Source organism: Poecile atricapillus, chromosome W (assembly GCF_030490865.1).
Source record: "Poecile atricapillus isolate bPoeAtr1 chromosome W, bPoeAtr1.hap1, whole genome shotgun sequence".
NCBI lineage: Eukaryota > Metazoa > Chordata > Aves > Passeriformes > Paridae > Poecile > Poecile atricapillus.
This window is the reverse complement of record NC_081288.1, coordinates 28,129,041-28,254,351: the sequence shown is the minus strand read 5'-3', so window position 1 is coordinate 28,254,351 and position 125,311 is coordinate 28,129,041. Positions and strand designations below refer to the sequence as shown.

At 49.0% G+C, this 125,311-nt stretch overlaps 10 protein-coding genes across 17 annotated transcripts; 5 read left to right on the top strand and 5 right to left on the bottom strand.

The window, feature by feature from the left end:
- The first annotated feature begins 17,837 nt into the window (after positions 1-17,837).
- Positions 17,838-27,744, top strand: LOC131592146 (cytochrome P450 2D20-like). Of its 2 annotated transcripts, XM_058863452.1 has the most exons (9): positions 17,838-18,253; positions 20,524-20,695; positions 21,438-21,590; positions 22,205-22,365; positions 22,483-22,656; positions 24,486-24,627; positions 25,241-25,428; positions 26,332-26,473; positions 26,602-27,744. In XM_058863452.1, exons 1-9 carry the CDS (start codon positions 18,041-18,043, stop codon positions 26,778-26,780), a joined length of 1,524 nt encoding a protein of 507 aa, XP_058719435.1. In that variant the 5' UTR covers positions 17,838-18,040; the 3' UTR covers positions 26,781-27,744. The 2 variants fall into 2 exon arrangements, with proteins under 2 accessions (XP_058719435.1, XP_058719434.1); XM_058863451.1 differs by lacking the exons at positions 17,838-18,253; positions 20,524-20,695 and adding an exon at positions 20,735-21,338.
- A 375-nt stretch (positions 27,745-28,119) lies between these two features.
- Positions 28,120-30,403, top strand: LOC131591538 (NADH dehydrogenase [ubiquinone] 1 alpha subcomplex subunit 6-like). Its single transcript, XM_058862350.1, has 3 exons — positions 28,120-28,292; positions 28,481-28,596; positions 29,761-30,403. The coding sequence occupies exons 1-3, from the start codon at positions 28,166-28,168 to the stop codon at positions 29,890-29,892; spliced, it is 375 nt and encodes a 124-aa protein (XP_058718333.1). The 5' UTR covers positions 28,120-28,165; the 3' UTR covers positions 29,893-30,403.
- A 1,505-nt stretch (positions 30,404-31,908) lies between these two features.
- LOC131591539 (essential MCU regulator, mitochondrial-like) lies at positions 31,909-34,380 on the bottom strand. Its single transcript, XM_058862351.1, has 3 exons — positions 34,158-34,380; positions 33,518-33,658; positions 31,909-32,202 (listed from the first exon to the last, which is right to left on the bottom strand). The coding sequence occupies exons 1-2, from the start codon at positions 34,311-34,313 to the stop codon at positions 33,521-33,523; spliced, it is 294 nt and encodes a 97-aa protein (XP_058718334.1). The 5' UTR covers positions 34,314-34,380; the 3' UTR covers positions 31,909-32,202; positions 33,518-33,520.
- A 121-nt stretch (positions 34,381-34,501) lies between these two features.
- Positions 34,502-40,956, bottom strand: LOC131591537 (sesquipedalian-1-like). 4 transcript variants are annotated; one of them, XM_058862346.1, is made up of 3 exons: positions 40,868-40,956; positions 39,689-39,900; positions 34,502-39,280 (listed from the first exon to the last, which is right to left on the bottom strand). In XM_058862346.1, the coding sequence occupies exon 3, from the start codon at positions 39,270-39,272 to the stop codon at positions 38,463-38,465; it is 810 nt and encodes a 269-aa protein (XP_058718329.1). In that variant the 5' UTR covers positions 39,273-39,280; positions 39,689-39,900; positions 40,868-40,956; the 3' UTR covers positions 34,502-38,462. The 4 variants fall into 4 exon arrangements, with proteins under 4 accessions (XP_058718329.1, XP_058718331.1, XP_058718330.1 ...); XM_058862348.1 differs by having other exon boundaries at positions 39,737-39,900; XM_058862347.1 differs by having other exon boundaries at positions 39,804-39,900.
- A 53-nt stretch (positions 40,957-41,009) lies between these two features.
- LOC131591694 (alpha-N-acetylgalactosaminidase) lies at positions 41,010-46,746 on the top strand. The gene is made up of 8 exons (XM_058862641.1): positions 41,010-41,619; positions 41,975-42,149; positions 42,292-42,469; positions 42,749-42,843; positions 43,516-43,677; positions 44,162-44,359; positions 44,567-44,710; positions 44,959-46,746. Exons 1-8 carry the CDS (start codon positions 41,462-41,464, stop codon positions 45,139-45,141), a joined length of 1,293 nt encoding a protein of 430 aa, XP_058718624.1. The 5' UTR covers positions 41,010-41,461; the 3' UTR covers positions 45,142-46,746.
- Positions 46,747-46,891: 145 nt separating this feature from the next.
- On the bottom strand, positions 46,892-56,678 carry LOC131591695 (WW domain-binding protein 2-like). Of its 2 annotated transcripts, none has more exons than XM_058862642.1 (8): positions 56,538-56,678; positions 53,545-53,653; positions 52,860-52,995; positions 51,243-51,335; positions 50,258-50,467; positions 49,722-49,841; positions 49,309-49,385; positions 46,892-48,434 (listed from the first exon to the last, which is right to left on the bottom strand). In XM_058862642.1, exons 1-8 carry the CDS (start codon positions 56,594-56,596, stop codon positions 48,387-48,389), a joined length of 852 nt encoding a protein of 283 aa, XP_058718625.1. In that variant the 5' UTR covers positions 56,597-56,678; the 3' UTR covers positions 46,892-48,386. The 2 variants fall into 2 exon arrangements, with proteins under 2 accessions (XP_058718625.1, XP_058718626.1); XM_058862643.1 differs by lacking the exon at positions 56,538-56,678 and adding an exon at positions 55,652-55,852.
- A 3,009-nt stretch (positions 56,679-59,687) lies between these two features.
- On the bottom strand, positions 59,688-70,984 carry LOC131591735 (neuronal-specific septin-3). 3 transcript variants are annotated; one of them, XM_058862741.1, is made up of 10 exons: positions 70,890-70,984; positions 65,468-65,659; positions 65,098-65,226; positions 64,295-64,376; positions 63,784-63,921; positions 63,301-63,418; positions 62,762-62,857; positions 61,829-61,928; positions 61,307-61,358; positions 59,688-60,049 (listed from the first exon to the last, which is right to left on the bottom strand). In XM_058862741.1, the coding sequence occupies exons 2-10, from the start codon at positions 65,628-65,630 to the stop codon at positions 59,914-59,916; spliced, it is 1,014 nt and encodes a 337-aa protein (XP_058718724.1). In that variant the 5' UTR covers positions 65,631-65,659; positions 70,890-70,984; the 3' UTR covers positions 59,688-59,913. The 3 variants fall into 3 exon arrangements, with proteins under 3 accessions (XP_058718724.1, XP_058718721.1, XP_058718722.1); XM_058862738.1 differs by having other exon boundaries at positions 70,768-70,982; XM_058862739.1 differs by having other exon boundaries at positions 61,829-61,925; positions 70,768-70,932.
- A 5,072-nt stretch (positions 70,985-76,056) lies between these two features.
- Positions 76,057-80,198, bottom strand: LOC131592208 (small integral membrane protein 45). Its single transcript, XM_058863575.1, has 3 exons — positions 80,111-80,198; positions 76,602-76,846; positions 76,057-76,468 (listed from the first exon to the last, which is right to left on the bottom strand). Exon 2 carries the CDS (start codon positions 76,842-76,844, stop codon positions 76,638-76,640), a length of 207 nt encoding a protein of 68 aa, XP_058719558.1. The 5' UTR covers positions 76,845-76,846; positions 80,111-80,198; the 3' UTR covers positions 76,057-76,468; positions 76,602-76,637.
- Positions 80,199-87,230: 7,032 nt separating this feature from the next.
- On the top strand, positions 87,231-94,190 carry LOC131591766 (centromere protein M-like). Its single transcript, XM_058862806.1, has 6 exons — positions 87,231-87,340; positions 87,550-87,629; positions 90,157-90,255; positions 91,288-91,367; positions 92,368-92,459; positions 93,209-94,190. Exons 1-6 carry the CDS (start codon positions 87,284-87,286, stop codon positions 93,332-93,334), a joined length of 534 nt encoding a protein of 177 aa, XP_058718789.1. The 5' UTR covers positions 87,231-87,283; the 3' UTR covers positions 93,335-94,190.
- A 12,192-nt stretch (positions 94,191-106,382) lies between these two features.
- Positions 106,383-109,277, top strand: LOC131592324 (tumor necrosis factor receptor superfamily member 13C-like). Its single transcript, XM_058863746.1, has 3 exons — positions 106,383-106,551; positions 107,026-107,187; positions 108,759-109,277. The coding sequence occupies exons 1-3, from the start codon at positions 106,383-106,385 to the stop codon at positions 109,070-109,072; spliced, it is 645 nt and encodes a 214-aa protein (XP_058719729.1). The 3' UTR covers positions 109,073-109,277.
- The last annotated feature ends 16,034 nt before the right edge of the window (positions 109,278-125,311 follow it).

The following is a 125,311-nucleotide window of genomic DNA, read 5'->3' as shown; positions in this document are numbered from 1 at the left end:
ACAACAAAACTGGAACAAAGCTGATGTTCATTTTCTAGGGTTTCATTTGACCTCTTTGAAAGATCTGCTTGAGACAGACACCAGAAGCCCATGCAATCTGTATTTACCGTTTTTGCCGAGAGAGAAGGAGAATGAGATTTGCTCCTTATTTTTAGTATTTATTTGAGTTACTTGGACTTTAGGAGGAGCTGATCAAAAACTTAACCTTTCCCAGTCTGCAGCTAAGTGTGCAGTGTAGGGCCTGGTGGAATTTCTTGTTCCTTATAATCCAAGAGGAAGAACAAGTCAGGGGCTTGACTGAGCAGCCTTTTCATGACTGTTAGCCACAACTCTCTACAAAAAAGCCACAGCATTTTTTTTTTGCCTACCCTTTTCACTAGGTGCATTAAGGATATTTCAATTTGTAGTTTTTAAGAATGTACATCCTGACCTTTTTTATTTGTAAGCCTGTCCATAAGTCTGGAAATACACAAGGGTTCAATAGTGGAGAAAGTACGTTCATTGACCAGCTTGTATGACCTTGGGTGGGAGTGGTAAAAACCACAGCTAAGGTCTGTCACAAGTTCAGGGGGCACTTCAGCAGCTACAATGTCACAATTCAAAGTGTCCTCCCACAGGGCACTTTGCCTCTGTCTGGCAAACAGCTTACGTGAAACAAAAAAAAAAACCCTTTCCATGGAGTAAGCAGGCTTTGTACCTTCAGGCCACAGCTTCTAAAGTGCTCATCTTTGAGATGAGCTTCTCACAGCCACACAACACAGCAACTTCTGTATTTCCACTTTGTTTTCACTTCTCCCTCAACTGACAGCAAGTATTTGAGCTTGATTTCTACTGCAGCCTGTTAAAATTGCCAGAGCAGGCAACTGTCTCCAGTTGCTCTGAAAAGCCTTGTGGCACTCTGATCAAAGAGCCCATGAGGGTTCATAACAGGCATGAACAGGTGGAGACACTTCCATTCTCATTTCCACTGACTGTGGGTATCTGTCGGACTGTCATTGAATTTATCCATCTTTCACATTGCTTACAGGAAATCTGTGTATTGCATGTCTGTGTTGCTCACAAGTAACTCAACCTGTTTGTCATCATTTGTCGTGGTTGGGTTCTATTTGTCATGTCAAGAGTTCTGTTTTGGCGTTGTAGCCCAAGCTCCCTCTCACCCTGACATGGGATCGGGGTGTCTGTAGCTGGTCTCTGTCCCTCAGGCAGCTCAGAATTCCCGAGTACCCCCAGACTCATGCAGAGGTTACTGCCTTGGTATCAGGTGTCTATTGCAGTGCTGTTACACTTCACCAGCTTCTCCAGTTGGATATTTGGCCTATCACATGTCCTGATCATCAGGCAGGTCTGAAGTCCTGAAATTCTGCCTCTTTCTCTCTCTCTCTCTCTTCTTTCTTGTTCCTTTATAGAATCAGAACATTTATTTCAGACTCTTAAAACTTTGGCTTTTTCTTTTCCAAAACTGAAGAAATTTTCTGCAGTGTTTGCAAAGGTATACCTGCTCTAGATAAAAAAAATTAGTAAGAATTCAAACAGTGTCTGTGATCAGGAATCCCATCCAGCAGCCATGACTATTACAAACAGGACACACATGAAATTTTTACTTGTCATCCACATTCATGTTTTAAAGCTCTCTAGAAATCTTGTTACAGAACAGGCTGGAAGGCGCTTCTCAAGGTCTCTGGTCCAACCTGATGGCTTTGTGAAGGTCAGCCTCAGAATTATACCAGGCTGTTCAAGGCTTTGGATAATCAAGTTTTGAACACCTTCAGGGTAGAGACTGCACACAGTCTCTGGGCCCCTGTTCCTGTGCTGAGCTCTCCTCTTGGAGAAGCAATTCTTCTTTGTATCTAGTCACAGTCCTGATTGTTGCAGCTTGTGACTTGCCTCTTGCCATGTCGCTGTGCCATTTGAAGAAGAATCTGACTCCACCCTGCCATGTAAAATCAGTGGTTCATGGTGGTATGACAGGTTCGGATAGTCAGGCTGCATGAATCGCTGAAAATATTTAGCAGTGGTTTTAATCCCCAGATCCAGCACACCTGCAGGGCTTTGGTGGAACCGTCCAGAGCAGCCTGGGGAACTGGGGCAGCAGCGGGTGTTTACTCTGGATCCGGTGCCCGCAGGGAGCTGTGCCTCAATCCTCGCTCCACAGCCAGGAGAACAGGGGAGTGTAGATCACTGCCTGCATTCTGAAGCCTTTGGGAAAGAGCTACCAGAGCCTCAAAGACTAGAGTGTTCAAAGCTTTACTTCTTCTAACTGGAATTCCCTGCTAGTTCCCTGCTTGCTTTTTTCTACTTTCCTGCAAACCTGATGTTCAGGTGAAGATCAGAGGTCTACATCCTGACTCCAGCCAGGCCTAGCCTGCTTGGGGGAAGCAGGACCGAAACCCCTTTCCTTCTTACAGCCCCGAGCTTTTCGCACCCTCCTCTGCCTCCCTGCTCACCTGCCCGCTCCTCAATCGCTGTCGCCTCGGTGTTTCTGTCCTTGCCCACCTCCTGGTCGCTGCAGAGCTGCGGACGCGGCCTTGAGGGCTGGCTGGTGCTGCCACCTTAAGGCTCTAAATTCGTACTCCAGCAAAACCCGAGCATTCCTTCCCTGGGGACAGAGGGTGAGGAGCTGGGGACTGGCCAGAAGCCGTCTGCAGCAGCTGGAGGATGGCACAAAGCCCTTACCCTGCTCTCGCTGAGCCCGCTGCCTCCTCCACCAGCGCTCATGGGAAAGTACAGCGGGGTTTCACGAAAGTTTTTGCGTGCACCTCCTGATTTTGTGGTTTATGAGAAACCATCCTTTGGAATCTGTCGGGCAGAGTTAGAGCAGCTGAGGCAGGAGATAAAAGTTTCTCTCTCAGAGGAGGTTTTTACAGCCCACCTTTCTGGCAGGGAAGGCAGCGCTGCTGCCCCTGGGGAGAGAAAGGGCTTGTTTTCATCGGCTCTCAGCAACAAATGAGAGGTGTGGATGCGTTTGCACTCTGAATGCTTTTTGGCGGTAAAATTTGTTGTTATTTGGCTTATTCTGCAGTCTTTGGTGATGTGAAGCCTTTCCATTTCCATTGTACTTCTGGCTGAAAATTCCTGTGTTGTGTGACACTGAAAGGGGGCACCTCTGACCTGAGGGTCTGTCTGAAGCCACTTTCCCAGAGCAACCAGGCAGGAGAAGACAGTGAGACCAGTGGCAGCTCTCACAGCAGAGACCGTGGAAGTCAGCTTGGCTGGGGTTGGCAGCTTTTCCTTGTACTGCTGTTCCCTCCAGCAGCACAAGCAGCAAGGCGTGCTCGTAGGAACCATGGTGGATTCTGTTTCCACAGGTGCATGCAGGTGGTGAGATCCATCTGCCACAAAGCTGTCAGCACAGGAGGTGCCCTTCACTATCAAAAGACTTGCACAGGAAAACAGGTAGCAGTAGAAATAGTTGCTGATTTTTAATTCTGAGTGCAAAGGTTATCCCGGGTATTAGGCCTTAGGTCAAAACAAAGTGAACACAAATCAAAAAGGTTTTGATTTTGAAATAGGCAATAAAGCATAACAAGGTAAATAAAGTAATCGAGGATTTTTATTAGACCTTTCCCTCTTTCTGGATATGAGCCAATATGTTTTATTCTGAGTAACACAGATGAGAAAGGAGCTGCAGAAAGGCTTTAACTCACTTAAGTGCCTGCGTTCAGGAGAACTAGGGTTTGTCATCTCCACCTGTGGCATGGCTTTGAAAATTTTCAGGTTTTTGTGGGTTTTTTTGAGCAACCCAACATAAAGTTTTAAGGTATTATTACCTCAGAAGCATTCATTTTTCATGGTTAGCTCAGCCCTGCATGTTGCTGGTGCTCAGGGACACCTCATTCTGAGCTGCAGGTGTGGAGCCACACAGCCATTCCCAGGGAAACAGGGATTCAGCAGGTTTAGGAAGCTGCTGCTTCTGTACAGGTGGGGAAGCTGGTTGTGTCAAGGAACTTGCTGTTTTCCTTCAGAAGGAAAGGAGCAGGCCCCAACACCTCCCAGGGCACTTCCCTACCACCCACCAGCTGCATGGCATTGTGATGTCATTCAGCATCCATCCTGTCTTTTGGTCAGCTTAAAAATCACAAAAATCCTTTCCTTTTCAGTTTCCCTTGCAGCCACCACCTTTGAGCCTTCCTCTTTGCCCTGGATATATCCCATATGGATGCCTCCTGAGTAAAAGAGTGTATTTTTGTTGACACAAAAACACAATTACAAATGAGCACAGAAAAATAAGCTTGTTACTTATGGTTGCTATGAGAGTGTAGCAGGTACTATTGGCAAAAGTAACCTGCAGATCATTTGGTACGGAGCTCCAAAGGTAACTGAGAAACTGAAAGCCCAGTAGTAAGGTCTTGCATGCACTTCCATAATTTCTAATTTCTATTTCACTCCATATGTCCCACTGTTATTAATTCATCTGTGAGCACAACTCTGCCAATATTTCAAATCAAAACTTATTTGAGGGTTTTCTATTCCTACAAAAATATGAAATACACATTCTGAGTTCCAATGCACATTCGGATTTGTGAAGCATAAACTATCATTGGGAGCATCACACAAAAATCAAATATAAACAACCCCCATTTCACTGTCATAATAACACAGCAATCTTCTATTTCTAGCACACTGAGAAAAACTTGTAAATGCTGACTTGTATTCAAGTCATTGTTTATCCTGACAGAAAAAGTGCAGATAAAACCATGAAAAATTGTTAATGAGAACTTGATGCTGCATTATTTATGAAATTAGGAAAATAATAAACTCTGTACTCTAGCAAGTATACTATTCTCTCAGAAATTATTAACAGAGGGTTTAGATTATCAAAATTGTATGTTTGAGTATTTTCACTTTAGTGCATTAATATAATTTGCATAAAAAGAGCTGGGACATAAGCACATTTTATTTTTGATACTATAGTTTTACTTCATTTTTTGGTATTAAAGTCTTAATAGAATCACTTTAACTTCATCTTCTCATGGAAGATGAAGCTCATCATCTTCTGCCTTCATGGACTGCAGAGCAAAGGGCAGAATTCGGGAGATCACGACTCGCTTGGCAAAACAATTGTCAATTTGTGCCCTGTGAGCAGCAGCCCCTTCCTCTTCTGCAGTTAAGGCTGGCCTGTCACCACACGTGCCTTTGCCAGTGACAATCTGCTGTCCAGAGCGTGTTGTCTTTCCCACTGCTTTCCTCCTCCCCTTGCATTTCTCTACCAGTCACTACTTTGTCTTATTAATTTCTATCCCTAAAATCACCTCGGGTGCCTGTGAGTAAGACAGGAGCATTGATATTATTGGGATTTGTGCTGATTTTTTAGTGAACAAAGCCAGGGGTGTCTTTTGTTTTCCAGAGATTGCCAGGAGAATCTGGCAATGGTCTGTAGTGGTTGGAAAAGTATCTGCTGGCACATGTCTGGCGAGGCATGTGCTCGGCCACGTGGCATCGAATGCCTGACCGTGGGGCTATGCAAGGTTACTAATTAGCTACAGCAAACATCCAAGCTCATGCAAGCGCACTGAACCTGTGTTCATTGTCTTTATAAACTAAGGAAAAATTCCACTGTCACTTCTGCCTGCAAGGTTTTTGCTACCCTTTGCCACAAAAGGTGGGTTGCCCCCTTCGCATTGGCAGTCTGAGCCCAGGTGGGCAAAAGTGAGGTCTCGGTTTGCTCGGGTGGTTACTTGTGTTTGATGTCCTGTGCTTTAATTCCTCTACAGTTCAGTCTCAAACGTATGGGGAGCAGATGCCTGCTACCCTTCCTCTGGAGAGACTGGCACAGAAAAGGCTCTGCTGTTTCTGTAGGATCTGCTGCGCCTGCCAGCCCTGGCCTAAGGCAAACACACAAAGACGGTGTTTGGGAGGCACTTGTCTGCACACCTTGTCACGCGGTGTCACACAGGGACAGGCCACCTAACACGAGTTATCCTACGCAAACCAGCCGTGCAAATGTGGCTGTGTGAGGGGAGAAAAGGGCTCCTGAGCTGAGTGACAGCACCTGCTCACAGTGCTGAGAACACGTGTGTAACTTGAATGAGGCAGGAGCTAACAGCGTGCACCGAAAGAACCGCTGTGACACCACCGAGCACATGCTTAAACAACGAAGCAGATAATGTGCCACTTTCCCAAAACACGAATATTTTCACTCTTACCATAGGAGCAATCACAGCCACCAAGCCAGCAGGAAGGTGATGCAAACAGAGATAGTCACTTTTACATTATTGACTGTAAGGAAATGGTAACAGCAAGTGTACTTCAGAAGTAATGCCTCTCTTCATCTCCTTTCTGAGATATGCTGAGCACATGCTGCTCTGAATTCTTTCCTGGGAAGCCAGGAATGTTCAGCAGCCGTCAGAAACAGGCTAATGAGCTTGGAGTGAAAAGATAGAGAATTATTGCTGAAACCTGAAATCTGACTTTCCTATGAGGAGACAGAATCACCCAAGGTTATTTTCGCCTGCTTCTGAAAGCCATAAGCACAGGAGAAAAACGTAGTTCTCTTTGTAGCCAGATTAGCTTCCCTTGTTGTTTTTCTATTCATAAATAATTGAATTGAGAACCTAACTATGAAAAAGCAGCACCCCTGACTATCCTTCCAAGGCATGGAAACAGCAGCAAAATATTTCCTGTGAAAAACTCCCTCTGCCAGAAGGAAAAAAATCATAGCTAGACACTTCCTGGCTCAAAAGAGTCTTCAGATTAGCTCTTTATCTCTTTTAATCTCTAGTTGAGATTGTTGGCAACATATATCTTCACCTTGTAATAACTGTAGTATCAGTGCTCATTAATGCCCTTTGCACCAAGATTTGTAGATTCTTTATCACAACTGAGTAAATAGCTCCATTAAACACATTATATAAGCAAGGAAATGGAGCTAGCAGCCAGCTGAGTACTGCCTTCTCAGGGTTTAGGTTTAGGTTTATGAAAACCACAAAGCCTAGATCTTCAGGGATGTTGCAACTCCAAAATGCATGCAAAGTGGAGTATTTCCTGTCACCTGATTACATTTGATTACAATAATTTCATTTCAAAATTTTATTTATTTAAACTAAATTTCATTTCATTGTAGGTCTACCATACACAGATTGTTCCACTTTCTTCTCTGATTTCAAGATTTCAATGAGCAGCAATTTAGCAAGGTTTGGTCCATTTCCATGCATTTTGTGTCACCACAGACAATTTAATTATTTTCATTTTGTTTCAGAATTCTCTCTTTCAATTTTAGCTTTTCATTTTGTCCCATTCTTCTCCTACCCATTTGTTTCACTTCATTCCCTGATTTAGAGATTTCATTGAGTATAGGATTGGCAAGTTTCAGGCCTTTAAACTACATTTGGTTGTATCACTCCATTGCATCCCCTGTCTCCTTCTTTACCTTTCTTCCCCGATTTCAGGACTTCAGTGGGAATAATTTTGTCACGTTTTGGTGGCAAAAATTTCACTTTTCACTGCACCTCATTTAATCTCAGTCCATTTGGTTGTAGTCACTCCATTTCCAAATTTCTGGGTTTTTTCAATTGCATTGTTTTAATCATATGTCCTTTCCAGAGCATTTGTTAGACTCTGTTCTCTGATTTCAAGATTTCATTCACTTTCCTGAAAGGAAGTTTTTCCAGTGAGATTCATTTGGGCAAAAGATTCCAGTGAGTATCATTTGGGTTGGTTTCAGTTAATTTCATTCAGAAAAAAGAACACCCCTCAACCTATATATTTCTCCCTCCATACCTTTCTTCTTGGTACAATTCACATTCTGGACACTTAGACAAAGTGCTGCTTTTACTGCTTTTCTTAGGATTAAGCATATATTGTAGTTTTTGATTGGGAAAACCACAAAGCCCAGAGTTCAAAGGACACTGCATCTACAAAGGCCAAGGAGAGCACAGTACTGACCAAACTGCTCCTTCCACAGCCTTCTGCTCGGCACCACCCATGGGCTTGGCACCTCAGCAAAAGGTTGCTTTTACTGCTCTGCTTATGTTTAGACTTGTGCTTGAGGTTAGGGTCTTGAAAACCACACAGCCAAGACCGCCAAGGAAGTTGCAACTCCAAAAGGCATGCAAAGAGGAGCGCTTCATATCATCTCATTATCTCTGATTGCAATTACTTCATTTCTGATTTTTATTTCTTTAAATTGAATTGAATTTCATTTTAAGTCTACCACAGCCAATTTATTTCACTTTCTTCTCTGATTTCAAGATTTCATTGAAACCTTGCGATTTCAATGAGTAGCAGTTCAGCAAGGTTTGGTCCATTTCCCTGCACTTCATACCATCCCAGTCCATTTCATTATATTTACTTTGTTTCAGAATTTTTTCTTTTATTTTTTTCTTTTATTTCATTTAATCCCTTTCTTCTCTTGTCCATTCATGTTGTTCCCTGATTTCAGGATTTCAATCAGTATATTTTTCAATGAGTATAATTTTGGCAACACTGCACCTCATTTCCCAAAATCAGGGAAGAAAGGGAAACAAAGAGACAGGAGAGGAAGTAGAAGAAATGAAATGCTAAAAAATAAAAGAGAAGATTCTCAAACAAAGTGAAAACAACAAAAGTGAAGTCCATTCAGCAGCATGTTCATGTTTCTCCTACTCTTGCTTTTGCTATTTTCATACACAATAACTTTATCTTGCTGCTTTTGACATAATTTCTCAGGTTCAACTGATGCCTAAGAGGTGACCTGGAACAGAGGCTAGACAGTGTGAAAGGAATAAAGGAGGTATTTATTAAAAGGCTTTCAAAGTATTCACCTTGGGCACTACAAGAGCCTGTCTGGGGCTCAACCAAAGATGAACCCAAGATAGCCCCTGAGTCACAAGTTTTCACACTTCTATAAGTTTTTTTCCCATTTACATATTTGGGTTAATTGTCCAGTTACAGCTTCAGGTTATGAAATCCCATCCTCCCAGATTGCTTTCCTCAATTCACTGTAGTTTGTACTTACTGGGCCTGAAGCTGGAACAGTGTCCTTGGTTCTCAGGCTGGAAAAGGATTGATTTGTCCAACTCCCCTGTGAAGAGAACTTGCTAACATTTTATATGGAGTTCAGAGTTACACACTAAGGCAGCACAGAATCTGAAAAATATGAAAGCTAAAACTTAAGGCATCACAACTACAGAAGTGGACTTTGGCTTTCATAGACATATCTTTGCATGCCAAGAAGCGGCTCAGTATTCCTCAGGTTAACCATCCCTGCTTCCACCTTGTATAAACTCCGTTTTCATGTATGAATTTTGCCAGAAGCTCCTTGTCCATCATTGAAACATTTATAGAAACTTACTATATGATAAGCTTTACAAAGAACAAGAAGTGCATTTGTGGTTTTACTTAGTGTTTTTCTGATACCATACAGTTAATTTCTTATAATTTATAATACATTTTGAGTAGGTGTTTGAGAAGGTGTTGAGTAGGGTTTTTGCCTAAGTAAATTTATCTATATTAGAGATTTAATAATGAAGGAACCTTCTTCAGGTTGTAACTACCGATGTTGTGACAGGGACAGAAAACCAGAGATGAAATAAAGAATTAGTTTCCTTTTTAGGTACAGAATTTCTGAGTTATATCCAATAATTGACTTAGAAACCTAAAAGTTACACATTTACTTTCTATGCTAGGGGACTTAAGGCACCAAGAGTTCATGGAGCAGTCCCATTATTTAGAACAGACTCCAAGCCGTGAAGCATACTGAGCAAAAAAGAAATGATAGTCAGCCAACAGCTGTTTCCCAGCTTAGCTGAATCCCTCATACTTGATAGAAAATACCTCTGCCTGTTGGGAAACAGAGGCTCCTTCTATCCCAGTTTTTTTAAAGAACAGAGCACAGTTTATTCTTTCCTTTTAGAAGAGGTTTTTCTTTTATTGTTTTCCCCCCTTCTCTTTATGCCCCTAAAACTGTCTAACAAAGTGGAATATACAGGTTCAGGTCAAGTTCCTCTCCTGATTAAAGGAAGTTTTGATTTTCCCAGCAAGTGCCATAATCGTAAAGGCATAGCACATTTTTCTACCATTTTGCTTTGCCACTCTTTCAAGAACTGAAAAGTCACAGGGACAGTCAGGAAAAACAAGAAAGAACATCGCTGTAGCCTGTGTTAAGGGTTCTTTGGATAACAAGCTCTCATTTCCAAAACTAAATTTACCCAGTATCTGGCCAAGGTAAGCCTTGGGACTGCAGGGCCACGCAGAGAGGTCTGTCACTGTTTCTGTGGAGCACTTTTTCTTTTCTGTACGGTGGTACTATTTCAAAAGCATAGTTAATACATCTTGTTAAACTATGCAGCAAAAGTCTGGTAGCTAGGCCACAGTCCTAATAATAGATGGGAGCTCTAGTTTGATTCCCCATCATGCTGAGGAATTATTACAATTTTGTATTCTGACTTGGGGGAAGGTTCACTGTCTACTCAGGCTTTATAGAAAAAGTGGGGCAGAGCCTCTTCTTTCTATATTCTTTTGAAAAAGCAATAGCTGTTACCGAGCTTTACAACGTTCTTAAATCAGCCTCCATTTTACACGTGGTCTGAAACTTCCTAACACAATAATAATAATAATAAGCCTCTCTGAAGAGTGAAATACAGCAAAGTCTGTTCTCCAGGTATTGAACAGACCAAGCATGAAATAATTGTCAAAATTACTGTGTCAATATTAACATTCACAGTATCTGGAACTCGAGACAGTAAAAAGCAAAAGAATTACAGTACATTGGAGAACCAAGTATGTGCTTACCTGGTAAGCAGATAATCAGTAATGCCTCCAGACTTAGAATTTTTGATTTCTGCACCCAAATTCCATTCAGGGTTTTTATTGGACCTACCACAAAACGTTTCAGGTAACATTCCTTTGTTTATCCACATGGATACAGAAAATTAAATGTAACTCCATACTCTAACTAAAATGTTTTCTAAAATTAAATTAGTGTATTAAGCCACTTTGAGATAAGTCAGACTTTTTATATTTATTTTACACTTCAGATTATACTTGGAAAAAAAGTATCCTAAAAGCACAGTGTCATTACTTCTTATATATAAAGCACAAGTAAATAGCAAAACTAGAAGAATTTAAGTGGAAGCTAGTCTAATTATTTGCTTGAAAAGTTTAAACAGAAAAACTGTTTATTAAATAATAGCTTTATTGGAAACAAATTTTCAGCATTGCAAAGTTATGATACCTTCCATTCAAGGATGGACATATAATTCAACCTATATAATCTATATATCTACTGTTTGGAGAAATTTACATTTATTATTATGGTATCTGAGTGCAAAGAAAATCATAAAACCAGGAAAATTATCAGACAGAACATCCAGTCTCTGCTGTCCATATTCCCAGAAATGTATATGGTAGAAGTATTAGCCTTTTTCCATCTTCTGCATATTGGCTTCATGAGCATTGCTGTGGGAAAGTTAGGGCTGGGATACATCGTGCTCTTTCCTTACAAAATACTAATAATTAAAACAGGTATTCAACATTTCCCGGACAGTTACGAGAAAGCCCAGCTCTGTGCCCTGGCAAGTCAATGTTGTTCTCCTGGCAACTTCAGAACCCTTAAGCAGAAGAGTCATACAGGATCACATTCAAGGAATAGGAAATTATTTCTGCCAGGTTAATTAAAGCCATAGAAAACACAGAAAAAAGTTAGAATCTTAAAATGCATTCCTTATTGATCCAGGTCTCAGAGAAAGCGTGTTCCAACAGCAATCTGCTGGTTTGCAAAACATGTTTTATATTGCTGTCTGCGTTTTCCATTACATAAGTGAATTTGTAGGCTTCATATATAGATTTGTAGATAGGAAAGCTGTTAGAAGTTTACTATATTCTGGTGCTAAATGCCACAATTGAAATATGCACAAATCACAACCAGGGCATGTCCAACTCAAGAAGTTCAGGAAAAATATAAGCAAATTAAATTATTATTAACTGATCAGTGTCACAACACAACTTAATGGCAGAAACTAATGTCATTTGTCTGTCTGGCTTCCAAAACATGGATTTAGTTACACCATTATTTCCAAAGGTGTCCACTGATCTCACACCTTAGGAAAGTAGCATGAGTTTTCACGGATAGAATGCATCTCTTTAAATGCATCTCTTATGGAAAAAAAAATTAACAACAGGGTTTTAGCCAGTAGCTGTGTCCAAAATTCCCCAGGATGCCCACATTACAGCACAGAAAAACCCCAAGGTATCAGTATTAAACCAAAAATGAAAAGAAAAGCAATATATATATTCACAGCTCCTGAGAAGCTTAAAAAGCAGGAAACCAAAAGCAGCAGCTGAGAGAAATCAACAGCCTATGGTATCGGGGGCGTAAACCATATTTGCCTGACAGTTTCACAAGAGCGTGTGAGTCAAGGCAACTGCTGCCAGTCATTTTCCGAATGAGCAGGCATCTTCCCAGAGCTCAGACACATCACAGAGGTTTAATGGAATCTTCAGGAGGCATTTTGGACCAGAGCTGGAACCACAACCTGTGTAAAGCAGCACCTTGAATTCATTACCTCCCCGCGCTGGGCTTAGAAATTGCACATGCTGAGCTAACTCAGCACATTTGGCTAACTCAGATTCAAGTAACAGAGGGAATATTTTAGCCTGAGACAACCTGAATTTGGCAATTAAAACCAAGCCAGCTTGCCTTGATCTCTGCTTAACCCCAGTTAACATGATGAGGATACTGTGATTAGGGCCCATAACCACCCTGGCCTTGCTGAACTTGTGAAACAATTGCTGGACAGCGTTACACATACGTGTGAGCTCAGTCCTGGATCATCTCAAGCTCTGTGAAATGTCAAGTAAAAATAAAGCCATAAAGCCCATAATGGCATGGGAAGGGATAGGTGAAAGAAGTTCAGCTCACTTTGGTGATAAGTGAATTGGTGTGATTGATATAGGAAAAAGGATAGGAAGCCATAGGGAATTTAAGGAAGAAAAGCCTGAAGAACAGATTTCTTTGCAATGTGGGAAGGCTGGCAGTAAGTCATAGTAACAGTAACTATGAAAGACTTGGCTATTTCAGTTCTGCTGACTGCTTTATTATGAACAAGCTGTTAGCACAGTCCATCTTAAGGCTGTAGAATTACTTCCAATGTTTAAAACCCCCGTCTGAAGGCCAAGAAAGTCACAATGAACCAGCTGAGATAAAAATTTCCTGAGCTGGGGTTGTGCTTCAGGCTAAATTTGTTTGGGAACATTCAGCCAAAATTTTTTTCATCCATTCCTAATGGCTAACATTGTTCTTAGAAATCCATTGTTTATCTGACCTTCTCCTAACCCGTTTGAAAAATTTCTGGTGATATTTTCCTTTCTCAGTTTAATGCTTTGAAGCATTACAAGCGGAATTTGGCAGGAGGCAGCTTTCTGTTAGGAAGACACATTGCACCAGCTCTCTAAAACTGTGCTCAATCTTGGCTGTGTTACAAGCACTTGAAAACCCAGTTTGCGTGCACTTGATAGAGCTCTCTGTTCTTAATCTAAAATTCCCCCGAGATGTCAGAGCGGAGCAGGTGGTGGTTACTGCCGGCTGCCAGGGGCTGCTAAGGGCGAATGACAAGTGTGAAGCTGGTCTCTGCCATGCACCCCTTGCCCCTTCCAGCACCAAAATGGTCGGGGGAGAAGCCATCTGAGTGAAGGCAAAACAGGGAAAAGAGAGATTATGTGCTGGAAAAAGGAGGTGGAGGAAGGATCCAAAAAAAGTCTGGGACTAGGTGGGAGACTGTGTTTTCTGGGCTTAGAAAAGACCATCAAAGAAGAAAGGTTTCTGGGGTCTGCACCAGCCCGAGCTCTGCTGTAGCCTGGGAGATGGATAGCCAGGGAATGAGAGCAGTAGGCTTCACACTAACCAATGCTGTTCTAAGAGGCTTTGCTCCTTCAGAATGAAAAATTGCTGAGGTTTGTGTCCATCTACATCTGAGGTGTTAAGGGGAAAGCAGTCATCCTGCTGGGATTTGGAGAAACAATTTCTGAAAGCTCATGGAAATATTCATGCTATGCGACCAGTGCTTTCTGGCTGGCTCCAGGCTTGAAGCAAAAAGGGAGGGAAGGAAGGGTGTTTCTTTGGCCATTGGAAGGGTTTCACCCCACCTTTGTGGAGAGAGGAGTATGTGATGCTGGGTAATTACTGCGACATCAGTTTTTCATGAACAGGCACTAATATGTGACCTCCATGTCCAGGGTGCCAAAGTTGTGACCCTGCAGGAAGATCTGCAGAAGCTGCTTGCAGCCTCAGCTGGGAGCTGGGCAGGTGCCATGCAGGGACAGCTGTGTGTGGCACCTTCTTGACTTTTTCTCTCCGGTACCAGCACTTAGAAGATCATTTGCTTCCATTGGTGGCATCTCAGAGGGATGCTCTGGGGAAAAATGGCTGCCTGCTCCTCACCCATGCAAGCTTCACTGATGACCACTGTGGAAAAGCCCATCTAAACCACCTTTGTGGGCAGGGTGCGAACAGTAGGTGGCAAAATAGACTTTGAAGACAAATGCTCTAATTAAAACCAGATTAGTAAGTGATCATCACCTATTCTGTGCACTGAATAAAGGAAATATAGCATGTAATTATAATTAAATATGATCTTATGGACAGTATGAACAAAAAGGCTCAACTAAAATTGCCTAAAAAAAGAAAAAAACAGGCAACTCCTATCTTGCTTCTGGATGCTTTGTTTTGAAATATTAATATATTTTTTCTTCCTTAAAGATATGTTTCTCTTTGTATTTCGGTGTCTTCACTCAAGGAATGGTGATGTCTGCATGTAACTTCTGTAATTCCACTTAGCTCATCTTTAAACTGACTGTGCACAAAGACATGCACCCAGCACAGCAGGGCAGCAGTTAGATAAAATTAATATGTATGGATTTGGAGGGGTTTTTTCCCTGACTTGAAAATTGCTGAAAATATTACTTTATTGAAAAGAAATGCAAATAAGCATTTTCCATTCTTCAGAAGAATAATTACCCTTTTCTCTTTCTCTCTGTCAGAAAGAGATTTGTTGTCTATTGTTTCTTTGCTGTCTTTGAAAACTTTTCTTTTGAAATTATGAAGCTATAGCCCTTGTTCCACTCCTGTGCAGGACTGGCCATCCATGCTACTAGGCAAAAGTGGAGGAGCTGTCAAGTTTGCAGGAAAGGATCATTTTCCAAGTGACCTTTTGGAAAGATGTCAATTGGGAAGTCAGTGTCAGTGTAGATTTTTGTTTTCCTTAAGCTGATGCATTTCTCAGGTTGCAGCTTTGTCACTTTATGTCATGGCTGAGCCACAGGAAGCAAGAGTAGCTGGAGAGTTCCTATTCTGATGGCCTTGCAGGGTGATGTTCATTAAAATTAAATCCACTCTCTGAATTCTGATGAACCATCCTTGTTAGAGCCCACAGGTGAATGGTGGGAGTTCAACAGCCTTTGGTTCTAGCCAAGGTACGCAAAACTGAAAGGACCTAGGTGGATATTTTTCAGCTGAAATTCATAAAGGTCTATCTCAAAATAAGGTGAAACAGGCAAGGTAGCATCCCTTTACTGGTGGGGTGATGAGGAAATGTCCACTGACATTCTTGGGACCACATTTCCCATCTTTCCACTGTCATCTGAGTGCATGGGTCACTAAAATCAATATAGGAGGAAGTCCTTGATCAACTTTTATCATTCAACCAACTCCTGCTCAAGTCAGCCCACTGAATAGGGAACTGTTCAGCTCTGTCTCCTGAGACCTCAACACAAGAGCTGTTTGAAATGTGGTGGGTACTCAAAAGCCAACAAACTTCCAGGTTACACCACAGATTTCAGGTCTGGTAGCTCTCCCAGGCTGGACTTGACAAGAGTGCCCTCTGTCCCATCAGCCATGTTGTTAATAACCTAAACCTTATCAGCCCCAGTATAGACATCTAAGGGACGTCACTGGTGATCATCCATCAGCTGGACTCTGTGCTACTAATCTCACTTCTTTCAGCCCCACAATCAGAACAATCACCCAACCACTTTATCTGCCAGTCTGTATGTCATTGATTTAGCCAAAAGGGTGCTGTAGAAAATGGTGTTAAAGGCTTTAGAGTGTCCAGGAAATAAATGAGACACACTGATCTCACGCTTTGAGGAGGTCGCCCTCAAAGAACAACCAGCTCTCCTGGGCCCCTTCACTCTCCAGGGCAGCTCCCTTTGGGATCCTGCAAAGGAGATCTCTGGATAAAATGAAACCTGCTCTTCTGCAGGTAAGGGCAGTAATGCTGTTTGTACTTGCTGATTTCTTGCAGGACTTAGTATTTCACAGTTTTGTGGTTGCTGCAGGGAAATTTATCCTTGACCATCATATCCTGAACCAATTCCTCCTATTTTGTGAACAGCAAACCCAGCACAGCATCTCCTCCAGTTGTCTAATCAATCACATGCATCATGAAACTGTCTTGAGCACACTTGAGAAACCATCCAGATTGTGCCTGACCATGCAGCCCTTCAATTAAAGCACACTGTGAGTTAGTCCTAAGGCCTGTGATTGTGAGGGATGGCTCTATCGACTTTCTCTCCTTTCCCAAGAAGTCTGTTGTGAGTGCCTGGCACAACACTGCCCATAGCACTTTGCCGCCTTCTCCTTGTCCACAGGCACTCAGCCCATCACCTCTCCCATGGCCAGGTGCTGGGCACTTCTCTGCACGACACACAACCACTCCTCACTGTTTCCATCCTGTTCTTCCTGAAGACACTGTGCCCATTGTGGCAGCTCTCCAGATATGTGAACTACCCCAGCATGTCTCTGTAACTCAAAAGAAATCAGGGTTCTTCAGTTGTGTGGGAGCTGGTAATTCCCCCAGTTGTTTTCCATTCTACATATTTGTTTAAAACTACCTGAGACAAATCCTGAACCCTGAGTCATGATGCTTTCAAAACAGGATCCTGCTACGGAGACTCCAGCAAGGTAACATCAGCACACAGATAATGAGCATGGAGGTGCCTCCCCTCACAGGGAAAAGGGCATTTGAGGCCCTGGCTGCACACCAGCACTGCCTGCACAGCATTTGTAGGTGCATTGCCTTGCAGCCTGAGCTCTCCATCACTGCTGCAGCAACTGCTCCATTAGGAGTTTTTCCTCTGATCATGCTGAGATCACAGATCAAGCTGTGATGGCTTTACTGCTTCTTTTTATCTAGAGCTGCCTGTCCTAAGGGCAAGGTTTATTGATCTCTGACGGCAGAGATGCCAGGAGCACACAGCTGTGCTGCTTCAGAAAATATTTTTACTAACTCCATAATTGTGTTGGCATTACTGCTGCCCCAAAGGCTGGATATTTGAGGCACCTTGTAATACATGTGACTTCTTCCTTGTAGCTGAGCTGTGTTCTACAAATGCTGAGATCATTGTGCTGACTGACATTTGGAGTTTGATAAAAAGTTTTAATCCTAGAAACATAAATTATTTTTAAAATCTCAGGTGCCTGTTTTAAGCTAATTTCTGTAGTAAGTGCTTTCTGTTAGGGAATGTTCGATCTAACCTGAACTTTCCCAAGTTCCAATGGAACCTATCCTTAGCTTGCAAACAGAAACCTGTATGACCTGTGTTTCAGAGCTGCTTCTTCCTTGACTTGCCAGTGCTGACGAGAAGGTGACACACATTTAAACAAACTTTTTCCAAATCGCCCCATGAGAATGCAGCAAGACTGGCTGCTTGTAAACTTCTCGTTGTTTGCGAGAGAAGGCATCCAAACACCCAGGGCTCACCCAGCCCTGCCCCGCTGAGGGCATTGTTAGCACCACCCGCCACTTACAGCAGCAACAGAGGCACAGCCCTCAGCTCAGGCTTTGGAAAAAGAAGAGGAGGAGGAGAGATGATTCTCGTCACCACTCCCCTAAGGCTGAACAGAGCAGAGGAGGAGCTTATAATTAGAGCCAAGTTTTGCATTCAAAAGGCAGCAAGTGCAGGGAGAGAGGAGCAGCAGAAAAACGCAGTGTGGGGAAAAGGAGGAAGCAAGGAGAAAGGGGCAGCTGTCAGGGCAAGAAAGTGGGAGGGAGGAGAAGAGAAAAGGCAAAGAGAGGCAGCAACAGTCTTGGGTCAAAAGAGGAAGATCAAGGAGTAGACAGGCTACAAAATGGCATTGCTCCTGTGGCTGGGCTCCCAGCTGTCATCCGTCTGGAGCAACATCTCTATACTGGGAGTTTTTCTTACAGTGTTTACTTTGCTGCTTGACTTCATGAAGCGCAGAAAGACCTGGAGCCGTTACCCGCCAGGCCCGGCCTCGCTGCCGTTCATCGGGACCATGTTCTCGGTTGACTTCCACAAGCCCCACCACTCCTTCGGCCAGGTGAGTGGCAGCCCCTGAACAAAACACTCCACATACAATCCACCGTGGGCCCAGGAGGGGTGGGTCACACCCTGGCATCAGCTACAGATACATAACACAGAGTATAGGAATTTGCATTTCCCCTGAAGTTGCTAGATAGAGCTTTAAGACTAACTAGCAAAAAAAGATAAAAGAATGCAAAATTATGTACACAGAGTGATAAACATAGCTGGAAACAGTGGATAAACAGATTATGAGGAATATAGTGGGTGTTTTGGCAAGTTATGTAACAAGGAACAACAGCACATGGCCACAGAAAATGTTCAAGGAAAGGTCACCGGTGATACTGAAGCACTCAGTGAGTGTGACTCCCAGAGACACCTTTAGATGACCCCCTAGGACCATGAAAGGACAGACACGTGCACGTAAGTCCTATGAAAAATGATGTTTATGCAGTAGCTGTGAAGCACGCTGTAGTGATTATGTATGATCATGATGGAATAAATACCCTGTTGTAAAGTTTAATGACACTCTTTCTGTTAGAAGAGTCCAGTCCTAAATAAAGAATACCTGCTTTCTAATACTTCAGCTTATGTTAGAAAGTTTATTTTTGGCCAACTTCAGTATCACTACCGTTGCACAAAGCCGAAGGGCAATGCTCTCTCCGAAGTCCAGGATGAAGCAAGTCACTGCCTAAGGACTCTAACCAAACAGGACTCTGGCCCAAACAGATTAAGAGATAATCACACACCAACGCTCCCCGACCTCTATCTCCCCATCTCTGTATGAGCTCAGTGGGACACCACTGCTGTGCCCCAGTGATAGGTGCTGGCTGTCAGCCTAACATGTGGGCAGGCTTGGACGCAAAGGAGCAGGGGGATGTACAAATGAGAGAAGACAAAGAAGTATCTGTGGGCTGGGAATGTGGCTGCAGGAATGGCAGGCTTCCCTGTGAGTTACTGAAGCATGCCTGCAGGCATGTGACAGTTTCAGTTAAAGAGACCAGCTCGTGGGATTTGCCCCAGCAGCAATGCCCAAAAATCTCAGTAGTGTTCCTATTCAAAGTCAGGGCTTAGCTTTTCTCAAAGGGAAAGCATGTCTTTAACGGCTTGCAGCAGAAAAACCATGGGTGTTTTGTGCTTCAGCTTGCAAACTCTAAAGGCCTCTTTTCTAGGACAGCGCTATTCAGCTGCCTGTCCAAAACCTGCCAAGTGGAGAAACTAAATATAGCATCTGTATTATTTGCTTGCAAGTAGCCCAAAAGCTTACCATTTTCAAATCATATCATGTCAGGGTCATGCTAACCACAATCTTGAGCAGTAATAATTTTTAATGATGTATTTCTAGTGCCAGTGAAGTGCTAATTCCCTTTTCAACCCTACTGCGAATACAGTATTAAGTACTTCAGTTTCTTGCAATGTTAGAGTGCAGAAATCAAGCATCTTAGCTTTTAAACAAAAACAAAAAATAAAATAAAACTGTGGGGCATTGCTACTATTGCACTGTCTTTGAACAACATGCTTCTGAGCTTTGCTCCATGCTCCTGACTGGCAGGGGAAGTTTGACCTGCCTTCCCAGGAGTCTGTCCTGTTAAAGGGCCGGTCTAGCTGGGGAAGGCTTTGCTCCATGACCAGCTCCCATGGTGAGTGTATGGCTGACAGGATTACCTGTGCAGCCATCCTGATTCAGCTTTATGAGGCTTACAGATCACAGTAGATGTAAGGTGTCATACTAGATGTGTACACTCCTTTTAGGGAGAAAGTTGACCTGAAACTCCAGTGTGGAATTGCCTTTCCCAGCCGCGTTTCTGGAAACTTGACTCTGGGTAGGCCTTAGGTACAAATGCATCTTTAAATAAAAATTACATATCACCTATTATCAATATTTCCTTCAGCAGAAGTAGACTAACTCAAAACTTGCTTAGTCTTTTAGATCAAAATAAATAGAGACCTTAGGAAATAATTAATCATTGAGTATGCAGTCTTTAAAAATCCCCAAAAAGGTTCTTGACAAAATTAAAAGTATTGCATAGTGTTCATGACAACAGTTTGGCCAGGATAGGTGTATTTTAAATTTTTCCATTTACAGGGCATTGATCCCTGCTACAGCTGCGGCTTGGCACTGTTCAGAGCTGTTGCACTGCAAAGATAAAGGTCAAAGATCAGCTGAACATCTCTGAATAAAAGCATCTCAAAGTTCACTAAATAGAAAAGGCCCTAAGGAAGGATATGGTAATGTTTCTGATGTTACACTCAGCTCATTTTCAGGGACATGCTTTTTTATCTTGGCAGCTTCAGAAGAAGTTTGGAAACATCTTCAGTCTCCAGAACTGCTGGAACAACGTGGTAGTTCTGAATGGGTATAAAACAGTGAAGGAAGCCCTGGTCCACAAATCAGAAGACTTTGCTGACCGGCCGTATTTTCCAATATATGAACATATGGGCTATGGAAAGAATTCTGAAGGCAAGTCCCATGAAAATGGGCATTCCTTGATGGCACTAGCATGATAAGGATTGGGTAGATTTTCTCAGTACAGTGCACCTTCACCCTATCCCCCAGTCAACCTCTTTGTATGTCTGGCACCCTTTGGTGGCAACAAACTGGGATTTGATTAAATGGGGGCTCCCCTTGGTGGTTGTAATATGGCTCCAGCAAACACACACTTCTGCTCTGTAAGGACACTATAAGTGGTACAACTTTCTGCCAGCTCCCAACACCCACAGTGTTGTTAGTGCTTATGCTGCTTATGTAAGACAAAATGCTTATGCAAAATGTTACATGTAAGTTGTTGCAAAAAAATATAGTGACTTTTGTTCCAGACAGAGTCTTTTCCTGCCTTCTGCCCACATCACATCCTCAGCTCCTGTGTGGTGGCACAAGCTGTGTCCCGGTTCACAATGAACTGGAGCAATGCTGAATGGTTTGGAGGGGGGAATTCCTTTATCCTTAGCAGCCCTGGTTGATCCCACTGGATCCCCACTGCACCTTTGCAAGCCATGCACAGGCATTGGAAGGTGCTGTGATCCATTTCAGAACTGCTGTCTGAACAAGCTGCACAAGGTCAGACTGTTCCATCTGTCCACTCACCTGTATCTAGATGTACAAAGTGAGTACCTACCTCCAGACTCACTTTGCTGTTCTCTAACAAAATTTTATTGATGTACAAGTCAGATATCTGACATTTCTTGCTCATCCACAATTCCAGGGATTGTTGTAGCAAGATACGGGCATGTCTGGAAGGAGCTAAGGAGATTCACACTATCTACGCTGAGGAACTTTGGGATGGGAAAGAAATCCCTGGAGGAGCGAGTGGTAGAGGAAGCTGGCTTTCTTTGTTCTGCAATAAAGTCTGAAGAAGGTTTGTGACATCCACAAGGATGGGGAAACCACAGAAAAAGGCAATACAGTGATGCAGAGAGAAGTAATACCTACAGCCATTCCTGTTTGCATGCAGTGCTCTCTTCCCATGAAAATGCAGTGTTTCTAGTCGGTGTGCACTCCTTGGCGCCACTTCTGCTTTACATAGTGGGGCTACTGTAACACTAATCCATTTGAAACAGTAAACAAATAGGAAACTAGAAATATAGAGGTAAAATAGAATTATTCCCAGAGCTCAGTAACTCTAACTTTATGAAGTTTAATGGAACATATTGATACTATCACATGCAATAAAAGTGCAGCTGAGGGTTCACAGCCTGTTATCCAGACACAGAACAAAGTGTTACCTGTCAAGTCACAGAACAACCCTACAACTCAGTTTTTCTTGGGAGTTTTCTTCTTTAAACATAGATCAACCAAATATTAGTAAGAATGAGATGATCTCCACTTCCTAGTGTGGTGCTTTGAGTGGTTTGGGGGCTTTTTCTCCTGGTGTCATCAAGGTGGTATTTGTGTATTTTCATTGCTGACAGATGAGGTCCAGCAGTTTGGTGTTGCTGAGCTTCATGGCTTGGTCTCCGTTTCCATTTCCAGGTAAATCTTTTGATATACATGTTCTTATAAATAATGCTGTCTGCAATATGATCTGCACCATTGTCTTTGGAGACCGTTTTGACTACGGTGATGAGACATTCAACAAGTTGTCACGGTTATTTCAAAATTCCTTGAATGAAGAAACTGGATTCCTGCCTCAGGTAAACCACAAGCTTCCCTCTATTGTTTGAGAGGATTGTGTTTTCATAATTTTTCTTTTTTTGCATCATGTAATATATTCTCTCTCTCTCTCACTCTCTCTGGTTCTCACACCCCAGTTTCTTAATGTGGTGCCCATTTTGTTGCGCATCCCTGGAGTGCCACAGAAAGCCTTCCGAGCACAAAAGGAGTTAATGGACTTCATAGATGTGGTCATAGATAAGCATATGAAGACGTGGGACCCTGCTTACACCCGAGATCTCACGGATGTGTTTTTAAAGGAGATGGAGAAGGTAGGGTGACACTAGCAGACCCTCGGGGGTCAGGAGTAGTTTCTTTGCCTGTTCAAGCTTGTGAAACTGGCTTTCCTCACAGAGCTGCATAAAACCTCTTACCAACTCATTTCCTACTTTTTCATTCCACGTTGTATCTTGAGAAGATATTCTTCATGCCATAACCTCTTTTATTGGTTAAGACACCATGTTATCTGCTGATGTTCTTGTTTCTGTTTTCTGCCTTGGCATTTCCTTCAGAATCTAGAAATTTCCCTCTTTCCAGCCTACAAAAATTTGAAGGCTCTTAAAAGGCAATGATTGAGAATTCATTAATTGTCCTAGGTTTGCACCAGGAAATAAGTCAGCATGCAAGATTCTGTGTAATGTCAATGCTTCAATGACTGATGCCTCAAAATCAGTCACAGAACTGGAGGAACAGATTGACTTTTTGTGTCATTGCCCCGTCCATAGCCTGCTGTTAAACCAAGTTATGATTTGAAACTAGTGTCTCCTTTGGCATGTATGTTTTTGAATTACTTGCTAAGAACTAGTTTTCTACATATCAGAGGAAGGCCTAAATCTGAACTTCACTGAAATTAAAAGGAGTCTTTCCTTTAATTCAGTCAGGCACAAAGTCAGCATAAAATCAAAGATATTTGGTCAGCCCATCCATCTGCCATATGTTTCTGCACACGGATTCACTAAATTTCAAGTGCCAGATGAGTAATATTAGCAAATTCTGCTTGCAAGTCACTTCCACCATCCAAGTCCTCAGGCTGGACTGCTGCTTTGCATAACAAACCCTGCCATGTTGTGGGTGTCAGGCTCCTCCAGCCCATGCCTTGCCCCCCCACAGCTTGCATGGGCAGAGCAATGTGACCCACATTACTCTGCACTGAGCAGTACAGCTTGGAGCTGGATGTAAGCCTGACTATGGTCACATCTCTCTTCTGTTCACTAACATCACCTGATAAGCCAGTCTGATAAATCCCTCTCCTGAGTTAACTTTGGTCAAGTCAGTCCCAAACTCCCTTGTCTGAGATCTTTTATAGGAATAACAGTTGAGTCTTAAATGCATTATTAATTGCTATCCATATTACAACAGCATCTAAATATACAGTATAACTTAAGAGGAGCTAGTCCTTAGGAAAGGGAAGTATAAAGAGGATTAGAAAAGACAAGCAGATGAACTCATGCAGAGAGGTTGTCATATCTCATATGCTAACAAATTTGAGCTCAATTAGCATTTGGATGAGAGACCAGTTTTGCTGAAAGTGGTGTTGCAGGCTTAATAGGCAGCAATAATCCTTTAACCTGATAACCCTGATCCCTTTTTTTTTTTTTAATTGTAAGAAAATACCAGGGCAGGAGCAGTGAGAATCTGTAATGCATAGCTAGAGATAACTGCCTTAAAATAATGCTAATTTTGCATTTGCCACATCAGGGCAGCCTCCTCTCTACTCTGGGGCTTTTATCCTCTGATCAACCCTGAATAACTATGTTCCACCTCCTCTGGGGGAAGATGTTACAGTGAGTGGCAAGGGCCTGCTGTGTGTTTGAGCTGAGAGCGCAAGGCATTTACTTCTGTCCTGAAGGCAGGGATAGAATTCTTCTCCGAGTATATTTGAGGTGGTTGAGGACTTTCAAATACAGGAGTTAACACAGTTACAAAGTACATCAGTCATGCTCAGACTGTTGCCTGGGCTGTGCTTTACTCTCCCAATGAAGAACAGGAACACATGCTAAAAATGGATCTATTGCTTCTCAGCACTTCTCTGGACAGTGGTCTTGTCTTCTTGCCTAGAAAATACCCCAGCTTCAATCACCCACTTTTTTTCTCTCCACAGGGTAAGGCAGCTGAAGAGAATGGTTTCCACTATAGCAACCTTCGTCTGGTGGCTGTAGACTTGTTTACAGCTGGTTCTGAGACCACCTCCACCACTCTTCGGTGGGCATTGCTTTATATGCTTCTCCACCCAGAAATACAGAGTAAGTTAAAACTTCCTTAGAGAAGTGTAGCCTCTTCCCTTCAATTTTTTCAATTCCCTTCATTTTTTCCACAAGGGTTTCACAATGACGAACAGCAGTTCATGGATTTTGCAATGAGGAACAACTTTGGTGATTGTTAGTCTAGGAGAAACACGGGAGAAACACTTCCCAAACAGTTGTTCAGAGGGGTAGCTGTGATAAAACTACTGGAGTTCAAAGGGCAAGTTCACTCCTACCTTCATTTTGAGGGCTTCACCTTGGGACTTGCAGTGATCAGTGTACCCTCTTCCGCATTTGGAGTAGATGTTAATTGGTTTAAATTCTCTAATGCTGCTCACCTAGGTAGCCTTCAAGCTGCATAGAGGAGGGGTAAGGTAGCATGTCAAATAGAAAGGCCTTTATTAGAGATGCTATGAGCAAAGAACAGTTATACAGAGTCACCAATCAACTAAAAAATGCCTTCCCATCGGGTTTCTGTTTCTGTCTCTAACTGCTTGTCCTGTTCTCATACAGTGCCTACAATCTCATGCAGCCAGTCTTCCTTCAGCTTATACCAGCTGCTTCTGGTTATCTGGTTATTATATCTCTAATTCTTTATCTGTTCTGCTTCCAGATAAGGTCCAGGCAGAGATTGATAAAGTGATTGGCAGAGAGAGACCCCCCACCATGAAGGACCAAGCAAGCATGCCCTACACTAATGCTGTGATCCATGAAGTACAGCGCTGTGGGGATATTGCTCCTGTTGGGCTACCTCACATGACGTACCGGGACACTGAGTTGCAAGGCTTCTTTATTCCCAAGGTGACCGTGACCAGATAAGCAATATAGCAGCTTCTCCTCGTGCAGATGCCAGGCATGGGGTGGGGATGATCCCATCCCACCCTGCAGCATTGCACTTCCAGTCCCAATTACAGTCACTGTTGAGCACTAAAATAAGACACTTTGAAATGATAAATTCAGGCAGGTTATGCCTGTGTTCTAAGCTTACGCTTGTTGTATGGGAACGCAACTGCAGTGGCAGCTCAGTGCAAAGGTTTCCTTGCCTCTCGATGAGCCGTGATATTCACTGCCTGTCAGAAGAAGCCTAACAGGCTCTCTGGAGGCACTCAACACCAGCTTACTGGCTTTCCTGAGATGGTAGTAGTTAAATTCTAACCTCTGAAGCTACTCAAATGCCACTGGCATTCAGACCAGTTCTGCTGTGACAAGCAGCTGCCCTGGCAGCAGTGGCAGAATTCAAGCCTGGGATATTTTTGTAATTTTTTTTTGTAGCTGTGTGGTATTTCCTCTGACTTAGAACCTTGATGTGCGAAACAGGAAAGCTTTGCAATTTTCCATGGTCCCTGTGAAAGCTGGGCTTTGAAGTCTGTCAGTCAGCTTTTTCTCTGCAGCTATAAAACAAGTCCAGGAGGATCTGAGAAGCAGAGGCTGTTTCCACTGTGTAACCGTGAAATTGGCATTTGCATGCAACAGCCTTTGTAAGGATACAAACTGCAAAAGTTCAGATGCTTCACAGAGTAGGGCAGGCACCATATGCCACTGGAAAAGGGCCCTGCTTTACCTCTGCTTCAGATAAGATGCAGAAGTGGAAATGGGTGCTATTAGATGAGAGACACGGACTAAAGAGGGACCAGCACTGTTCCGTTGTGCCAAGATAATGTTGCTGTTCCCACTTAAGTTGTTTCCTCTTGTGGGGGAGTGCAGGGGACGACAATCATCACCAACTTGTCTTCCGTGCTGAAGGATGAGACAGTCTGGGAGAAACCAAACGAGTTTTACCCCGAGCACTTCCTGGATGCAAAGGGGCAGTTTGTGAAACCAGAGGCCTTCCTGCCCTTCTCAGCAGGTAAATCTGAGGGGAGGATCCAGCTGCAAGTCAGAAGCACAGCAGGAGGGTGATCTGCTCCCGCTGCGGCAATTCTAGCATCGATGATTGCCCTCTTTGACAGACAATTCCTACTCCCTCTCTTGCAGGTCGACGTGCCTGTCCAGGAGAACAGCTGGCCAGGATGGAGCTCTTTCTCTTCTTTACCACTCTCCTGCAGAAATTCACTTTCGTGCTCCCTGAGGAGCAGCCCAGGCCACGGGAGGACGCTCACTTTGCACTCACGAACTCTCCACACCCATACCTGTTGCGAGCTCTCGCAAGATAAATGCACACCATTCTCCTTTCACTCACAGACCACCACCCACCCAAACTCTGCCAGAAACATTGCAGGTCTAGGCAGGATCATGCCAGGTTCAATCTCAAGTCTGTGCAGAGGGCCACATCTGTGTAAAGTAAGGATCTAGGCAAATATCTTGTTTAGCTTAATTCTAGTCGTGATTCTTGAATCAGATGAGAACTTCAGCTTCAACAACAAGGTGACATTAAAATGTAGTTTCAGAGTAGTGCTTCTGAAAAATCTTACCATCCAAGATATACATGTCCCCTTCATTCCTTCCTGTTTATTACACCCTTCTGTATGCTGAACAAATATTGCATTGTCTTAATTTACAGCTTCCAAGAAAGTAAGTTTTAATCCTCACAACCCTTATAACACTATGCCATCCAGTAGGAGTAAATACCAAGGAGTAGATAAATAATCCATATGTTTCAGCCACAGGAGGTCACTTGTGAAATACAGAAATTTCGAAAATACATTTAAAGAGAAATCCTGCTGTTTAGATTTACTATGTCCTCTAATTAAAACTTTTTTTTGTTTGTTTGGTTTTTTTTTTTGTTTTTTGGCATTACATAAAGTCAGCTCTTGGACAGGTTTGGAACTCAGAAAGGGATGGAGTTATACTGTTTGAAACTGTATGGCCATAGATTTCAGAGTTACCTTTCTTCAATATTCCTGACAAATTGTTTTGCAAAATGTACAGATAAGTTGATGTTTAAATTACCACATGTGAAAAGACAATAGCACAAAGGAGCTCCTATGTATAACCACCACGAAAGAAAAAATAAAATAATCTGAAATTGAATGCATGTGTGCAGAAGTAATTTTGTGTAGCAGTAATTTTGGAAGCTACGAAAGCTATTGAATTATGCAAATACTTATTAACATAATTAAGATTTGAACTTCAGCAGGAACAGCACATTTATGCTTTTAATCTACAAAATAACTTCAAAGAATAGGAAAAAACGTGGGTATAGCTAGAGTAGGGACTGTCTTTCTATCATGCAAGGGTGTACTGAGAGAAAGTCTAGCTGCACGACCGAACAGCAGCCGCTTACAGCGTTCTGGGGGGAAAGGGAATGAATTGATCGCTCCAAAGCACAGCCCCAGCCCTGCCCTGAGGGAGGAGCGGGCTCTGAGGGGCCGCGCTGGCCCGACCGCCTCAGAAGGCGGGGCCCGGGATTGACCCGCCCACCCGCTCCCCACCCGCCCACCCAACCCTTGCAGCAGCAGTGATTGGCGTTTCTCCCGACCAATCGAATGAGAGGTGGCCGGGCCGTAAGGCTGGAGTGGCAGCTCAGCCGGCCAATAGGAGAAGTTGCCGTGCCCGGCGCATTCCCGCGGGCGGCGGGGAAAGTGGCGGCCGCAGCAAGATGGCGGTGGCGGGCAAGGGGGTGGTGTCGGCCGCTGTGAAGCCAATCTTCAGCCGGGACCTTGGCGAGGCGAAGCGGCGCGTCAGGGAGCTGTACCGGGCCTGGTACCGCGAGGTGCCCAACACGGGTGGGTGAGGGACGCGGGGCCTGCCGCGCGGGCTCAAGGTCGGAACGGCCTTAATGACATTGGTGAAGCCGGCGGGCGTCGCATGAGCGAGTGACAGTGTAGCGATTTTTAGGGTTGAGTTACACGTTGCCGGTGGAACAAGTGCGGAGCGACGTGGATGATCGCAGTTGGTGTTGTGTTTCTCTTAGTGCACCTGTACCAGCTGGACATCACGGTGAAACAGGGGCGTAACAAGGTGCGGGAGATGTTCATGAAGAATGCCCACGTTACGGATCCACGCGTGATAGACATGCTGGTTATTAAGGTACAGTTACTTCTGTTTTGCTGAAGCTGCAGAGAATGTGGATGACTGGTGGTGAATGTGGTGGAGGAAAGAGACAGCTTTGTACCAGCCTGTCTATGGAGTGGTTGCCTCTTGCAGTTGGATTGGTATATCTGTGTTGGCAAACCTGTTTATAAGGGGTCAGATGGCTTCAGAATTCAGCAAGTGTATGTCAAGCAAAGCGGTAGTTAAAATACTTTGTTCTTTGTTGCTTGCTTGTCTTTTTTTTTAACAACAGCAATCAAAGAAAGGAGAAAGAGGTGCTGCTCACTAGTTTACTATTAAAAATTAAATTTTCTACCCTCTACAGTCCTTTATTGGATTGGTAAATGGTTTTCTTCCCTGGTTCTGAAACATATATTAGTGTCAGTACTTGATAGGAAGCTGGTTTTGGGTGGCAGAACACTCTGTAACACATCTGGTGGTGTTAGAGGCTTGAGAGATCTGTCTGCTTCAAAGCAATTATCAGCACAACAGGCTTCAAAATGTGTCTGAGCAACAGTAACTGACCTCTGCAGTTCTAATGCATTAGAAAGCTTCCAGCCAAGGACTGTCATGCTCAGCTGTTTTGTTTCTTGCATCTCAAGAAGAGTTACTCTGTCTTTACATGATGAAAAAATCTGGAAACAGAATCCTAGGTAGTATGGTAGGTGACAATTCCAGGCAGTCTTATTTTACTCTGTGTTACCATCCTATAAAACCAGTATAAAACAATAGAACTGTGAAGAAGTTGCATGGCTCAGTGGCAGTGGTACTGCAAAGCACTTGGCAGCAGCTCATTTGTTGCTGTTCACCCAAATTCAGTAGAGGTGCTCAAAAGTTAGGAATGTTGTGTAGAATTTTATGGGAGATGCTGGTCAGGAGAGAAACAAAGCAAGTTTTAAGAAGGGAACAGAGTCTCTTGCCTGTTTCGCAGGGCTGGGAAGCTGTGCTGCAGAGAAATCAACTTATGTCCCAAGGCAGGAACAGTGTATTTTTGTCAGAGTAGGTGATGCATGCAGGCTACATGTAGGAGTACAGAACTGTTGATGCAGCTGTTATTTTTGTAGGTGTTTTTAAGTTCAATCAAATAACTTTCACAGCACTGTGTGGTTAGACTTGGGCTCTAACTGCCAACTAGTCTAAAATTCTTTTGTGTGTGTGCAGGGGAAAATGGAGCTTCAAGAAACCATTCATGTCTGGAAGCAGAGGACTCACATCATGAGGTACTTCCACGAGACGGAAACCCCGCAGCCTAAAGACTTTCTGTCCAAATTCTATGCGGGCCACAATCCCTGAGAAACTGACTCTGTGTCTTCCTGCCTTATATTACAAATAAAGTTCTATACAATAGAAAAAAAAAATATCCATACAAAGAGATTCTCTAGCATCTTAGGAGCCAAATGACAAGATGAATCCAGAGCATGTGCAAGTGATTATGATCTGTTTGAAGAGCTGTAATTTCCTAGTTTTGCCAATGTGCATTTTCAGTGGCTGGTATTTCTCCCATCGCTTGACTTGGGGTGTCTGCTGAATAACCACAACACAACCTGGCTGTGGGTCTTTGTGCTTAGCCTGCAGCCCCATCTGTAGATGTTAGCTCTGTGAGGAAAAGGGTGGGCCTTCAGAAAAGCCACTGTACTCACAAAAATATTCTTGTGCTTGAGGCACAGATGTATTCATGCAGTGTCTTGCAGTTTCATGCCGTGACTTTGCTGACCATGTGTTTTTATTGGACATTAGTCTCAGTTTCTCACAGAGTATATATAGAATCCTATAGGCAAATAAATCCTTCTGCATTAAAACATCAGCAGAGTCCATTTCTCTGCTGTAAAATGAAATTACCTGGAAAAAAGGGTTTGTACCATTTTCTAGAATAGGAAGCTGAGCAGGAGATGGTGTCCTGCCATCACCTCATCCACTGAATCAGGAATTACCAGTTCTCTTTTGAGAGGGATAAGGAGAATTTATTCTTTCACCAGACAGAACAGGTTTTCAGCAAGTAACTAGGTGCTGGAACTCTTCCAGATGTGACCAGCACTGGATATTTGTAGTACACTAAAACTTCTTTTTTTCCAGCCTAAATAAATGTCTTTTTATCCTGCAAGTACTGGGGTTTTCTTCCCCGTGAGGACTGTAACACAACATTCCTCAGGGATGTGTACACAGGTACCTTGGGGCTCCAGGGTTGGTATATTTTTAAGGACAGGGTTGACAAAGTCAGGAGGAGCTCTGTGCCACAGTCCGGAGGGACTGTGGGACAAAGCAGTGAAAAGGATTTTGGCAGCATACAAAAGAGAAGCAGGTACAGTTTGGCTCCCAAGACCATATAAACTGGAACAACCACTTCTCAGGTGGTTTGGGTCAGGAGGGGGCAACTCTGATACCAAGTGACTCAGGAACCTGACAGCTGCCTTTAGCTACAGCTCTTGGGGTTACTCAGATTACAGGCTCCCTTCTTTCTCAGTAGCCATGCTGGAAAGCTATTGAGCAAACATTAAAAGCTGTGCCAAAGAAGAGGGGAACAAATGTTGTTAGAACTATACACTGCTCCCACTTCAACAGCAACACAAATAAGGAAGGAAGAAAGGCCAGTCAAGAGACCAGATCTAGTGACCAGAAACCATGAGACTCTGGGGCAATGCTGGTTTAAGAAAAAGAAATAATTGACCAACCTCTCAAGGTTTCATTTTGAGAGAACAGCTGGTCAGATGTGACTAAAGATACTCTTCCTGTGCCATAACAGCAGAGAAGACCTGTAAAGTCATATCATACAAGGATTTAAGTGCAATAGCAAACACTTTTCTGAAAAGAGGAGTTGAAGTTCATGCAGCGAAGAAAACAAATACGTTAGGGCTCTTTCAGGAGGAAGGACTGAACTACCTAGGAAATACTAGATACTTGGAGCCAGAGTTCAGAGATTAAATGCTATAAAAAACATGAGCAAGTTCATTTGCAACTGGTGATCTCAACCTTTTACCAAAGCCACTGAAAGTTTTAACTGTGATGATAAAATTGTCTTTCATCTTCAGTGAGGTGAAGTTAATGGCACAGTCCCCATCTGATACAGCTGCTACATTGTTGAACCACAGTGCCATTGTTGATGTGCACTCCATTCTTTAACAGGACTGTGTTGTGGGGCTGCTGCTTCCCCTAGGATTCCACATCCTGTAAAACAGTAGTTATTGAAAGGACTCAAAAGAGAAAATAAGCATGAGGAGAGCCTCCCTACTGGAACAGACATACAGACAGAGAAGGGTTAAGACAGAAATGCTAGGACATAGGCAAATAATGTATAAAAACACAGGACCAAAGTTGCACATGTCAATCTCTTGATCTTTAATTAAGTGTTTCCCATGTTGCTAATTCAAGGCATCCCAAGCAGTCTTTGATGAGGTGAGCATGTGTGTGCAAGGACACAGGGCCTATCAAGCATTTCCTTCAACTCTGATCTACAGCTTTCCAGCATACAGAGATGTGCAGGACACTCACTGGCAAAAGGGGATACAAAGCCCCCTGTCCACTTTAGGAAGGACAAAACACAGGTGACAGATGTTGGAACCATTGTTTTGTCAATGGCTTTCTCCCTTCTGTTCTTCTGTTTCATTGCTGCAAATAGAAAAACAAGCTGTTACAGATATGCTACAGAGCTGCAGTCTATCCTCCCAAAACTACATAAAATGGAGTTTACATAAAGGGAGTTTCCAACAGCCCAGTGCAGTCTGCAATCTTTTAAGTCTTAGCTTTTAGCTGCACAGTGCATACTGGAAACCCCCTTAATAACTGGAATACACCCACCAAACTGATTATAAATCAACATTATTTACAACAACTTCTCTAAAATAGTTTCTTTGATCTATAAATAATCAAATACACCAAACACAGGAGCAGCTAAACAGAGTAATAGAAAATGGTACAAAGTGTAGCATAGTGCAGATAAAGGTGAATTATTTCCATTCTTCCTTTCTGCAATGAGTCTGAATGGTCTAACTACTCCAGAGATCTGTGTTGTAACACCCACCAGTTTGTTCTGATGGGTTCTGGAATTCTCATAAATTGTTCACCTATATGAGAATTTCAGACAGTATGTGATTCTGTTTTAAGAGTCATTCCATAAGTTAGAAGAAGACTTCTAAACAGAAGACTTTAAATGGGTAAATAAGTAGAACAAAATCATGGAATAATTTAGGTTGGAAAAGACCTTCAAGGTCATTGGGTCCCAGTTGTTAACCCAATACTTCTAAGTCCTGTGCTTAACCATGTCCTTACCTCCAGGGCATGTGACTCCACCACTTCCCTGGGCAGCCTGCTCCAATGCTGGACAACTCCATCCCTGAAGAAATGTTTCCTAATATCCAATCTAAACCTCCCCTAGCACAACCTGAGGCTACTTCCTCTTGTCCTGTTGCTTATTAATAGGGAAAAGAGATTGAACCCTACCTGGCTACAGCCTCCTTTTGTAGCTGTAGAGAGTGATAAGCTTGCACCTGAGGCTTCTTTTCACCAGGCTAAACAATCCCAGCTCCCTCAGCCACTCTTCATAACAGGTGTGCTTCAGACCCCTCTTCAGCTCTGTTGTACTTCTTTGGATGTGTAATGTAGGAACACTTAAGTCTCCCTGTTGTCTGCAGTATAGACCCTCACTGACTACATTTTATTTCTGATTTAGTTGACAAGATGGAAAACGTCATCAGTTTTTCCAGTCTCTAAGGAATGCATGGTGTGGAGATTACAGATAGCAGTCTGGCCTACTCTGGTACAAAACAAAAAATTTGATAGCCAAAGACATGTCTGTGTCATGTGTTTAACTGCAAATGTGTCTTTTAAGCTGTTGCTGGCTGTATTTCCTTGTCTGAGATTCTCCCTACCCCAAGCCAAACGGGAAGCACAAATTATTAGATTGCTGGTGTAGTTAATGACATACCCTTTAATCATCGTCATCGTCATCCTCTGGGACAAAGATATCATGTTCTTCAAGTAAGGCTGCAAAGTTCTTACTGATCTGAGTACCAACATACAGGAAAGGGATCACGACGCTGAAGACTCTGAGGAGACCGAAGGGCGTCTGCAAGGAGTCGATTGTAAAAAGTGGATCTTTACATCCAGGCAAGTCGCACTTTGGCTGAACCGGCACATTCCCGGCTCCACAGGCGCGCGGAGGGCCCGGGAAGCGGCCAGAAGAACAATCTGCGTCCCTAGTGCCAACCCCCGCACCGCGCTTTATTATAGTACAATATATTACAAATACTCCCGCACCAGCGAGAGGGGAGCCCGGGACAGGGAACACCCGTGCCTTAGGAATGGCGAGGCGGTGTTGCTGTCCCCCTTAGGCCGCAGCGCTGCCTCGCTCGGGGTGAGGCGGGGGGCAGGGGCCGGGTGAGCCCCGCCCGCTCGGGGGGCCGCTCCCGTCTCCCTCCCGCTGCCGAGCGCTTCCGCATCCCCGCCCACTGCCCCCCGCTCATTGGCCCCAGGCACTGTCACTCAGCCCACCGCCCCGCCCGCGGCAGCTGCACCCTCCCCGATTGGCCACCGCTGCCGCCCCCGCCCGCTCGCCCCTCACTCACCTTAACCGGCTTGGGCAAAATGGCGCCGCTGCGGGTGACGGTGGCACCCCGGGAGGGCACCAGCGGCACGGCCGTGGCCCGGCCCGGCTCACCCCAGCCCGCACGCCCCGAGCGAGCCACGGTCGCCGCCAGGAGCCGCCCGGCTGCCGCTGCCATCGTCCCGCCTGCCCCGAGCCGCGGCCCAGCCCAGGCGTCAGCCGGGATCTCGCGAGGTTTATGGGGAGGCGGCGAGATCGGCGCTGCGCATGCGCGGGGCGAGGCCGCGCCCCCCCCGGCTCTGAGGGAATGGCCAGGCCCTGCAGACACGCCCCGGGGCCGCACGGCTCCAATGGCAGCGCAAGGGCTACAAATCCAACCGGTTTATTCGGCTTCGTGGCATAAAATACAAACATAAAATACAATGTAATGAGATGCGTAGTACAAGTTCCGCGCGTAAAACAAACTCTAAACAATGTAATACAATGTATAATAACAAGTTCCTCGTGTAAAACGAAGGCGCATGCAAAACCGCCTCCTAAAAAAAAAGGAACAGGTCCTACCTAAAATAGAAGCACTTGGAAAGGCAGTTGCTCGTAGTGTTTTCCAGGTAATTGTGCGGAGAGAACACGAGTTTGGTGCTGCTGGTGAAAGATGCCCCTGTGCATTTCAGCGGGGTTTTTTTTTCAGCTTCCATACAAAGGCAGCCGAGAGAGGTAACATTGAGGGGACTACCAGGCACTGTCAGTGCGGTAGCCACTGTAACACAAAATGTCTGATCTTGGTCATGATTGTCCACCACGTGGCTAAGAGTGGCCACGGGTAAAACCTTCAGGTTACTCTTCACCTGGTCTCAGTGGAAAACAACACAGTTTTACAAAATAAAGATATGCAGAAATTATACAGCACAGGCTCAAATCTGAAATGGCAGCATCAGAAAAATGTAAGGATTTAATCAACTATTTTAGCAGGATTAGAAGCCCTTCTTGGCACAGCTCACAAAGGCAATGTTAGAATTGCCCTTTCTCTTTCAATTTTTTTTAGATTTTAGCACTTTTCTCTCATTGCTTGAGCCCTAAAGAAAATTCTTAGAAAAGGATCTTACTTCAGTACTTTTCTAAAAGTACCCATTCACCTTCAGTGTTCAGCTCCCCCTTTGCCATGGAATCTGTTTAGATAGACATTCTCTATTTTTAAAAATAAGAAGGGAAAGTGGAGACAGGAGGTGAAACAGTCCAAACCTGAACAACTGGAAAAAAAACCCTGGCTGGCAATGAGTCTTATATTGCTGCCAGGGACAATGTGCAATGAAAACTCTCTGCCTTTCCTGTAACAATCTCTGCCTGCAGAAAGACAGACCGGCTGCTCCATTAGGCAGCTAAATGTTCAACCTCAGGAAGCTGAAATCCCGACCTCCTGCTTAGGGGCTGCTTCAAAGGCACTGACAGCACAACCAATTCAGCTGGGCTGGCTCGGCTGCCTCCCCCTCCCAGGAGGCAGTGCAGCACTCAGGTGCTTCCTGCCTAATGAAGCAAGTGGTCATTAAAACACCTGTATTCCCATACAAATTTAGTCATGGCTGCAATTGTGGCCCTTTTCACTTAGAAAAAGGGCCTGCCTGGGATGGTGAGGAAGCCTTGATCAAGCACATCCAAAGTCATTCAGTGCTCTGGAGACCTACCAAAGGCATGGATGGCTGGGCTGAGCATAAATGTGAATCAGGATTCGGCCATTTTCTTGTCAGCACTGCAGAATAAAACACCAAATTACTGCAAACGCAATCAGAAGGAAAGCAGAGCGCAGTGCCTCATTTGCAGGATTTGGGATTTAGCTGGGATATGTGCTAACGCCAAGGTAGGTAGCGTGGAAATTGTGCCATTTGAATGGGACAGATTAAAGCATTAAATATAAGCTCTTTAGTAGTGTTACGGGCACAATCCTGGCTTATTAAGACAAACTAAGCTTCTTAAAAATGAAACTGCCCTTAAATGAATAATACTGTCTCAGTTTCAGTTCTGACAGAACTGGCTTCGTTAATTTATTTTCCCTTTCAAGTCAGTCACAATTCCTGGGTCTCACGTAGGAGTTGCCACCACATTTTGATTTGTTTAGGAAGTTGAGTCTTTACTGTCAATCTGCTTTATGTTAATCTGAGACATCAGTAATATTCTCTCTGTATTATATTAAAAAAAAAAAAACAAAAACCACAGGAAAATGCTTTGACCGTGACAAATTTGACCTTAGTCCCAAAATACCCATGCTCAAAGCAAGGAGGCACCAGGTAATGTAATCCCCTGACGCTGCTGCCCTGGCATGGGAAAAGGGACACATATGCAGCCAGGAATGCTGCAGTATTGAACTCTTCAAGCAGCAGGGTAGGGAAGCAGAAATAGCCCCTAAGTCCAACCAGTTGAGCTGCTGATGAAGCCAGGGCCTTGCCCCATGGCCACCTACTCCTGATTTTTCTGAATGGTTTTCACAAAAGCGGAACAAAAATAATCCTCCCAAACTTGAAGACCATTACTGTGAAGTAATACAACCATGAACTGGAGAGGACTGGATTGCATTACTCACAAGTGAAGGTTACACTCTCACTGCCCAAAATAATTTTTAAGATCTAATTTAAGATCTGATTTACTCTAATATACCATCAAGCCATAATTAGGCAGGAGGCTGGAAGCTCATCATCCAAAACTACCAGAGACACGTTAAAAGGCACCAAGAGTTAATAGAACTAATTTGATTTCTGCATTGGCTACCTCCACAGGCTATTGCAAAATAGGAAGCTGAGTGTGTTCAAGTCCAGAAAGGTCCCCAGCCAGCCATGACCTGAAATGGGCTTTTGCTTTCCTAGCAAAGCTCTTTAATAAAACAGGACAATAAAACCAAGTTTAACTGTTTTAGGTGGGAAGCATGCAACTAGATAAGTGAGATTTTTAAACCCCATCCCAAGAGTGTTCTAGTCCCTGGACTTGGCACCCACCTACTTGTACCGTGTGCCTTGTGGCCAAGGTTTCTGACCTCCTGAAGGATGATGATGTTTCCATAGTGAGGCAACAGGCATGCCTCCCTGCAGCCCTCCCAGCCCGCTGGGAGAACAGGATGTGCTGCAGAGATCAGGCAAGCAATGCTGACATGAAATTAGAGGGAAGTGCCTGCAGGCCAGGTGCAGGCTTGGTAGAAGGCAGCAATATGGCTTTGACACTGGAGAGGCAAGCCCAGACACTGCCAACACCCACAACTCACTCCCACACTTTCACTTCTCCTGAGAAGTGAAGCCCTCTCTCCTTCCCCACTCCTTCGAAGCCTCTCCTCCAACTGCCAGGAGCTGGGCAGAGCCACAACACAGAGAGAGGCCCTGCAGAAGTGTGGCTCTGGACACCCTCCTGGGCAAGCAGCCCGATGAGCTGACTGAGCCCTATATGGCACTTTGCAGGGGCTGTGGTCTAAGCAAAGGCTGAGAAATTTATTCCTGCCCAGGCAAAGAGGCTTTAGCATCCCTGTTTAGGAACAGAGAAACCTTGAGCCAGCAATATTAGCAGGCTTGGCTGCCACTTGACTGAGTCCAGATCAGCCCTGGGGAGCTCCCGGTGTCCTCGCTGTGGCTTCAGGCCAAGCTCTGTCTCCATTTCAGGCTTGCTGCTGAGTATGAGCACACAAAGAGACAGTTGCAAGATCATGATATCCACATCCTGAAGGATTTAGCTGAAAGAAGGGTTAGTGAAGATGGAAATAAAAAAACAATGCAAAAGCCCCAGCAACAGCTGCAGTGGCTTATACATCCTGTAGTGAGAGGCACAAGGCTGGAGGCGTGCACTGAGGCCAGTGGCCTATCAGAGGCACTTCATAAGAGCCCAGCCTTACCTGCTGCAAAAGAACAAAGGCAGAAGGACTTTGGTACAAGACCACAGACAGTAACCACTGGTCAAAAGCAAACTTCCATGCTGAGAAACAAAACAAAAAAAAGTGGTGAAGGAGAGGTAGGGGATAAAACATCCAGAGCATCCACCATGTCAGAACGGCAAGTGGCCAAGCTCGTTGGCTGAGGTTCATTGCATATGTGCTAATTTGGGCAGCTCCTATTTCCAGCAGAAAGAGTTTAAATAAAGGTGGCTCCCCTGGTGTTACACATTCTCCAGCTGTATAAAGCCTCATGGAAATTAAATGTGAAGCTGAGAGGAGATTTGGGTTCCTCCCAAGTAAAGCATACACACACTGCACACTCAGACACTCATGAGGGCAGGGGGCAAGCAGTGTCCTTCACTCTTCTGCATGCAGAACAGGCCGCCGGGCATCAGCTGGCCAGTGACTTGCGTTCTACACCCCCAGTCACGGGTGTCCCCTCTTCTGCCGCTCCTGCCACTCCCGTCTCAGCACTGCAATCTCCTGCCCGTACCAGTTGTGCAGCTTGGAGAAGCAGATTGTTTCCGGTGACACTGGGCTCTCCGGCATGGCTGGTGAGAGGCCAGGTGCTGGGGATCCTGTGGCATTGCCGGCGGCCGAGCGCCGGCGTGGAGGCAGGGGCGGGGGCTTTGTTTGTCCCCCATCATGGTCACTGCAGGTGGCTCCACCGGCGACACTACCACCACTACTCCACGTGGAGTAGCCATTCTCCAGGGTGGTGGGCTTCTCCTGGAGAGGCTGCAAGGCAGGGTTGGAGAGATGCCTCTTCCTGCCAGAGGAGGACCTCTGTGGAGACTTACGGCAAGCAGCCAAGCTCTTGCAGGCCTCCTCCAGCTGCTTCTCCAGCTCCCTTACCACCAGCCGCATGTAGTCGAAGCTGGCCCGTGAGAGTGCCTTCACCCAGGCCTCCATGGCAGCCTGCCCGTCAGCCACCAGCACGTAAGCCCTGGCACCAGCGTCATCAAAGCGGATGGCAAAGGCAAACTCTTCAGCGGCCTCGCACAGCTCCACAGTGCAGCCCTCCAGGACCACCAGCCCCATGGGCTCCCGGCTCTCCCGCTCCTCAAAGTAGAAGAGGAGGTTGCCCTTGAGGACGAACCAGCGGCGCTGGTAGGAGGTGCCATGGTGGTGGGCATGGTGGTGGTGCCGCTCCACCCGCTTGCGCAGAAAGCCAGCATGGTCAGCGGGTGAGTCGCAGGTGGCATAGTGGGCCACGCTCCGCTCATTCAGCTTCATTGCCCCACCTAGGAGCAGAGGAGGAGAGGGGGAAGAGGTTGTCTTGGTGCGAGGAGCATGTCACTGACCCCACCAGAAGAGGCCTGATCCTGCTCCCAGAAAAAAGTAGCCCCGACTCCAGCAGCCACTGATACAGGACAGTGTCTAACTCAACAGGTACCCCTACAAAGGGCAGGCTCGTTCCTCGCTGCTGCAAAGAGGAGGTCACTACCCGAGCCTCACCACCCAGACACCTGCCTTTCCTGGGAACGCCCACACCGCTGTTTCACTTGGTATTCCACAGGTGATCTACTCTGCTGGTTTTTAATGGGGCACATCAAAGAAATTTGCCTCTCTGCCTGCGAGGCACTCATTTTGCTCTCTATTAGAAGGCAGGATAAGGAGACTATTTCAGACACAAGGGCTCTGGAACTTACACTTCTGCCCGTTCTCTATTCCCTGTCTCCATGCAGGACCATACCCACCAGCCCTCCTAGCAGCAGAACTCCCAGCTCCAGCAGGTTCACTATCGTGGGGTGCAAGGTGCTGTACCAGCTGTGCAGGTCAGACTGCAAAGCCTCGCTGTCTTCCTTGGCCAGGCTGCTCCCTAGCTGAGGGTGTCCAAAGCTTCAGCGTGATGAGCATCATCCTTCGTTGGAGGAAAAGGATGAAGGTGTTACAAACCAAAACAGTTTGGGACTGACAGAGCTAAGAGTTGTGTCACTCCCACCCCAGAAATCCAGGGTCCTCACTGCAGGCAAGCTGCACTGGAAACTGGGGCGGCAAAACTGGGGGAACATGCACTCACTTCAAAGACTGAGCCCCATGCCAGCTCAGGCCAGTGCTCCCGTGGCTTTGTTTTCTGGCTCCTGGGTTTGTTTTCGGTTTATTAAAAGAAAAAAAAAAATGTTTTGTAGAACCCCACTGCCCCATTTGTGGAGGCAGGCGACTTGGCAAGTCAAGGAGAACAGAGCCTTGAAGGTCACAGTCAGCACAGCCTTTGTGGATTGTTCAATTGCAAAAGGATTTCCAACCGCTAAAACTCCACACATAGCAATATGCAGAAAACAAACCACAGCCACCACTCCCAGGACAGATTTGGGCGCTAGGAGCTTCCCACTGCTGAGCCACATCCAGAATCCCTCCCGGAGCCCCTCTCTCCCATCAGGGCTTGTGAGGCACGGCTGAGGACATGGGGGCACGGACCCCAGTTGAAAAATGCCCAAGACCCCGACCAGACACAAGGAAAGGCTGTTCCCTGGAGGTGCTCTGCTCTGGGGAGCTTCCAGCCTGGCACACTCAGGCTGTGCACAGCAGTGGCGGCCCAGGCCGGCCCTGACGCGAGGGGGCTGTGGGGGTCCCACGTGTGCCGTGCTGGGCTCTGTGTCTTTGTGTGCGGGCGCACGCCTGTGCAATGGGGCCGAGTGTCTCTGTGCGTGTGTGTGCCCCTCCGTGTGCGTGTGCCCTTCCGTGTATGTGTGTTCGTCGTGTGCCTGCGACCCCCGCCGCCGCTCCCGCCCCGCCGCCGCCCTGCCCCGGCCCGGCCCGGCCCGGGCGCCACCTGGCCCTTGCCCAGCGCCTCCCCTGCGGGACCCCGGCACCCCGGCCCGGCTCACCTCCGGCCGCTCCTGCTCGGCGGTGCGGGGCAGCCCGGCCCTGCCGCGGCTGGGCTGGGGAAGGCTCCAGCGGCCGCCGGGGCCGTCCCGCCGCGCCGGCAGCACCGCCCCGCCGGCGGCCGGGGGAGCGGGGGGGCCGGGGACAGCGCAGCCAGACCGGAGCTGGCTCCGGTCCTCCCGCACCCCTTCGCTCCGCCCGACACCTCTGCGGGGTCGCCACCTGGGGGGGACCTAAACCCTCGCCCCCAGAGTCGCTGTTGGGGTGCAGCAGGCACGGGGGCGGAGGTGACAGGGCGCCAGCAACGGGGTGCAGCTGCAGTGGGGTGGAGTACGGGCTGGGCGCAGTGCTGATGGGGACCAGCTATGGGGTGTAGCAGCAGTGGGGTGCAGCACGGACAGGGCGCGATACTGACAGGGTTGCAGCGGGGGGAGCGATGGGGTCGCACTGCTGCGGGGTGCAACACCGGCGGGGCGCGGTGGCTGCGGGCGGGCGGGAGGCGTGGGCGGTCGGTCAGGTGATGCGGACGGCGTCATGTGAACGGGGCCGGGGCCGGGGCCGGGCCGGGAGAGTCGCTCTGGGCCCCGGCGGCAGCGATGGAGACGATGGTGCTGAGCGGGCTGGTGCTGGCGCTGGCGCTGCCCTCCCTGGCCCTGGAGAACGGGCTGGCGCGCACTCCCCCCATGGGCTGGATGTCCTGGGAGAGGTTCCGCTGTAACGTGGACTGCCAGGCGGATCCCCGCAACTGCATCAGGTCAGCGGATGGGGCTCGGTCGGGTCGAACCCGGGATGGCTCTGGCACCGTCTGGCTCTGGGCCCCGGGGTGCATGGTGCGTGGGAGGCGGGAGGCTCAGACACCCCAGAGCTGGGACGGAGAGCCCTCAGAGCTGAAAGATTTGGCCGGGCTTTTCAGGCGGTCGGGGAAATGCTTCCCCCTCGGTGAGATCACTAAACACGGACAGGGTTTAAATGGAAGCGCTGGAGACCCTCCTATGGCCCGGACCAGCCCTCCAGAGCCCCCAGATAAGCCCCAAATCCCTCTGCCTACCTCACCTGGTGAGGCAGAAGGGTCACAGGGTCTCAGCCTGCCACGTCTCCTCAATCCACAGCGAGCAGCTCTTCTTGGAGATGGCAGACCGGCTGGCAGAGGATGGCTGGAGGGAGCTGGGCTACGAGTACATCAACATTGATGACTGCTGGTCTGCCAAGCAGCGGGATGCGGCCGGACAGCTGGTTCCCGACCCCAAGAGATTTCCCAGCGGAATTAAGGCTCTAGCTGACTATGTGAGTGCCTCCTGGGAGACACTGGGGATCTCTGTCCTCGTGCCAGTATGGTGGGAGAGCTGGGAAGCAATAGAGGACCCTGATACCTGGGAGATACCTTGGATGCCTTCATTTGCTCCTTGCAGCTCTGCTCTCCTCACAGGTCCATGCCAGGGGCCTGAAGCTGGGCATTTATGGTGACCTGGGCGTCTTCACCTGTGGGGGCTACCCGGGCACCATGTTGGAACACGTGAAGCAGGATGCCCAGACCTTTGCAGCGTGGGGTGTAGACATGCTGAAGCTGGATGGGTGCTACTCATCTGCAGAGGAGCAGGCAAAGGGTAAAAGTTCACCAGCCTCTGGCATTCCTCCCCCTGCTGCTTGGGTTGGGGCAGCTGGCCCTTTGCAGCAACACTCAGCCAGCCAGCTCTTCCCTTGTGTCTCCTACTGCAACTGTTGGGAAAAGAGGCTGGAGTTTGTGTGCCCTGGAGCTGGTGTAAGGAAGGAAGCCAGGCTAGCCTGGTATTCCCCTTTCTGGGTGGGCTGGGACAAAGGCTGCTACTGGGACATGGACTGTTGGCAGCCACCCCCTTCACTGGTTGTCATCTTCTCTCCCTAAGGATACCCAGAAATGGCGAGGGCCTTGAATGCCACAGGCCGCCCCATTGTCTACTCCTGCAGCTGGCCAGCGTATCAGGGGGGTCTTCCCCCCAAGGTAAGGGTTTTCCCATCTGTTGGCAAGTGCCTGTGTTCCCTGTGCCCTGGAGGAGCTCTTGCTGGAGCGCCAGGAGCAGGGTGTTACACCCCGCTTATTTTTCCACCCCTGGATGGTGCTGCAGGTCCCCAGAGGGAATGTGGCCTTCCTGACAGGCATCTGGGGACTCTTACAGGTCCCAATACGGCTAGGTGATGGGAGTTTGTGGGAAGAAGGCTGTAGGGTATATCCTTTCCACCCTACTCAGATGGTATGAGGTTGGTCCTGACAATCTTCTTGTGAGACAATCCTGTCTGGTTTCAGTGCTTGAAATAGGATAATCTTCCTAGTATATGTTTCTTGAGAATTGGTTGTACTTACTTATTTCCTCTTTCACTTCTTGAGTCAGTGCTGAACTGCTCTCATTCTTGGAGCTGATAGCTTATCATATTTCTCCATGGCCTCTATGGTTGTTTTGCCAGACATTCTATTGTACTGGAGTGTGTCCAAACATAGTAGGATATAACTCTGTTTTGCCTCCTTACCCTTCTCTCCTCACCCTTGTCCAGATTCCTCTGCCTTTCACACACTTTCTGGACAGTGCAGGTCTCAACAATCAGCAGTGCTGCCCCTGCCTCCTCCACTTTGCAGAACAGTTTTTTCTCTCCTGCCTGACACTGTTCTCCTTGTCAGGTGAACTACACCCTCCTGGCAGAGATCTGCAACCTGTGGCGTAACTGGGATGACATCCAGGACTCCTGGGACAGTGTACTTTCCATCGTGGACTGGTTCTTCACAAACCAGGACGTGCTGCAGCCGGCAGCTGGCCCCGGTCACTGGAACGACCCGGACATGGTGCGGCCGGGTGATGGGTGCTTTGGCCCTGTCTGGGGATAAGGATCTCCAGGGATCCCCTTCTAAGGGCAGAGTAAAGGAGAAGCTCCAGGAGCAGGAGCCCTGTTGCTGCAGAGGCAAGGCTGGTGTTGCCCTTGGCTAAGCTGTGGGAAAAACCCGTGGTTGAAATGAACCCTTCACTACTTCAATTTACTTGTGAAGTTCTCCAGGTGCTCTCATCTTTCCCTGCACAGCCTGAGGGCAAATAGTGGTGAAACAAAGAATGTTAATGAGTGCATTTGAATGTATGTTGCTAGCAGGGATGAGATCTCCCTGTGGCTGTGATGGCAGTGGTGGAGTGGTGGACTACTTAAGGGGAAGCAAAAGTGCGTGTGAGGTTTCCCTTGTGCATTCCCTCCCAGCAGGAAGCAGCATCACCATGGATGACAAGCAGACAAGTTTCTAACCTTTTTCTGTTTCTTCCATATTTTCATCATCTCTCCAGCTCATCATTGGAAACTTTGGCCTTAGCTACGAGCAGTCACGCTCCCAAATGGCTTTGTGGACAGTGATGGCAGCTCCGCTCCTCATGTCCACGGATCTCCGCACCATCTCCCCCAGTGCCAAGGAGATCCTGCAGAACCGCCTGATGATCCAGATCAACCAGGACCCCCTGGGAATCCAGGGGCGCAGGATTGTCAAGGTTAGGGGGAAAGCAGATGCATTTGGCGGAGCAGACAGAAGTAGCACAGAGCATCAAAATAAAGAGGGAGAGGGAAACAATGCAGAGAAACAGGAGCAGGAAAGCTGTGGGAGTTGTGGGCCTGCTGGTGTAGCAGCCCCACAGGGCAAAGTCAGAAGTTACACTGCTCCTAGCAATTCTGCCTCACCTACCTATCCCCACCTCCAGGAGAAATCCCACATCGAGGTGTTTCTGCGCCCACTATCCCAGGCTGCCAGTGCCCTGGTGTTCTTCAGCCGGAGGACAGATATGCCCTTCCACTACACCACCAGCCTGGCCAAGCTCCACTTCCCTGAGGATGCTGTGTATGAGGTAAGCCCCACTGACACACTGCAGAGCAGGGCAGGCCCATGGCACATGGATCCCCCTCTTCCCAGATCTCTGTGCATTTTGGGGGGGGATGAGAGGGAGTACTCTAACGCCATGCCTCTGGGATGAAGCGGCAGCTGCCCACTGGGTCACTCTGCTGTGCCCTGTCCCACTGTGCCATGTCAGTGACCATAGCTGGACCCTAAGGTGAAAGGTCTGGAATGGCTGGTAGCTCTGTCTCTCTCTTTCAGGTACAAGATGTGTATGCCGGGAAGATCATCGGGGCCTTAAAGACAGCAGACAACTTCTCAGTGGTTATTAACCCCTCGGGGGTGGTGATGTGGTATCTCCGTCCCATGGCACTCCCGCTACAACCCTGGCACGTTGTCAGACGGCAAGCCCCTGGCGAGGGTTTCCGCCCAGCCTTTGTGTGACAGGGCCCAGCGGACGGGGTGTGGACCAGTGCCAGGGTGAGCTGTGAGACCCCAGAGCACATGGCTCTTCACTGCACAAGTGCCTTTCGCTGGTGAGCCCAGCAATGCTGGGCAGTGACCATCCATCCCCTGGTACCAGCTTGATGATGTCTGCTCCGTCTGTGTAAATCAGGAATTCTTGTTGCCCACTGCCTAAGGGTGTGCAGAGCATACTGCCTCAGTGATTGCAAAGCCTTTTGAGATCCTCCTGTGGAAGATGCCATGCAAGTAGAATCCAGCCACGACTGAAGTTTGGCAGCTCTGACACCTTCATTGAGCTGGGTACTACTGGCAGCTGCAGGGGCTGTTTGAACTACACCTGTAGAAAGGCTTTGGGTGCTTTAGTTGGTGCTTTAGGGTTGTGACATCCCCTTTTTCCACAGCCTCACCCCCCCAGGTGTGTGATGGCGTTAACCTCAAGGATCAGAGTTGGTCACTTTCTTTCTTTTGCTCTAATCAGCTTGGTTTAGAATAAGGGGCTGTCAACAGGGCTGCATTTCTCCCCCATATCTGCACCAGGACCAAGTGCTCTTGGAGGCATAATGGTCCTGTGCAGTGAGGCTTTGCTTGCACCAGCAGGCTGAAAACTCAGGGTTTCTCAGGGAAAGGCTTCTTCTCCCAAGGGCCTTTGCATCCACAGCTCTATCCTGAGGAGGAGCCTGCATTAATGAACTAGAAGTGAGTGTCAGGACACTAAAGCCTCAACTGCTTCACCTTACTACAGCAGTCGACCTATGGAGGACTTCTAGGGGACACAAGATTCAGACTGGAGAAATACAACATTTTAGATTAGGAAAAAAAATTTCTCTATTCAGCTGTGGGAGGGTTCCTGGTCATCTGTCCAGTCTGGTTCCTGAAGGACCAAATGGTTGATTCTGGACCTCTCCAGAAACTTTCTCTGGGGTGCAGGGTCAAGATACTGAACACAATGCTTGCAGTTCTAATAAGGAAAGACTTGCTAACAAAACAAGGAGCTGGCTTTGTTCTTGGGGAGTGATTGAGGCAAATTGATTGAAATAAATGGAAGTAGATCACAGACTCTGTCTCATGTATTGCTAGCTATAGCTGCTTGGTTAATGTAGGATTATAGCATCATTACCTCAAACCAGGAACAGCTATGCTAGGAAATAGAACTGGTTTCCTGTCAGAAACTGGACTGATGCAGAGTAGGAAATGGCTTTCCAGTAGTTACATGTTCAGCAGGGCAGCAGTATTCCTTGGCACAAGGGAAACAGATTTACAGTCTATAGCCAAGTGCCATTTTCCTTATTAAATATTTATTTTTCCATTGCTGGAAAAGAATTGCTGGCAAGGAGTTTCTTTTAAAGACTTTAACGGCCTTCCCTCTGGTGTAATGTACATAGAAGAGGTGCTATGAATGCAGCTGTAGGGAGTAGCAGTGTGGTGACACAGCCCCTGCTACATGCAGTGATGGGACATGAACATGTGCCGGTTCTGGCTATCTGGACGTAACCACAGGCACCAGCCAGCCTTCCACCCTTCCCAGGCAGCAAGGGGATAAACCCCATCTTCTTCACTCCCTCAAGTTACTTGATTCCAGGTCCAGTTTAGCCACATACCAGGGAGAGAGAGATGTACTGACCCACAGATGACCCAAGGGAACTGCAGTAGTGGTTACAGTTCATTCCAGCCTTCTGTGCAGTATGCAAGAATTGAGATCAACACACACACAACACTCTGAACTGGCAGATAAAGGTATCAACACTCCTGTATTAAAGTGCAATTCAGAAAGTTACAAACATTCATGGTTGATTTTTTTTTCTTAAATACAGAGCTGTTAGAATATCTCTAAGTCAGAAAAAGTGTTTATTGATAAGGAAACTTACTTCCCCCCATGTGGAACTGCTTTAGGAATTCATACTTTTAAGCTGTGCAAACCTGACTTGCAGGAGAGCCCTGCCATGCAGGGAAGTAAGAGGGAAAACACTCCTTCCCCCTTCCTTGTGAAGGTAGGGAGGCTGTAGGAAGTACAATCACCCTCTATGTAAAGGATCACAAGGGTCTCCACCAGACTAGAGACTCTTCAGAGCAGGTTTAACGGCACTATGTCCTAAGGAAAAGGAAAGTCGTGGCTGAGCAGCCAGTCTCTGCAGGAGAGCCAAGCATTAGCAACTCCCACCCAGACAGCAGTTCCCAGCTGAGAGCACTGCACATGTAAGCAACCAACTCTGGCATTACAGTGCCCACATTGCTCAGATGTGGGCACACACAGCCAGGCTCCAGCAGCTGAAGGAAAAGATGAAGGCCAGTTTTCCCCTGTGGAGGTAGCACACAGCACAAGTTTGCTCAGCAGAGGGAGCCAGGGCTGCAGGACTTGTCTCCTGACAAGGCTAGTGCCAGGTCATCTGCCTAATGTAACATATTTTGCTCCAAGGCAGGCAGCCTCCTGTGCGACACTTGACTCCGTTATGCTCGAGGAATGGCTGCTTGACACCGGATCATTGCACAGACATGGAGCCTGCTCGGACAGGGAAAAGACAGACTGCTCCTCAGGCCTGCCAGTCTATGAACTCACTGCCCTGAGGCACACCTTTGTTTGCTTCTCTATTCAATGGCTACAAAGACAGGTTGATTGGGACCCATCCCCTTCCCTCTTGCATAGCCAAAGGCTCCAGTGTCTCCAAATGCACTTCCCAAGGTCATCACCCCTCAGCTGTTAGTCCAGGATGCCACACACTTCCAACACAACACAGGATTTCCAAAGTCCCATCCCACACTGAACTGCCCTAGAATTCAATGAAATTTAACACCTTTCTAGGGCACCAGATGATCTATGCAGGGAACCTCATAGCTCTCTACACCTTTCTTCCTGGATGGTGCTTCAGAAGTCAAAAGTCTGGCATTCCAAGTTGTTTCACTTCAACAAGATCCCAGGGCCTTCCCATTTTAGTCCTAAATTAGTCATGTGATACAGTTTAATAAGAAGTCCATCTCTCTCCTCAAGCCAATGGCAGCGCAAAAGGTTAGTCCTTCGACCCCATGAGATAAAGCAAGTAAGTAGGAAAGTGCTGTTGTCCTGTGTTGTATTGCCACTGACTCAATGTTTAAGGAGGGCAGGTGCTCAGCTGCCCAGTACTATACTGTAGAGAAACAGAGATCTAGAGATATGCTAACTTGAGGGGTACTAACAGCCAAGCTGTCCTCAGGGAGAGAGAATGTGGGAGGCTGGCTGCAATCTCGTTCTGTTAGTTGTTCTTCTTATCCTCAGGAGGTGTATAAGGAGGTGGCTGTTCCTGGAAAGAGATACAGTAGAGTCAACAACCATGCTTGTTTTATGACCAGCTCTTTCCAGGCATTCTCAGGCTTGGCTCACCAGAAATTAGTGCCCTGCAGTGAGCTACAGACAGAACCAAGTTCTATGGTTTAAGCTGTCATTTCATCACACCATTCCTCTCTAATATCAGCTATGTTCCATGATACATGCTGTCTCCATAATATTTCTAGGAAAAGTCCCCTCAAAACCAGGTAACAAATGGTCTGCTGCAAATGGACCATTTAATCTGTTTTAAATGCCATCTTCCCTGCCAGGGCTTTGTCCCTGTTGAAGCTCATGGCTCTGACCCAGCAGATAACAAACCCTGGGCTGAAGGCCAGCTTTGCTGCCCCACCAGTCTCCAGCCCTCCAGAGCCAAGGCAGTGAGGGACACAGCCAGACTGCCATGTACCAGATGAAGGCTACACACAACCTATTGGCTGTCACTGAACAGTAAGAGACCTCCCTATCTCCACACAGCCCAGAAAGAAAGCAAAACAGAAACCCACATGCCGTCATCCTTAAGTGACCTATTCCTTTTTAACTCTCCTCATTTTCAGGCCCAATGGATGCAGAGAGCTCTGTGCTTTCTCTGTACCCATGCAAGTCTGTTATGCCTTTAGGAGTAAGACAGGTAGTAAGTGGCTGTTACTGGGTCAATCTTAAGGCTTTCCTCCTTTCTTGACTGAAAATTTAACCAGCCTTCTTCATGGGAGCCTCCCTCCCAGAAAAATGCATACTGTCTGTGCATGTTCAATATGAAGGTACACTAGACTTTGCTAAGAAAGCAAAGCACCATCTCTGCTAGTGACAGAAGGAGGAGTAGGCACATGAAGACCAGGCATGGTACTCACCATGGGCATATACACGTTGTGTGGGTTGGCAGGGTTGTAATATGCACTGGAAGCAGCTTCCATGGCCTTACCGCCTCCTGGAAAGGAAGGTAAAGAAGCCACCTTAAATATCTGAGGCAATAGCCCTAGCTCCAGAGCCCTCTCCCCAACCTCACCTCTTCCAAGGAGGCAACAAAGGCCCAAGAAGCCAACAGAAGCTGCAGCAAGCTGGGCTAGAATTGAGAGCAGCTCAGGAAAGCTGGCTAGGGCTGACTACAGGCTGTGCAGTGCAAGGCTGAGCAGCTCCCTAGAGAAGACTTGGAACTCTTGTAACAACAGCTTCTTCACTCCATGCTGTGCCCATGCCACCCTCAGCCCAAGCCCCCAGGCACCCTTTTGCACCCAGATCCTGGCAACTGCCCAATCCCATTTACCTGGCATTCCTGGGCTCACCCAGGCTGGGGGAGCTGAGGGTCCTGCAGGAGGTGCCCCGGAGTAGGGGGGTGGAGGCGGCATGTACATGGGGTTCATGTTTGGAAGTGGTGGGTAAATACCTGAAAAAGACAACACCAGGTTGATGCTCTGGACCACAGACCACAGGACAGAGGCAAGAGAGCTCACAGGCCCAACAGCACATTAGCTGGGGACAAGAGCAGTGGTAAGGGAAGCCCTCCAGGCTTGGTAGGGATGCAGACAGCAGGGATTTGATAATTTGCTAATGCCTGTGATGTCAGCAGGCAGTAATTCTCTACCAAGCAGCAGCACAATTTGCAAACCACACTTTCACGTAGCTAGAACTACTCATGTAGCGACACATGGGTGTAATCAACAGCATGTGACAAATTTCTCCTAGGACATGGATCCTTGATGGAGACAAAACTACAGCAACCCTCACCGTAACCCTCACCGTACCACTGCCATTTCTTCACAGCTAATATCAGTCACAGTCATCATTACACAACTTCCAAACCTGGGCTCTGGGCGTATGGATATCCCATGGGCTGTGGAGCAGGTCCATAGGCGTTCACTGGAGGTGGTGCATATGGATAAGGTCCGTTTGGTGGTGGAGGGGCGGCGTAGCCTCCTGGCACAGGTGCGTAGCCCCCGGGGGCAGGTGTAAATCCTCCGGGAACAGGGGTGTATCCATAGCCAGGGTTCTGCAGAGGAACGCCGCTGGAAGCTAAGGAACACATGTTCAGTATGTCAGACATCTTTTCTTAAAACTAAATGTACAGAATAAAATTTAAAAAGTCCTGTTAATGCAGCACTATTTCCCTTTATCTAGATTCACTATATAGTCCTGGCACAGTACTGTGCCTGAAGAGCATTAGTCACAGAGTGCTAAAGGAAACCAGCTGCAAAAATACAACCTCCCAGGGCTCCCACTGCTTGAAGGAAAGACTACTCTAAAGCCAGTAGCAGTACAGTGTGTTTTCCTTTTTTTTTTTATATACCTTCTTTCTGAAAACAATTACATTTTAAAACACACATTTCTTTAAAAAGAAAACTTTATCAGAAAAAAGTACTTGTTCTTCCATTTGAAAATTTTAAAAAGTATTTGTTTTTTAAAACCCTGTTTTTCCCCTCTCCAAATGTGCACGTTAGCTTTCCCCATCTTACTGCACTATTTTAGAACTGAGCTGAGAGTAGGTAAGTGAAGTAATTTTTCAGCATCACATATGTCAACTTTTTTCCAGGAGAAATAAGGTTCTGTAAAAAAAGATGGTCCACATCAGAAGCCCAAACCCCAGAATATTCTGACAGCACAGAAGAAGTAAGATGAAATAAAGAAAAAGGATTGAAAGGGACAGCAAAAGTTTCCCTGGAAAAATAAAAAAATACTTAGTTCTGGAAGAGGGCCTAGGGTACCCCTCTTCCCATGAAATTCAGAACGAGCACAATTTGCTTACTAGCTCAGCCAGCCATGGGGGAACCAGGATCTGAAAATCCCTTACCATTAGAAGCAGCTTTCAACATCAGCTGTCCAAACTCAATGGCTCCTCCACTGTTGAAAGTCAGTTTAAATGTTCCCTGTCCTTCCCAGCCACCTAGGAGAGAGAATTAGAATTGAATCAGACTATTAGCCTCCTCAGTACCATCCAAGACAGCAAAATTGTTTATACTTCAATAATTTTTTTCTTCTTTATTTCAAAACTATTTTGCATCCTATTACCAGGGAGAAAGAAACATGGCACTGCTATCAGACATCCCCCAAAATAACTCAAGAGGATCAGGAATTTAACATTTTACCCTCTGAAAGTCATAGTCATGTAGAAGCAGCCTACTCTAGATACAAGGCTGTTTTGTTCTTTCCTGAAAGGTTTAATGGAATCCAGAAATGAACAGTGCAAAGATCGAACATTTATTTCATTGACGATATTAACTGAAAGCCCTCAGATGAAGTTTATTGACATCCTCAGTGAACTGCAGATCAGGATTGATCTGTAGTTCACTAAGGATATCAATGCAATTCAAGCCAGGATTTAAATCAAATGCAACATCTTTAATCTTACTGACACATAGAAGCTCACTAAAATTATTAAATGCTGGGGTATAACAGCAATTTCTCAGAAAAAAAATCATTTCAAGTAGGCAATGTCTTGCAAGGTAGGTAAGAGTGCTTTGCTTTCTTAGGACTTTCTGGGATTTGGTGTTTTTTTTGGTGGAAGGTGATTTGGGTTTTGGGGTTTTTAACAAAAAATATGTGTCATTTAAATATAAGATTTATCTTCCTTGTCTAACAAATTAGTATCAAGAGAGATAGTCTCTTGGGGACAAAGCAGAAATAAAGTACAGAACAGTAACAAAAGAGTACATCATGGATAAAGTCATTCCTTTGGGACTCACCTCTATAAAACCACTGTCTTAGTATGACTTCAGCCCAAGAAAGTGGGCTGATCCACAATCCCCAGACTATCCAGTTACTTTAAAATATTGTTACAAACAGAAAGCAGAAAGAATAAACACTTCAGATGCCATGAAAATATGCAAGAAAGGGCTGAAGAAGGAAGAAATTTGAACCAGAAGCCATGTTTTTAATCCCTATCTTTTGCAATTCCCCATGTCTGGTCATAAACACCACTGTTAAGTCTTACTGTGGCTTCACAACCAAATTGGGATCAAAGCTAAATCAATGATGGACAGCAGACTCACAGATCCATGCAAACCATACACAAGGGGCTCCTGACTTCCCAAAAACCAAAAGTGGTTTCTAATTCTCATTCTGTGTATCAATAGCAGGCACAGGTGCCTCGGTCATTCACCCACCCTCCAGGTGGTCAAAGACAAGAGAAAAGCACACTATGAAACTGAGTAAACATGATACACACAGCAATACAGAAGTTAAAGAATTAAAAGTCACCCAGGGCAAGTCAGTCCCTGGCCTCAGGGCAGAAAGTGACATGGCAGCAGTGCCCTAAAGTGCAGGAGAGGGGAGTTACCTCAGTGTGGACACACCAGCTATACCACCACAGCTACACTGCCTTTCCTGTGCACATAAGCTGGTCTGGTGTTCAGCAAAAAAGGCCTTGTGAGGCTTGGAGGAGTTCAATCTACAAAGCGCTGGCACGTACCTCCGGCCTCGGCCTGGATCTGTCCTTTGATGTAATTGGCAGAGAAAACAGGCTGCTCGATCGAGCATCCCTTCACCAAATAAAACGGCATCATGAAGGACTGCATAGGATCCTTGCCCTTGGACACAAAGATCATCTGCAAGACAGGAGGGAATGCTTCTGAATTACTTGAATTCAATAGAGAGAGTGACAATGGAGCTCTCATTGTATCAGCATCCAAAAAGAAGGTAACTCAACCTCTAGTGTGAGTATGCACTGAGTTATTTCACAGCTTTAATACTAGGGATCCCCAACAGATTTGATGGCACATGGCTCACTCACCTGAATCATGCACATTCCAAAATAATAAACCACTTAAAACACACCTGCACATTATACAAGAGTTGTACTGTTCTGCTTTCTAAGGATAAGCTATGAGAGTTTGCAAAGGAAGTATCACTGACTGACACATTATATTAAATATATGCTGTAGACAGTGATTTCCAGGACTACGTGTGCCTTTGCAGGGGACTGGAATTGTGACATAAGTATGAACTATCCCATTTCCACCTTTCCTTTTGCTACATAGTGCTGCCAGTGGTCCGTTCCACAACAAAACCCCCTTCTTCTATCATCAACTAGGTTACTACTTTAAAATTTACAAGATCCCTAGAGAAAGCAGCAACCCTGCTGGCATCAGACTTACCCTGTAAGGGGTGAGATATAGCATTCCTTTCTTGGTGCCTTTGAAGATTTCAGGCTTGCCTGTCACGTCACTGAAGGAGAGCTCCACATCTTTACACTGTTTGAGGACGCTGCAGGAGGAAATCAGACAGATTGGAGAGACAAACTTGGTAACAGCTCTGACACACCCTCATCACATAGGGAAGGGAACAGCACAGCAAAACTCTGAATATTACCCCAAATCCCTGCTGTGGGCCCTGCTGTTTTGACTTCAAACAGAGAGGGATGATTTATGCAGACTGGAAGAATTCATCCTCTCATCTGAGACAAGCCCTGTTCCTCCTTCATAAAGGGCACCTTTAATATATGCGGGAGGGAGGTGTCTCCAAAGGTATCAGACTGAGGAATTCCACCCTGCACACAGAGACCCTCAGCCCACAGATGAGGGCACAGAAAGGGTTCAGGTGTCAGAAACCATCCCCTTGATGCCAAGGTGTAATCTCAGAACAATCCTCCCTCCCTAGTCCAATGCTCAAATCAAGCCCACTGCGCTGGAAAATAGCACTGCTGTAACGCCACACCCATTGTGTAAACTGAGGAAGTGGCTGCACTGAAACCCTCACTGCTGGCTCTGCCTCACATGACTTAAGTAAGTTTTTGTAGTAAACAGTACCACATTAAAGAATGAAACAATGGGTCAGCAATAAAGATATTATTGTTATGGGAACATTGGCAGAGTTTCCTAATGACACAAACCCAGATGAGAATTGTGAACACTGCAGGGTCAGGGGTACAGAGGTGCATGAAAAATTAAATAAATTTTCAGAAAAAAATGAGTCATCTTAGGAAAGCATGCCACTGAGTCTACTGTGCAGATGTAAACATACCACAAAGTAAGAAGATCTGCAGAATAAACAGAAGAACCTTGGGGGTGACAAACCTTCAGTGTGTTACAGTGGCGGAAGACTCCCAGGTGTGTTATGGTTCAAGAGCTTAAAAAACAAAGTGACAAAGCCCTAAACCAACACAAGCCTGAATGGGCTGGATCTAAAATAATCCTTATGCATTCTGCTCAGCACACTGTAAAAGTCATATAAAGTCAGGAAACTGTGCAATTATTTGGGGAAGGGAGGAATCTGCAGGGCCACCATAAGAAAAAACAACCAAATGACCTACAGTTTCAGGTTGTTTGCTCTTTAGGGAAGAGAAGAACACTGTAGATGTATATGAAAAATGCAGCTACCTGAGAATGCAGACAATGAAAAGTCTAGCTTTGATGAGAAAAAACAACCTAAGAAATTCTACTGGGACACTACTTCATAGCTGAGCTAGATGGAGATTCTCTGACTGGCTGGAAGGGACAGACTTATGAGAGAGCAGAGCTCTTTCCATTTCCAAAATGCAAGGGGGAAACACATATTTTTGACAGCTTTAATCTTACCAGAACACTCCCTCAATATGTCTTACAGTAGCATTTCCCATCACTTTGCCTCACTGGGAAGAATTTCCATGTATTCATAGTAATGTTTACTGCTTTGCAGCTACTCACACAAGCAAATGACATGCAGCCACCACCACAGAGAGTAATTAGGCTGCTGAACCAGTCTGCACCTGCATGCCTGTCCAGGGCTGTCACGGGAGGATGTGCACCCTGTGGAGCCACACTGCCCTCACTTGTGACTGAGCAGCCCTCAAAGAATGTATGGTTTCATGATCTCAGGCCAATGCTAAGGGCCAGAAGGGATCTTAAAGCTTACCTAGTCCCAGCATCCCTGCCATGGCCATGGCCACCTTCCACTAGATCAGTTTGCTCAAGGCATTATCCAACCCAGCTTCCAACACTGCCAAGGCTGGGACATTCACACCTCACCTGAGCAACCCATTCCAGTGCCTCACCACCCTCACAGTAAAAAATTTCCACCTAATGTCTAGCCTATATTTCCCTTCTTTCAGCTTGTACCCATTACTCCTTGTCCTAGCACTGCAGCTCCTGACAGAGTGCCTTCCCTCTAGGTCCCATTCAGATACTGGAAGGTTGCAATGTCTCCACACAACCTTCTCTTTTCCAGGCTGAACAAACCCAACATTCTCAGCTCATCTTCACAGAGGACGTGCTTCATTCCTCTTACCAACTTCATGGCCTCCTCTGGACTTGCTCCAACAGTTTCATATTCTTCTTATGTTGGGGACCCCAGAGCTGGACGCAGCACTCCAGGTGAGGTCACACCAGAGTGGAATACAGAGGCAGAATCACCTCCCTCGACCTTCTGCCCACGCTGCTTTTGATGCCGCCCACGATTCAAAGGATAGAGAAATCTCCTTTAAATCAGCACAAGCTCAACATGTCAGAGGACCTTCCTGATTGAAGTAGTAGGAGTCAGCTCCAAACAACACAATATTCTTGGAGTGTAATTTTCCTATTGATCACCAGACCCAAACCAACTCCTTTGAGCCTTTACTGGGTCTCAGGTTTCCAGGATTTCTCTTACCAGGATGGTCTGTCAATCCCTGCTCGGGGCGAGGGCAGCCTGTGCTCCCATGGAGAGGTGCTTCTCCGTGCAGAGGAACTTGGAATTTAAGTTCCTTACTTAATAATTCAAGTGCTCAAGACTCCTACCTTAAATAGTCTCTGCCTCTCTGGCGTCAATAAGTGCATGACCTTAAAAAAAAACCCCAATTCCTTGGCTTTTACAAGCTATGTTAGCCTCAAGCTTCACCCAGGACTCCCGCTGCAGCTTTAAGGGGGCTTTAAGGATCCCCGAGCTTCCGCGGTGAAGACGGGGCAGCTCTACGGACTCCAGCCAAGCCTGCTCCCCACTGCCCGCCCCAGCCCGTCCCCACCGTGCCAGGGAGCTCCAGTAACGCAGAACCCGGGCCGAGCCGGGCCTGCGCGGCCGGCCAGGAAACGGGAGTCGCCGCAGCGGGAGCCTCCCACCACTGTGCTCCGCCGTCCCGGCCCTGATGAGGGGAGAGGGGCCGAGGAGGACCCGCCCGGCCCCGCGGCCCCCCCGGTACCTTTCGGCATTGGGGATGACGACACCGCCCTCCTGCGAGTGGTTCCTGTTCAGCGCCATCTTTGCCCCGCCGGCCCCGCCCCTGACCCGGCGGCGGCAGTGACGTCACCCCAAGCGCGGCCCCGCCCCCGACACCTCCCCGCTGGCCCCGCCCCCCGCGGCGCGCGCGGCGGAAGTGAGAGGGAAGCGAGGCGGAAGCGAGGCGGCGCTGGCTCGGTTTAATGGCCGCCGGTGGCGGCAGAGACGCTGTGAGGGCCGGCCCCGCCCGGCCCCGCGCCGGGCCGCACAACGAACCACAGACACTGGTGCCTACACGCAGCCCTGCTCGCTCCTCTGGCTCTCTCTGCTCGGTGCAACCACGGCCGTTCGCTGCCGTGATTGCCTCAGTGGAAGTTGTCCAGGATTTGCCGTGCTTAGCAAAGTTTTTCTGGCGAACGCCTTATCTGGTGAACAGTGTGTGAGCCTCCGAATGCGCTGGGTGGGCATCTCTGGTGTAAGGTTTAGACTTTTCCCCTCTGCGATAGCACTCGGGGGTATCTCGGGGGAACAGCTGACTTGCTGTGGTCATCCTGGAACTCAGCTGGTGGCGCACGCTTCAGGCTTTTCCCAGCTTATCCTTTCACAGAGACTTCTTCCCAACAGTATCTCCCGCTGGCATGCCACGTGGGATTTAATTTGGTATTTGCCATTTGTAGACTTCCCGGTAGGTACACGGGATTTTGGTAGGATATTGGCATGAGCAGATGGCAGTGAGGAGTACCTGAGCTTGTTTTTCTCAGCAAGCTTTCATGGATCCTTTAGAAGCAGTCTATGATCCGACAAGAAATTACGGAGCAGGGTGTAAAAACCACGTTATTACAAACAAGTAAAAATTCCTAAACCTACAGGGCAAAACATACAGCCTTGTCCTTGAAATCCACATTACAGGCAAAGGAAAGTCTCTCTCTTCTGTTGCATGGGTCTGCTTTGCTTTCTTTAAGCAGGGCAGCGTTGTGTCTCTGCCCTAACCCTTGGCTGGGCCCAAGAATCATAAAGATTACCAATCTGTAGCCCAGGGTGAGGGTGATGGAACGTGGCTTCGTGCTTCACTGCTGTGAAGAAGCAGAGCCCTGGTGGTGTCTTTGATGAGGTTCACGTCTTTGATGTCCTTGGGCTGAGGAGGGCTGGCAGCGTGGCAGGACGGTTTCTGCAAGGGTCCATGGTATGTGACAAGTGACAAGGCTCCTGTTCCCTGCAGGAATGAGGAGGCCTGGTGCAGGGGGAAGGGCGTGCAAGGCTATATGCACACACTGCATACAGGAACACCCGGAGCCGTGAATGTGGGTGGTGAAAGGACTAGGAAGTGCTGGTACGGTTCTCACAGCCTAGTGGTGCTGAGAATGGCTGATTTGTGAGGACAGGTGGGAGTGAGAGTGAAGAGAACCTTTGCTTTGCAGTGACAGCACCAGAGAAAGCCACAAGATGGACATACGCTCCTGACAGTTTTGCTAAGGCTTGGAGAACCCTGTTCTCAGCCCTGGCCCCATACAGCTCCATCAACCAACATCAAGTTTGACTTGAATCCTCCTCTGCTGCTCATTTGTTGTTTTCTTCTTCTTCCTTTCAGTGCCAGCCTTTCCAACCCGCATCCCAAAGCCCCTGCACTTCCCTTTCTCTCAGTGCTGCCATGCCCGGCCATGGCATTCCACATGCGTGTTTTTACGTGCAGCTGGCATCTCTCCTGGAGGGGACAGCCCCTGACAGCCACATGACATGCAGAGACAAGGAGACACTGCCAGCCTCAGGACATCTCTGGTCTTCTCTCCTCCCTCCTTCTGCCCAGACAGCCCTGACACTTTTGACCTGGCTCAGGGACACCCAGAAAACAGCTGACACAAGCATATAGTCTTTAGTAAAGCTGTGCCCCTTTCTGCTCACAGGTCTTCACCTTCCCTCCCCATCCCCTCCAGGGAAAGGTAGAACAACAGCTTCTCAACAGGACACAAAAGCACGTTGTTAAGGTGTTAGGGCTTGGGAGAGGGAGGAAACAGCCTGGAGGAGTATTTGAGTACTTGGAGAAATGAAGGAGAGACTTAAAGGATGAAGAACAGAGAAAGTGAGACAGGGAAAGAAAGGAAGAAAGCTATGGAGAGCTAAAAGGGAATGAGGACAAAAGCACAGAAGTGGAGGAGGACATGGGACAGTACAGAGCAGAGGAACAGCAGTGCTGCAGTAGCAAATGCAGCCATTTCAATGAGGAGAATGAAGAAGAGGTATCTCTTGTGCCCCCACCCTGTCCCCATGCTTCTCAATCCATGGCTGTTTGCACTGCTCCAAGATCCTCAAGGTGCTATGTCAAGTGGAACTGTCCCTGGGGGAGGTCCCAGCAGGGACCCCCTATGGCATTGTCTTCCCTGTGCTCCCACAGCAGAGAGGCCATGTTGTGGGGAAGGGTTTGGCCAGGACCTGCTCAGTGATGGTGGAGAGAGACCACTGCAGTGGGGGATTGCAGCAGGGACATGGGGTGACCCCAGGAGTTGGGGTGACCCCAGCACAGATTGGTCTGATCTGCACAGAGTCAAATGCCTGTGACACAAGCATGGCTTTTGACCTTAGTGCCGGCCAGGGCACAAGCACCCTCTGCAGCAGGAACATGTTCATTTCCTCTGGGTTCTGCTTCTTTTGGAAAATGTATCAATTTTCCCCAAGTACTTTGATGCTTCTCAAACAGATGCTACAGTCCAAGAACTAATTCTGTCTCCTCCCACCAGTCACTTGCTCTGAACCACAAAAATGTGCCAGTCTTCTCTCATCTACCCTGTTCCAAGCTGCCATTTCCCCTTGGGAAGCCACAGCAAGAAAAAGGGATAAAATTCCAGGCCATCATGCCTTCAGACCAACCAGCTGCCTTTACACCCATGGAAGATCCAAGAGAAATCTCTGCTGACATCTCTTGAAACATACATGCATCGACTCCACCATCTCTCCCAGAGTCTCTCCTTGCCTTGTCTCCAAGTGATAAAAATAGGACCACAGCATGCCCCACACCTCCCCCCTCTAAAATCCATGCCCCTAGAAATCCTTCCCCCCAACACTATTTCCCCCAGGCAAGATACACAGCTGAGACAGAAACGAGAGAAAGGAAGCTGACGGACAGTCCACTGTGCAAAAAACAAACCGAGAATGGGGACACTCTGGGAAGGATGGGGGAGATGCCCTTGTCCCTCTCCGGCACACAGGGAGGCACATGCACGCCCGCACGCACTCACACTTGCATCCTCTCACTCCCACGGAGGATGTGCCACATGCTTCAGAGACAGGCCCATGGTTGAGTCAAGGGTAGCAGGGGTGGGTTGTCTATCCAGAGTCACCAGGTGACCGTGGAGGGGGAGGGTCTTTCACAGGTTGCTTTCGTGGTTTTCCTCTGTCTCAACAGTCATGGGGGGCAGCCCTCCATTGTCATTCAGCCGTTTGGCCCTGTAGGTCTCATAGTGGATGTTGTGGGTCACTTCTTTTAGGTCCTGAAGGTGGGTCCTGCAGGGGACAAAGTGGGTTGGGAAAGAGGATGTGATAGCCAATGTCAGCACAGTAAGTATTATTCTTCTGATGATAATTTTATTCCCCCAAATAAACAGAATATTTTTTTCAGTCACTCTGTTTAGCTAATTATTGTTACCCCACTTTCTGCATGGATAGCATGAGTGTCATCATACACAACTGAGAGCTGGAGCATCAGCACTTGAGAACACACAGGCAGGATGCAGGACATGGGCTGAAATTCCTGGCTGTGCTTGCCAGTGCCCTGCCCTTCTTGCACCTGTGCCACCGACACAGCCACTGGCCATCCTGGTGTGTCAGACCAGACTGGGACTTATCTGAAGCAGTGGTTAGACAAGGAAGCATCAGGAAGTGTTATCAGGTTCACTGTGGATTGTAAACTGCAGAACACTGCTGTGAGCATCATCCCTAACCTCCATAGACAGCCTGGGGACTTGGATTGCTATAGGCTTTGAGATGATCATTTGGGTAGGATGTTTTTACTGAAAGACTTTAGAAAAGCTGCTGCAGAAGGTATTACAGAACAAAAAGAGGAAAGGGTGATGTCAAAGCATTGTACCTGGCCAAATGTTTCAATAGCACTGTACCCACAAGTGGAATGAGTGGAATGAGAGGAATCAACCACAAACAGGGCTTTGGTGGTGAACTGTGTTTCTATTATTTTCTTATTTTTTGTGTTGTTTTTATAGGGAAGAGTGACCCTGGATCTACAGCTCTTATGCAGAATTTGTGCTGAAGCAACTTCATGAAACAGAGTAGAAATAAGACAGGACAATGAAAGCTACTGAAATATGAAGGTTTTCACTTCCAGCCCTTATGTTCCAGCACATCCTTCAACCTGGAAGAAAACACAATCTAGGATGTGGTAGTGACCTCTTTATTACTGACCTGCTGTCAGCAGCAAATAAAAGTTTTTGCAACCTTAGTGGGATTTCTTTTTTAAACTCCCTTAATGGGAGTTTTTGCAACCTGGAGAGGGGTGGTACTATTGTGCTTTTCTCCAGGCATCCAGCTCACACATGAAAGCTAGCACCTACCTAACATAGTGGTCATGTCACTAAGAGAGGCACTAGAGTATCTACCCCTTAAATCAATCCAACCCTACACCACATAAGCTTTCACTGCCTGAAATTTACTTTATTTCCCTTTTAGTAGGGGCTATTTCATTCTGAATGGATCTCAGGAAGACTCCCAGCTCATCAAGAGCAAACTGGTGCATGACCATGACCTTACCTGATGACAAAATCTCGAAGTAGGGCAAATTCACAGTGATTGAGGTTTTCCACTGAAAAGAAAGCAAGCAATTGTTACATCTGATTTTTTCAATAGCCCCTTTGTGGTTATAGAGATGGGAAAGTCACTGCCATGGGGGCAGGTTCCAAGTAGGTAGAGTTTGCATACTTCAGAAAGGACAGGCAGTTGTCTGAACGCCACACTGTCGAGCATTGAGGAGCCACACTAAGAAATGCTGAGCAGTCACACATGAATTTCCATTTGAAAACCAAGGCAACCTCAGGAGCTTAGCTTCACATGCCATGGTGTTCAGAGTGGCTCCAGCTTCTGCCAGGTGGTGATAGTGGCACCATATTGATCATGGCAGTTCCCTCCTGGCACAGCTATTTGAGAATTCTCCTTTTGCTTGGTTTCAAGCAGTTTGTCACAAATGGGACGAGAAGGACATGCTATCTGGACCCTTGTCTATTACTGTGATGTGCAGACAATAATTTCAGCTCCCATAAGCAAGAGGTTTTTTACCTTCAATGATTCCCCAAGGTGTTTTCCTGCCCAGGACTCTTTTGCCATTCACTTGGTACTCCTTGTCACTGCCCACTACTGCAAAGGGCATGCTTTCCTGCTGGGGAGAGACACATGGAAAGATCCATTGAACCCATTCCAGAGACCAGCACCACCATGGTTCCCCATCCACCTTTCCACCTCTCAGCTCAACAAATACAATGCCTTCTCTGAGGGAAGAGATTCTCCAGAGCAAAACTTCACTGGCTGTCCTTTTCACCCCTCAGTGCTATCCCTAGAATTCTGGACTGTTGCTTTCCAGGTGTCCTTGCACCCCAACAAGCTTAGTGGGTAGCTTGCAGCAGTCCCAGGGGCTCAGGAGCTGGGGCAGAGCTTTTCTGCTCCTACCTCCAGCATTTCTGAGGAGGAGGATGACTAGAGAAGTACCTTAGCATCACCACCAGAGGGTCAGTCCAGCCCAGGGCTGCTCATATGGATAGCTTGAGGTGAATATTTCTCACCAGATTTGTAGTTCTTCAGAACAGAAAGACAGGACTCAAATAATCCTTCCCCATAAGCCACATGAACATTCACCTAGTTTAGTGGCTGAAATTGTACTGAGGGAAGCCAGAAATGGAGTAAGGGTGCTGCTTTCCTGGGAAGTAGGACAGTAGGTGAAGCTATTGAGGACTCAGATATCTCTAAGCACAGGGAGAAACTATCTGTTTCCAGAGCACAGAGTGCAGGAGACTCTGCAGTCCATAGGGTTGTGCAGATGTTCATTGGGTTACTCTGCTTTATAGATATCCCTGGAAAGAGATTACAACTACCACAGGAATGGAGATTGAAAAGCAGTTTATTTCTTATGTGTGAGGGCAATGATGCTGAAGTGCAGAACAAAATATGGTGCTCTTCTCATCACCCCTTTCCCTCCCACAATAAAATGTTTCCTACCCTGATTTTGTCGTTTTCTGTTTTATCCTCCAAGTCTTCATCAAATTCTTTCTGGGGATAAAATTCAATCCCATTTACTTCTAGTTCCTTGCGCACCTAAGCAGAGAAACATTTTGGAGCACAAAGTAGCACCAACCTGAAAGTAAGGCAGTTGGCAAGGCCAGGCAAACACATCTGGGACATTCTTCGAGTGGGCAGAAGCTGGAGGGATTGTCCCAAGGAAGTGCACAGTAAAGTGAGGACACAGGGCAGCAACAATGAGTCTTTCTTTCCAACCTCAGTTACTTGTCTGGCTCTCCAGTTCCCATGGCAGAACATATCACAAGACATCACAAGGGTACATACATTTCTTCCTTCTCTAACAGATGCCCTCAGAGATATAAACAGCTGCATCTTTAGGATTTACCCACCAACCCTGTACTGGACTCTCTGCACACCCTGGAGACCGCACTGCAATCCCAGGAAGAAGGATACCACTCATTTCTCCTGCCTCCAAGCCAGGGCAGGGAAGGATCCCATCCAAAAGAGGAGATACTCACTCTTTGTTTGAATTCTGTCTTCTCCTCCAAGGTCATGGTGTCAGCCTTAGCAATAACTGGGATGATGTTCACTACCTTGCTGAGATGTTTCATGAACTCCAGGTCCAAAGGCCGCAAGCTACAGCCCAAGAAGGAACAAGATGGGAACAGTCACTTTTTACCCTCCTCGCCTTTCATCCTAATGACTGTCCAAGCATCAGGGCACCAGTGAACCCTCCCTTGTACATACCCTGCTTGCTGCCACCATGTTCTCATCTCTTTCTTCCCATCCATTCTGCCCTTTCACAAAAAGCACAGTGGCATTTCTCCTGCTTTTGTAATCTTAGACCCTTTCATGCCCCACAGCACCCAAGGTTAAGCTAAGGAGTGGCCAGCCCTGCTGGCAGGATCCCTGGATCCATGTCTGAGGTGCAGCAGTGTAGGATATATATTTGGCAGAGAGGTACCAAGGGCTGGAGGAAGGACAAGGGACTGTGTACATACGAGTGGCCCGTAGGGGAGATGAAGTAGAGGCAGCAGTGCACGCGCGTGTCTGGAATTCGTTTCTTCCTTGCAATATTCACCTCCTCTTTCAAAAACTTTTCATATTGCTCATTGATGTATTTCTCAATAGGCTCCCAGCTGTTAAAGTGGGAGAGAGAGATCAACAGACAGGTAAAAATCTCCTCGTGTTCCTGCCTACAGTGTTCCCAGCTCTGACAGCAGCAAAGCAGTCTCAGGCATAAAAAAAATCCACCTCAAGCATCTCACCATCAGCACAATGATTAAAGTTTCTGTAACTGGACACAGTAGTAAGCACTCACCATGTAATATGTGCATACCCCCAGTCACACACCCAGACCCACAGTTTTACGGCCCCACAGCCCCATTATCAGCCCCCCAAGTGCAATAGGATCCCAGACACTTTCAAGGGCCAAACAGATGACAGTCACTCATATACCATCTTCACTTCAGCCCTTTCTGGGACACAAGGCTTTGACCTTGTAAAACTCACCAGTTCTCATTGTTGATCTGGTCCCCAAATCCTGGTGTGTCAATCACTGTCAGCTTCATTTTGACACCACCTTCTTCAATGACTGGGGGAGAAATTGCAAACAATCATACTCCTCCCTGGGGACCTGCTGTATCATGAAACACATCTCTGTGTCCCACAAGGGAACAAAATAGCTCTGCCTTCATCCCTGCCCAGAAAGCATGACCAGACCAGGCTGTGTCATGCCTCAACAGTTATGACCCCCATTTGCATGTCTGACCCCAAATTTTCGTAATATCTACACAAAAGCCACCTTTCACCACTCTGCCACAGGAAAATGGATTTGTGCTCGGTCTGTGGCCCAAAGATAGTACCTACCTTAACACAACTTCTCCCCTCTAACACATCATCCTGAGTCTGAGATGATGCTCATTACCCTGCACCACTGCAGGAGCTGTGCTGACGCTTTGTGAGGAGGTGTGCCTTACCAGGATGGGACCCAACAATGCACCTTGTATAGCTTATTAAATGTAACTGCAGGTGAAAATTACTTACATCAAGGCTTAATCAACAACTGCAGACTAATGTCTTAGGCGATGAAATCTAACAATTTCTCTACCCCTCACTTTTGGCTGTGGCATCAGGGGTATTCCAGTTTAAGAAAAGCCTTGTCTGTCTCTGAGGTCATCTAAAACTGTCCTTTAGCTTTCTATGGAGAAAGAGTTGCCTAATACCAGAGAACTATTTGTGCAGACTGCTGGGATCTTCTGCAAGACTATGCTGAGGCATCAGTATTGCTTCTACCCCAGCAGCCTGGCTCTTACCGTGCCCAATAGCTTTGATCTCCACTGTCTTGGGGATCTTCTCCTCCCGGTTCCAGCCTGAAGATTTGCGGCTCACCTGGGATTTGAAGAGGGTGTTTACCAATGTTGACTTTCCCAGTCCACTCTGACCTGAGGATTGCAGAGAGGAAGCTGTGACATTTGCTACAGCCTGGTGATGACAGCAGGCCCAGAGAACAGAGCCAGGCTTGCAGGGGAAGGGGCTGGAGGTGTCTCCTTGCCATGTGCAGACTCTGTTTTCCCTCAGAGCAACTTCTGTGTGCTCCCTCATGCCCTCCCTGCAGGGCTCACTCTCCCACCTGGCCTCAGGGGACAGTCCCTGGCCATGGTTCCCAGTTCCTCAGCTGCCTACCTACAACCATGATGTTGAAGTCAAAACCTGTCTTCATGGTTTTCTTGCGCATCTGCTCAATTATGGTGTCAATACCGATGTAGCCCAGCAAACTGGTGTTGATGCCCATGGGTTTCATTGGTACGACTGGCTTTTGTCGCGGCTCTGGGACCATCTCAGACATGGCTGCTTCGTTTTTGCTCTCCACTGGTCCTGTACAGGGACAAAGATTGAAAAATCATCACTGAGGTGTAACAAGAAATCTCCTCACTGACCTGTCACAGGGGCTGAGGGCAGCTTTGAGCAGCCTTTTCAAGGGCTATTGAGGATAACTGAATTAGATGTTAGTGGTGAGGCTCACCACAGAGGAACATCTACTTGAGTTTCCAGCACACTCTTCTACATAGCACTCCAGACAAGGACATGAAGTGGGGTTCATTGAGAATGAAGCATATTGATGGCTACCTCCAAACAGCAGGGGCAGAGAGGCTGGCTGAGCCGATAATCAGGTGCCCAAAGCTCCAGGTGTGTCTCCTTATATTTGTCTCCTGGTTCTCAACAGGACCACCAGCGTTTTGCCCCTCCAACTTCACCATAAAATTTGCAATGGAACGGACTTAAAAAAATTATGTGTGAAATCCTGGCATTGAAACAGAGTTTGGGATGCACCATGAGGACTTGCAAGCTCGGCCCTTGCCAGGAGTGGCTGGATTACTGGCTGTGGTACACAGGCTGAGTTCCTCAGAGGAAGACAGTGGTGCAAGTGAAAGTATTGCCATAATCTCTGTGCTTGCCTCCCACCTGTAGACCAATGTTTTTTGTCATACTCAAGAAACTAATCATCATCATCAGAAAACTAATTATCTGCATCTTTCCCTCCTCATCTCTGCTTCCTCACTTCTTCCATGTAAAACAATTGGATAAAAAGAAAACCCTAAGGGCTTTCCAGCCTCCCTGACCCTTTTTTGGATGATGGCACACATTGCTAGGGGCAGGCCTCACCCATTTATCTCTGTCTCATTAGTGAGTAGCTCCCACCCGCTGGGAGGAAGTGGAGGTTGGGAGAGGACAGGGCATGGAAGAAAAGCTGTAATTGGTGGGGAAGGGAGGCGTGAGGGATGAATCTGAAAAGGAAGATGAAGGGGATAGGAATCAAATAACTTTCATATACAAGCCAGCTGCAAACTAGAGTTTCTCCCACTCTAATTACTTGACTCCCCCATGCTTTGTCTCATTAGAGGGTTATTTTTCCAGGACAGAGACAGAATGTGTTTTTGCTTGGTAAGTATTTCATTTGTTTTGGATGCCACTTCAAGTATCTCACACTAAATTATCCCTTTCCATCATTTTGGCAGAGTTTTTTCCTCCACTTATCAGAATCCACTGGCAGCAGGAAAGGACATGAGCAGCCAAAGCAGGCGACTGCCATTTGGTGGTGACACATGCCCCTTTTCAAAAGGAAAATGACTCAGAAGTCACCGGGCTGGGGACACTGATGGCACCAATCTGGGGTCCCTGTGACAGCTTAGTCAAGTCAGACAGAGACAGACTGAGAAGAGGTCAGAGAGATTTTGTTCAAGGACAGGGATAGGCTGCAGCGGGCTCCATGGCTGAATGGGGACCCTGCCTGGTACTCCCACATCAAAGCTCCTGTGCTGACACAAGGGCTGCTCTACAAAGTGAAGATTTTACATTTTTTATAAGCTGTAATATCCCACTACCATGTGCTAAGGAAAGACCCTGTGGAAGGGCCATCCTTGACAAGGAAAGGGTGCCTCCACCCATTTCCTTTTCTCTGCTTGGAAAAAGAGAAGGAGCTTTCCTCTGGGTGAGATGATGGTAACACAGCCACTCATGTACAGCACTGTGGGTAACACCTTGTGCCACCTCTGTTCCACCTTGCCCACACAGGAGAGGTCAGTGAGAGGATGACCCCCCCTCCTGCTTTTCCCCATCGAGTGAGGGCACCCTGGACTATCATCACCCTCTCCTGAAGCAGCGAGCAGCACCCTGGGGGAAACAGAGCACAAGATGGACCATTGGCTTGAGTCAGACTGGCAAATTGGAACACCTCATGCTGCCGGGCAGCTGCTGGAGGAGGCAGCCTGCTGAGCCAAGTGCTTCTCAGCTGCAATCCTCTCTTACAGCCATCACAACCAGTATGTGCCTTTCCTGCTGACGAAGCATCCCCTGAGGCTCCCGTTGTCTTTTTACAGCTTTATCAAATCTGATGGCAGCCAGGAAAGCCCATCTCTCTGTGTACAGCACAGGGGGCCAGGGCAGCCAGTTCTCCTGCACCCTACCTTTCACTCATTCTCTCTAGGCTGCTCACATCATCTGTATCATGGTTGTGTGGCTGGGCTGTGTCCCTTATGCTGCTGCAGCACTCTCCATATGCACCCCACACAGCCCTGCTGGGGTCCTACCTAGCCCTAAGAGTGGGAGAAGAGAGACAGAGACAGAACGATTCCTAGAGGGAATTAGGGACAGGGGGCTGTGGCCCCAGCAAGGTACTTTGCTACTGGAGTAAATGAAGGCAAATAAACCCCAAAAGTGGAAGGGAACAGGTCAAGAAGGGAAGAAAGCCCAGCTGAGCAGCTGCATGGGATGGGTGCAGGATATGGGCAATGTGAGCTGTGACCCTTTCACTGCTTGGGTGGTAGATTGTCCTCAGGGAATCTGTTGCCCTTCATTCCTTCCACCCTCGTTCTTACAAAGGGAGGAGGAAGGAGAGAATTTGTTGTCAGCCTCAAGGCTCACTAAGAGGTTCATAACTCATCCCTCAATCTCACCAAGGAAAGCCTTGCCCAGAGCCAGCAGATGTTGCTAACTGCTGTGGACGTCATAATACACATTCCTTTGCAAGCTTCACTGTTGGAGACAGGAGCTTCCAGTGACTAGGGCAGATATTTCAGATTCAGGTTCTTGGGCAGCTATAGAAAACCCTGAGACCACGAGAAAAGATCTCCAGAAGTCTCCTTAAATATATTTCCTGGATTTTATATCAGAACATTCAAGGTGTCTGGATAAGCCACCTGCCTTTCTCCTCTAGGTCACTTGCCTTCCTCTCCGTGTGAGGTTCCTTCCCAGCCTCAGGCAGGGAAGCCCCCATTTTGCTGAATTTTTCCTGGGGCTCATCTCTCTGCACATGATTTGTCACCTTTTGCCTCCCACAGATGAATTCAAGGATCCAGCTGAAGAATCTACTGCTGTGGGCAATCAGGGTGTGCAAAACTGGGATCAGAGCCGTAAGAGGCACCCTGAGACATGAAACATGTCTGCCTGCTCTCCTGGGAGTGGCTCTGTTTTATGTGCACTACATGATGCTAGGAAGCGTCCTGAGCACACGGAGTGCCTGGTGAAGGGGGGGCACTATGTGTCCTGGGCACATCCTGCAGCCCTTGCAGCTGTCCCCTGTAATGAATGCATGAGAGGGCACTACAGCCAGTACAGCTGATAATGAATAGAGGGGTATCCAAGGTTAACCACTCACATCTGCTGTTTGCAAGGCCCCCCTTTTCCCTGCTGCTTTGTTCTGTGTGCTAGGAGAAGCTCACTTACGAGGGCTGTAGCTGGTGACACCCACCCTGCTGCCCAGATCCAGTAGGAGGTGGCCCTGGGCTGGGCTGTTAGGGAATATATGGCTCACAGGAGATGATGCTCCATGTGACTGGACCCAGGGAAAGTGCCACTTTTGAGGTAGGGACAGGCAGAACCAGAATGAGTGCCCAGAGAGGTCCCCATGGTCCCAGCTAGCTCCTGCTTCTGACACCTATTGATCCACCCCAAAACCTCTTCCTAGAAGGCCGGCATATGTGGCCAGCAGCAGCCACCAGTGCTGCAGCTCACCCTTCATGCTCTGACGTTCACAGGAGCTGTGTGGGGACAGAGGTAGCCCTGCAGGTCCCTTAGGGGCTCAGGTAGTGGGGACTAACATCTACTAAGTCCCAATAACCCAGATACAGTCACATCCCCTCCCCCTGCCTTCCCATCCTTTGTCTGGCAAGAGGGAGGGAGAGCTGCAAACAGTGCTCACCACAAACCAGCTTCCAGCAAGGAAAAGCTATTTAACCCCCACATAACACACGGATGGCCTTGCTGCAGCTCTCCTTCAGTGTAGCACAAGGCTGTCCCTCTGCAGCTGGAGGCAGTGATCCCCACATACATCTCACCCCAGCCCCTTCCACCTATGTGGTCCTAGACCCACAGATCCACTCACTGTGGACATAGAACAGGGATGAGGGATGGGTTCAAAACCTGAAGGTAGCTGGCAGAAGTAGGCCCTCAAAGGGTGATGCCAGGTTCCTAGGAAAGAAAGCAAGCAGCTGCTTCAGTAGCACAGCCTCCCTGGAGCTAATGGGCATCAGGACCTGCTCCTTGCTTCAGATCTGCAGAGGTGCTGGACTCAGCATCTCTCCACTGAAAAAATACCTCTCCCTCCTCAGTTCCCATGATGACCCCAGGGCATTTCTTTCAGCTGTGCAAGGGAATGGCTGAGCCCTGCCGGATGTACTGCTTGACCTCAGAGTACAGAACAGAATGATTCTTCTTACTAGATCTTTTTGTCTGGCTTGAAGATCGTCCCAATCCTCTGGGCTGCCGCAGCCTTCCTGACAGCAACCTTTCTTCCCCTCAGCACTCTGCAAAGGGCTTGGGCAAGAGCCTGGCTGCAGTGAAATCTAGGGCAGCATGTGCCGAATCCTCTCTGGAGATGCAGAAGCCGGAGGTGAAGGAGCTGGGCACATCCCCAGCCCAGCCACCACAGCCCCAGCCATGCCCTTGGTGCTGCTCTCCAGCCATACAATCCTTGTCCCATGTCCTAGCTCACCCCCCGGGTGGCACAGCTGTATCACAAGGCGTGAAGATGCTGAGCACGCCTGGACCAGGGTACCCACACCACCACAGCTGCCTGTGCCCCTGCCCACATACCTGCTGGCTCCTGTGCCAGGATGCCCAGGGAGAGACACAGGACATTCCCACTGCCTGTCACTGGCAAGGGACAAGCCAGGTGCTGAGGAGTTTGTGGGCACTCCCCAGATGGATTATCCCTTCCCTTCAAAGCAGTGCCTGGCACTAGCTACTCCCCATCAGCACCACAACCAGCCCTGTTCCCTCTCCTTCATACAAGGCTGCTGCCACCAAAAGGAAAAAAAACAGAGGAAAGACAAAGCCAGGACCGATTTCCCCCACTGCCCTCCGGGGTTATCCCTCCCCCATGCCCAGCTGGGGAGCGTGGGGGCATGGTGGAGGATTCCTGCGCAAAAAGCCCCAGCGGTGTCCCTCTGGCGTTGCCCAGCCCTGTCAAGCCCGGAGCATCCTACCTTTGAACATGAAGCTTCCTTTGTCTCCGAATCCTCTCCCAAGGGGATGGGTCTCCCCCCACTTTTCTAGCCTGACGCTGATGAAGCAGCACGGTGGGCTACAAGGCTCCACTTGCTTTTACCTTTGTCTTTCTTCCCTGTGTCCTCTTCTCCCCCCTCTCTCCTTCCCTTCCTTCTCCAGTGGATATTTCAGCAGAGCGGGGATGCTGGTGCTGCTCCTGCTGCCATCGTCATGTGACCTGAATATTAAACATCTCCGCAAAATCTCCCCCCGCGCACCCTCCCCCGGCTCCATCCCAGGCCCCCGGCTCCATCCCAAACCCCCGGCAGCCTCCCTGACTTGCGGGGGGGGCATGGCCTCGGGGCTGGAGGGGCCGCTGCCGATGGGGCCCCCATGTCCTTGAGGGGCCCTCACTGCACACCCACACCCCATAGGCCTTTCCTTGCCCTTTTCCCTCCCAATACCCCAGCCTTTTCAGCATCTCTGCTTGTTTAGGGAGGGGCATATTTAACCCTTCACAGCTTAGTTCCGGCGGGGCTGAAAGACGGTGCTCTTTGCCCCTAGGTATTTCTTGGGATCAAGGGATTGCAAAATCTCCTTCTGCTTTCCCAGAGGGAGGAAATTAGGAATGTTTTGGTTCATCAAAAGCGATTTGCCCTTCAGCTTTGCCTGCGGAGGTGTGAGAAACCTTTTCTCCTCCAGCACCATGATTCCTGGCTGTCAGCCCAAGGTGCAGAGGCAGAGCCAGCGCTGTCCTCTCTCTGTGCATGTGTGTACAAACATGTGCGTGTGTGTGCCTGTGTGTAGCGAGCAGGGATGGGTCCTCTCACTCGGACCATCTTGGGGTACACAGGTCACATCCCCATGTGCACTGGCAGGCACCTCCATGTGTCCTCTGGATGTGCTCATGCCTGAAGAGCCACGTGGATACCTCTGGTTGCTTGTAGCTTTGGATAGGGAAGCCCTTTCCCTGCCTTGCATTTCCTTCTCCTACACTTGTGAACCCTGGCCCCAACACGCACTGTGTCCCTGTCGTGCTGGGACACCAACATCTGGGAATGCTCTGACCCTCTAGTCAGTGGGATGACAGGAGCACCATGTCTTCCCCCCCACAAGCCAATCCCCCTGAGTGGAGGCCAGGTTGTAGGATACATGGCAGACTTGGCAATGGTTTGGGGTTCCTCTTTTTACAATGTTCTTTTTACAATGGACAAAAAGAAAATTGCACCCACTGCAGGTTACAGGAACATTTAGAAGTAGCTGTCAGCAGTTACCCCGGGCTAGGCTGGTTTCCGACAGACAGACAGACAGACAGACAGGCATTCCAGCACCCAGACAATCTCCTGACACGGTGACCACAGTTGCCTGTCTCCCTGCTGGGTGCCAGGCTCACAAGCACGGGGGCTGTCCTCCCACCAGCTGTTGCCCACCCATGATTCTGGTGTCGGTCAAGAGGAAATCACTCCAAGAGGAGGAAGTCCCCGTCCTCCCTCTCATCACCCTACCTCTCCTGAAGGGTCCTGTCCATGCTGGGCTCCATGTCATCACCAGGGGACCCTTTGGTGCCTCCCTCCCCCTGCCCAGCCCATCCCGCCAGCGGAGACCCACCGGAGCGTGGTGGGGCACAGGACACCCCCATCTTCGGCACCGGGGCGGCCTCGGCCCCGTCAGAGCTGCCGTGTCGCTGGGGCCCCTCGGCCGCCGCGGGCCGGGGCCGAGGAGGGATTGGGGTGACGGGGGCCGGGCCCCGCAGCCGCTCCCAGGGGAGCCCCCCGCCAGCCCGGCGCAGGGTGACCGAGAGGCAGCTCCGCTTCGTGGAGGCGGCGACCCCGAGGGCGCTGTCCCGCCGCCGTGGGGGGCCCGGGATGCGGCTGGGGCTCCCTGGGGCCGACAGGCAGCTGCGATGAAGGGCCATGTCCTCCTCCATGGCGGCCGGCAGCGGAGGTGCTGGGGGTGCCGGGCCGGGCTGGGCGGCCCAGGCTGTCCCTGCTGTCAGGGCTGTGGTGTCTCGGGGTGCAGAGCTCCCTGGGGCTGCTGTCATTGACGTGCTTGAGCCCCCACCTCCAGCCCTGTCCGGCCAGGCCGCCTCCAGCTGGGACAATGGGGCTCTTGTGGCCTGCATGGCTCGCTCCCACGCTGGGTGCCATGGCCACTCCTGCCCCTGCCCAGCACCTTCCTGCCCCCTGCCACCAGCAGCCCCACAGCATGGGCAGCGCCACGGCATGACTGACCCCCCGCCCTGCTCCCACGGCAGGAGGTGGAGGAGTGATGCAGACCTGCCAGGTCAGGCCTGCACTGCCTGCTTCCAAGGACACTGGGTGTGATTAAAAAAAAAAAAAAAAAAATTTGCATTTTTGAAATGCTTTCCCTTCCTCTCCTAGTCTTTTTGCCCTCAAGTGGCATATTCAAGTGCAACAATTTATATATCCCACTGTGCAAGTTCAATGGTCAGTTGTTGCGTGTTTGTCCAAGTTGATGCTTCATGCTCTTACTCTGATTTTCTTTTGCTTCTTTATTATCATCATTCTTATGATTGTTTCTTAATTTTGCCAGCTTTGTGGCATTTTCAGGGTCAAGAGGGATTCAGCTTCCCACTCAACACCTTCCTCACTTTTCGGGCTTTGAAGACTTTGAAGGGCAACACAATAAACAAGGAGGAAAGGAGTAAGGCATTTTGGTGGGATGGGATGAGAATATGAATGGTTTGGTGAGCAAGTGGGAACAAAGAGAAGGAGAGACAGGCACCCACAGTGTGGCAGGAACAATGTTTGCATAACTTCAGGTGACCAGGCCTGAGGGAAGTGGAAGAGGAATCACCATCCAATGACCCCCATCAAGCCTTTGGGAACGCTGGTGGAAGGCAGAGCCCATGACAGTGTGAGTTCTCTGCTTCCTTAAGGGCAAAGAGACAGAAAACATGAAAAAACCCCAACCTGATACTATGTAGTATTTCCAGCACTAAGTATCTTCTGTGATTTTTATGCAGTTTAATTCAGTATCTGTGACTATTTCCTTCTCCCCTGAGGTCTTCCTGGCTGCACAGATCCCACAGAGGAGAAATGATCTCCATTTTCAGGCAGCATTTGCCTTTGGCTTAATTATTCCCAGATAGCCTGGTAGTGTAGCTGGCACAGGAGCCAGCCCAATGGAGACCTACCCTGTTGGAAAGGAAACCTTATTGCAGACTGCTCCTTGCTGCCTGCCCAGAGCTAGAAGGAAGCATCTCCCAGGGGGAACAGCAGGAAAATAAAGCATCAACCATACAGTTTGTCACACACTTCCACTGGTGAAGCCTTTGACACTGCTGACAATAAAGTCCTTCACAGCCATGGAAAATACCTGGCTTAATGCTGATTGTGTCAGGACTAAACTGCACAAAACATAAGCCAGAGGAGATGAACAATTAGATTCCATTTAATCCAGCCCTCACCTGGTTGCTGTCTTCTTTTGCTCAGTTTCTGTGTTGTCACAGGCAGAGTAGAGGTCAAAAAACAGGCACAACAGTGTGCAGAGGAAGGGAGAGTGCAGGCTCCCATTCCCACAGGGATGGTTTAACTTTTTCCTAACTGCTCCAAGTCCCTCAGCTCCAGTGGAGAGGTATTTACGCTACCCCACAGTTCAGCTGTGTTCATTTACAGGGCAATCCCACCTATTGGGGAGTCAAGGTGAGGAAGCAGATTTCTAAGCTGGTGTTTGGAGATATGGCTGTGATGTGCAAGAGGGCAGGGAATGTGAGCCATGCAGCTGAGGGTGGCACATCAGACCATGTAACCCAGCCCCTTGTCATTTCCATTTCACAGCCCCAAGTCACAAAAATGTATCTGTTTCAGATTACACCTGCTTTTCAAGTCTTTGCTTGCCAGGGCAAGTATAACTTTGGGCACAGCAGTAATCCCATTCACTGCATTTCCCTGCTGAGTGAGATTCCCCAGTTAGGGTGCTTGCATCACGGTCTCTGTTACTTGGCTGAATGAAAGGACTCCTGACTTCTCCTCTGTCTGAAACAAAGCCAGAAACCTGCCAGTGTGCCTGGTTTCGGTGTGGAAAAGAACAGTAATGCAATTGCAGTCTGGTAGATGAAATGTCCCAGAAAGACCCAGGATATTTGCAGGATGTCCTGATCCATTCCTTAGAGCTAAAAAATAAATTTCATCCCCAGAGAATTACCAACTTTCAGGCTGCACCTGTGCTTTGAGCCTTTGCTTGCCAGGGCAAGCAAAACTTTGGGCACAGGAGTGATCCCATTCACTGAGTTCTCCTGCATAAATCACTCCCAGCAGCCCAATGAACTCTCTTTTCTTTGGGAATGGAGGAGAAAAACTTCCTGCTCCCAGGTTCACAGGTGAGGCTGCAGCTCTGGCAGATTTTCACAGCTGGCTTGAGGAACCCCTGCTGCTGAAAGAAGCCACTGGGGACTAGAGCACAGAACCATAACAGTGAAAGGATGCTGGAGATATGGATTGCCATTATACTGGCTGCCCCAGGTGATGGGACAGGATGCACAGACATGTGCACATAGGATGGTGGTACCAGCTAACATACCTGGGATATGCAGGAGTGGGGCACACAGGATCCTTCTGTGTCCAGAGCATGCACAGGTAGCACCATTGCACCTATGTACATGCAAAGGGTGGATGTTGGGGTGGGAGGAGAGGAGACACAACCTCCTGCCACAGGCTCCTTGCTCTCTCAAACACCCCTGTACACATTGGGCTGGAAGGGAGAGAGAGGACGGGAATATCCCTCTCAGCTTCAGTGTCACAGCTTCATGCAGCATTTTGGTGGCTGGTTATCCCTGTGACAGTGCAGAAAGTCTTTAAACATGGGATTTTGTGCCAGACCTACATTATACAGCTTGGGACCAGAAAGCAAAGGTGGTACAATGGGCCCATTTAGATGGCAGGCTCAATGTTCCTTCTCAGAGACATGCAGGGAAAAAAAGGGCTGAGGGATGCTTCCCAGCTTTCACTGGGAAACAGTCAATGGAGAGCTCATCCAGGCTGTAGGGCTCTGCAGTGCAGGGGACTGAACAAGTGCAAGTTGCTTCACAGACTATCCCATCTCCCTCCATGACAGAGGAGCAGAAGGTCAGGCAGATCAGGAGCGGCTCATGTGGTAAGTCTGGCAGCACCCCTTCATGGAGACCTGCAGAACGTTCTCAGCTTGACACAGGACTTGAACAAACCTCTTTAATAAAGACCTTTGATTTGAATGAAATACATCTGGAATGGATGTATGGATGGATGTTCTCCATCTCCCAAACAGACACAGAAGGGGTGTGCATTTAGCAAGGATAAAGGCATTCAGTCTCTGAGGCTCATTGAGCCCTTGGTACCCCTGCACAGAGCTTCAGCAAGCTCACCATCCTAGCACTGAGAGTGGGTGCTGGGAAGATCTCAGCTAAAGCAACAATTTGTATTGAAACCCCATTTATTTTCCCCAAAATACCCTTTGGACTTAGACAGACTATGTTAGATTTAACCTAGGGAATAGGAATACAAGCTTCTGTATCCCTTTGCAAAACCAGGTACCTTTCCTGCTGAAGGTGCCATCAAGACGCCAGGCAGCTCAAACTCAAGTGATTAACAAGGCATATTTCATTTGAGTGGTCCATCAGTCTTGGCCAAGGGAAGGAGCAGAAGTCCTTGGCTGGCTGAAGAGTTGTGAGCACATGGGAAGCCCCAGCCACACAAACCTTGACTAAGAAGCAAAGAGGCAGAATGGTGAGTGATGAGTACGAGACCCAGATCAGCACAGAGCAAAGTGATGACCAGCCCCACTTTTACCAGGGCAGATCTGCCATCCCTAGTGAGGCTTGTGGTCTGCTGCCTACCCAGGAGAGATTCCTCTGGCTGTGATGGACAGCTTGTCAGACCTCAGGCACCCCAAAGGCCAGGTTGTCCCGAATCATCAGTGTCTTCCGAAGATCTCGCTCCATGATTGGCCTCTGTGTTCGCCACTTATGGGCTTCCTGGAGTCCTGGTTCAAAGTAGTAAATGCAAGCTCCAAAGCCAACCAGGATGAGAATGGAGATCATCAGATACACGGGCACAAACCAATCCAAGAAGTGGGGCATGGCTGCCAGAGAAAAGGAGAGAAAGCTCATGCAGTGGGAACACCCAAAACACATCTTCACCAAGACTGATCACAAGACACCTGCCTCATCAGCAGTGCCCAGTCCCTCCTCACAGCCCTGCTGCACCTGGTTCATGCTTGGTTGCACATGAAGGCACCTCATCCACTGGGAGAGGTCAATGCATTTGGGATCATTGCTGGGATCCATGCACAGTTGGTCCTGCTCCCTCCCCACAGAGGGGGTTGGTCCTGCTGCCAGTGATTAAAGGTAGGCAGTGGGTAAATACAGCTGCTTCTCACCTCCTGTTTGAGGGAAAATCTGCTTCCCCTGACACTCCATCACTTCTTTGACTTCCCAGTCTGAGCTGGTCTGGCTGAGGACTGAGCCCTCCCTTACTGCGCCTCAATTTCATGTCCTGCTTTGCCAGGGCTCAGGGTCCTTTGTTCAGCACCAGTCTATGAACAGAGCTGAGATCACTCCACCACATCAGCCACTGTGCAGTGGGGAACACTCACCAGGAGCAGCTGATCTGCCTTGCTAAGAACCCCTGGCCAGCCAGGTGCAAGGTGAGTCTGGAGCAACGTTGCCCTGGGGAACACAAAACAACACCACACTGTGTAGTTGCTGCTGGCCCAGTGCTAAAAATGAGAGAGCAGGAAGGAGAAACATCTCCTTGTCCAGATATCAGGGCTGAAGATTTTTGGAGGGGTGGACAAACGGGGTCCCAGCCCCATAACCTGCTGGTGCCCTGGCACACTCCCTCCCCACCATTATGGCCCTGCTGATGCCATGCTTAGAGCATGCACCCTAACTTAGGGCCATTTAAATCTGTAATGGCATCATATTTGAACCCATCCCTTATCCCCATCCTTTGGGAGGGAGAGAGCAACCCACATTGCAACTCACAAAGGCGCCCAGCCTGTTCAACTCTGCCACTTGCTCTGCACCAAAATGGCAGCCAAGGTGTGGATCATGCAGGGACAGAAAAGGGGATCCAAATGCATCTCCCGTGAAATGCACAGCTACAACTTCACCAGGCACTAGATCTGGGTTTTGCACTTTGAATATGCTGCTTGTTAAAGGCTTTGGTGGATTAAACCTGGGACCCTCACACTTAGGAAAGCACAGTGGTGGCACTAAAATGCAGTCCTGAAAGGAGGCTTTCTGTAACCCTCCCCTCCCTTGGTGGGAGTGATGAAATGCCCATTGACTTCAGTGGGGACAGAGTTAGGAGAGACCTGCACCCACATCAAATTCCTGCTTTTCCAGATAGATGAGATCTGTCACATCTGACTGGCACCCAAGTCATCCCTCTGCAATAACCATATATCCTCAAATCCCTTCCACAGGGTGGGTTAAGAGGAGGCTGGGGAGAGCTCTGAGCATTTCCATTCAGTTCCTGGCTCCTGACCCATAAGGTTGATACCTTTTCCACACCAGGAGCTGGGCTATTTTATTTTATTTTATTTTATTTTATTTTATTTTATTTTATTTTATTTTATTTTATTTTATTTTATTTTATTTTATTTTATTTTATTTTATTTTATTTTATTTTATTTTATTTTATTTTATTTTATTTTATTTTATTTTATTTTATTTTATTTTATTTTATTTTATTTTATTTTTAATACCACAGCCATCAGTTGTTTTCAATGTGCCCAGCAGCATTTATCTTCTGGACACCTCTTGTCCAAAAGAGGGTGTATAACAGTAAGTCTTTTGTCACAGGGTAAGATCTGAAACAAGCTGCAATTCTTATTACCATAAGAAAGAAACTGCAGAAAACACCTGATTTCCTCCCATTTATTGGCATGGATCTGTTCTGGGCACTGCTACTGCCTCTTCGTGGCTGTCTGTGCCTACCTCAGATGAGCAACTGCTGAGGAAAACTTCCATCATAACTTGCAACAACATCACAGAGGTTTTGTGAGGAGGTATGTGGCTTCCCTTATCATACTTTAAGGGATGATGTAAGGAATTAGGCACGAACCCCTTCTACAACCAGAGCTGGGTCTGAACTCTGGGCCAGAAGCCCCTCAGAACAGCTTTCCTGCATGCTCTGCAAAAGTAGCTCCTCTGCACCCCCTGCATCCCCCACTGCAGCTGCAGACATCCTGGGAAGCTCAGGCTGCTGCAAACCTCTTTTTCAGAGGTATCTCAGCAGCTGGTATCTGTTCCTGGCTGCAAGAGCAATGGGCAGGGTTAGGGACACTGTGAAGGTGAGTTCAGCTTGGATCTCTTGGGCTGACAGGAGGAAAGCCAATAACCTCATTCCCTTCCCTGATCATCCACTTTCCAAATGTGTGAGCAAAGCTACCATCCAAAAAAAGCACTGCAATAAAAAGCAGCCCTACACACTTCCCAATTCATCCTTCCTCCATCACTAGTGGAGCCAGCATTTCCTAGCTCCTTGCCAGCAGCCTGTTCTTCAGTCTACTTGCTATGCAGCCCTATCCTCCTGCTGTGTCCCCACGCTGCTCACCCGTCCCCGCCCCCTCAACCAAGAGTCCTCATCATGGCCAAGCCGAGCGCTGGCTGAGGTGTCAGAGCCCCCCCTCCAGCCTCTGCAGGGCTGGCCTGGAGAACCAACTTGCTTCTGTCAGATGGGTGAGCAGATTTTGGCTGCAAATACTGAAAAGAGGGATTTTCATTTAAAGGTGTTAGCTTTCTGGAGCTTTTTCTGGAGCAGTTCTGCAGATATTAAATGTGCCTTAACCTTGCTGGACCAGTTGATCTTCAGCACCTCATTTTGCACTGGGACATCCATGTCCCCCCAAAGACATGAAAGAGTCCTTGGTCTTCATTCCAAAAGCGCGTCTCATATAGATAAGCTGTCTGACCCCTTCTAAACCAGTGCTACACCTCACTCCAGCCTCTTGCCTTCAATGTCACCCGTGGATCCTCTATGCCACCTCCCACTGCCCCCGAGATGCCGTGGGTACACTTGAGACAGGAGCCCCAGGGAGCATGTTGCAAGCGGCGGGGCCGAAACTGCTTGGGGGAGGCTGGGAGCAGCACGCCCGAACACAGGAGAATCTGGGCACAGAACCCTCCCGTGTGCGTGGCTGGGAGCACAACCCAGGTTGCAGCGTTACAAGCCGTGGGCTCACCCTGACCGCAGAAGATTCCCCCGGACCTGGGCACCCTGGGGCAGGCTGCAGCTTGGGGCACGGAGCTGCCGCTGACTGGGGACCCAGACGTGACCTCGCTCCCATGCACCGCATCCCCAACAAGCACCGCTACCTGCCCTGCCACCTGCCACCTACCTTCTTCCACGGGTGCAGGGCGACGGGAGGAGACTGCTCCCTCTGGCACCTGCCGGGTCCCAGCCGGGATGAGTCAGGCTCCTTTCCCGGCCAGGCGGTGCCAGGGAGAAGGGACCCCACCGGGAGGGCTGAGCGACAGCGGGAGGCGACAGGCGCGGATGGGCGGGAGGAAGGCAGGGAGGGAGGGAGGGATGGCGGGAGCAGCTGCGGCGGGCGGGGGAAGGACGAGCAGCCAGCAGCGTGGCCTCGTTGCCCACCGGGGATTCCCGGGGGCTTCCCCCACCGCCTCCCCGGCAGTGTCAGCCCCGCTCCAGCCTCCCCGGGGTACCCCACCGCCGGCCTTCCCCCACACACGCAAGAACGACTGTCTGCCACGGATTGCATCCCGGCGCGGGGAGCGGGGAGCATTTTAGCAGTGGTCGCTATGGCAACGAGCCTCCTCAGTTCACCCGCACATGGTACCCGGGTCAGAGCCACGGGGAAGCTGGCCGCGGGATGCTCTCCCTCCTCCCGCATCATCCGCAGCTCGGCTGCAGCCCCGGAGGAGGAGAAATGCTGGGGCAAACGTGTGTGAGCTCGAGCTGATGCAGATGGACAGAAAGTTCAGGCTCCACAGATTTACCGGCATGTGCAGCCCAGGGACTGGGGGCTGGTGGTTTTTCATCAGTGGATGGGAGGCAGAGAGAGAGAGAAGTGTGGAAAAGGCAAGGAGGTTATTACTCCCTTCAGGGCTTTTATGTAAAATTAAATCAACACTTTGACCAAAAGAATATTCCATCAGGAAACAGAAAAACTGTCTGAAGTACTATTCTTGCTTTCAGTGAAATACCTTTTTCCTGAATCCATTTACCCAGTTCTGTCATTGCGGCTGCTGACAAGAGATGTTTTGTTTAAACATTTTCAGCTTTTCAGCAGCACAAAAATAGGAACACGCAAACCCACAGGTTTGGGTTTTTCATATTGGGGTTTTTTTGTTGTTTGGTTTGTTGGTTTTTGTTTTTTTCCACAAAGGGAAATTTTCACCATGACCTAGAAATTGTTTAACACAAAAAAGTTTTAGCAAAATCAATCAAACAACTGGCTCCAGCCTGAAGAACAGCCTGCTCTCCTGCCTGTGCTGTCTAGCTCCACCCACTTAGTTTTTGACACTTACAGCCCTGCAGATGTGCCCCAGTGGGTTATTGTAAAGGTTTTCAGGATTAATAGCATCCACTGAAATGTATGAGGCCCAAATTTGTGACTGTTACACTCCAGAAGTTGTGAGATTTGAGGTACTACTTCCCAGTAGATTGTGTTTCAGGCACAAATGAGTTCATCCTCTCTCCAAGCCAGCCTGTGGACAGTGACAGAGCCCATGTGTGCTTGCCAGCTCCAAGGGTAATGCACAGTAAGGGTCTGTCACCTGGTTTGTGCCAGGGTTTCATCCACCAGTGCAGAGACAGGCTGTGATGGAGCTGTGGGAGCTGACTCGTATGCTCTGTGATTTCCTCTTCATCCTCTTTTGGTCCTCCTGAGCCTCACTTCTTCTTGATGTGACTTCGTAACAACTTAGAAACATTGTATATAGACCTTGCAAGCCCTGTGTACCTAGCAGGATATCTGCATGGAGCATCAGATCCACTAGGTTTAGCTGTCTGCTTCTTGGTTTGCCCCAGTAAGGTGGGCACTCCAGATGATTGCCATTGTGGAGCCTGCAATCGTGCCTTAATTTTAACCTCAGTGAAGTTCAGACATGACACTCACCTTGACCATCAGCACAGTAACTGCTTCACTAATCCCACTGCAGGAGGTGGAAAACACAAGCCTCACAGTTTTGACCACACTAGGAGAGAAACCTGTGGCTTGGAGAAAAAGATTTTTAAAAATAACTTTGGAAGGATATTGTTTATTGCATCCTCAGAGCAAATGTTAAGGACAGGCAAAGACAGCCCATTTGAGAGGGCAAAAGGAAAACCCCTTTCCAGATGTGCAAAGAAAATGAGTGGGAGATCAGTGGTTGCTGGCACAAGGTAGGAGACTATTCATTTATCCAGGTGTCTGGTCAGTGGTGAAGCTGCAGGCACCCAGTAGAGCCTGCCAGGCCAGGCATCCTCTTGCCACAAGGTGTAAGATCCTCCCATTGTCCCTAGCCAGCTGTCCCAACTCTCTGTTCTAGGTCAGCTCAGGGGCACATCAGAGCCAGTGTGTTTGTCAGTCTTCAACTATTCCCAGGTTTAAGCTCAGGCTTAATGCCAGCATGCTGCTCAGGCAGCCAAAACCCCAGAACAGCAATAGTTTTCACTCATGAGGTCATCTTCTCCTCTGGCTCACTTCTCTGCCATGCAAACACTGGGAGCACATGACAAGGAATGGTGATCACATCTTTCTGCAGCCATCACCACAGCAGTGGGTAAGGTCATGACATGGCAGCCTCACTTGCTTCAAGCAGGAGTCCCCCCAGATGAGTCTGAAGCACCCTTGGATGCAGCAAGAAAAAGACATGGGGCTTTGTGATGCTGGAGCTGGGACACGCTTGAAGACCCTATGCCTCTGACACAGCTGCTTGCTGCCTGTGACAGGGCGCTCAGGTGCTGTCACATCCTTCGGTTTCCAACATGAACTGAAGCTTTGAGACAGCTCCAGGCATTGATGTGCCAGTACAGCTCAATCTGCATGGAAACAGTTCAGCTGCAGTTCAGCTTTCACCTCAGATGAGGCTGCTGTGTGCCACTCAGGTCTTCCAGGCATAAGCTTGTGCATATCATTCTGCCTGATGCCTTGGGGCCTTCCAGCCCCCTTCACCTGGCTTGAAGGAAGCCTCTGAGTGTCTGTGCATACAGTGAGCCCCTCAAAGCCGTTCATCCCAGGACACCTGCCTATCACCAAGCCTCTGACTCCCTCCATATTTCTGGGCAACCACAAATTCACCTGCATGATGAAGGCGAACATGGAGTCAGGTTTGATGTGAGAGGGCCACCTAGCCAGACCAGAAATCATGAAACCCTTTTCAAAACAAAAGACAAAAGCCTTGGCTGGAAAAAAAAAAGAGATGGTCAGGCAACCTTGGGCACATGCTTCCTGCTTGTAGCATGCCTGTAAATCACAGCATAAGCAAGTACTGAGCTCAGCTTAATCCCAGGCCTGGTTAAGCATTATTCCAGTCTTTCTTAACAAGTTTTTTCACTGTTCTTTAGTGTCCTTTAGCCTTTTATCAGCATCTTCTGAGATGACCAGACCCAGGTCAATGCATGTCTTTAAAGCAACACCAATCTCCCAATATTACTTTCCCAATGTAAATAGAAGCATGGGAGAAGATGGAGTTTATCAAACTTGCCTTCCCCAAGGTCTGCAGTAGAGGACAAAACTTCAGCAAGGGTCACAGAAATGCTTCCCTGCTCAGCTGCTGGAGGTGAGGAAGCTGCTGCAGGATGCAGAAGGCACATGGGATGCATGGCAGGGCATCAGTTTGGGATAGTCTGGTGGGAAAGCAGATTAACTCACCTTCTGGGTGCTACTGCAGCTTCAGAAAAGGAAACCCATTAGAGAAGCTTTGCTGAGTTGATCAAAAACTAAGGAAATGTATATAGTGAGTTAAATTAAAGAGCAGAATGAAAAAGGCTGACTTACTTTGGGTCTAAAAATAGCTGTGAAGAGCCTTTGCCAAAGGAAGCAGAAATTGCCAGCAACATATGCGAAAATGTCATTAATTTCTCTAATAATTTGCACTTGCTGCAAATGATATAATTTTTGTCTATTAGTGAGAGAACAAATGCAATCAAATACACACGAGTTCTATCTCGCAGGCTTTGCAGGAGGGATGATGAGAGGTCAGCCTGGAGCTAATAATGCATGAGCAGGTGACATCTCATAGAACTCATACTGAATGGGGCTCTCAGGAGCTGGGAGCAGTCACTAAGACAACTGGGACCATGCTCTTCTGTAGACCATCTCTGAAGCTTGTCTCCTTTGCTCCTCTGGCTGCTCAGGAAGAACCAAGAGAGAAATCTGAGAGAAAATATCTTGAGATGCAGGCACTGGATGAATCATATAGCAAATTGGCCATGGATACATGAGGACTAGGTGTGCTTTTTAACATTTTTTGTACTGGCTGGTGTAGTCCTGCTGCAGTAGCAGCTGACCCATTCCAAGCAACCACTGGTGATGGCCAGGCCAAGTCTTGCTGCTGTTAATTGTGATTTTTTTGGCAGCATCTTCATGTTGGCTGCAATACACTTCTGCCCATTTGTAGAATGGTTTGTGCTATCAGAGAAATGTACAATGGCCCACAGAGTAAAATCAGGAGCTCTCTCCTTCCATATCATGCCCTGCTCTTGTTCCTTCTGCTTACACTCTGGGCCAGTGCACTGACACCTGTCTCAGCATTCCTGCATCACTCAGAAGCAGAGATCAACTCATTATTCCCACTTTGCAAACTGGAAATGGGCAAAAAGAGGTGAAACAACCTGACACAGTCACACAGGGATATGTAAAATACACCCTGGCCTCCAACACCAACTACATCTCATCCCTCTCCCTTCCTCTCCTTGCCAACTTACAAATCTAGGCAAGAGCTGCAGGCACATTGCCAACCCAAGCCTCCAATTCCTTACAATGTCCTCTACCATGAAAAATAATTTTCTAACTGTGGGATGAGTGGTAACTCATCTGGATCCACTGAATGTCAACAGACACCAGTGTGGTGAGAAGACAGCGGGACACAGCAACCATGTCCCTGACCAGACACTAAAGCCACCCAGGCCCTTCAGTGGGGCCAGAGAGCAGGCAACAGGGGGCAGAAAGAGGACAAACACCTTTTAGGTGGGTGCAAGAACTTTTAACATATTTCCACACCTTCAGCAGCCCAAAACGAACATTGTTCTATTTGCTCTCTACATCCCCCCAACCTGGGAGCCGGCTTTTGTTTTTTTATTGCATCTGCTTGTCTCCCATCTTTAGGACATGTCTGCCCTGAATTCATCCTCCCTTCCCCCCACCAAACTCAAAAACAGCCAGAAATATCTTGCAATCTCTTCTGCTTCACCTGTAATTTGTCTCATGCTGGCAATGAGGGAAACCGTCTGCCTTTGTCAAGATCAAATACGCCACAGTGGCCATGTGATGTCAGCTTTCGTTAACCCTGTCTCTCTCCCCTTTGCCTCCCCTCTCCAGGTTGTTGCAGAGATGCAGATGTGTCTTCATTCTCCTGCAGCTCTCTTCCTCCCCTGGCACATCTCCTGCCATTTGCAGGTATCCTGGTTGAAAGGGCAGGGAAAGCCAGCACCAGCAGGCAGCAGAATGGAGAACCCATTGGACCCCATGTGGACCCCCTTCCACACAAAGGTGGAGCCAAACTCAGGGCTGAGGCAAAGATCAGGAGATGCAGCAAGGTGGACCACAGGCCACTGAGGTACACTGGACCCTCCAAGGTTTTACATAACTGCATGTCATCCTCCTGCTCTGACCTCGGAATGGGAAAATCTGAGCCTATCTCTGTTACTGCAGTGCTTCTGTATCACGGGCCTGTATCACAGGCAGGGGAGCACAGGGCTGGGGAGAGGCTGACCAGATTGAGGGGTGAAGGGGAACGCACCCAGGAAGGGGCAGGATGGAGGCTGAGCCTTCTAGAGCTGCTGCAAAACCTCACACAGAATAATTCAGTGTGCAAAGCCAGTTGCTACTGCCACACAGTGGTAGGGAAATTCCCTTCCCTAGCTATGTTATCAAGCAGTCTTTATGGTATGGATGTGTATTAACTATGTTAACATTTTTCCCTCATACTTGGTACTGGTGAGGCCACAGCTCAAATCGTGCATTTAGTTTTGGGGCCCTCACTACAAGAAGGACATTGGGGTGCTGGAGCATGTCCATAGAAGGGCAGAGAAGGAGCTGATGACGTGTCCAGAGCGCAAATGTTGTGAAGAGCAGCTGAGGGAGCTGGAGTTGTTTAGCCTGGAAAAAACAAGGCTCAGGGGAGACATTATTGCTCTCTACAGCTCCCTGAAGGGAGGCTGTAGCCAGTGGAGGTTGGTCTCTACTCCCAGATAACAAGCACTAGGATAAGAGAAAACAGCCTCAAGCTGCTCCAGAGATGGTTTCCATTGGATATTAGGAAACATTTCTGCACTGAAATGGTGGTCAGGAAGTGGAACAAGCTGCCCAAGCATGTGTTGGAGTTCCATCTCTAAAGTGTTTGAAAAGGTGTGGCACGTGGGGACATGGTTATTTTGAACATGACAGTGTTGGGTTAATGGTTGGACTCAATGATCTTAGAGGTCTTTTCAATCTAACGATCCTATGATTCCATGTATTAGTTCACATTATAAACTGCAATGTAAGGAGGCAGTAGAATTTTACTGAAGCCTTCGCTATTGGTCAGTCTTGAGCAAGCAAATGGACAACAGCTCATGGCAAGGGCCAGGGAGCAGCACAGTCCTGGAAATAAGGGTTCTGCTTCTCAGAAGCTAATGGCTATTCATGATCCCCCTGCACAACCAAAGCAAGGCTAGTATCTTCCCCTCAGCATCCCTCCAGTATTGCCTGCGAGTGCCTCAGGCCCAGCAGGTCCCTGGGACATGGGGGTGCCACAGGAATAGCGCTGCTTTGCCGGGTTTTATGGTGATAGGCTGTCCTTGGTGGTCTGTCACTCCGTGTGGTACCTGAGCGCTCAAAGGGGCCTCACACTGTACTCCTGCATCACTGCACTCCACAACTTCCTCGTGAGGGAAAGTCCAGGGGCAGGGACTGGTGTCTCTGCCATCTGCAAAAAGACCCAGGACAATGGCCTGAAGTAGTGTCAGGGCAGATTTAGGTTGGATATTAGAAAAAGTTTCTTCACCCAGACAGTGCTCAGGCACAGCAACAGGCTCCTGAGGGAAGCGGTCACAGCACCAAGTCTGACAGAGTTCAAGAAGCGTTTGGACGACGCTGTCAGGCACACGGTGTGACCCCTGGCGCTCCTGGGGCCCGTGCTGTGACTCCTGTGCAGGGCCAGGAGCTGGACGCGGCGCGGCTCCCTCCCGAGCCGGGATATCCCGTGAGGCGATGGCCGCGCCCCGCAGCGCCCCCTGCCGCCCGCCGGTAACCGCGCCCGCCCCCGGCCCCGCCCCAGGCCCCGCCCCAGCGTGACGTCAGCGCAAGGCGGAGCGCGGCTGCCGTTTGAATTCCGGCGGGCGGGTGGCGCCGTCTCCCGCGAGGATGGCGGTGCTGCGGCCCTTGGACAAGCTCCCGATGCTCAACTCCGGCGTCCTCCTGGTAGGTCCGGCGGGGGCGCAGCTCCGCAGCCCGGCCCCGACACCCCTTCTCCTTCCCTTTCCCCAGCCCGGCCCCGCTGTGGGCGCCCGCCCGTCCCGGGCCTTGCCTGCGCGCCGGCCCGGCCCCGCCCCGGGGGCGCTGCCTGTCCGGGGCCGACTGGTGCGGCCGGCGGCGGCTGTGGCTGACCGCGCTCTCGCCTCTGCCCGCAGCTCGTGGGCACGGACGAGGCGCTCCAGCAGAAGCTGGCGGAGGCGATCCTCCAGGAGAAGAAGGACTTCAACATCAGCATGTGAGTGGTGGGGAGCGGGATGCGCCGCCTGCGGCCCCGGGCCCGTGCGGGGCCCGCTGCCACCTGGTCCAAGAGGTGCAGCCCAGAGGCTGTGACGCGAACTCACGGAAAGCTTCCGCTACAGATTCCTGATGCACCCAAGTTGGTTAAAAACGCAGGTTCCGTCCCCGAGTCGGAGCTGTAGAGCACACGGTTCGGAGAGAGACAGAATTCTCTCTTGCGAACGCTAGAGAGCACCACTGCCCAGATGTGAGCGCATCTGCAGCGGGCAAACCCCTCTGTCCCCGGGGCAGGCAGTTTGGGCATGATTGGAAACGGGGGGTAAGCATTTCCCACGTTCACCATGCACATAACCTTGCCTTTTGCACGTTGCACAGATGTTGGATTACTAAATTGGAAAGGTGTGAGAACACATTTTTTTCTCCCCTGCCTGAAAGACAGAAATTAAACATCTTGGGACAAAATGGGACAGGTACAATGCTTGCAAGTACTTCAGGCGAACAAGTGTTTCTGGAAGATGTCCATTGCTTTGGATCTCTTTGTAGCTATTTTCTGGTTTGTATGCACACACGTGCTTTTTCTCCTCGAGCTATTAAGATGCACTTGGAATTTCAGCTTTAGCCGCATGACATGTCCTGTCTTAAAAGCTTGATTAACTAACTTTTTACAATAAAATGTCCTTGACAGCTCTCTTGCCAAGACCAAATGAGTTTAGTCAGCTCTTCAGAAGGTGTTTGTGTTATTTTGCTGCTGTAATCCATGGCTATGCAGTAAAAGCAACCTGAGCTAACGTTCTGCTGGCTAATTAGAGTGACTGTAGTGCTCTGATTGTGGCATCTTGGATGTCTGTGCTAACTAATAGTAAATGAATTACCCCATTTTCTATGTGAAACCTGCAGCCTCTGCTGAGCTGTGGAGTGCCATAACTAGATGGCTGCTGGTACTACAGCTGGGTAACTGCCCAAAGGCACAGAATTGTGTGCTCATGCTACAGAGCAAGATACATCCCTGTGTAAATATTGCTAGGAAAGCAAAGTCCGTGGGGTTTTCCCCCCCACTGTGTTACTTTGGGATTATACACATTACAAACAAATATGATATCTAATTTGACAGGTTTACCTGTCAGGTACAGCTGTTGGGCAAAGAATTACAGGGTTTGGGTTTTTTGTGTTTCTTATTGCGGCGGGGGGAGGCTTCTGCAGTGCATATCTGGAGACTGCTGACATCATCTAGTCACATTGGTTTAAATATAGCAGAATTCCAAATAATGCAGTGCTTTTCTGGGTTGCTTTTTTCTTCCCCCTAGACAATGAGATCTGATACTTTCATCAAAGAGTCTCCCTAAATTTCACCTTAAATTAATAAGCTGGTTTGTGTTGCAGTGTGTCTTTCAAGCTCACTTTGCTCATCTCTTTTGCTAATTTCAGATTGTTTTTGTTAAATCATATCTTCCATAAGAAACAAAACACCTGTACTTGGAGACTAGGAAACAAAACCACAAACTACATAGGATTAATAGAAGGGAATGTGTACTATGGTCTGTGGCTGCTGGAGAAAACTGTTAAGTCCTCAAGACTGAACTGCTAGAAGTAATATTCCCCAAGAAGACCAGAATCAGTGTTCCTTGGCTTCCAGAGAGGAAGTGGATTGTGAGAGTGATTGAACTTCTTAGATGTTTGTTTGCCCAGTTTAAATTAAGGTGATCTTCCAAAAATGCAATGCTGATAATGTTCTTCACTGTGGAAGATCCAGTTATGTACTGCTGAAATCTTTTTGGGTTGGTTTATTTGCTTGTTTGTTTTCTGTTGTTAGTTACTTGTGGTTGTTTGGCCTTTTTAGTGGGAAGAGATGCAAAAATCCCCACCCTGTATTTCTTCCAACAGCTCTAATTAGCAGTGGTGGTACTGTGTAGAAGGATGCCTAAACTAACCTAGTAGCTCCTCACATAGTGAAAGGGTTAAAAGAAGGGGTAATGATATAATAGAAGCTCTTTTTGAGTTATAACTTAACCTATAAAGCTGTCCTAGTGACAGATTTGTGGTTTAAGGTTCATCTGTACCTGGAAAGGTCGCCTCTCCTGTGTGAGCATATGAGCAGTGTCTCTGCAATGTGACAGAAAAGCACTGATGCATTTTAACTGAAACTTGGCAGCAAAATATTCCAGAAAAGAATTGGGGTTTGCTTTGTTAGAAAGGACTCTTTGTAACAATTAAATGGAATGACTTGCCATATAGATCTGCATGGAGAAAACGTTTCTGTGAGCCTTGTTATGCTCTAATAAGTGTCCCATTATGACCAGCCTTGTCTAGCAATTACCATTGTGCCTGTCAGCAACTATGAGTGGGCCTAAGTTATGAGAGTACCACTTAAACAATCACAGTGTCTCTTCAATGCCCACGTATTTAGTTATTAGTAGGCTTCCTGGTAACTTGCTACAGGGTGAACTGCAGTGGTTATGGGATTATGAGTAAGTGGATACTGTTTTGCCAAGCTATTTGGTTAAACTGGCAATTTTTTTATCTTTCAGTCACCTTGCTAGATCCCTCCCCTTATCTTCAGAAAGGGATCATCTTCGACCCAGGATAGACCTGATTGTGTTTATGATTGACATCAAGAGCAAGTACAGGTAAAAGAAGGACAAAAAGATGAGAGGGGGGACTAATATTCTTTCTTGGTTTGATGGCTAAATCTACATTTTTACTGTGTTGGAATTGCTGCATATTGGGTTTCAAACCCAAGACTTGCTGTGGTAGAAGAACTCAGTAATATATACAGTTATTTCTGGCCTCCAGCAGTGGATTAGGACTGAACTGCTCTGTCCAATAACATGGCTGTTGTGCACTAAGTTGCCATAGCAGAGAAGGCAGAGTTTATTTCTGGATCTGGAGATGTGACAATAGGGACTGAGCTTTGGAAAGATGCTGTCTGTAGAATTAGATGGAAGTGCTGGTGGTGCTGTGAAGTTCTGTGATATGCAGAAGTCTGATGTGCGCTGGGCAGCGCTGCCCAATAACCAGCAAGTGTCTGTGTCCTCAGTTCACTGATACCCCTGGTCAAGTGGGATCAGCACTACGGATGTCTCTAGGCAAAAGAGAAAGGTCTGCAGGGATTGATCCTTTTTCTATCATCTTGTGCTCCCCTTTGTAGAAATTATACTTATTTCCCCAGGCCACAAGTAAAGACTTGCTAAGGCACAGAAGTCAGCATTTTAGTACTTACTTAACTTATGACTGATGATCCTGGGCTCTCATTTACCAAAAATGACAGGCCCAGCTGCATACTTACAGCACAGATGGTGCTGCAGAAATGTGTGGGCAAGCGCTTCCTGAAAGAGCCGAAGTGGTGCTGAAGTTTCATTGGATATTAATGAATTCAGATGCTTAGTGTCTGTAAATCATGGAGGACACTGTTCAAACTAACTCTAACTGTTGAGTCTTGAGTAGAAAGGATATGTTATGGGTTATTAAACAGCTGTGGGTATTACAGAGGTCTCTGATGTCATGCTTTTAGCATAAAGCAGAACTTTGCGAGCTCACAAATCAGCAGATGTTAACATCATTGGTTTTCTAATTGTGCTTCTGAAAATTATTCCTGTTGTCCTTATGCTGCACTAGTTTAACCTCCCTGTCTAACTAGATTGTCTGTACTTTTCTGACAGCTTGAAGAATGTTGAAACTTCCCTGGCTTATGTGGATGCCAGCTTCTTCCTGGGGAAAGTGTGCTTTCTTGTCACTGGGGGTACGTATGGCACCTCTTCCTTCTCTTCAAGCAGCACAACTTAATGTTGATTTTAAAACAGGGCACTAACCTAACTTGAAACAAACTAAAGGAAAGTAGTGGCTTTGTTGAAACTTTAAATTATTTCTGAATTCCTCTGCCTTTTTTTATTGTTTTGCTAGATAAAACGAAGTTCTCTCATGCTCACTTGCTCTCTCCTTTTTATTTGTGCCATTTAGACTTAACTTCTCTGTCCCTAATCCCTGAATATGATTTGTGTTATTGATTTTTTTGTGTATGTGTGGCACTCTAGAAGTCTTTTCTATCTGCTCTTGCAGATCTGTCATAATGATAATCTTAATGAGCAGTGAGAAGCATATGATACTGTGGTAATAAAGTGAATCTAAATGGATGAGATACAAAACCATGAAGCATAGTCTTAAGATTGGTATCCCTGCTGTGTACTGTCTGGCCCTGTTGTGCCTCGAATCCTTCTGACTCCCAGTGCTTTCCTGTTCAGCTGCTTCCCTGCTTCAGCTCTGAGGAACTGGAGCACTGTACTGCTCAGTGTTGGAACATGGGTGCTGTCCCCCTGGAGTCTGGGGGTCAGGAGGCCTAATTCTGAGGTAGAGAAGGAGTCTTAGCATTGTCTTGTGTTATGGCTCTCTTGATGAAGTGAATTCCTTGGAGACCAGACCATTCTGTGATACCATATAAGCCAGGAGGACATTTGTTAAGTGAGTGGAAGACTCTGCCCCACTGATGGCGTGCTGATCTCTTATGCAGAATGTTAATGTTACATGAAGAGTGATGTAGTACTACTCCTGCTGTTAGTATTATGAAATACTTCTGTGCTAATTCCATTTCAAAACTTGTACTGTTCTGTTTGCACTGCTCACTGTTGCCTTACCTTCTACTTTGCTCTCAAAATTAGCTCTGGATTGTTCTGTGGATGTGGAATTTCCTACAACTTCTCTTGACTGATTATGAGGCTTGTAATATAGGAAAATATTTTTTTTAGTTGGCAGGGTGAATGCTTGCAGCATTGATACGAATGCCGTCTGTAAACTAGGAGAAGCTTACTGCAGTCCTGTGCTATTCTGTGAGCTGGAGGTAAGGTGCTTATTTGACATCTCAATGGATTGCTGAATTCCACTGCTCTGTGATTGTTAGAAACATTTTTATATTAGCAATAAATACATGTAACAATAAATACATGTGTTACTGGCTTTCATAAGTGTCAGAGACAAGAATCTGTCTGAAAGAACAGTAGAGGTACAGGAGTCTGGCTGTCCTTGAAATGAGTCTTCTAGTAATCTGGTCCTTCCTGTGCTACTTCAAAACCTCATGGAGCCAAGCCTAAGCTAACAAAAAACATCTCTGATATGCAAAGCCTCGGTACACTTGTTTCCTGCTGCATTTTCTCTTCCTGGGAGCCCCTGAGCTGTTATTTGCCATGTGACTCCCTTGCCCATGTAATGTTTTGTGTCAGTCAAACTTTGTGGTTTCACTGACCATTTTGCCATCTGATATGCCGCTCTTTCCAATTACCTGCTTGGTCTGAAAAGCTGGAGGGAGAGTTTGGCATTCAGCAGCAGCACACTTCACTTTTCTGTGTACTTTTCACTGCATCCTCAGAGACTGCTCCCCTACCAGCAGGTAGAATCCATGCCTTTGGCAAGCCCTTCAGCACTTCAGCTGGCTAAGCTGTACCTTCCATAACATTAGGGAAGGAAATGGGCCTGTTTGGGGTTATCTGTAGCTAGCCACTTGATGCCTGTTCTGGTTCTTTATTTCATCAAAGCTTACTGTTGATTTTCTTATTTTCTATTGATTAAATAATGTCTCCATTTTGTTTCCAGTTGGAAGGGGTTCGAGTTGCTACTGCTCAACGACTTCTGCGAATATTACAGATCTGTGCTGGTCACATACCAGGAGTTTCTGCCTTGTCCTTCGTCTCACTGATGAGGAAATCTGATGTTGATTAGCTTCTCATTGTGATACTTCAGATGCATTCATCAGGTTTTTTCATGTCAGGCATTCTAGCTGCTGCAGTTGGAATCACATTGGGAAGCTTTTTTTGTGCGACTTGTCATGATTACTTATCCAGAACTATTCCTAGTTGCTTACCTCTCAAGAAAAGTTTGATTCCTATTCAGGGGATAACAGATAAGGAGGACAGTTTGAATTGGGGATTCCTATCCATTATTACATCTGAATCCCATTTCATGATCAAGTAGTTTTTTTTCACTTGGCCAGTGGCCAGGAGCTACATGATTTTCTGAGAGAATATTAAAAGAACTACTAAGACTACTGTCTCCAAAGTACCAGAGAAGAGGCAGCAAGCTCCAGCTTTCTTTCAGTTGAAAGGCAGCACCTTGGTCTAATGTGAAACCTTGCTGCCAGGTTTTGTCTGTCCACCAGGAGAAGAAAGGGGAAGGAAGGCTGGCCTGCAGCTTCTAGATGGACTGCAGTTGGCAGAAAATGATCCAGCTGTGTGGGCATCTGCCCAGCAAAGGACTCACTATTTCCATGCCTGGTACCTAATTGGGAAGGAAGAGACTAAAGAAGATAATCAGTCTAGCACTTTAGCTTTCATTTAGATCCTCAAAGAAAAATACTGCACTTGTTACAAGACAGCCCCAGTAACACAGCCTCTGGGGCTGACCAGAGGTGCAACCCAGCAGACCAGACCACAGCAGCACAGAGAAAACAGGTTGTCTCAGCTGGTTTGCCATATGCTGTGTATAATCCCTTTACTAACAGGTTCTGACCAGCAGTAAGTTGTGCCTTGTGCTTACTGCAAGTCATTAAGGTTTGAGAATTATAATTTAATAAAATAAGTAATATGTAATAGTTGTGTGCTCTTTATTAGCGACGTGGCACGGGCTCTAAAACCTGCAAACACTTGCCCCAGTTTGCCCTGGTAGGCTGGTCCTTGCTGGAAGCTTGAACTCCCAGTTATTTGTTTTGCTGCACTCGTGGCTTCAACCATGTGGTGGTGGCAAAAGCTTTTCAAATACAGCCCTTTCTGTTCATTGAGTTCAGCCACCTGCCAGAATAGTGCTTTTTGAAACACTGGGATGTTTCTTGCCCAGAATTGCATGCCAGGTAGAAATGAAGCTTAGGGAGAATGTGTTAAGCTCCCCTCTAATTTGATTTATTTAATCCCTAGTCTGCTTTAATGTTCCTAGGTGCAGAGCTCTAGCTGTGTGCACTGTTTCGGTTAGCTTGTTTCTGACATCTGTCTGTGAACAGGAAAAGCAGAAAGCAGCACTGCAGGCTTAATCAGCTGTGAGTGTTGGCAGTCCTTGCAAAGACAGCTCAGCAAGGCACAAAGCCTGTATCCTTGCTCAGAGGACACACAAATCCCAGCTCCAGTTGTATTGTTGCTGGTGGGGGAGGGCCAGGGTGTTTGTCAGCTGAAACAAAAGGAGCTAAACCATTCAGCTGTGTTATGATGCCCAAAAGGGCTGGACTCTGGCTAAAACCCAAAGGAGAAAGACATGTGCAAACTGTCGTGGCTGTGTAAGGAGGATTGGAAGCTTAATGGGCATGCCCTACTTTCAGCTAGCTTTGCCATCCTGAAGTTACTAACTGGGACTTGTCCACCAGAGAAGGGAAAATCATGCTGAGAAACAAGTTTCTGTGTTGGTTATGCTGTCTCAGCCTTGCTCTTGCTTTGAGTCCCTCAAAATAAAGAAGACCATGACTTAGAATAGGCTGGTTTCAATTTGCTCTCGATGTGCAGGTGCAGTCTGTGGGAGGAAAGGAAGGGAAGTGGCATAAAATGAGCCACTCTTTTGTGTCCTCTGCAAGTCCCATAAGGCAAGGAGACTTTTCCATCTCCTAGGTTGCTTCCCAGTTGACTCGAATAACAGATGGACTCAGGTTAAATACCTTTGGCCTCAAGAGTAATTTCACTGTGCCTTTTTTAGTGAAAATGAAAGGTTTTTTTTGGTCCACACAGAATGCTTTGGAGTAACCCACATGTGCTACAGTCCATCCCTGCACCTTCAAGCAGGGCTTTTTTTTTTTCCACTGTTGTGTTTCCGATGTGGTATTTCTTCCCTTCTACTACTTTCAAAGAAGAAAGATGCTGTTTTTACTTCCTACAGGTGGCTGAATCTCAGCTGGTACATAATAAAATCTAGTTCCTTAAGAGCAGCATCTTGCTTCACCTTGGGGCAAATATTTTTCTTACTCTTAGGAGAAAGTATTTACTAGAACTGGCAGGGGAAGCGGAGCGTATCTAAGAATATGACACTGTATCTCAGGTCCATCATGTTTTACAACCCAAAGTAGTTGGGACACATCTGAAGCTACATCTTCAACTATGTAAATACCTCTAGGAGCTGTCAGCTATTAGTTCAGACAGGCCATAACACTGCCCTTACGACCAGAGGAGACAAGGCAGCTGAGGATATCTTTCATCTGGATGGAGTAGCCAGGGCTAAAGTTTGATAAAGGTCTTGTGAAAGTAGTGCTTGGGTTGGGATCAGAGGCATGGAAGGCCTGAAGGCAAATTAAGGCTGGTTACTCAGGTTCTGTTTTGTTCAAACCTCATGAAGGAGCTTGCCAAGCTGACTGAAATCTAAACTAACAGAAACATTTTGAAGTTAGTTACTTTCTTTTCTTTCTTGCCTCAGTTCCCTATCCCTGTGGAGATTTTCAAAGAGGAATCCCCCTCTCTGTGGTGAAAGTACCTGTGAGTGTTGCTGGTTTGACTGTTTCAGTTTGTGGATGTTTCTGTTTGTCAGTAATGTCAGCAAAATTAGAATAAAAGTGGTTTAATTAGTATGGAAGAGTTCATACCAGTTGCACTGGTGTAAGCTTTAGTCTTACAGTGCTTTTGGGGGGGGATGGAACTAAATAAGGTTGTAATATGGTTTCTGCTATGGCAGGTTGACCCACAGGATTTTGTTTTCAATCCAGTCCCTTGAAGATTTTGTATCCTCAGCCTGATTGCCAAACAGCTCACAGAGGTGATCTGTGAGAGATTTCGGCACAAATCGGCTTGCTTGGCATTACCTAGTGGGATTACAGCTCTCTGCTGTGCCAGGTTTTCTAAGAGTGACTGCTGCACCAGCAGTTAAATCAGACCAACTTTTAAGCATGATAAAACATTATATGCTCAGTCTACACCAAAGGGAAAGTCTGTGTACTGAAATGGCATCCATAGTAAAAGATCTCTCTTAGAACAAAGACCAGAGACAAATCCAACCCTGGGGATATATCTATCTGTCCCTTCCAACCCTTGAAACTGGTGGTAGAGTTTTAGATTCAAGGCTACCTCTGATATTTGCTTTGGGGACTGGTTAAAACTGGATGTCATTGCTTGCCAAGACCTGCAGTTTGAAGGGAGTGGCTGGTTTAGGTCAGCAGTGGTGCTTAGCAGCTGTGGTCAAGCTGTAAGAGCTCCTTGGTTGCTCTCATCATGGCCACTGTTCACCGCACTGGTGGACAAGAAGGGACTCCTGCTCTGCTGCCTGGAGCTGACCAGCAGAGCTGTGGTAGAGGTCAGCTCTGCTCTGCTGCCAAAAGCAAGGGAGAGGCTTCCTCTTGTGGGGTTTTTAACTTGTCTTGATTTTGCAGGAACAGTGGCTGGTTTCCAGCTGCTCTGTTTCCATTCAGCTGGCCCAGATCCCCTGGCAGTCTCCTCTGCACTCGGAGTGTTCTCCACTCCCCACCCTAAGCTGGTGTGCAGTGTTGCTGTGGGCTGCTGAACAACTGCCACTTTCCATTCAGTGGCCAGCTGTCCTTCACTGGTGGGGAAAAGTGATTTATATGCAAGAGAAAGCAATAGCTGGTACAGCCCAGAGGCCGGAGCCAAAAACATTGGATTCATTTCACTTCTGTGGCTGATTTCTTGCGTGACCCTGGGCACACGTGTGAAAATTCAGTGTGCCTGGCTTGCTCTGCTTCTACAGCAGGATCTGCCACCACTGGTGGTGTGTAACAAGGGCAAGCTGACATTGGGGTCACAAATCTGGAATGGAGTGGAAAAATTCAGAAAAAAACCCCACATTTTTTCCCTCTTTAGCAGAGTTTAACTTTTACCTAAGTTCTGTGGGGGAGAGCTTGGTGGGGCCTGCTGGCTGGGCACCTCCTGAGATCAGCTGGTTTTGTGCTACTTACATGCCTGACTCCACTGCAGGGAGGCTGCCTGAAAGCGGCTGCAATCCTTCTATAAGGCATTGCGGCACGGTTAGGTTTTGGTGTGAACTGGAACGAAACCACCCTCTGAAATGCTGAAATTCCCTGCACAATTCAATTATCCTTGAATTGGCCAGTGGGGAAATCAAAGTCTCTGGCTCTGTTCCTCACTGTTAAATATTAATACAGCACGGCGATACTAGGCAGGAAGGCATCCCCTCGGGTCAGCTCTGTGCAGGAGGGGCTGTCTTGGCTGTGAAGAGCCGGTGTGCAAGAGAGGTCGGGCACGGGGGACTCTGGAGTGATGTGACTTGCTCAGACTCCTTGGCAGCTGAGTAGCGTGGGCTCCCAGCCCGTGCCGGGCCACGTTTCCTTTGCCACAGGCTCCTTCTGCAAGAGCTGCCACATGCGGCGATGTCACATCCCTCGTCCCCCTGGAGCTTACCGTGTGCTGGCCCCTTTTGAGAGGAGCCAGGAAAGGCCCGGGGCCCGTGTGCCGCACCCTGCCGCCTCCTTTGCCGAGGGAAGTCAGCGGCGTGTGAAAGAGAGCCCGTGTTTTACATACATGCAGGCAGCCTCCTCTCCGCCGGGCCAGGTGCAGCTGCGGGCTGGCTACAGAGTCCCGTGGGCGCTGTGTGTCACGGGAAGGAGCACCGAGGTGGGGCAAGGACAAAAACAAACGAGAGAGAACACCTCCCTTTGGGAATCGCGGCCCCGCTGTGCAGGCTCTGCTCTAGCCTCTGGATCCCGACGCCCTCTTGGCGCTACAAGAAGGGCCAGCTGCAGCACCTGTGCTCAGACACGCTGGAAAAAACGGAAAAGCCCAGCCAGCATTGAACAAGCTAAGGAGGCTTTCCCCATTTTCTGTCACTATGGAGTATTGCTTTTCTATTGTCCCATTAAAGCTCTCCCATCCAGCTATGTGCTCGCCGTGCAGTGACAAGGTGACAGTGCCATGCTGTGCCTGGGCCTGCCTTGCTCCTGCCCTGTGCTCGGATTGTTGAAACACCTTGGGTGTTTGTTGAGGACTGGCAGTCCTTGTGGCACTATTGTTGTCTGCACCAGTCAGCTGAAGGCTGTCCTGAACCTCTGTGCTGGCCACTGTCCTAGTTTTGACAGCGGGATTGGCATTGCCCCAGTGCGAACATGCAACTTTTTTCCCCCCTGCTGTTTCTTTTTCTTGCTCTTCCAGTGATCATAGACATGAAGCCAGGGCTGCATTTGACTCAGCTCAGTAACAACCTGTGGCTCGAGTGGTGGTGGAGTATCCCTCTTTAAAGATAGATGCCAGAATCAACTAATTAATCCTCATTCCCCTGTGGGCCTGGGAGGTGACTCAGTGCCTTGTGCTGCTATGCTGAACAGCGGAGGATCAAAGGCATTGGAGCTGGGGAAGCCCTGGGATAGCACAGTGTCACTCTGCCTGCACACCAGGCACCTGTAAAGGCTCAATCTTGCACACTTATCTCCAGGACAGCTCTTAGCCATGCAGGGGATTGAAAACTCTACAGCCTTAGAGACAAGGCTGGAGCTGCTATCACCTTGCTCCAGAGGGAGTGTTTTCACTACCTGGTGTTGCCTTTTTACCATTTCATTACAACCCAGCTTGGCCACCCTGAGCAATTCTCCCTCCTGACCTACAGGTCCGTTACTGTACCCACTGTGGATGTGTCTGAGTGAAAGGCAGGGCAGGGAGGCTTAGGCTAGGCAATGCTGAAATTGAGCTGTGGTGGTGATGCACGTCCCTCTTGGGCATTGTGACCCCCAGCATGCTGCATGCCAGGCTGTGCCAGCATGCCATGACAGCCCTGAAGAAGGGCAAACAAGCCCCAACACCTGGCCTTGGGCTGCCCTGGCATCCATCATGCTGCTGCATGAGCTGCTCTTAGGGAAGGGACGGGGAGTTGCTTGCACGCAGATGTTGTGTAATACAGACCTAGTTGAAACACAAGTTTGCAGGCTGGGAAGTCCAGGGGGAAGAGGAAGACCCGCTGGGACAAGGGCTGCTGCACTGCATCTTCTGTTCTGTGTTTTAAAGGAGATGAAATATGAAGCGTGTGCTTTCTTCAAAACCTGTGTCTTACCCGGGTTGCATGTGGAGCATCACCTGTGAGAGTCCCCCTGAATGTGCATGAGCTGCGGTTTGGCTGAGCTCAGCCTCTGTATGGGACTAATACACAGTGATGCTGTCCTATAAATTATATAGTCAGAATGTTCGCCATCTGCTCTGCACTGAAAGCTGAGTGTGATTGAGATCTTCCCCACTTCCCAAAGCTTGACTCTCTTGCCAAGCTTGAAATGTGTGTATCTCCTGTAAGTGGTTCTGATTGAATCAGGTAAAGAGGGAATTTTTTAAGCAGGCTGCAATGTTCCCAGCACCTGAAGTGAGAGCTAAAGCAGCGGCCAGCATCCCATTATAAGGCTATGAGTAAAACTGAGTCTGATTTCATGTTAATTTGGTTCTAAAGGGACTGAATCTTGATTGTAGTGGTCATATCAAAGATTTAAAATAGTAATGCAAAAAGCAAAGGAAACCCCACAGTGATTCATATAAGAAGGGGAAATAATGACAGCCATGGAGGAGGAAGGAGTTTGAGGGGGCCTGAATTGCTCTGCTGCCCAAAAGCAGGAGGGGATTTGAATCAGATTATCCTCATTAGATGTCTCTTTAAAGCATCATCAAGGCAGATGAATGGTCTGGGGGAGAGCTTGCAGGCATGGTGGCTGTGATTATCACCAGGGATTTGCAGTCCTAGTTATCTAGCTTAGAGACAAGATTATTAGGGGGTATAAAGCTGTTCCTGCCCTCAGTCTCTAATGTGCATTTTTAGGTTGGGTGATGGGAAACGCTGTGTTGCTGCACAGCCCCTCGGAAGCCTGCCTGCATCCTCTGGTGGTCCAGCCCTCTGCAGGGCTGTGAGTGCAGTGTGGAAGAGAAAGGGACCTTTGCTGGCCAGGAAAACTCCCAGGGGGACAGACAGGCAGCCTTCCCTGGGGACTGTGGCAAAGGGCAACACTTCCATGTAGGTTGTTACCCTGCGATAGGAAACGGGGATGGGATCTTGGGAGGGGCATTATATCTTCCTGCCTTGCAGAACTGTTTGCTCCCCATAGCATCTCCCTTCTTGTGACAGCCTGTGCCAAAGCAACTCATCCTTCTTCCAGCTAGAACCTTTGAGGCCTCAAAGGCTCAGAAGCTGGTGGCTGTTACAAGAGGGAATGCCTGTGAGCTGTGAGGAGGTTCTTCCCTTGAAAGGGAATCAATAGACATTGCCCACAGGTTCCTTGGAGTTTGTCCTCAGGGATGGTGAATATGGCACAAGGCTGCTGGCAGTCACTTTCCACCTCCTCAGCCCTGCAGCTGCAGCAGCTCCTCATACTCCCCTTTATCTCCTTCTCTACTCTGTGTGTTGCACTCCTGTTTCTTCTCTGGGCTTTGGCAGGATGGCCAAGGCGTTGTGCCCAGATGCCAGCCAGGAGATGACGTGCACAGGCCAAATTCACCTGTCAGTTCTCTTCTAACACTGCATCCTTAACACACTCATGGAAATTCATAACATTACTCTGCACTCAAGCCTGTGCAAGTAAGATCACTCTGGCCTTTTTACACCAGGCTGGACCTAAAGGTCTGTGAGAAACCAGAGGATGTTGGCTTCTCTTGATGGAGGTTCTGGGGCAAGTGTGGCTTTGATTTTTGGCTCTGGAATCATCTGCTGGAGATTCATGCCTTGAGAGTGCAGTGATGGGGCTTCCCACTGAGTACTGGGAAGATTTTTGCAGTAGCCTCAAGGATGCCTGATCTGGCTGAACCTTCTGTTCAGAGGTTTTTCCTGTGGCAGCACATCACCCTCAGCCACTGGTTTCTGTTTTGGTGCTGGAGGTGCTGTCTGGCCCTGACACAGCACGTGAACACTCCCTGTGAACAGCCACAGGCAAAACTGGGGGGGCACTTGCCCCCCCCCCCCCGCCCCTCCCAGTTGCCCAAGGGAGACAGGACAGGATGCCACTTCTCCACAAGATGGGGGTGGGGGCAGCATCCCTGCTGCAAAGCAGAGTGGGCAGGGAGTACTGTTTGTTCACCTTCAGGCAGAAGAGCCAGGCTCAGCTAACGCTGTGTTGCTCATGATGGGGTGGAACTTGCAGGAGCCAGTGCAGTGCCAGGGACCCAAGGCTTGAGTCCCCCCCACACTCTGCAGAGCAGCAAGAGCAGCCAGCACACCGGCTGGAAACACCCCTCACTCCTCCTCACCAGGGGACATCAAGGGCTCAGCCCCTTCAGGGCTGGATCAGACAAACGAGGTTTTTCCCGTCTTCTCTGTGCTGCTTTGTCCTTCTTGGGCTCTATGGAGCAGGGAATGGGCAGAGGGAGTTTGAGCTCAGGAAGTGTTGATCCAGAAAGTTCTTCAACAGGCAGCCCACTGAGAAATCTAACTTGGGTATTCAGCATTATCCCTGCGGGGGTCCAAGGCCCCTTGCAGAGGGAGGCAAGGACACCTGACATTTTTTGTTCAGCCTTGTGGAAGTCCAGGGACATAAAAACAAGGAGCAGGGAGACAAATTCTGCTTGACAGGCTGGAACACTGTCCCACACCAAACACCCCATTCAGGTGGTTAAGCAGTGTCACAAACCCCCTTGATAGGAAGCAGAACACCTACAGAGGTGCTCTGGGGTTTAGAGTTTAGAGTGACTGTGAACCTCTTGAAACCTTTGGTTTCCTATATTATTCCTAAAATTAAAATTAAAGCCCACCTGGCTTTACGAGGGATCCCAGGGCATCCCAAGGAGAAGGCTTATGCTGGAGCTATGAGAAATCAGCTCCTAATAGCCATAGTGGTACTTTTTGGGAAGGGATGTTTCCCACCAGCCAGCACAGGGGTGTTGGGAAGGGATGTTGGGATGAGGTGCTGAATGGGCTTTGGGAGTTGGCTCCAGCCAAGGCATTTTACTGGACCATCTGAATGCGGGGCAGGTGTCAGGCTGTGCCAAGGTGTTCCCGAGGCGTTGGGTGCATCCTGTCAGACGTCTGTCCTGAGGTAACTGGCTCTGCTCAGTAAACACCTCGCAGCTTCTCTGATTGACAAGCCTTTGGGTTTCCGGTGTGCACGAGCACAAGGTGAACTTTCGGGGGATATTTTCTGCTACACGCGGTTTTGCAAGTGCGTGCGTGAGTCACTTCACCTACCCCTGAGACCAGAGGAACCGCTCACACGAGTCCAGTCACTCATGTGTGCACGAGCCCTCGCAGGCCACTGCCAACCCTCCATGCTCCTGGAGCACCAGCACTGCCCTGTCCCCCACAGGGATCCCAGGGATCTCAGCTGATCCGAGCTGACCTCAGCCAAAGTCAGCCTTCCAGGTGCGGGATGGGAGCAAACGGCACTGGAAATTGAGCTGTCTGACTCTGAGATGAAGACATAATTCTTAAATCGCTCATTTGATACCTTTTCTGGTTTATTTGTTTAATAAAAGGACTTAGCCGGAGACCCAGGCTCCTGGGGTTTTCATTTCTCTGCAGAGGAGATAAGAAAAGCGCATTTCCTTATCCAGTGAGTCATTTTTTCTGCTCTTTAATTATGCATTTGTGCGATTATCAAGCGTATTCAGCTCTGCGATGCAAACAGCTCGAACTACTCACCAAGCTTTAACTTTTGCTATTCCAAAAAGGATCACAGTTATGAAGGGAAGGGGAGGCAAAGATGGAGGAGATGAAAAACAGGACAGCTGATGCCCAGAACCTGGGCCGTGCTCATGAGCAGACACGTGTGTGAGTGCTGCTGGGGTGGTCAGCACTGGTTTTCTCCTTGAGTAAGCATTATCATGTAAATTCAGACATATCTTCTTGGCCCAGGAGGAGGCAGACAAGCTGGGATGAGGGCAGGGAAGACCTGTAGAGCATGATAAAGAGGGGTGAGAAAATGGGGGGGAAATTGGGTAACATCAGTGGCAGCAATGAGGCTCCAACATATATCAGGATCTTCCTTCCATGTAACAGGATCTGGAATGCTTCATTCACAGGAGGACATGATGGCTGCCATCCCTGGGCTCCCCACTATGCATTTGAAACTTCAAGGTTTCTTTCCATGTCCTAAAATGGGATCTGTCAGCTCCTGAGCTTTAATGTAAATCTCACTCTCCATGTTGAAAGCACTGTGTAGGTCACTTGGTTTGGGCTTTCCCCAGTGTGCGTATTTGACTGGAGGGCTCACAGAGTTAATCTGTAAGTGTGGTACCGCAGATGCTTGGAACCATTTCCCACCCCACACTTTAGACCAAGCGGGAGGGAGAGACAGGAGGAAGAGAGGCAGGGTGACAGCCCTGTTGTGGGACCCCCAGAAATAGGGGCTGGGGGTCCCTGAGTGATGATCAACATGGGGGAAGTGCAGTGGGGGCATTTGAGAGGTGAGGAAAATGGGAATGATGCATACATCTTTGGGAAAAGGAGACTAGCAGGTGGGAACACCCCAGGGCAAGAGGAACAGCAAAGTCTTTGGAGCAGGGAGGTGGTTTGGGGATAAGTATCCTGACAGAGCACTGGATGTTTTGTGGGGATCCTCTGCCTACGTGCATGTCCTCAGCCCCACCAGCCCATAAGACAAAGTATCTTCTCAGCCCTAGATCCTACACTTGCACTTCTGAAAGTTGCCTACTGGGAACAGTGAGGATTCCAGGTGCCCTCTCCTTGCCAGGTCTTTCCACTGTGGAGCTCAGGTGTGGACTGGAGTGAGCCTTGGCTTTAATTTTCCCCCCTGCTGTGAGTCATGGCACTGCATCACAGCTTTCCATCCCTTCCTGCTACCCTGCTGCTGGACACTTGTCTCTCCAACTCCTATGCCTGCACCCCAGCCCTGGTCCTCACCTGGGGTGTGTGAGAGGCAGAGGGTCAGCTAAAGTGGGATATGGAGAGACGTCCTGCTGTTGGACCCAGCTCCCCCAGCAGGTACGAGCAGGGTGAGCACAGCCTGCTCACAGCAAGCATCGAGGCAGAGGGTGCTGAGCTGTCTGCGCCATTTGTGGCTCAGGGCTGCGCTGAGAGAGAGAAGTGCTTGGCATGCCCCCACTCGACTGGGGATTTTTATTTTGAGTAAGATGGAGTGGAAATAACTGAGCCATAGGCACAAGAATGGCTGGCCTCTCACAGCTCCTCAGTGCATCCCACAGCCCTCTGGCAGCCATTCCTGCTGGCATGGCACAGGGGTGAGGGACCAAGGGCCTGGGCACACTGGCTGGATGGGGAAGTGAAACCATGGCAGGTGTGGAACTTGTGGGCAGTGACCAGTTTTTGGTTGGGACTTTGGATTGTCTGGAGCCCTGCAGTGCCCACAGTGGGGCTGAGACTATGTTGGGGCTGCTTTGACATTGCTGTGATGCAAACTATCCTCTGGAAATGTTGCTGGCAGGGAGGGAGATGTGCTGTAGGGCAGTTTCTCCCATGCAGGGCATGGGGTACCAAAGAACTAACTGTACTTGGGCTGAGATCTAGCATGGGGAGCTGGTGACTGCGTCCTACTGAGGACTTCAGGAGGTGGGATGTGGAGCCTGTGGGCTCAGCTTGCCCAGCAGTCACTGGTGAGGGGCAGACACATTTAGGGTCCAAGTCCTCAGGCCTGTGTCAGGGGACTGCAGCTGCCTAGTGGGGGCACCTGGTACTCTGTCAGCTTGAGCCAGAGAACCCTTTGGATTTTTTTGTCCTCCCCTCCCAGCCTTGATCCAGGACAGTGGGCAATAGAGGCCTCCCTAGAAGGAGTCCAGATGCTGTAGCTGCTGGAAGGACATGACTCCAGCAATAAAGTCCTATTAGGGATCTCCTGGGTAGGGCAGGTCACTGAGGGAAGTGTTGCTTCCCTCAGCTGAGAGCCAGCCAACAACTGTGGCTGCCCCCTTTCTTTCCTATGGAGTGAAGAAAAAGAGGATGTGACTTTTGTTCAGTAGGAAGGGAAGAAATCCACCTACAGCACTGAAATCCATCTCTTCAGGTCTCAAGCATCAGGCATTGATGGGTGGTATTGGTGGCAGAACATTTCTCCTGCTCCTGATCAGGAATGCTTTAGACTATTAAAGGTTTTTTTTAGTCCTTTCCCAATGGTTGAGGACCAGGCTTGCTTGGTGTGACCTGCTTTGCCCATGCCCTGCACATTTACTGAGCAGAACCAGATCTGAACCCTGGAGAATGAGAGATGGTGCTGAGGAGCCACAGGTCCAGGTCTGTGTTGGACAGGATGCAGAGAGCAAGGTGACGGAGAGCACTGTCAGTAGGGGTGAAGAACATACAACAGCTGGCCTGCTTGCAGAGCAGTCACTGGCAGGACGTGTCCTTGGACCAGTGGGAGCTTTTAAAAGGGGAAACTTCAGTACCCTTTCACTCTTTTCTCCTCTGGTCCTTTGCATTTTCAATCCAAGCCGGATCTGTGCCCCTGGGATGGAGTCTCGTAAAGATCTGTGCACAGGAAAGTCTCCTGTAGACACTGGAGGAGGCCGAGGGGGCTTTTCAGTGTAAGCAAAGGAAGGAGCAGACTGGGGGACATGCCTGGGCTGGGGGCAACATTCAGGTGGGCAGGGAGGAGTGAGGATCCAGGAGGTCAGGCTGGGACACAGTACCGCTGTGTATGAGGTGCTGCGTGGCTGAGGCACACGAGGGGCTGCGGGGATTTCGGAAGCATATTTTGGAGGAGAGGGGTAGTTTGAGGGCACATTGCAAAGGCAGGCAGGGGTAGGGCTTGGTCGCTTGCTCTCCTCCTCCCTGGTGAAGATCCGCCCCAGGCCAAGCACAGCGATTGTGAGCCCCAAGGGAGACGACGCAGCTTGACAGACTGTATCTCCCTCTGCCACGGGGCCTGGGGCGCTGCGATTTCACACTCCGGCGGCCCCGTCACTGCTATGCCATGCAAGAGCTGGGCTCTCACTCCCACTCTGCCATGTCCTTGTCAGGAAAAGCTGCCATTGCCCCCTCCTGCCTCTCCTTCGAGTGCTTCGACACCCTGACCAAGTCGTGCATCAAGTGCTCCGACCTGTTCAAGGACAACACAAGTAAGGGGACAAGGGGCAGCTGCAGTCTGAGCTCCCCAGGGCTGGGTGGTGGTGGGCCAAGGAGGCTGGGGGCACCCCAGGGGTGGGCAGGTGGAAGGCACCTTCTCCTGAGGATGGCTATGGGGGTGGCAATGGAGGATGGAGCACCACCTTCACCTAAAGCAGAGGGGAAGAGCGCAGACAGTTCCAGTGAGAGGAACACGGTGCAGGGAGAAGTCAGATGATGCACCCTAGGGTGTATCAACCTGCCCCAGGGGTGACTGTGGGAAGAGCAGGAGGCTCTCATCTCCTACCACCCAGGGACAGGGAGCAGGGTAAGGGTCTCATCAGGCAGGGGGATACTTTGTTGCTGGTGGCACCTGGGTCACAGTTAAGTGCCACTCTTCTTCCCTGCCACCACAGCCCCCAGGCCAGCCAGCCAGGTGAAAAATGCTGCTGCACTCCTTCCTCCTTCAACTGTCCCCCGCTTCCTGACACTACTGGCATCTCACCCCACAGCAGAGCCTACCCTGGCACCCACCCTGACCAGCACCTTCCTGACCTTCGGAGTCCCGGTGGTGGTGGGGTTCATCCTGGTTCTGGCTGCCCTCTGTGGCTTCCTGGCCTGCAAGATGGGAAAGTGGAGGAGAACAAGGAAGACAGCAGATGAAGAGGACAAAGGTAGGAGACCTCTTCCTATTCCTCTCACAACACCCTGAAGACCCTGAGTAGATGGGATCACTTACTGCTGGCTCCCCTGAGGCACATCCCTGTCCAGGCTAGCTCCTCCACCTCAACATCAGCTCTGCATTTGGCATTTTGGGACATCTGACTCACTGCCTGAGTGACAGTGTCCTGCATTCCCCGGGAACCTATGCCTGTACCTGACTGCCAGCACAACCCTGCTGAGCCATCCCTCCCTTTGCTGGGTCTCCCCGTGCCTTTGTTTGCTTAAAGCATGTCCTGGCACCATCCCCCCTCCACAGGGGACACAGATGGAGCACTGGTGAGTAGCTTTGTGAGCTCACTGGTGAGAGCCCTCTCCCCTGGTAACCAGAGGACCATGGAGGGAGTGGGAGTAGTGGGGGCAGTGGTGGACACCTGGGGATGGCTCCAGAGGCAGCCTCTCCCTGTGCTGCTGCAATGGGAGTCCTAAGTAGACTGCCCAGCTTGTTTCTCATGCTTGGGATGCCCAGCATCCTCTAACACATATCCCAAAGACCCTAGTGAGATGTCAGGGCCAGCCCTATTGACACTGCAGCACTGCACAGGGTTGTCTGGTGCAAAATTAGGGCTGGAGTTCAAGGCATGGAGCTGAGCCTTTCCTAGCAGGGGACTCTAGGAGAGTAAGGCCACGGTGCTCCATGATGGCCCATTTTGTTGGGGCGGCTCTTTCCTCCCTCGGGGGCCCCTGCACTGGCACTGATTCAGCCTTGCACAATCTTCTCAGAAGTGGTCTTGCCTGGCTTCACTCCTCCCATTCCTAGGTAGGGGATATGGCTCCCCTGGACCCCCAAGAGGGGCTACTGCATAGGGATGCTGGCTCTCACCACTGCCCCACAACCCGGGTGGGTGTCCACAGTGGGGCAGCTGGTCCCTGTGCCCTGGCTTGCCTGCACGCTGCTGGCAGTGCTGGATGGTGACTCAGACCGGGGGGGACATTACCCAGGGCCTTTCTGCTCTCCAACAGCCCGTGACGCACATGCCTAGGAAAAATACCAAAAGCGAAAGAGAAGGGAGAAATTCAGCGCTGAGAGAGATCTGGCCATTATGGAGAGTGTTGGAGGCACTACTCAGTCTCCAGTTGCATGCCCTGGTCCACATCCCCCTTGTCCCCCAAGGCTGCACCACAGCAAGCCTAGTGCTGTGGCACTGGATGTGTGGAAAGTGGCAGGAGGCTTGGGGCTGGAGGCACACGGCTGAGTTCAAAGTGTGTAAACAAGTCTATTTTTAAGTGGGAGGCAGTCGGGGAGGGCAAGCTGCCACGGGCCGGGCTCTTCTGCTGCTGGCAGGGTTCAGTGAGAGGACTTGAAGTGGAAGTGCAAGTTTCGGCCTTTCCCTCTTGTCTTTTAGGGGGGGAAAAGCCCATCAGTTGTAAGCAGGAGCAATTATGCAGCAGGAGAGGTGTGGGGACCTTGCAGACTCCTCCTGTTCCAGATCCATCTTCTCCTCTAGGGACAGGACCATCTCCCTGGGACCTGCCTGACCCCACTCCATGAGCCCAGTAACCCTCTTTTCTTGTCCCTTCCCAGAAAACACAGACATCGCCTGCCCTCTGCCCAGCCAGGACCCTGCCATGCCAGAGGGAGATGGTGCCCTGAGCCCAACTCCATGCCTGTATCTTGATGAGAGCCTGAAGATGCCAGGACCACCCAGGAAAGCCAGGGCAAAGCAGAGGCCATGCTGCCAGGGCAGTGCTGATGGTGACATTGTTCTGCTCTCCACCGTGTACCCCCGGCCTGAGGAATGCAACCACAGCTTCCCACTGCCTGCCACTGAGCTGGGGGCCACAGCCCTGGTCACCACCAAAACCACGCAGAACTGTGCCAGAGAGGAGAGAGTCTGAGGGCAAGGGGAATGGAACTGGAGTGCTCTGGCCAACCCCTGTGGACACTGACAGCCTGTTCCTAGGACAAGCAAAGCCTTCCATGGGTATGAGCTCTGTGAGAACCAGGCTTTGCCTTTAGCAAGATCAGCCTTTTAAGATGACTGTCCTTTTTGTGCTGAGTCCCAAGTTACACCTGTAAATGCTGGAGGAAGCCAAAGGGGATCATGCTGAGTTACAATGAACTGTTGACAGCTGCCATGGCTGAACCGTTGGGAGGAGGCAGAGGAGACACAATCGGTGAGGGTGGAGTGTGGCAGGGACTGCTGTGCCATTTGCAAGGCAGCTATTGTGCCTGGACAGGTCTCACGCTGGATGGGCAATTGCTCTGGAACACCACAAACTGTAGGGGGAAAGGAAGCAGGGAGTTACTTCAGGACCAAATCCCACACAGCAGTAGCTTGATTTTTGCTACTGACCTCAATAAAAGGAGACTGGAGGCCATATGAAGCAAGGCACATCCAACATCTACCCTGTTTACAGTCCTGCCTCCCTGTCTTCTGCACCCTGTGACACCCAGGTCTTTCCACCCTCTGGGCTCTCTTCACACAGTGGCAGGCATCCACTGGCACTCATGGGAACCCCCTCCACAGCCAGGTACCCTGGGGATGGGAAAAACATTTGTCTTCCCAAGCAGTGAAGAGGGGGAAAAAAACCTGTCCTTGCTCTGACCTACAGTCCGTGAAGTTAGAGAGGACCAGGGGCAGGCAGTGGAGACAGCTAGTCCAGAGGAGCTCCCTGAACTTGTCATTAGAGCCCCAGACAACCGTCACTTTAGCTCACTGTCGCTGCAGAAATAGCGTGTGTCACTTGGGATGGATGCTTCCACACTGCACAAAAGCAGTCAGGGAGTGATGTGAGCGTAGGCAGGATGACTTAATTTATAAGAGTGTCCTGAAGGCATTGCCTGTGTGCCAGGGCTGGTCGGCATTGCTGATCCCAGGCATTTCCCCGTAGATGGGTTTCTTCACCCACCTGTAAGTGGCTTTACTGCACAGGAAGGGCTCTGTTTGGGAAATGAACTCATTAGTGTGGGATTGCTGATTCTGAGTAATTGCAGCAGTTGATGCCCCCTGGCTGAACAGAGACTCTGGGTTGGTGGGAAGCCCCTGGAGAAGGTGATTAGTCACTTAGAAGTGCTTTGAGGGGTTATTTACATGAAGCACCATCTCTGGGTCTGCTCTTCCCTAGATGAGGTGGATTCCTCATCCGGGAGGCTTTAGACACTGAACAGAACTGGCCAAGCAAGGTGTGGGCGCACTGACACCAGGCACTAATGGGCCACCAAGTGCCATACTCCCAGCAGGTCAGCTGGAGACACTCTGTGGAAGGGATGTCCCTCTGATGATTGGAAGGTGACTCCCTGCCCAAGCCTGAGTTCCCTCTGGAGCTGCAGGACAGATGCTACTGTTAAAGGGTGACCACCTCTCTTCTCCCCTGTCTGTAGCACTGCGGCCAGATTCATGGTATTAGTCCCATAAAGGCAACCACTGGTGCTGCTACAGGTGCCAAAGCCAAAATTCCTCACCACAGTTCCTCTCCCAGACCTTAACACACTGACTGAGGTGAACCCTCATCTGACTGAGGCTCTGCATGACCCAGGGATGGGGATGGATCCCCATCTCAGCCTTGGGGCTGAGGGCAGTGGAAGAGGTGATCCATGTGCCTGTCTCCTGGGACACCAGACATGTGTGGAGACTCAAGGGCTGGTGTCCCAGTTACCCACAACAGCCATCCTGCCCTTTGCAGAGAGGGTATTGCCACAGCATGAATCAGACATCTCCTCATCCTCATGCTCTGCACCCAACCCTGTGAAGTAACTTCAAACACCCTTTGTGTGTCCGGAGTGGGGAAAAGAGCCGCAGCCAGGTCGGGGGATTGTCACTAGAAGCACTGCAACCTGTTTCAGGGGAGATGGGGGTGATACGGAAATGGAGCAGAACTGTCAGGAACCACCTCCCCTCCCAGTGACAGTGGCAGCCCAGCCCTGTGGTTGCACTGCCCACCCCAGATGATCTGGGAATTTGAAAAAGAAACACCCATATAAATCCTACTGAAAAAGCCCCTCTTTCTGCTCTCATTTCTTCTGGAGCTTAAGCCAGGTATCTCCCCATATGGGATGCCACTGGCGTTTGCAGCACACAGTGTGGCAGTTGGATCCACATGAGATTCCTCAACCAATGAGTGCCCCTGGATCTCCTCTCTGTTATGGCACAGGGATGTCTTCCCTGCATCGTGTCTGCCCAACTGCCAGCTGTGCTGGGGCGGTGCTGCCCTTCTTCCCAAACTGCCCAGGAGGGATTTGTAACCTGCTCTGTGCTCATCTCCATCCTTATGTACAGTGCAAAGGGTTGTCCATCTTGTCTGCATGGAGAGCCAAGGGAATAGAGATGAAAAATATGGCAGTAAAAATCAAAGAATAAAGTGAACACATTGTCATGCTCAGAGGTCTGAATGGGGTCCCCATTTTTCTGGCTCTAGGGGTCCAGCATGATGGTCCTTGGGTTACAACAGGGCTTTGAGCCAGAGAGGCTCCCCTGACAGTGGCTTTATCAACACATTCCTATACATGGCTGCCTGCATGGCCAGGAACCAGTCAAGCCTGGCCGCCTACGTCTCCCCACAGCCATGCCAGGAGCTGGCCATTAGGACAAATCTAGGGAAAGTCTTTTTTTTTGGGGGGGTGGGGTGGAAATGTTGCCTGTCTTTGACTTTCCACAGCAGTTTCTCACTTCCCTCTGTGAGGCAGGAGCTGTGCTTCCTCCTCAGCCTGGCACACACCCCACTGCCTGCACAACTGCCTAGAAAGGCTGGTGAAGCTGTGCTTCACCTGGCTGCAGGGGCATGAGGTTTCAGAGGCGGCCAGGGGAAAGTCTGAGGAAACCCCTGCACAAGAGAAAGCAGTTGAGGCTAAAGCCCTCCTCACTACAAAATCACTTTGGTATCTCCCATAACATTTCAATTCCACTGACCCTGTTTTGGAAGAGGTAATGAGCATATCTGAGCTCCTGCAAGTCTCATCAAAAAGTCTGGTGGTAACAGAGAGAAGCCTTATTATCCCTTTGGAAATGGGTTTGTTTTCATCCATGCTCCTAGAGGCAGGTGCCAGCTGGCCAACAGTGCATGGTGGTGTGAGGACAGAGAACACCTGGCCAAGGGTCTTCTGCAGCCACCAGTCATGTCTGCCAATGCCTTCTCAATCCCATAGGCTCCCCAGTCTCCAAAGTGAGGCTTTCCTCCCTCTCTTTTTCTTCTCCACTCCCATTACTGGTTCCCCCACCAGTTTAGTCTCCTGATAGTTCACCCAAAGGCCCAAATACTCCAGCCTAAAGCACTCCCACAGTCCTCTACAGACCCAGCTTGCCCCTCCATGGGCAGAGCCTTGACAGCAGGCAGGGCAGGGAGGGCAACTTGACACCATTTCATCCCATGCAGGAAGTAATGCCCCGATGGCAAACGTCCAGCAGGGTCTGTCTGTCCCTGATCCCCCCACTTTGCTGCAAGGACGGGGCTGTGTGCCCACCACATCATCTGCTTGCAGAACACGGATCTCATCCCGTCCCACAGGAACCCTTCCCATCGCTCAGTTCCCAGTGCCAGCCATGGCATGGCGACACGTGGGTGCCCCTGCCATCCTCGGGGAGCGCCCGTGGGAGGCTGCGGGAGAAGCGAGGTCAGCGGTCCCGGGGCGCCTGCCACGAGGTGGCACTGACACCACACACCGGGAGCGGCACGGCACCACCGGGGCCCCAGGGCAGCCCGCGGGACCTGGCACGGCCAGCCAGGCTTGTGGGCAGTCCCACCTGGGCCAGACGGGAGGGCGACAGCTGGGACCGACCACACAGCCCATCCCCATGGCCTCTGGGCTGCTCCGGAGATATGGTCGCTGGTGGCTGGACACCCGTGGGGGCAACCAGAGGCACAGAGGGCTGCTGCTCCATCCCCCACCAGCACCGAGCACCTCGACCATCGTCCTGCTCCCCCAAGGAGCCACTTCCCAGTGGTGTCAGGCCTCTCTGAGCATTCTCCAGGACACGGACCTGCCAGCCAGCACCTCCCTTCTCCACCCTGTCAGCCTCTGCCAAAAAGGAAAATACTGTGCTACCCACCAAGTTCCCCAGGTGGAAAAGGCCAGGGCTGGAGAGAAGGGGCTGGCCAGTTCCCTGTGCGATGCTGTCAGGGGACCTCAGCCTTCCTGATGCTGCTCATCAGCATCCCTCCCTAATTGCTACCCAGTGCCTAATGACAGTAATTAGGAAGAATGAAGCTGCCTGGGGACTGGAAGCGCTGACGGAGTTGGGGGAGACAGATGGTGTTCGCACTTAAAGAAAGATAAAAAGAAAAAAATAAAAAAATTCCACTCAGCTTCGATCAGCCTCCTTTTCCTTTGCTTAGTGTCAGGATCACTTCAGTCCACAGGCACACCAGGGAAGGCTGAGATGTTGCACTGGTCATTTTCAAACACAATATCTGCACAAGCACACACACACACACAACATGCAGAATTGCTGGTGTTTTAGAGTGGTGAGGGAGCTGTGGGAGGGGGCACAGTGCCTGCCTGGGTACCTGGCACGGAGGGGGTTTCCTCACTGCCTTTGTGAGCTGATGCTCTCCCCTGGGGCCTCCACCACAGCTCCCAGCTTTGCTGGCTGTGATCAGTGAGCAGCTTCCCAGGGGTATAAGGTGAGGGAACAGCCCAAAACCACCTGAGCAGCTGTGGTGAGCACACAGAAGCACTCCTGGCAGAAAGAGCTGGCCAAGGGACAGCCCCACATTCTCCCCATCACTGTGAAGACACCACACTGGGTTTTCCACCCAAAAGTGGACCTCGGCAACCAGAGCAGTTGGACAGGAACTGCAATGCACTCAGCTTTACCTTCCTGGAGAAACCCTACCTGCAGAAAACCCTCTCTAAACCCTTTCACACAGCCCCTTTCCACTTGAGCCTTGGGGTGATGCCACCTGCTTCCAGAGCTACCTGCCAGACTGCTGGTGCACCTGGGCAGAGAGATGATACTGGAGTGTGAGGGAAACCCCCTTCTTACCCCCCAGCAGCTGTTCCAAATGCACTCAGGATGCCTGGACTTGGTCCCCCAGAGCACCCTGGAGATGCAGGGACAGGGTTTTGCTAGGTAAGGAGGATGTTCAGCCTCATGGCAGAGGATGCTCAGCCCTGCAGTATGGCATCAGCCTGGTCCTGTTCAGGGGATGCTCCAAGAAAAGGCCCAAGGCAGGCGTAGGGCAAATCTGCACATCCCCTGGGCTTTGAGGGGGATAACTTCCCCCTCTCCCACAGAAAGTGGGGTCATTTTAAACCCATGCTTCATCCTTGTCACAGCTAGCGAGGAGAATAGAACCTTGCCGAGTGACACAAACCTCATGTGACACCTGAAGTGATTGGTGGTGACAGGCATATTGTGCAGGGAGAGCCTCTGCACTCCTTTCGAGGTGCCACTGTGACAGGGACTGGCCCCCCTCACTCCCAGGGACACCTCCAAGGAATGCAGGGCTCTCCTCCTGCTGCACAGCTGGAATTCCCAAAGGGCTGTGGAAGTGGACATGGGATGTGAAAGATCCCCGAAAGTAAGGATCCAGTTTTGGACCCCCCGAAAAGGGTCATCTGGGCAGTAAGGTGGCTGGTGCCAGAGCTAGAGCGCATGGCACAGCCTGCCCTGCTCCAAGCTGCATTGCATCCTCCCCTCCCTCTCCTGCCTTACGTTATTTCTTTTTTTTTCCCTCTTTTTCTGAGCATGGGGCTGCGATGAGAGCCCAGGGTGGAACAACAGGGGTGCAGAGGGAGGAGGCTGCCAGCAGTGGGGTGCTATGGGGATGGAGCCCCATATCCTTCATCTGCTGCCTCCTGTGTCAGCTGGCCACAGCTCCCTGGCTGCTGACAGGAGCTATTCCGAGCCTGGATCAGTGGGCAAGTGTGGGGGTTTGGGTGACAGCCATAGGAGGCATGTTGGGAGGAGGGCTGCAGGCAGGGAAGAGCAGGTGGAATTTCTCAGGAGATTCCCCCATCTTCCCCCTCCCCACACACACACTCTGCTGTCCTGTAAGGTTTCAATGATGCAGATGTCTTTCTCATTTCCTTCCCTACGGGGGTTGCAGACTGACTGGGTCCCGCTACCCAGATGTCGCTTCCTGATTTGAGAAGTGCCGGCATTTTGTGGAGTGGCAAAACTCCAGGATGAAAGCACCTGCAGCCAAAAACTGTGGCCAAGACTGAGCTCAGGATGGCAGTTTAAATAGGGGTTTACAGTGGGGGTGACACACAAAAGATCATCTTCCTCCTCCGCCAAAAATAATTGCCATTCTTATTCTGTGACAATAATAATATTTGGTAAGGCTGTTAATTCTTTGTGAACTGAGGATAATTTTAAATCTGGTGATTTAAATGCAGCACTGCAAAAGTTTTAGGATAATTTAAAAAAAAAAAAAAGCCGTTTTCCTTAACTAAAAGGCTTGCCTTCTCCATTAACATTTTCCGTGATGTCCAACAGTTTCCCATTAGAAAATTTGCAGATGATACCAATTTAGAGGGGAGTGTTGATCTGCTGGAGGGTAGGAAGACTCTGCAGAGGGACCTGGACAGACTGAATAGAGAGGCTGACTCCAAGAATATGAGGTTTAACAAGACCAGGGGCTGGGTCCTGAACTTTGGCCACAACAGCCTCTGCAGTGCTACAGGCTGGGGACAGAGTGGCTGGACAGTGGCCAGGCAGAAAGGGTCTTGGGGGTATTGGTTGAATTTGAGCCAGCGGTGTGTCCAGGTGGCCAAGAAGGCCAATAGAATCCTGGCCTGTATCAGGAATAGGGTGGCCAGCAGGACTAGGGAAGTGATTCTTCCAACCAACTTGGCATTGGTTAGGCCATAGCTTGAGTCCTGTGTCCAGTTCTGGGCCCTTTAATTTAAAAAGGATACTGAGATTCTGGAGCATGTCCAGAGAAGGGCAATGAAGCTGGAGAAGGGGCTGGAGCAGAAGTCCTGTAAGAGCAGCTGAGGGAGCTGGGGTTGTTCAGCCTGGAGAGTAGGATGCTCAGGCATGACCTGATCACTCCCTACAAATACCTGAAAGGAGGCTGTGGTCAGGTGAGAATCAGTCTCTTCTCCTAGGGAACCAGCAACAGAACAAGAGGACACAAGGTTCACCAGAGGAGGTTTAGGTTGGACATTAGGAGAAATTTCTTCAGAAAAAAAAAGGTGATTCGTCATTGGGATGGGCTGCCTAGGGAGATGGTGCAGTCACTGCCCCTGGAGGTGTTCAAGGAAACACTGGATGTGGCACTCAGTGACATGCTCTGGTTGACATGGTGGTGTTTGGTCATAGGTTCAACTCTGATCTCAGAGGTCTTTTCCAACCTAAGTGATTCTGTGGTTCCGTGACAAGGACCTCAACCCCCACAGAAGGGATCCAGTCTCCCTCCCTGGAGAAGAATGAGCACATGAGGGATGGCTGCAGCTGGTGACCCTTGCTGGCTCCTCATGGCCACCACTGCCCTCCCTTGGTCCTAGATTATTTGCAGTGTGAGCTGATAAAAACACTTTCTTCTCCAAATGAGAGCGAGCATCATTTCGGCACTGGGGAAGCCTGTCATGGACAGTCAGAAAGAACTGGAGCAGTGGACTGGGATGAGGGGGAAGGAGAGACCTGTTAGCTTCCTCCCAAACCCCTTTCAGAGCCACAGCCCCAGCCTCTCCTACTCCCTTAATACACTCCTAACAAATTCCCTTTTGTCTTTCTTCCTGTCCCTCACCACTAATATAAAAATTAAATCTATAAATGCTTCTGGGGTGACACATTTCCCAGTGTATTCCCAGGAGTGGTCTCTCTGGGTTTCTGGTTTGCTTTTCAGCTCCTCAATTATTTATCTCTGCAAGGGAATGGGAAAACAAACTCAGCGAAGCAAACTTCATGCCCTGTAGTGACACTGTGAGTTATTAAAAAATATAATAAAAATTCCCCAGTGAGTCATTTAAGAGGCACTTAAGCAGCTCCAACCACAGAGATGACAGTCATGACTAACTGTTTACAGCCGGCATTGGCCAGGGAGGGCCGGGGGCAGGACAGAATCCGGATCCCCTCATGGCATTTCCCAACAGGGATGTTTATGGGGAACCCTACTGGTGGACAGTAAACACCAAATGTCCTCATTTACAGTTTAAGGTAATTGCAAGCTCCCTGTAAGCCTCATGTCTTCTGGGGTAGCAGAATGAGGTGATGCAGGGGATGTGGGGGATGTGGGAGGTTATAGAAACTGTGGTGGGATGCAGGGGATGAAAGAATGCAGGAGCATTTGAGGGATGCAGAGCAATGTGGGGGATGTGAAGATGTAGGAGGTGAGGAATGTGGTCGGAGGTGAGGGATGCAGAGCAGACAGAGGAACACAATAGATGCAGGGATGAAGAAGATAGAGGGGATTGGGAGGATGCAGGGGGTGTAGAGGGATGTCCATCCACATGGGCAGATTGTACCAGAGTGTTGCTGGGAACCCTCTGTCCCAGCACTCCCCTGCCCACCCTGAGCCCCATGCCAGCTCTGATGACAAATGGCCACAGCAGTGAAAGAGTCCCCCTAAACACCACCTCCCTGTGACACTGAGTGTCCACTGCAGCCAATCGAGCACCGACCCCATGCTCAGGAGAGATCTCCTTGACCTCTCCACCTGCTGCCTCTCACACCATGGCCAGGCCCCTCTGCTCTCTCAGCCGCAGGGACCTGCTGGGGCATATCCACTTTTCCTGCTCCTGGCCCAGAGCGCAGCAGTGGCAGTGCCTCCAGAGATGGCTAAATGCTGTGCAGGGAGTGTGGACAGCCCAGCATGGGCTCCAGGAGAGAGAAACTGGGGGGGAACCGCTGGCCTTGGAGGTGTTAAGAGGAGCTTATCCTTACCTCATCCTTTGCTTTCAGCCCAAATCCAGAGCCCTCCGCAGCTAGAATGCTCATGCCTAAATTGTGACGCGCTTTGAACTCAGGTTTATGTGCGCTGTCACAGGGGCAGCGTTGAAGCCTGTCTTGCTTCAAGGGATGCTGTGATCCAGCTTCCACTCACAAAACCCAAGGAATAGGGTGGGTCCATGAGGACCCCTGCTGTCCCCCCTCTGCCCGGGAGCCAGCATGCAGCAAACGCTCACTTGGGCAGCGCTTAACCCCTGGCTCCGCTGCCCCCGCAGCCGGCACGGCCGACTCGTTGCTCTCCTTGCATGCCGCTGGCACACTAGGCTCTGCTTCAGCTTGAACGCCGGGAAAAGCAAAGGGCATAATTCTAGGAGAAGCGTGTGAAATGTGTTCTGGCAGATCAGCCGAAGAGCTCTCCAGCGCAAGGAAAGCATTAACATTTGCAAAAGGTCCTTGCAACAAAGCAAGAAATTCCCAGCAGGCAAATCCAGATGTGGGGATGTACAAACCCTGGGATGCAGACAGGGATGGGACAGGTCCACTGGTTTGGGAATGATTCAGGAGTGTCCTGGGAAATAAATGTTCCCGGGCAGGAATGTTACACTGCAGGGATGAAATGGTGGAGGCAATCAGAGTGGGAGGGACCACTTGCTCCTGGCTGGGATTGACAGCACACAGAGGTGCAAGGGGATGGATTTAGGCTTGGTTGGGACAGGATCTCCCCTGGGTCTGAGCTCCTTTGCTCCGTCAGCCCCTCTCCCCCACATGATGGATTTGCAGAGAAAGGATGGGAAAAAAAACCCTGAAGCCTGCAGCCTGTGATTCATCCGTACTATATTTGCACATATTATTAGAAAGATGAAAATATAGCCAGAGCTGGAATTACAGATTTAGAAAGCAGGACTGCCTATTTCAGCATATACTGCTTCTCCCAATGACTCTGACTCTACAGGGGACCAATTTACATCCTCACTAGCATTAAGGCATTGCCCTACACAATCTACTTATATATCTGGGTGGATATATTCAGCAAGCAAGTCCTTCAGGGACAGCAGTGTTTGGGTTCTGGTGCTGCCCACTCAGCATGCTGTGCAACTGGCTGGTGCCCATAAACCTCCGCCTCAACATTCAGTCTCCTGCTAATGCTTACCCAGATTTTGGGGCTAGATCAGTCCATGAAAGCCATAGGCAAGAGAAACTTGCTTGCTTGCTGCTTTGCAAGCCCTCTCCATCCCTGACAGGGAGTTTGGGATCACTGAAGAGGGAGAGACCCAGAGCTTGTCAGCTCCTTGCTGTAACTCACCCCAAGCCTCCATCTATTAATGAACAAATTATTAGCAAACCCCACAAGTTTGAACCCACAGGTGGCAGTAACCATGCCTGGCCCATACCAGCCCTTGTCCCCATGCCTGGCCAGTGGGCTTTGTGCCCACCAGGTAGGGAAGGTGATTGATACCTTCCTGTGACACCTCTCTGTGCTATCTCATGTGAGGAGACATGGTGCCCTCTGTGAGCCTGGGCACAGCACTCTCCTGCATGGGTTCTTCTTCTTTGCTGAACTGCTAAATGCTAAGTGGATGGGGTATCTGCTGTAGTCCACTTGCTTGGTTTAAGACATTTTAGTTTGCTAATAAACCAGCTTCATTCAACATTTTTCTGCCTGCAAAATATGTCTTTCAAGGTTCAATAAAGCAGCAGGCAGCTGTGTGACCTGAAGAAGACCAAATAAAATACCAGGTACCAGGTGTGGTTGCTGGTCTCCAGCATCTTGCTAGCAAAGAGACTGTGTACTGAGCCCACTCCAAGTGCAAAAGCTCCCAGGTGTGCCAGTGTGGAGGGGCCAGGAAAGCAGCACTGGATCCCTGCTGCCAACCCAGAAAATTGTGTGTGTTTTCCCATGAGGTGGCAATGCAGTGTCTGGAGCAGCTTATGCCAGGGAGGTGAGGAGGACTCCAGGATCTGCCCTGTCTGGTTGCAGCGGGACATAGCTCCACAGGGACGTGACCCCAACAGGGTGAACAGTGCAGTGACACAGATATTTCAGCAGCAGTGCAGTGACCTGCATGGCTGAGGTCTGCAGGGAAGATTTCCTTGTGTGATGTTCTCTCCTTTTGCTGGAAATAAGGGAGAACCTCTGCTTTTGGGGTTGTTGGGGTTTTTTGTTTGTTTGATTGGTTGTTTTTTTCTGATTGCTACAGCCCCAAGGAAGGAAAGGGAGGTTGCAAGGGAGCTGACTCTTGGGACGGTGTGTGACAGGAAGCTCTGAGCAGAGGACACCCACTGTGGTTGTGTTTGCTGTGAGAGACACTGGAGACTCCACTTTTGGGATTGCAAAACACTGTGTGACCCCAACCACTCACCAGAGAGGTGATGGCACCCGTATTTCTGTCCCTGGCCTCGTAGTGAACATGTGGGAGGTATTTTTATCCTCCTGCCAGCTCCCTTAGTCACCGGTGCTTGCTTTAAATGGGTCAACAGGGAATAAAGATGCGGCAGCCCTTGCTCCCTCGCTGTCTTGGAGCACATTTACCGGCAGCACTGACTCTTCCTCCTCTTGCGCTCCATCCTGGCCAAGTGCTATCGGAGACCCAGGAGAGAATTCCCTGGCCCAGGCAGTGTCAGCAGCAATTAACTCCTCATTAAAGGCCCGTAGTGAGGCAGCCCCACTGCAGGGTTGCCAGGAAAACCAGAGATGTCTCCTGGGACAGTGGGGAGGAAAGTGGCTGCCCTGATGGTGGCAGAGGCAGTGTGCTGGGGTGGACAGATGCACAGGAGAAAGGGACAGCAGGAAAACTGCATCCATTTCACACGCCCCAGATGCATCGGTACAAGGTGGCAGAGATGGCTTTGGGGCACTGGGGGCAGATATGGCCTCTCTGAGCCATTTTGGGAAGGAGATGAGGTTCACTAGAAGAGTCCATAAGGTTTGCATCTGCTGCCAGCAAGGTCATGGGGCAGGTGTAATACATGATGACATCGTTTGACGGCAATGACCCCAAAACCATGGTGATCTGCCTGGACAGTGCCATCACTGCCATGACTCCCAGTGCTCCCTGCCTCACACATCTGTGCACATCTGCGATCACTGTGCCAGCACCATGGCTCACAAACTCGCATTTGATGACCATCCTGGGAACTGTAGCAAAACTTGAAGGATTTAGAACTGGGGCTCTGCCTGAGCACTTCCCTAGCTCCAGCCCCACTGCACTGGTGCAGCCTAGCTGATTCTGTGAGCAGTGATTCCTCTTCCAGCAGCAGTACTAGCTGGTCACCATTTAAACCATTTAAAATGATTTGTTCCTCAAGGGTGACAACAGAGCTTCACATCTGCTCCCACCCAGCATTTCAAGGGTGAGATTTCCACTGCAGTCGCCTTTGTGGCCAACTCCCAGCTTAGAGGGGACAGCGCTGGACTCCAAGGTGACCTCAAGAGATGAGCATGGGGTGAGAGCAGCACCCAGGGATATTTGGGCCGAATCCTTATGACATCTTATACCCAGAGAGAGAGAAAAACAGCAGGAGACAAGCTGGGTGCAGGGAGGAGGGGGGGCAGAGGGGGCAATGGCTGACAGAACCAGGCAGTCGCCTCCATCACATTTAAGGGAGTTCGTTTTCCTCCTGTCTCCTCAGATCTGTCCTCCTGCTGTGCTCGCACAGAGCCATGCAGCTTGGCTGCCCTGGGGAGGAGGCAAAGGGAGGGGGACCTGCTCACTGGGAGATGTCCCAGAGAGGAGCCACAGCTCCAGGCATACTGTGCAGAAAGGATTGCACACCCTGGTGCGAGCCAGATGGAGAGTGAGGGGCTGGCAGCCTGCCTGGGACCCCCGCCACATACAGGGGGAGTGGGGTGGGTGCCAGCAGCCCATCTCTCCCACTCCGGGGGGAAAGCATCTTTGCTGCAGGAGGAGACTGCAAAGCCCTCCCAGAACACCAGCAGCTCTCTCAGGGGGCCCTGGCACAGGGGGCCTTCAGGCACCTCAGGGCAGGAGCCAGGCCTGCGGAAAACCAAAACCTGGCATAAGGATTGTGAGAGTAGAACAAAAAGAAGGAAAAAAGTGAAGTTTTGGAACTTTTCTTATTTAATCTCTGGTTTCTGAGCCTCTAGGCTATATTCATTTTACCTTTTCAAGCCTTTTCTCTGTGAGAAGGATGACTAGAAACCCACACCTTGCTGATGAAGGCAGAGCCCCACGGGCACTTTTGTGGGTGGGGATCCTGGCAGGGCCTTTGGAGCTCCAGCTCCTTTGATATCTAAAGCCACAGAGCCTGCCTGGCAAGTCAAGGAGGGGAAAGTGGCATGAGAGTGGCAGTGGGGGCAGCATGGCTTGCAGCGGCATCCGTCCCCTGAGGTAAAGCTGGTGCAACGGGGAAATGTCTCTGGCGATGATGTGGAAGACGGCAGAAGGGCCACTCAGGTGTTGCTAATTTTCAAGACCGAGCTTTTTTTGTCTTAGCAATTCTGTTGCTCAGCAAGGCATGACATTTCCCTGCCGCCACCAGCCCAACCACCCCTTCTCCCACTGGTCCTGCTGCCTGATGAGGGCAGGCTGGTGGTGGCCACTGTCACCACGCAGCCAGCAAGCTGCTACTCAGAGCTGAAGGACAAGCTGGAAATGTGAGCTAAACATCTAAATGTGTGATCAATACTAAAACATCCCCTGCCCCTCCAAAGAACCATTTGGTATCTCTGATACACGTACTACTTTCACACTGCAGGGTGGTGCAAGTCTGGGCTTTTCTCCTTCTGAAGTATTGGAAATACTTTACCTAGAGCAACCTTGAGCTGTCAGGGGCTCCAGCCTTAACTCAAGAGGGACAAACTGAAGCAGAAGAGAGCTCCCATGTTGGCAAATCTTTATCACTGTGCATCCTTCATGCCTCCCAAAACCCAGGGTATGGTCTCAGTCTCCTAGATGCCACGGGAGCAGAAATCAGGAGATGCTTCTGGGCATGCTGTGCTCAGTGACACATCTGTGCTAACGTGGAATCTCTGGGGCAAGCTGGGAAGCAGCTTTCTGAGCCAGCTTGGTTTCTGCCCAGGGTGTGGTTCCCTCTTCCCATGCCCCAGGCAGGACCCTGGGGAAGGGGACCTCTGACCAAGCTCTTCTCCCAGCTCCCAGCTTGGCTTCCCTTTTCCAATGGTGCCAGGCCCATCTGGGAGTTTTTGCACCTAATTCAGACGTGGCCCATGCTTGCTGGGCTCTCCATGCTGCCACTGGTAGAGGAGAAACCTGCTGCTGGTGGCTGCCAAGAGTTTATTTTTCTCCTCATATTTGCAATTACTTCCACTGGTTGTTACAAATATGGGCAAGCTTTAAAAATTATCTGGGCATCCCTGCATTTACCCCCCTTGCTCCAGCAGCCACAACCCATCTCCAGCCAGGGCAGGGCCATCATCATTCTCTGTCTGCAACAGGCTGATGGTACATCCTGAAACAGAGCATGAGGGGCAGAAAGCAAAGGATGAGGCCAAGAGCAGCACCAGAGGGCAACTGCACAGTGTGTCCAAGGGCTCTTGTGACAAGATGAATGTCCAGCAGTGACAGCCCCATTCAGGGGACATCAGGGACATCTGCCTTTGCAAGAACTATGAGACTATGAACTGGTCCTCCAAGAGGAGTGATGAGGATTAGTACCTGGGAGGCTTGAACAAAGCTCTCCTCACTCAGCCACATACCTTCCCTGCCCACAGTATCAGCCAACTCAAAGGAGTTTTCACAGCTCCCTCCACCTGCACCCTGCTGCTGCATGCAGACAGCTGCAGAAGTGAGAGCAGACCCGTCACATCCCCACCCTGATCCCTCTCTGCTGCTTTTGGCATGTTTTTAATGGGACAGTCTGAGATCTGTCTATAGCCACATACATCTCCCTGTCTGGATTTTCAGGTTTTTCTCCTGTTCTGCTTAATTTATTCCTATTCCCTTCGCTGTATATTATCCCCCTTACCTTGTCCTTTGCAGAGCTGCAGATAGTTACTGAGCCCCACATCCAGCCTCAGCACTTTGCAAACCTCACACAGACCTTCAGAAATTATTTGTTGGGAGCCAATATTGCCTTTCTCCTTTTCCCTTCTTTTCCCCAAGCTTTGCCATGGATCCTCCTGCATTCCTGTTCACAGGAGTTTTCAGTGTGCCCTGTTTCCCTTGGGTGGGTGCACCCACCAACTGTCCTGTATTAGTTTCAAAGCTATTCACTGATTTGCTCTTCCTGTGTGGAAAACACATGATTTGTTCCACCTAAAGCCCTGCTGCTGGTGGCATCTGTCCTGTCCTTGGGCTGGGATTTGGGAGGCAGAAGGAAAATGACATATCTGGTAGGAGCACCAAGGTGACTCCTGATTGCTGCAGGGAGGCTGCTGCCGGCGTGGCACAGGGACAGTTCCTATGTGGGAAGGCGGTGCACTTGATTTTTAGTTTCCCAAAAGACAGAGGCTTATTGCACAACAAAATGTCATCAGGGTAATGGTAGGAGACCTGAAGCAAATCCCTGCCTCTAATAGGATTGGGCCATCCTCAGCAGCTCTCACTTGCAGAGGCGGATCATGCCAAAATGAAGCTGGCTCGAAAGCCCACGGGCTCCCGGCGGGCAAGGGAGCTCTGCTCGCAGCCAGCCCTCTCATAGCAAAGCCCTCTCCTTCCTCTGTAATCCAGTGAAAAGAGACATCAAAGGACAAGTACATCCATCCTGGGACACCCTTGGGAAGCCAAGGGCACAGAGAGCCTGCAGTTTGCTGCTACAGAGGGGAAGAGGCACATACCAGTGCCTGTGGAAGGGCAGGTGGAGGAAAGTGATGGTCCCAAATGCAGCACACCGCTCTGTGCAGAGGCGGTGCACAGGCATTGCACATCCACACCTCTGGGCTTTCTTTACCCTCTCACCCTTGTTCTCTTCCATTGGAAAAGCAAAACTGATTTTCTGGACCTTCCTTGCCCTTCCCTGGTTTTAATTAAGGATCTTTCCTGTCCTGTTCTGCTCACAAGCCTTTCCCGGTATCTGCCTGAAGCTCCTTTCTCAGAACACATCCCTGATTTTTTTTCACCCCTTGGCATCTCAAGAAAGGGCAGGAGTCCAGTGAACTGGGCCCCAGTGGAGCCAGCCTTTGCTGGAAAAGGGTTATCATGAGAGGAGAAGTATGCTGAGCCCCTTCAAGCCTCTGCTGGAAGAGCCTGTCCCCCAGCACAGGGAAGAGCTGGCACAGGGGGAGGTGGATGAGCTCCTGCCGCCAATGTTCCACCAATCATCCTCTGCTTCCATGTCAAAATGTTGGTCTTGTAGAAGCAAAGATTTCATCAACATTCAT

Excerpts from the sequence above, each read along its gene's own strand:
- LOC131591766 (XM_058862806.1), top strand. The coding sequence starts at position 87,284 with ATGGCGGTGCTGCGGCCCTTGGACAAGCTCCCGATGCTCAACTCCGGC. Across the intron at positions 90,256-91,287 it reads GACATCAAGAGCAAGTACAG|CTTGAAGAATGTTGAAACTT; the intron begins GTAAAAGAAGGA and ends CTTTTCTGACAG. Across the intron at positions 92,460-93,208 it reads TGCTATTCTGTGAGCTGGAG|TTGGAAGGGGTTCGAGTTGC; the intron begins GTAAGGTGCTTA and ends TTTTGTTTCCAG.
- LOC131592208 (XM_058863575.1), bottom strand. The coding sequence starts at position 76,844 with ATGCCCCACTTCTTGGATTGGTTTGTGCCCGTGTATCTGATGATCTCC.
- LOC131591735 (XM_058862738.1), bottom strand. Across the intron at positions 61,359-61,828 it reads ACCTTGGGGAATCATTGAAG|TGGAAAACCTCAATCACTGT; the intron begins GTAAAAAACCTC and ends CTTTCTTTTCAG. Across the intron at positions 60,050-61,306 it reads CTTCGAGATTTTGTCATCAG|GACCCACCTTCAGGACCTAA; the intron begins GTAAGGTCATGG and ends TGTCCCCTGCAG.
- LOC131591695 (XM_058862642.1), bottom strand. The coding sequence starts at position 56,596 with ATGGCGCTGAACAGGAACCACTCGCAGGAGGGCGGTGTCGTCATCCCC. Across the intron at positions 53,654-56,537 it reads GTCATCCCCAATGCCGAAAG|CGTCCTCAAACAGTGTAAAG; the intron begins GTACCGGGGGGG and ends TTCCTCCTGCAG. Across the intron at positions 50,468-51,242 it reads GTTGAAAGCTGCTTCTAATG|CTTCCAGCGGCGTTCCTCTG; the intron begins GTAAGGGATTTT and ends TGTGTTCCTTAG.
- LOC131591694 (XM_058862641.1), top strand. The coding sequence starts at position 41,462 with ATGGAGACGATGGTGCTGAGCGGGCTGGTGCTGGCGCTGGCGCTGCCC. Across the intron at positions 41,620-41,974 it reads GATCCCCGCAACTGCATCAG|CGAGCAGCTCTTCTTGGAGA; the intron begins GTCAGCGGATGG and ends CTCAATCCACAG. Across the intron at positions 42,470-42,748 it reads TGCAGAGGAGCAGGCAAAGG|GATACCCAGAAATGGCGAGG; the intron begins GTAAAAGTTCAC and ends TCTCTCCCTAAG.
- LOC131592324 (XM_058863746.1), top strand. The coding sequence starts at position 106,383 with ATGCAAGAGCTGGGCTCTCACTCCCACTCTGCCATGTCCTTGTCAGGA. Across the intron at positions 106,552-107,025 it reads GGGGACAAGGGGCAGCTGCA|CAGAGCCTACCCTGGCACCC; the intron begins GTCTGAGCTCCC and ends CTCACCCCACAG. Across the intron at positions 107,188-108,758 it reads AGCAGATGAAGAGGACAAAG|AAAACACAGACATCGCCTGC; the intron begins GTAGGAGACCTC and ends GTCCCTTCCCAG.
- LOC131592146 (XM_058863452.1), top strand. The coding sequence starts at position 18,041 with ATGGCATTGCTCCTGTGGCTGGGCTCCCAGCTGTCATCCGTCTGGAGC. Across the intron at positions 20,696-21,437 it reads CTATGGAAAGAATTCTGAAG|GGATTGTTGTAGCAAGATAC; the intron begins GCAAGTCCCATG and ends CCACAATTCCAG. Across the intron at positions 22,366-22,482 it reads AAACTGGATTCCTGCCTCAG|TTTCTTAATGTGGTGCCCAT; the intron begins GTAAACCACAAG and ends CTCACACCCCAG.
- LOC131591539 (XM_058862351.1), bottom strand. The coding sequence starts at position 34,313 with ATGGCAGCGGCAGCCGGGCGGCTCCTGGCGGCGACCGTGGCTCGCTCG. Across the intron at positions 33,659-34,157 it reads TTTTGCCCAAGCCGGTTAAG|ACGCCCTTCGGTCTCCTCAG; the intron begins GTGAGTGAGGGG and ends GACTCCTTGCAG.
- LOC131591537 (XM_058862346.1), bottom strand. The coding sequence starts at position 39,272 with ATGAAGCTGAATGAGCGGAGCGTGGCCCACTATGCCACCTGCGACTCA.
- LOC131591538 (XM_058862350.1), top strand. The coding sequence starts at position 28,166 with ATGGCGGTGGCGGGCAAGGGGGTGGTGTCGGCCGCTGTGAAGCCAATC. Across the intron at positions 28,293-28,480 it reads CCGCGAGGTGCCCAACACGG|TGCACCTGTACCAGCTGGAC; the intron begins GTGGGTGAGGGA and ends TGTTTCTCTTAG. Across the intron at positions 28,597-29,760 it reads TAGACATGCTGGTTATTAAG|GGGAAAATGGAGCTTCAAGA; the intron begins GTACAGTTACTT and ends GTGTGTGTGCAG.